Raw genomic sequence first — 121,896 nt, 5'->3', positions numbered from 1 at the left:
GGGGCAGGGATGGGGCCAGAGTGCAGTGTCGTGATTCTGATCATATACCTTCCTCTTAAGTTCACTGGGCATTGGTGGATTACATGCTTATGCCCCTTTGCCATGGTTTTAAATGAATATATGTGTTTTTTAGTACTTTGTCCACATTTTAGGCAGAAAATAAAATCTTTTTAGAATTTTTATTTTATTTATTTTTATTGAGATGGGGTCTCATTCTGTCACCCAGGCTAAAGTAAGTGGCACAGTCATGGCTCACTGCAGCCTCGACCTCCTACTTTTTATCTACTTTGCCTCCTACTGACTCCCATGCTTTCTCTGGAAGTCCTGAACCACCAAGCAAGTAAACTTGTTTTTCTTTTTTTTTTTTTTGAGACGGAGTCTCGCTCTGTCGCCCAGGCTGGAGTGCAGTGGCACCATCTCGGCTCACTGCAAGCTCCGCCTCCTGGGTTCACACCATTCTCCTGCCTCAGCCTCCCGAGTAGCTGGGACTACAGGCGCCCGCCACCACACCCGGCTAATTTTTTATATTTTTAGTAGAGACGGGGTTTCACCGCATTAGCCAGGATGGTCTCGATCTCCTGACCTCGTGATCTGCCCACCTCGGCCTCCCAAAGTGCTGGGATTACAGGCATCAGTCACTGTGCCCGGCCATAAACGTGTTTTTCTTAATATCTGTGCAAGTCTAGAGACATGAAACTCACAGATTGCCTCATCATGGAGCTGTCATACCAGAGATCTGCATCTTGTTTATTTACTGATAGGACAGATACGTTTGAAATCACCAGCATCGCTCTGGGATTGGTGGAGGGAGGAGGCTGCGGCTGCTTCTCGGCACCTCATGGCCCACCTCCAAGGCTCTGGGACACACTCAGAGCGGTGACATTCCGATATGTGACAGCAAGGTGGGAGCCGGACTCAAAACAGGTCAGAACCTTCCCATTCATCTGTCTCCCAGTCAGGCCCCCCTGAATGGTGGCCAGATTGCTGAAAAGAGACTAAAACGAAAGGCACTTTGTACATCTGATGAAACAGGTGTTTTATAGCACAATATGCTTCTCCTCCCCAACAGACTTTTCGTGAGTATGTGGAGGGGGAGGGTGTCTTTATAGGTAAGGAAGTGTAACTTTAATGGGTAGGGAGCAATTAACATTTATTTGGTGATTTATATATATATACATTTTTATTGAGACAGAGTTTCGCTCCTGTTGCCCAGGCTGGAGTGCAATGGCACAATCTTGGCTCACTGCAACCTCTACCTCCTGGGTTCATGTGATTCTCCTGCCTCAGCCTCCCGAATAGCTGGGATTACAGGCATGCGCTACCAGGCCTGGCTAATTTTGTATTTTTAGTAGAGACAGGGTTTCTCTATGTTGGTCAGGCTGGTCTCGAACTCCTGACCTCAAGTGATCTGCCTGCCTCGGCCTCCCAAAGTGCTGGGATTACAGGCGTGAGCCACCATGCCCAGCCCTTGGTGATTTACATTCTGTATCCAAACACTTTGTCTTTGGAAAAGCCAAACGGCAGCTTCCATTACATTCTAGAATGATGTTCACCTGATCTGTCCCAGGTGTGAGGGGATGGAGAGGTTCCTGTAGTTGGCCCAATCTCAGGCAATGACCAGCTCAACTTAGTTTCTCTCCAGCCCTCTGCCATTCTGGATATTCCTTCCATAGGACTGAATGGGTCTGAACCTGCCAGTTACTCAGTCCCGGGAGGGAGCCCATGGCAGAGGGCTGCTGCGCCTTTCTGAAGCAGTAAGGGCAGCCCTGGCTGGAGACATTTTACATGGATTCCAGTGAGACCTGGCCTCCTGCTGCATCCTGCAAAGTCTGCTCCTGCCCAGGGAAGCGGCTCAGCTGGAATGTGGAAGGGAAAGGGGCATACCACACATGCCTCCCATGCACCCAATCTAGGGTGCTGTTTGGTGACTCATGGTGACGCAGAGGAGACTGATGTCACAGTGCATCCTGCCGGGTATCTTTTTTTTTTTTTTTTTTGACACATAACCTTGCTCTGTCGCCCAGGCTGGAGTGCAGTGGCGTGATCTAGGCTCACTGGAAGCTCTGCCTACCAGGTTCATGCTATTCTCCTGCCTCAGCCTCCAGAGTAGCTGAGACTACAGGCATCTGCCACCACACCCGGCTAATTTTTTTTTGTATTTTTAGTAGAGAAGGGGTTTCACCGTGTTAGCCAGGATGGTCTCGATCTTCTGATCTCGTGATCCGCCCGCCTCAGCCTCCCAAAGTGCTGGGATTATAGGCGTGAGCCACCGTGCCCGGCCTATGCTGGGTGTCTTTAGAAGGCAAAGCACACTCAGGGGTAGAGTAAGACCCTGGGGGTAAGAAGTACATGTCATGCTGAAAAGAAGAAAATATTCTCTTGGTATACATGTCAGTATGGGATAAACTGACACCGCATGGATAGATGGACGTGTGGGAAGTACTGATGCTGGCATGTCCTGCCTGGGGCCAGCTGAGTGTTCCCCATCTTGGCCTTGCTTACTCTTCCTCTGAGGTTACTGTTCCTAGTGAGCCATGGAGAAGAGGGTCTTTTACACTGAGCCCTCACTGTTTATGAAAACTGCCTCGAACAGTCATTGATTTCAAACTTGCCTACATGCAGAATGTATCCCAGAAAGCCGAGGATTTTGTTAATGTTTACAGGCCTTTGTAGATCCCCACAGGAAAGCTGAAATAGTAATCCTGATAATGACAGTAGGGGTGACCCCTTACCCACTCTGGGGCTCAAACCTATGGCTCAGGAGGCTTTTGGTGGTTGCCACAGAATTAAGAATAAAATGGGAAAGGTCAAGTTTAAAAGTCAGAATATATTTCACTGAAAATATGTGTATGTGTGTGCCTTCAAGAGTGAGTGCTCCCCAAGGGAGACTCACACAGTTCCTTACAGCATAAACAAGAACTAGACGTAATGGCTTCACTCAGTAGAAAACTAGCAGCATCATTCTGGGCCATGGGGCATTCCCCAGGGGTCACCATCTAGCAGCCTCTCCCTGGGGGCAGAGGACGCCTGGTCAGAACAGCTATAACTCATCCATCATGGCGAGCAAATCGTCCCCTTTGCTGGTGCTCAGACTTGGCTGCTCCATGATCTCAAACTCCCCCATGATTCGAGCCAGCTCCTCGCTCCGTTGCTGATCCTATGAGGCAAATGAGAGGTAAAAGGGCATGAAGAGGCTGTGCTGGCAGGACGCCTCTTTGTGCACTAGGCACTTAGTTTTTTGTCCCACGACTGATTATGTTTCAGTTGCACACCTGTTTGTCAGAAAAGGGACTGTAGTTACAGGCTGATCAGAGAGAAGAGGGTCTATTTTTTTTTTTCTTAATCAACATGTATGTGACCAAGCATCCCTGGCTGCTACAGAATAGCAGATGGGTATAGTTCAGAAACAACTTTAATTTGAGCAGGGGGAATGACAATACAGCACTTAACAGCTATATTGTAGTCTGAATCCTGCTTGAAAAAGAGGGTCTCTGAAGTTCAACGTTATATAAGATGAGGAAGGGAGGAAGGAATGCTGGGTACGGTGGCTCACCTTTGTAATCCCAGCACTTTGGGAGGCCGAGGCGGGTGGATCACTTGAGGTCAGGAGTTCAAGACCAGCCTGGCCAACTTGGTGAAACCCCATCTCTACTAAAAATACAAAAAAAAAAAAAAATTAGCTGGGCATAGTGGCGGGCACCTGTAATCCCAACTACTCGGCAGGCTGAGGCATGAGAATTGCTTAAACCTGGGAGATGGAGGTTGCAGTGAGCTGAGATCGAGCCACTGCACTTCACCTGGGTGACAGAGTGAGACCCTGTCTCAAAAAAAAAAAAAAAAAAAGATGAGGAAGGGAATAAGATTGGACCCTGTGTAATCCCCTATACGTACCTGGGTGGCTTGTATGTTGATAACTTCATAGGATAACTCTTCTGGCCTGGTTAGCGCTGCTTGTCTGGATGAGATGGTAAAGAAAATGGGTGCAAGGTTAGGGTTCTTTCCCTGCCAGCATGGCAAACTGGCTCTTGATCAGTTGGCAACCTATTTTTTCTGCCTCATCTTCTGCCATTTCTCTTAAACTTTCTACCCCATCTCCCACCAATGTTCCCTATGATCTAGAAAGTCAAGTTCTTTTATGTCTCTGTGACTTTGCACATTATAAGCCCTGCCAAGGATGTTTCTTCCCTTCCTCTGCTTGGCAAACTCCAAGACCTAGATCAAATGCCAGCCCCTTCAATCTGCCAGTGCAAAGTCAGTCACTGTCCTCAATTAGCGCATTCATGACACGGCACTGAAATAACTTATATCTGTACATGTTCACTCTCCCACTAAGCTGAGAGCTTCCTGAGGACAGGCTCTAGGTCTTACACTCCATCTTTGCATCCCCAGGACTTTACATAGTACCTGTCACACAGAAGTAAACAAAAGAAGTTATTAATAGTTCAATGAAAGGTGACACTCACGCCAAATACTTGGTTTTGAGGAGGATCACATGAGATAACGCATGCAAAAGTGCTCTGTAAACTGTAAAGCACTATAAATCACCGTGGGTGATTTACTATTGCTATTGGTTTTGGGTGATACTGTCTAATACAGGGAAATCAAGCTCCAACCTCACTCTGGTTTCTTAACACACTGTCTTAATCTGGTCATCCTGGCTTCTAACACTGCTCATTCAGCTGTTCTCTGATAAGTAAAACATATAACTCTTTTTTTGTTTTGTTTATTATCATTTTTTAGAGACAGGGTGTTGCTCTCTCTCCTAGGCTGGAATGCAGTGGCATGATCACAGCTTGCTTAACCTTAAACTCCTGGGCTCAAGCGATCCTTCTGCCTCAACCTTGTGGGTAGCTGGGACTACAGGTACGCACCATCACACCATCTCTTTTTTTTTTTTTTTGAGACAGAATCTTGCTGTGTCTCCCAGACTGGAGTGCAATGGCGCAATCTTGGCTCACTGCAACCTCCGCCTCCTGGGTTGAAGTGATTTTCCTGCCTCAGCCTCCCGAGTAGCTGGGACTACAGGCGCGTGCCACCACACCCAGCTAATTTTTTGTATTTTTTTTTAGTAGAGACAGGGTTTCACCACGTTAGCCAGGATGGTCTCGACCTCCTGACCTTGTGATCCACTGCCTTGGCCTCCCAAAGTGCTGGGACTACAGGCGTGAGCCACTGCGCCCGGCCCCATCTCTTTTTTTGAATGACTCTGGAAGGTTCAGGCCATTTCATCCTGGTGGGCTATTTAGATTATTAAATTTGTTGGTATTTTATTTGTGATATTTACACAAATATTTATAAGTGCCACTGGTTTGTAATAGCCATTTTGTGTTCTTGTCATGCTTGGGATTTTTATCTCTCTTTAACAAAACAGGTTTAACACATACTCCTCTTCTTCATCGGTGGTAAAGAGATTCAACCGGAATCCGGGCTCAGGGCCACTGGGTTTCTTAATCTCCATCCTTCCCATCAGCCTGGCCAAGAAATTCAGCTCTTCTTTAGCAAGAGGGTTTGGAGCAATGCTTTCCTGCAGAAACAGTTGCATGATTTTTAGCCACATGAAGGCAATCACATTTCCTGCTAAAACCTTAGAGACACAGGTAGGTATTATAAAATAAGGTGGAACAATTGCTATTTAAATTATTTCTGGGTCCAAATAAAATGTAGAAAGCAGGCTTAACCAAAAGAAAAACAATCACGTTAGAAGCAGAGGGAATGTAGCAACCTTGCAAACCAGAGATTTTCATACTGTCCGCAAGAGTGGAAGCCCCCGGGATCCACATTTCTCCTCTCACTATCTTCCTCCTTGAAGGAGAAGTGTATGGCTTCCTTTCCTGTCAATCGGGTTCCCTCAGCATTTACAAGTCGCCTCAGTCCAGTCTCCTTCCAGAGGCGCTGCCACACTGCCCTCAGGTGGTGACGGCCGGGAACACAGTCTCGAGTCCATTCCCTCCTCTCACAGTCCTCATCCTGCCTCATCCTGCACCCCTCTTCCTTCTAGACTGGCCTCCCCTGTTCTGCCTCTCCCCTCACTCTGCCACCAGTTACCTAAATGCAGTTTTTGTCTCATTTCTCCCTGGCTTGAAACAAACCCCTCTGCCTCCTGTCGAAAGAACAAAGCCCAAACTGTTTACGACCCTTCCTGGTCAGGCCCCAGTGTCCCTGTCCAGGTGAGTCTCTGCCAGCAAGCCTCCATGATGCTGTGATCCATTACGTAAGCCTCGTGGGAGACACTGCCATCGTCCTCCCGGGAACACTCTTGCCCCTCTGTCACCTTGGTCCGTGTGCCCATTTCTCCCTCTCTGCTGTTTCATGGTTTACCTACTCTAGAGCCCCACTTCAATATCCCCGCCTCTGAAATGCCTTCTTGATCCCTGTGATCCCTGTCCACTGGACAGACATGAATTCCTCTGGCACAGCACTTTGTTCAGGATCCCCAGCCAGTCCTTCCTTCACCTCATTTGAGTTGTTTCTTTCGCCGTCTTTCCCAGGGTACCACAGGCCCCTTCAGGATGGGACCACATCTACGTCGGCTTCGTGTCCCTGGGTCCCCAGCCCATAGAAGCAGTTGAATAAATGTTTGCTGAATAATGTAATAGTCTGTGGTCTCTCCTACGGCTAGCTGGGAGCCAGTTCAGCAAAAACTTGTCAGGATGGAATTCAGAGAAACTAAAACCCCCCACTCTGACTTAGCTACCACGGCGCTATAGAGGGCAACATTCAAAAGAAATGTTTTAATGATCAGAATACACACGAGTGCCGATGTCAGCAATCACGGACCTAATGGCATTGGTCCTACGCTACCGCATATGTCCTGGTGTGTGGCTCCTCTTAATTATGGTGGCTGAGCCAAGCCTAAAATTACCTAATTAGTGAGATCACTGGAAGTCTCCATGAAAAGCTACAATGAAAACCTGTGTGCTCATAAAGTGGAATGGAGAAGATTGCACACAACAGGGGAAATGTTGGCTAGATCTGGAATCTAAAGCGTTCTCACCTCTCTCTTTATGTAGACTTCTATATCTAGAGAGAAGCTGTGAGGGTAGACAAGGAAGGCAGCAGCTCACCTGGGTCCGTGAGGCTAAGTTCTTTGATGATCCAGACATATGGGTTTCCACAGGCCGATTCACGCTGTACCTGGTGTGTCAATAGAAAATGGTGACATTATCCAGCCCCTTTCCACGGACTTCCCTCTAACTCGTAAGCATAGTTTGTAGCTTTTATTCTGAGACATTAAATAGCATCCAGAAAGGTGCTGTGGGTACAGAATGCAACTGAGTGCGTGTTAACCACTCACATTTCACTTCTTCCTAAAGAAAAACACCTGGGGAGTCTGGGTGGCAATGCCTCCTCTTGTGAAGAGTAACACGCATCACTGAAAAGACATGCAGCTTTACAGAACGGGTAAGTCTTTCTGGATTTCCACTGCAACACAGATTTTGGCTAGTTCTCTTGCATGGCTATTGAACATCATGTATCTTTTCATTCTGTTGAGTTGCCTTATGTTTGGCATTCCTGGGTGCCCTTTGAAACGTCAGGCCTCTGTATGCAGTGTACCTAAAGGGAAATTACCCCTATTGTTGGCAGGGATTTTCATAGCAGAAGTCTGGCTGTTTTTCTTTTTTTTTAAATGAAGTGACCTCCCTTGGACTCGAATTCACTCAGAGAAGAATTTGCTTACATGTTAGTTCCCAGTTTCAGGACTCGGTCTCCATAAAGTTCAAAAGAACCTTCTTTGGGTGCAGGGACATAGTTTCCACCATGCTTGAATTCTATCCTCTTCACTTCTTCACCTTTGTTGTTGAACATTCTACAATACAAAGTATGACATGATGGAATGTTCTCCAAGCTTAGGTAGTCCTGAAGGCTTCTTTATTCTTTGTACTACAGAACAAAAAAGGAATATATGCTCTCCTTCAAGATAAAAGTGCTGGTTGTAATAATAATAATAATAATAATACAATAATATTTATTGAGCATATGTATGTGCCAATTGCTTTGTAAACACGTTAGAGCGCTATTATCTTATCCATCCACACAGTAACCATTGAACAGATGAGGAAATTAGTCCTGGGGAATTGGGTAACTTGCCTCAAGTCCCTCTACTAAGTGACAAGGTGGGGATTAGAACCTGACTTTTTCAATAGCTGTTTTACTGAAGAAAGAGAAGGGCTGGGCAGACTGTGAGTGGCTTGGCAGTGCGGCATTCCGTGTGCGGCCCATGTGCTGATTTCCTAGCACCCCAAACACAGCTCTGATCATTGTTGGGAATTCACCTGATGAGTCCTGGAACTTCAGTTCCCCAGGGAACAGGCCCGGACACCGGCAACACAAAGCGACCGTTATTATTCTGAACTTTGTCCTTTAGAAACATGGATACCTGGAAAAAATATATTTATTGTCATTTTTCTTGGTATATTTTCATAGACATCAATATTCTGAGGGTGGAAAGTGCGTAATGGTTTGGGAACATGACCTATGAGTTTATAACAATAAGAAGGGAGAGGCCGGGTGCAGTGGATCACACCTGTAATCCCAGCACTTTGAGAGGCTGAGGCGGGTGGATCATGAGGTCAGGAGATCGAGACCATCCTGGCTAACACGGTGAAACCCTGTCTGTACTAAAAATACAAAAAATTAGCCGGGCATGGAGGTGGGCACCTGTAGTCCCAGCTACTCAGGAGGCTGAGGCAGGAGAATTGCTTGAACCTGGAAGGCAGAGGTTGCAGTGAGCCAAGATCGTGCCATTGCACTCCAGCCTGGGCAACAGAGCAAGACTCCTCTCAAAAAAAAAAAAAAAAGAGAGAGAAAAAATTACACTTGCAGAGTTAACTGTATTTTAACAAACAGAACTATTTTTTTTTGAGATAGGGACTCACTTTGTCACCCAGGCTGGAGTGCAGTGGCACGATCTTGCCTCACTGCCACCTCAGCCCCGCCAGCTCACGCGATTCTCCTGTCATAGCCCCCAAGTAGCTGGGACCACAGGTGTGAGCCACTGTGCCCAGCTAATTTTTATATTTTTTTGTAGAGATGGGGTTTCGCCATGTTGGCCAGGCTCAAAATCCTAAGCCCAAGTGATCTGCCTGCCTCGGCCTCCCAAAGTGCTGGGATTACAGGCGTGAGCCACCGTGCTTGGCTACAAACAGAACTACTTTTGAGCAGCGCAGCAAACCTTCCAGGTGAGTCCTATTACCCCCATTTTAAAGACGAGAAAGCTAAAGTAGAGAGTGAAGTGACTTGCCCAAAGAGAGCAGTAAGAGGCAGGGCCAGGATTCAAAACCAAAGGTGACTCCAAATTCCACCCGTATTCTTTGGTTCCCTGCCTACTTTCCATGCAGCTGCAGGCCTTGAGCTGTAAGAACCTCATATGGCCACTTTCTACATGAGGCAGCTCAGAGGTTAGGACGCCTCCTCAAGGTCAGCCAGCTGGTAAGGGGCAGAGCTGAGGATTCAAACTCCTGTGATTCTGACTTTGGAGCCCGAGCCTTATCCACATGCTGGACTAGAAAGAAGGATGGGGCTGGGGCAGGGGGATCCAGCTGGCATTTAAGTTTGAGGGTCTTTTAGGTGACTGAAAACACATTACACTTATTCCTTCTCCTGGGTTCGTGTACCCTGTATAGAGATTTCGGTCACTCACAGATTAAATCTCATAAAGATAGTAGCAGTTAATCAGTTTTACTGGGTCTTGGCTTCCTTATCTGTAAAATAAGAGATGAGCTTGAAGATCTCTTCAACTCTAATATTCTATAAGGTTATATTAGTAACATAATCAAGAATAAGCATCTTAGGCTGGGTGTGGTGGCTTACGCCTGTAATCCTAGCACTTTAGGAGGCTGAGGCGGGTGGATCACCTGAGGTCAGGAGTTCGAGACCAGCCTCGCCAACATGGTGAAACCCTGTGTTTACTAAAAATAAAAAAATTATCAGAGTGTGGTGGCTCATGCCTGTAATCCCAGCTACTCACGAGGACAAGGCACGAGAATGGCTTGAACCCCAGAGGTGGAGGTTGCAGTGAGCCGAGATCATGCCACTGCACTCCAGCCTGGGCAACAGAGCAAGACTCTGTCTCAAAAAAAAAAAAAAAAAAAGGAAAGAATAAACATTTGTTGTGTGAAAGGCAGTGAAAATGCAAAGTGGTAAGAATGTGTGAGCTGGCAGCTTGGCATACTGATGTTAGACTCTGTAGGCTTAAATACTGGACGGGCCACTTCTGGGTTTTTGGGAAATTACACAACCTTTCTGTGCATCAGTTTTCCCTTTGGTAACCTGGGGGTAATAACAGTAATAATAATAGATAACTTGGTGGGTTACTGTGACAACTAAATCAGACAATGTATAAAAAGTAAAGCCGGCTGGGTGCGGTGGCTCACGCCAGTAATCCCAGCACTTTGGGAGGCCGAGGCGGGCGGATCATGAGGTCAGGAGTTCAAGACCAGCTTGGCCAACATGGTGAAACCCTGTCTCTACTAAAAATACAAAAAATTAGCTGGGTGTGGTGGTATGTGCCTGTAATCTGGCTACTCAGGAGGCTGAGGCAGGAGAATCGCTTGAACCCAGGAGGTGGAGGTTGCATTGAGCTGAGACCTTGTCACTGCATTCCAGCCTGGGCAACAGAGCAAGACTCTATCTGAAAAAAAAAAAAAAGCAAAGGCTGACACATAGACTATGTGCTCAATAAATGGTATTATAAGTCTATTTGGACACAGACACAGGACACAAGCATAAAATGGAGAAAAATAACACTTTAAAGCAGGACATGCTACATAGCAGGTGCATAGAAGCTTGCTGAGGAGAATGACTGCTGGCATGCTGGGAGTCTGGGGGGAGGCAGGCGTGACTGTGGGTCTGGAGCTGAGCCTGGAGGAAGAAGGTAGGTGTAGAGACACTTCAGAGATGGAGATGAGCAGGTATGAGTCACGTTTTCAGGGGAATGTGTAAACTGGTTTGGTCAGAGGGTTTGCTGGATGACGTTTAAGACATTTTTAGCCTCAAGATTCTGTGACCAAGGGATGTGAGTACAGGAAAGGAGAAAGAAAATTTAGAGGGAGAATTGAGAATATTTATATGTGCTAGAACCTCTGTTAGCTTAATCTTATGAAGTTGTCTATGGCATGGTAGATCTGAAATGTACAAATTTAGGTCATGTGTGTGTCTGTGTTTGGCCTGAGACTCTGCCAGTGGCTGGAGAGGACTGTTAGGTCTGTCTGCTTGCTCAGCCCCTCTGCTGGCCTTTTCTTCTCCCTCCACCCTTTCCTTTCCCAGGTGATCTCGTCTCCTCCCATACTCCAGGGCTCACCTCTGAGCTCATGGCTCCCAGCTCTCAAGGTCCCACTACAGCTCCTTCCCTGGCACCTGACCCATCCATCCCACTGCCTGTCACACATTTCCATCTACGGGTTCCCTAGGATGTACCTCAAATTCCCCCTGCTCAGAACAGGGCCCATCTTTATTTCTTCCTCAACCCTTCCCATGTCTGTTCAGTTGCCAAGCCTTTCCTCTCCACCCCAACTATTGCTCCCCACGCAGGCCTTCACTGTTTTCTGCCTGCCCCACTGCAGAAGCCTCCTGTCTGGTCTCCCTGCCTTCCTTCTTGCCTGCTGTATTTTTTTATTTTAATTTTTTAAGGCAGCGTCTTGCTCTGTAGCCCAGGCTATAGTGCAGTGGTGCAATCTCGGCTCACTGCAACCTCTGCCTCCCGGGTTCAAGTGATTCTCCTGCCTCAGCCTCCTGAATAGCTGGGACTACAGGCGTGTGCCACCATGCCCAGCTAATTTTTGTATTATTAGTAGAGACGGGGTTTCACCATGTTGGCCAGGCCGGTCTCGAACTCCTGACCTCAAGTGATCTGTCTGCCTCAGCCTCCCAAAGTGCTGGGATTACAGGTGTGTGCCACGGTGCCTGGCCTCTTTTTTTTTTTTTTTTTTTGAGACGGAGTCTTGCTCTGTTGCCCAGGCTAGAGTACAGTGGCATGATCTCGGCTCACTGCAACCTCTGCTTCCTGGGTTCAAGCGATTCTCCTGCCTCAGCCTCCCGAGTAGCTGGGATTACAGGCGCCCGCCACCGCGCCTGGCTAATTTTTGTATTTTTTAGTAGAGATGGGGTTTCACCATCTTGGCCAGGCTGGTCTCAAACTCCTGACCTCATGATCCACCCGCCTCGGCCTCCCAGAGTGTTGGGATTACAGGTATGAGCCATGGCGCCTGGCCTTTTTTTTTTTTTTTTTTTTTTTTTTTGACACAGAGTATTGCTCTGTTGCATAGACTGGAGTTCAGTGAACATGACCGTAGCTTACTGCAGCTTTGAAATCCTAGGCTCAAGGAATCCTCCGGCCTTGGTCCCTCAAAGTGCTTGGATTACAGGTATGAGCCATCATGCCCAGTGGCAGAATATTATCACGCCCAGCTAATTTTTGTATTTTTAGTAGAGACGGGGTTTCACCATGTTGGCCAGGCTGGTCTCCGTCTCTTGACCTTGTGATCCGCCCACCTTGGCCTCCCAAAGTGCTGGGATTACAGGCATGAGCCACTGCACCCAGCTGAAAGCCTTTTCATTATAATGAATTTTATCTTGTCGGAACTGGGAAATCAATATGGCTGTTTATGTTACTACCAATTCATAAAATAATACCCAAATATGCAGCCCTGATAACAATATGATACGGAATTTTTAATATTTCAAAATTATTTTAAATTTAATGAAAAACTTAATCTTATTTGTACTTTCATATTTTTTATTTTAATCAATGACAGAGATCTTAATTTATATTGATGTTACTATTGCTTCATCCATAGCAAATACAATTCTTCATGAGAGTTAAAAATAAGGCCGGGCGCTGTGGCTCGCGCCTATAATCCCAGCACTTTGGGAGGCCGAGATGGGTGGATTGCCTGAGGTCAGGAGTTTGAGACCAATCTGGCCAACATGGTGAAACCCCGTCTCTACTAAAAATACAAAAAAATTAGCCAGATGTGGCGGTGTGCACCTGTAATCCCAGCTACTCGGGAGGCTGAGGCAGGGGAATTGCTTGAACCAGGGAGGTGGAGGTTGCAGTGAGCCGAGATGGTACCACTGCATTCCAGCCTGGGCGACAGAGCCACACTGCATCTCAAAAAAAAAAAAAGAAAAAGAAAAATTTGGCATCAGAATTGAAATCTATTTATCTTCCTTTGTCTATGGAGGGGAAATACAATAAGGCACTAAATACATTGCATTTCTTCCCCTTTTTAAATTTTATTTTGCCCAGGTACAAAACTCAAAGGTCTCAAAAGGGTATACATAATGGAAAGTCAGTCTCCTTCTCCTGTCCTCCATATAGTTCCCCACTCCTGGAAGGCAACACTGTGAACAGTTTCTTGCATATGCTTCCAGAAGCACTCTCTCTGTATATGTACAAACAAATACATATATGTTACATATGCTGTTTCAGTTAATCCTGCCAACAAAATTAGGTATTATAATTTTCATTTTTCAGATGAAGAAACTAAGACTTAAGAGAAGTTATTTGCCCAAGGTCATGGAGCTAGTCCTATAGTTGGGATTCATTTTCTTAATTAAAAATTTTTTTATTTTGGCTGGGCATGGTGGCTCATGCCTGTAATCCCAGCACTTTGGGAGGCTGAGGCGGGCGGATCACCTGAGGTCAGGAATTTGAGACCAGCCTGGCTAACATGGTGAAACCCCATCTCTACTAAAAATACAAAAATTAGCCAGGCGTGGTGGCAGGCGCCTGTAATCTCAGCTGTTTGGGAGGCTGAGGCAGGAGAATTGCTTGAACCCGGGAGGTGGAGGTTGCAGTGAGCCGAGATTGTGCCACTGCATTCCAGACAGAGTGAGACTCTGTCTCAAAAACAAAACATTTTATTTTAAGGACAGAGTCTCCCTATGTTGCCCAGGATGGTCTTGAACTCCTGGGCTCAAGTGATCCTCCTGCCTCAATATCCCAAGTAGTTCAGACTACAGGCACTTGCCACTGTGCCCAGCTCTGGAGTTGAGATTCAAAGAGAAAGGTGAAGCTGGGTACAGTGGCTCACACTTGTAATCCCAGCACTTTGAGAGGCCAAGGCAGGCAGATTGCTTGAGCTCAGGAGTTCAAGACCAACCTGGGCAACAAAGCAAGATTCTGTCTCTACAAAAAATACAAAAAATTAGCCAGGTGTGGTGGCATGCTCCTGTAGTCCCAGTTACTCGAGAGGCTGAGGTGGAAGGTCACTTGAGCCCATAAGATTGAGGCTGCAGTGAGCCATGATTGTGCCACCATACTCCAGTCTGGGCAACAAAATGAGAACCTGTCTCAAAAAAAAAAAAAAAAAGAGAGAAACATGTCTGGCTCCAGAGCCTGGGCTTGTTTACCATATCATACCATCTTTCCCACATCAGTTGGTTAAATTGTGGCAAGAAACAAAGCCCTGTCCAAGAGAGACAGATTCAAAATTCAGAAGCTCAGAATTTTTTTTTTTTTTTTTTTTTTTGAGACATGGTCTTGCTCTGACACCTGGTCTGAATCATGGATCCATCATGGCTCACTGCAGCTGTCCTCCCATTTCAGCCTCCTAACTGGGACTATAGGCATGCACCACCATGCCTGGCTAATTTTTGTTTTTGTAGAGACGGGGTTTTACCATGTTGCCCTGGCTTCAGAAATGTGTTTTTATTTTATTTTTATTTATTTATTTATTTTTTTGAGACAGGGTCTCAGCCCAGGCTGGAGCACAGTAGCATGATTTTTTTTTTTTTTGAGATGGAGTCTTGCTCTGTCGCCCAGGCTAGAGTGCGAGTGGCACTAACTCGGCTCACTGCAACCTCTGCCTCCCAGGTTCAAGCGATTCTCCTGCCTTAGTCTCTCGAGTAGCTGGGATTAAAGGCGCCTGGCTAATTTTTGTATTTTTAGTAGAGACGGGGTTTCACCATGTTGGCCAGGCTGGTCTCAAACTCCTGACCACGTGATCCACCCGCCTCGGCCTCCCAAAGTGCTGGGATTACAGGTGTGAGCCACTGTGCCCAGCCTAGTAGCATGATCTTGGCTCACTGCAGCCTTGACCTTCTGGGCTCAAATGATCCTCCCACCTCAGCCTCCCAAATATCTGGGAATACAGACACGCACCACCATGCCCAGTTAATTTTGTATTTTTGGTAGAGATGGGGTTTGTCATGTTGCCCAGGCTGGTCTCAAAACTCCTAGGCTCAAGTGATCCATCCACCTTGGCCTCCCAAAGTGCTAGGATTACAGGCATGAGCCACTGTGCCTGGCTAGAAAATGTGTTTTTAAAAGTTAGGATGTAGAATTGCCTGGCTATGTAGGCATGGCAGGAGGAGAGGGGCCCAGTTGGGAAGCATAGCCCACAAGAGTATGAGGGCCTGAGCCAGGATGGTGGCAACAGGGATGGAGAGGAAGGTGTGCCAGGGCATGGTGGCTCACACCTATAATCCTAGCACTTTGAGAGGCTGAGGGAGGAGGATCACTTGAGCCCAAGAGTTAGAGACCAGCCTGGGAAACATAGTAAGACACTGTCTCAAAAAAAAAAAGGAAAAGAGGGTGTAGATATGGACAAGGCCGACTCTCTTTTTTTGTTTGTCTGTTTTTTTGTTTTTGAGACGGAGTCTCCCTCTGTCGCCCAAGCTGGAGTGCAGTGGTGCGATCCCGGCTTACTGTAACCTCCGCCTCCTGGGTTCAAGCAATTCTCCTGCCTCAGCCTCCTGAGTAGCTGGGAATACAGGTGCTTGCCACCATGCCCGGCTCATTTTTGTATTTTTAGTAGAGATGGGGTTTTACCATGCTGGCCAGGCTGGTCTCGAACTCCTGACCTCAGGTGATCTGCCCACCTCGTCCTCCCAATGTGCTGGGATTCCAGGCGTGAGCCGCTGTGCCCAGCCGACTCTGTGGGTCTTAGAAGCAACTGGAGAAAGATCACGGAAGGGGAATCAAAGGTGACATTCTGGTTCTGGGTCTTAGAAGCAACTGGAGAAAGATCACGGAAGGGGAATCAAAGGTGACATTCTGGTTCTGGGTCTTAGAAGCAACTGGAGAAAGATCACGGAAGGGGAATCAAAGGTGACATTCTGGTTCTGGGTCTTAGAAGCAACTGGAGAAAGATCACGGAAGGGGAATCAAAGGTGACATTCTGGTTCTGGGTCTTAGAAGCAACTGGAGAAAGATCACGGAAGGGGAATCAAAGGTGACATTCTGGTTCTGGGTCTTAGAAGCAACTGGAGAAAGATCACGGAAGGGGAATCAAAGGTGACATTCTGGTTCTGGGTCTTAGAAGCAACTGGAGAAAGATCACGGAAGGGGAATCAAGGTGACATTCTGGTTCTGGGTCTTAGAAGCAACTGGAGAAAGATCACGGAAGGGGAATCAAAGGTGACATTCTGGTTCTGGGTCTTAGAAGCAACTGGAGAAAGATCACGGAAGGGGAATCAAAGGTGACATTCTGGTTCTGGGTCTTAGAAGCAACTGGAGAAAGATCACGGAAGGGGAATCAAAGGTGACATTCTGGTTCTGGGTCTTAGAAGCAACTGGAGAAAGATCACGGAAGGGGAATCAAAGGTGACATTCTGGTTCTGGGTCTTAGAAGCAACTGGAGAAAGATCACGGAAGGGGAATCAAAGGTGACATTCTGGTTCTGGGTCTTAGAAGCAACTGGAGAAAGATCACGGAAGGGGAATCAAAGGTGACATTCTGGTTCTGGGTCTTAGAAGCAACTGGAGAAAGATCACGGAAGGGGAATCAAAGGTGACATTCTGGTTCTGGGTCTTAGAAGCAACTGGAGAAAGATCACGGAAGGGGAATCAAAGGTGACATTCTGGTTCTGGGTCTTAGAAGCAACTGGAGAAAGATCACGGAAGGGGAATCAAAGGTGACATTCTGGTTCTGGGTCTTAGAAGCAACTGGAGAAAGATCACGGAAGGGGAATCAAAGGTGACATTCTGGTTCTGGGTCTTAGAAGCAACTGGAGAAAGATCACGGAAGGGGAATCAAAGGTGACATTCTGGTTCTGGGTCTTAGAAGCAACTGGAGAAAGATCACGGAAGGGGAATCAAAGGTGACATTCTGGTTCTGGGTCTTAGAAGCAACTGGAGAAAGATCACGGAAGGGGAATCAAAGGTGACATTCTGGTTCTGGGTCTTAGAAGCAACTGGAGAAAGATCACGGAAGGGGAATCAAAGGTGACATTCTGGTTCTGGGTCTTAGAAGCAACTGGAGAAAGATCACGGAAGGGGAATCAAAGGTGACATTCTGGTTCTGGGTCTTAGAAGCAACTGGAGAAAGATCACGGAAGGGGAATCAAAGGTGACATTCTGGTTCTGGGTCTTAGAAGCAACTGGAGAAAGATCACGGAAGGGGAATCAAAGGTGACATTCTGGTTCTGGGTCTTAGAAGCAACTGGAGAAAGATCACGGAAAGGGAATCAAAGGTGACATTCTGGTTCTGGGTCTTAGAAGCAACTGGAGAAAGATCACGGAAGGGGAATCAAAGGTGACATTCTGGTTCTGGGTCTTAGAAGCAACTGGAGAAAGATCACGGAAAGGGAATCAAAGGTGACATTCTGGTTCTGGGTCTTAGAAGCAACTGGAGAAAGATCACGGAAGGGGAATCAAAGGTGACATTCTGGTTCTGGGTCTTAGAAGCAACTGGAGAAAGATCACGGAAGGGGAATCAAAGGTGACATTCTGGTTCTGGGTCTTAGAAGCAACTGGAGAAAGATCACGGAAGGGGAATCAAAGGTGACATTCTGGTTCTGGGTCTTAGAAGCAACTGGAGAAAGATCACGGAAGGGGAATCAAAGGTGACATTCTGGTTCTGGGTCTTAGAAGCAACTGGAGAAAGATCACGGAAGGGGAATCTGGTTCTGGGTTAAGTGAGTGGGAGAATGGTGGTGGTGCCTCAAAAGAAGTGAGAAAGCCAGGCCAGCACCTGAACTGTGGGGATTAGCTTAGCTACAGACATCAACTTGTAGGCACTGGTGGGCATCCTGGTGGGAGGTTTCAGCAAGGTGGTGGAGATGTGAGTCTGGAGGGCAGGGGTGGGGCCAGGGTAGAGTAGAGGTTAGACTCAGGAGTCACAGGCAGAGGAGTTGGTAGACAAAAGGGTGAGGAAGGAGATGCCTAATTAGCAGGAGGTGGATAGCGACAGAAGGAAGGTTTGGAGACAGATGGCGGGAGAGGAAGGAGTAAAAGGCATTGAGATGGGAGAGGGAAGGGAAGAGAAGCCCAGGATGGTACAGAGCCATGAAAGACCTGGAAAGGTGAGAATTCCATGGAATAGGGGCAGCCTCCTGACAGTGTCAGATACTGGAGAGGTCAAGGAGGATAAAGCTCAAGAAAAGGTTTTGCAGTTGAGATCAGGCTGGTGACTTGAGAGCATATTTCCTCTGGAGAAGTAACAGAAGAAACTATATTTCCAAGAAACTCACAAGGTAATCAAAAAAGAATGGCAGCATCACTGTCTTCCTTGGTCCATTTAAAAACTGCTGAGATGTATTATCAATATCTTTATCATTAGAGAGGCAAACCCTGAGGACATCACTAACTGGGCAAAATCTCCGTCCTTGTCTGCCCTCATGACTACCAGGGTTGTTTCCCTGGTACAGCAGCTCCTGAGTGTTCCCGGGGCTGCCCATTGACTTACTCGGATGTGCAGGTCTTGGAAGAAGATGAGGAGTGTCTGCCGGATAAGCTGGAACTCCCCTGCAGAGAGACCACCATATATCTGCCAAAGGCAAGCAGAAAGCAGCACTTCACTTTCCAAGAGGGATGAGTAATACGCACAGGCAGGGCAGATGGGTGCTCAGGGATGGAAGCCAGATAGGTAAGGAGAGGACTGGGCTGCTGGGCAGGAGGGGCAGCGGGAAGACCAGCAGTGCTCCCTCTCCACGGTGACAAAGCCTGTTACCCCACACCTGAGCAGGGGTACACTTCCTCTCTCCCATTCTCCACAGACCTGGAGAGCCTGTTCCCCAAGATTTAGCAGAACATCCACCACCAAATCCCTTTCAGAGAAGTGAGGAGAAAATGGCTATGTTCTGTATATTGCTTTTCCAATTGTGAAGGCATCAGTAAGAAGACATAAGATGATGATCCCTATTATATTACCAAAATGGACACGGATTGCTTTTGAGAATGTTCTGGGAGAGTGGCAGGCTTTGCCATTCCTCATCCTGTTCTCTCTGTCATAGAATCTACCTGTTCTTAACAGAGGGATGAGAAAAAGTACTGGGGCTGAGAGGCGAGAAACTGATGGCACTCTTACTTCTGTCAGCTGCTGGAAAGCCTCATCCACTTGCTGCAGGATGGTTGGGGAGTCTCGGATGAATCCCTTGATGGTATCCAAGTGATTGAAAGTGACCAGCAGCACATCCTTGGGTCGGGGACACAGCAATACTTGATATTTGAAAGCCATGGTCATCAGGTCATAGAGCTGCCAACCCACACACAAGCAAAAGAAATGGGATCATATCAAAATCAGGTGTGAGAATCTCCAGTGATTCAGTCAAGCATTTACTGAAAACCAACTCTGGGCTTGCCATACAGCTTGGGGGACTATATCACTTATCACTCAAACCAAGACACTTCTGAGGGTCAAAGCGGGTGCTTTTAATAATTAAGCCAGGAAAACAGGAGTAAGCCAGCACATTCCTGGGCAAACCAGGATTTCTGGTCACCTGATATGTATTGTTAATGGGATACGTCTGAAATAATATTGGCAGCAGCAGAGTCCCAAAGTGAGCACTGGATCTGGAGAAAGAAAATGCAAATTTAAGTACTCCTTTCCTCCTAACTTATTGTATAACCTTGGCCAAGTTTCTTAACCTCTTTGGGCCTGAGTTTTCTCATCTGTAAAAAAAATACTCTCTAATTTCCCAATGTTGCAGAGGTGCTGAGAGCAATAAATGAGGCAATATGTGTGCAAGTGGCAAGTATAGAGTTCTACAACTTTATAAGAATCATTTTAAGTGATGAACTATGTGGATATTAACAAGCCATCTCCACATAGGTGTGGTATGACCATACATGAAAGATCAGAAGGGAGGAACTGGTGGGGACCAAAGTGGTGAAGGCAAGCTTTGTGGCACAAGTGGCCTTATATAGCCCTCCAGGCAGCTGCAGGATTTAAATTGGCTGAGGGCAGAGGAAAGGCATTCCAGTTGAGGGAAACAATACACGTGAGGGCCTGGAGGCAGCAATGAGTATGTTATTTTTCTGGGAGAAAGAGGAGAATGGCCTGAGGACAGTTTATGTTGGGGATGGCAGGTAATAAAGTTGGGTAAGTATGGCAAATAAAGATGGCAACAATAGAAACTGGGGACTTCAAGAATGGGGAGGGAGGGAGGCAGGAAGGGGTCAAGGGTTGAAAAACTATTGGGTACTATGCTGACTACCTGACTGATGGGCTCAATTGTACCCCAGACCTCAGGATCACGCAATATACCCATGTAACAAACCTGTGCATGTACCTCCTGAATATAAAACAAAAGCTGAATTATTAAAAATAGAATAAAGTTTTTGGGGAGATACACAATCAGATTTAGACTAGATGTAGTAGAAGTTAGGGGGTTAAAGTTTTCTGAGCTGACATGATCAAAGTGGTGACTGAACGAGATCTGGCAATGATGAGCTGTGACAGAAGAGAGAGACTAGTTAGGGGCAGTAGCTAGCACCTGGTTCCTAAAAAGATTACAGTAAATATCTACTGATTGCATGAATGAAAGAAATGTTGCTGGAGCAATCCAGACTTAAGGCCTGGAAAAAAGATAGTGGGAACGGAGAAGTCAGGGAAAGGAAGATCACGTGACATTTAGAAGAAAAAGCTGTCAGTAGGTGGTGACTGCCTAGATTTGGGGATTACGCGATATTTAGAAGGAAAAGCTGTCAGTAGGTGGTGACTGCCTAGATTTGGGGATTACGCGATATTTAGAAGGAAAAGCTGTCAGTAGGTGGTGACTGCCTAGATTGAGGGGATGATGATCAGGGTTGTCCAGAAGGACTGCAGCCTTTTTAGCCTAGTGCAGGTGGGGAGGGATGATGCTATTGATGGAGGAAAGGACGTCTGAGGGATGTGGGAGCGGAGGAGCCAGGAGAGAAGATGGACAGTTAACTTAAGGACATGTCTGGGGCAGGACTGAAACGATAAACAACTACCATCTGAGTGTCATGCCAAGCACATGGATATATATTACCTCATTTGATCCCATTTATTCTTCACAAGAACTCTATGAGGTAGGTATTAGCCCAGTTTAATAATGAGGAAACTTGCCTAATTTCACATTGCTGGTAAGCGCAGAATGATATTTGACCTCAAGACTATCAGATTCTAAGGCACTTGCCAGGACCCTGCTACACAATCCCATTTCTCCTACCTGCAGCCAAACATTTCCACTTAGAAGGTGGCATACAATCAGAATAGCTGGCCAGGTGCAGTGGCTCACGCCTGTCATCCCAGCACTTTGGGAGGCCGAGGCGGGTGGATCACCTGAGGTCAGGAGTTCGAGACTAGCCTGGCCAACATGGTGAAACCCCATCTCTACTGAAAAGACAAAAATTAGCTGGGCGTGGTGGTGCGTGCCTGTAATCTCAGCTACTCAGGAGGCTGAGACAGGAGAATTGCTTGAATCTGGGAGGCAGAGGTTGCAGTGAGCCGAGTTAGTGCCACTGCACTCTAGCCTGGGTGACAGAGTGAGACTCTGTCTCAAAAAAAAAAAAAAAAAAAAATTAAAACAAGCCCCAGAAAACAGGAATAGCCTGGTGTGTGTGCGTGGGGGTTGGGAAAGTACAATACTGGAGATACAGATTTGAGACTCTGCCATCATTGTCAAACATTAAGTGCTCGTATATAGGAAACCATGCTAGAAATAAAGAATAAAAACAGGTATAAGATGAAAGGAATGCCAGTTCAGAGTAATTCAGTAAATTGGGTCTCACAGCTAGTAACTGGTAGAGCTAAGGCTTAAACTCAGTTTTTTAATTCTAAGTTCTGTGTCCTTCCTCTATGGAAATTTAAACTTCTTCTTCTTTTCTTTTCTTTTTTTTTGACATGGGGGTCTCACTCTGTTACCCAGGCTGGAGTACAGTGGCGTGAACACAGCTCACTGAAGCCTCAATCTCCCCTGCTCAAGCTATCCTCCTGTCTCAGCCTCCTGAGTAGCTGGGACTACAGTTGTGTGCCACTGTGCCCAGCTAGTTCTTCTAATTTTTAGTAGAGATGAGGTCTCACTATGGTTTTTTAAAATATATTAAAAAATATTAGAGATGGGTTTTTGCTATGTTGCCCAGGCTGGTCTTGAACTCCCAGGCTCAAGTGATTCTTCCACCTGGGCCTCTCAAAGTGCTGAGATTACAGGTGTGAGCTACTGTGCTCAGTCTCTAAACTTTTTTAAAGGCAGAGAGAGAAGAGCAAGCAGAACTGAAAATATAATTAATATTTATTGAACAGCTATATGCCAGGCCTAGGTATGTTTCTCACTTAATTCTCCTAATAATTGATGAAGTAGCATTTATTATCCTCATTTTACAGATAAGAAAATGAAGGCTCAGAGAGTTAAAGTAACTTTTTTTTTTGTTTTGAGACAGAGTTTTGCTCTTTTTGCCCAGGCTGGAGTGCAATGGCGCGATCTTGGCTCACTGCAACCTCTGCCTCCCGGGTTCAAGCAATTCTCCTGCCTCAGTCTCCCAAGTAGCTGGAATTACAGGCGCCTGCCACCATGCCCGGCTAATTTTTTGTATTTTTAGTAGAGACAGGGTTTCACCATGTTGGCCAGGATGGTCTCGATCTCTTGACCTTGTGATCCGCCTGCCTCGGCCTCCCAAAGTCCTGGGATTACAGGCATGAGCCACCACGCCTGGCCGAGTTAAAGTGACTTTCCAAAGGTAAGTGGCAAGAGGTAAGAGGGCACAGTTAAAGGCAGTCTGTCTCCCTGAGTCTTCTAAGTACCAGTAATAAGTGAGTGCTGACTCTGCAAATCTAACTTCCACCATCAGTCACCATGATTTTTAAAATTTTTCTATTTTTTTTTTTTTTTTTTTTGAGACGGAGTCTTGCTCTGTCCCCCAGGCTGGAGTGCAGTGGCATGATCTCGGCTCACTGCAAGCTCCGCCTCCCAGGTTCACGCCATTCTTCTGCCTCAGCCTCCCGAGTAGCTGGGACTACAGGTGCCTGCCACCACACCTGTCTAATTTTTTTTTTTTTTTTTTTGTATTTTTAGGAGAGATGGGATTTCACCATGTTAGCCAGGATGGTCTTGATCTCTTGACCTCGTGATCCGCCCGCCTCAGCCTCCCAAAGTGCTGGGATTTCAGGCGTGAGCCACCGCGCCCGGCCTTCTCTCTATTTTTTTAGAGACAGGGTCTTGCTATGTTGCCAAGGCTGGTCTTGAACTCCTGGGCTCAAGCAATCCTCCTGCCTTGGCCTCCCAAAGTGCTGGGATTACAGGCATACGCCATTACACCTGGCCTTTTAAAATTTTTTTGTAGAGATTTGGTCTTGCTATGTTGCCCACGCTGGTGTTGAACTCCTGGCCTCAATCCCAAAGCACTGATATTAGAGCTGCAAGACACTGTGCCTGGTAGTCCTCTTTCACATTGGGGGGGGGAAGTTGTAAAGGAATTATTATTATATTTTACATTAAGTAAAGACCAAACTTCAAAGATTTCATTAGTTTCCCCCTGACATCCTATTTCTGTTCTGAAATCTCATCCAGGACACCACATTCTATTCCGCTGTCCTGTGTCCTTGGGCTCCTCTTGGCTGTGACAGTTTCTCTGACTCTCCTTGACTTTGGTGACCTTGACAGTTTTGAGTACTGGTCAGGTATTTTGTAAGCATGGCCAACAAACAGTATTTGTGTGATGTTTTTCTTATGGTTAGCCTGGGGTTTGGAGTTTCGGGGAGGAAGACCACTGAGGTGAAGTTCCATTTTCATCACATCATGTCAGGGTACATACTGGCAACATGACTCATCACTGTTGATGTTACCTTGACCATCCGGTTGGGGTAGTTTATCAAGTTTCTCTACTGTAAAGCTAATTATTTCTTCCCTCCTTTCCATACTGTACTCTTTGAAGTGCAGCCCCCACCTAAGGAGGGGGAGTTACACTCTCCCTCCCTGAGGGCAGAGTATCTGCATAAATCATTTGGAATTCTTCTAAACAGACTTGTCTGTCATCTGCCATTTATTTATGTGGAATTGTTATTATTATTATTATTATCATTGTTATTCAGAGGTAGATATATTCTTGAAGGAATTATTATTTAAAAAATCACAGCATCCCAATACTTTGTTTCCCAAAGAAATAGATATGTTCACATTATGAGTAAAGACTGTTTTTGAACTTGCTCTAAAAAATATCTGGTTTCTACATTGCAGAGCTGAGATTTGTGAAGAATGAGCAGAATTAAAGTTTTAGGGTTGAGTGCTTTTTAAAAATTTTTTATTTATTTTACTTATTTATTTTTGAGATGAAGTTCTACTCTGTCGCCCAGGCTGGGGTGTAGTGGTGTGATCTCATCTCACTGCAACCTCCGCCTCCTGGGTTCAAGTGATTCTCCTGCCTCAGCCTCCTGAGTAGCTGGGATTACAGGTGCGTGCCACCACACCCAGCTAATTTTTGTAATTTTAGTAGAGATGGGGTTTCACCATGTTGGCCAGACTGGTCTCGAACTCCTGACATCAAGTGATCCGCCTGTCTTGGCCTCCCAAAATGCTAGGATTACAGGTGTGAACCACCACGCCCAGTCAGGGTTGAGTGCTTTTATTGTGTTAAGGCATGTATTCCAGGGGTTCATAAATATGGGCATGAAAGCCAGCACTCTTGTCTGGGTGCAGTGGCCCACACCTGTAATCCTAGCACTTTGGGAGACTGAGGCAGGAGGATTGCTTGAGCCTGGGAGTTCGAGACCAGCCTCGGCAACAAAGTGAGACCCCATTTCTACAAAAATTTAAAAATTAGCCAGTGTGGCCGGGCGCGGTGGCTCACGCCTGTAATCCCAGCACTTTGGGAGGCCAAGGCGGGTGGATCACCTGAGGTTGGGAGTTCGCAACCAGCCTGACCAACATGGAGAAAACCTGTCTCTACTAAAAATACAAAATTAGCTGGGCGTGGTGGTGCATGCCTGTAATCCCAGCTACTTGAGAGGCTGAGGCAGGAGAATCGCTTGAACCCAGGAGGCAGAGGTTGTGGTGAGCCGAGATCATGCCATTGCACTCCAGCCTGGGCAACAAGAGCGAAACTCCATCTCAAAAAAAAAAAAAAAAAAAAAAAAAATTAGCCAGTGTGATGGCATGTGCCTGTAGTCCCAGCTACTTGGGAGTCTGAGGCAGGAGAATTGCTTGAGCCTGGGAGATCAAGGCCGCAGTGAGCTACGATTGTACCACTGCACTCCAGCCTGGACAACAGAGTGAGATCCCATCTCAAAAACAAAAAAAACACCCAAAACAAATCAAACAAATAAAACCCAGCACTCTCTTTGGGCGGGTGGAATGACATAAACAACAGACGGGTTGTTGTGGATGATTTCTGAGGTCTTTCCCACTCTGAAACTCAACAACTACTAGTATTTACACATGCCTGTTTCTTGCAAGGAACCATTGCATACATCATCTCATGTGACCCCAGTCTATGATCATCCACAAAAGGTACAAAAAATGCAACCAAGATGACAAAGGCAGCTGTCTGCTCACCTTATCCATGCTGGCCTGGTTCAGTTTCATAATGGAGGCATGAGCCAGGCGCTCATAGACAGTCCTCAGGGCCTTCTTGGAGTAGAGCTCTTGAGGCTTGAATAATTCCTCCATAAACTTTCTATTGAACATGGTGGAGATGATGTCATTCAGAACTGCAGAGACAAGAGAGAACACAGCTGAGCAAAGTACTGAAGCAAGCCTATCCCGAAATGCTCGTTGTGTACAGGTACAGGAGCTGAGCGTGTACAGTACAGAATTGGGATGCTGTATGCTTGGTGAGATCAGCTCCCTGAGGGGACCACACAGGTGTCCTGGTAGAAAGCAGGGCTCTGAGAGTGCTTTATGACACCATTTCAGGGAAGACATAAATGAAGACAAGGCACTAATGTGTTGTGCTTCAGAGATTATAAACTCCTTATATAAATATTATCTCACTTGATGATAAGGGGAATATTTCTTCTTTCTTTAAAAAAGATTACTGGCTGGGTGTGGTGGCTCACGCCTATAATCCCAGCGCTTTGGGAGGCCAAGGCTGGAGGATCACTTGAGGCCAGGAGTTTGAGACCAGCCTGGGCGACACAGTTAGACCCTGTCTCTACAAAAAATTGAAAGCAATTAGCTGGGTGTGGTGGCGGGCCTAGAAGCTGAGGCAGGAGGATCACTGGAGCCCAGGAATTCAATGCTGCAGTGAGCTCTGACTGTGCCACTGTACTCCAGCCTAGGCAACAGAAGGAGATCCTGTCTAAAAAAATAAAATAAAAATAAAAATTCCTATAATTTTTAAAAGCAAATCTAAACATTTTTACTTAAAATTAAATATTATAAAAATGGGACCAACAATGGTAATTGACTCTTAATAACACCTCCTGAAAACAGACAAGTCTACCCACTGGTTAGAGATTAAAACACTTGTAATGTTGCTACAAGACATGTACTTTGAATAGCACCATTTTTGAATGCCTTAATTTCCACATTTGATCTATAATCTTGATACTACAGTGTAGTGCTATATCTCACACTGCTGTTCAAATGGAAAATTTCCCTCTGGTGAGAAAGAAGTGTACAAACCAAAGTGTCCATAGTTTTAGGTCTTCATTCATCTAGATATTTTGCACTACTGAAATGAAATATCACTAGTTAAGGGCCAGGAAAACCCTCAGGTATGAGAAATAGGGAGAGATATGGTTGAACATAGATTATCCTTAATTAAACCAGTTATCCTGGCCTAAATGTGAACATATGTGGATACCGAGAACATACACTTATAGAAATTCAAATTTGAAAGAAAACTGGGTTACTTAAAATAATTATACAAAATCATTTATTAAACATGAGTGGTTATTATTGAAATATAGAAATTCCTCCTTCTTTTGCTGAACACAAAGGACACTCCAGATGATTGCCTGTGGCCATGTCTCTTTAGAGCAGAGGCAAGGTAGAGCAGTGAAGTGATTATTTTAGGCACTCTCAACCTGTAAGTAATTGACAGAAGTACCCGGAGGGCTCAGGCCCGCATTTTAGAGCATTTCAACACATTTTATGGGGGAAAGGGGAGCTGAGGGCTGGTTGTACTTAAATCTTAAATGGAAGAGCTACAGAGAGAGGGGAGAGGGGATACATCCCCAACACACACACCCCCAGTGACACAAATGAACTGACTGTGGCTCCATACAGAAATGCTAAACTCACACTTGACCTTTAGATTTTACTCTAGACTTGATCCTATTACTCAGTGAGGGAGAACCAAATCCATTACCAACACAGGTTGTCCCTGACATCTGACAATTTCAAACCATCCCAGCTTGCCCTTGATGTGCCCTAACATTTCCCCACTGTGGACAGCTGGGAGAGACATAGAACTCTGTCAGGTTTGCCTCATGCCTGACCACCTCCATTGGACTGAAACAAGAAAGAACCTGCAATAAACTGGGTTTTCCAACCTTTTTCTTACCATAGCCTACATAAAATGCAGCATTTGCAAGGAAACAGGCACAACTGAAAAGCCACACATAAGTCCTCAAAAGAGAGAATATGAAGAATTTTCCACAGACTTACGTAAGCCAGGGAGGAGGCGTGCCAAAGAAGAATTCAAGTTAAAGCACCACATCAACTCTGGTTAGGTTAATGCTTACAAAGGGCTACTATTCACCTAGGTGCTGAGTCATTTCTCTGGGGTCTTGGAGCCCTTATTAGGAACTAGGGAAATAGCTTACACTCAGATAAATCAGTTCTGGACGAAAGAATACCCCAAGGTGATTGTTAGCTACTCAGGCCAAGTGAAAAGCAAAATGAAGTCTTTCCCCGTGGGAAGTGAAGAAGCTCTGGAGCACCATGGCCCCTGGCGCCGGAGCATCCAGAAGTTTACCTGCTGGGAAGAGGACGGCAGGGTCTGTCCTTGTGGGCAGAGCAGTGAGTACAAATGCCCCCAAAGAGGAAATGGCTGCTTAATGGTTGGGCCACGACACCTAGGGCTCCCTCTTCTCGTTTCATTCTTTGGAAATAAGATGGAGGCACACGTTAACATGTTTTTGTCTTACAATTTGCTTCACCCAGCCCTTGGTTGAGGCAGACCTATTAGGTACCAGACACTGAAATAAACACCACAGGCACAAAGAGGAAGGAGATGTTATCCCGGCCCTAGAGAAGCAGCACATCATCTTTAGGTTAAACCTGAGAAATAGTTTTTTTAAAAAATTTAATTTGTGTCCGGGCGCGGTGGCTCACGCCTGTAATCCCAGCACTTTGGGAGGCCGAGGCGGGCGGATCACGAAGTCAGAAGATCGAGACCATCCTGGCTAACACTGTGAAACCCCGTCTCCACTAAAAAAAAATACAAAAAATTAGCCGGGCGTGGTGGCATGCGCCTGCAGTCCCAGCTACTGGGAGGCTGAGGCAGGAGAATGGCGTGAACCCGGGAGGCGGAGCTTGCAGTGAGCCGAGATCGCGCCACTGCACTCCAGCCTGGGTGACAGAGCGAGACTCCGGCTGAAAAAAAAAAAAAAAAGTAATTTGTTTTTAATTTTTTTCCCTTCATCCTAACATCCCTGAAGAAATAGTTTTAATCAGACTCGCCCATTAGTCTAAGTGTTGGTTTTTGGCATGCAAATGAGTTCTGCATACTTTTCACGAGGCCGGAATATACTAGTAGCCGGATTTCAATATGAAGAGGCTAAGGGGGGCCGGGCGCAGTGGCTCACGCCTGTAATCCCAGCACTTTGGGAGGCCGAGGTGGGTGCATCACTTGAGGCTGGGAGTTCAAGACCAGCCTGACCAACATGGAGAAACCCCATCTCTACTAAAAATACAAAATTAGCCAGGTGTGGTGGCTCATGCCTGTAATCCCAGCTACTCAGGAGGCTAAGGCAGGAGATATTGCTTGAACCTGGGAGGCGGGAGGTTGTAGTGAGCTGGGATTGCTCCACTGCACTCCAGCCTGAGCAACAATGAGCGAAACTCCGTCTCAAAAAAAAAAAAAAAGTAAGAGGCTAACACAGGGGAGGGAAGGGATTTTTCACAGGAGCTTCAGAAAGTTGGTAACTGGGTTCTCAACATAGCAAGCTTCTAGTCTTGGGTTCAGATTATGAAGCCAGTTTCTGTTCATTATTTTTGAACATTTATGTTAAAATAAATTTCAATGATTCAATTATGTATATGAAAAGCTCTCAAAATCCACACTTCATACCTGAAATTCTGCCATGCATCAAGGGAGGGATGGGTCAAAAATTGCTCAAGGAGAAGTGTCAAAGGATGGTTGTGAAATGTAATAAAGTGTACCAAGTACTTCAATTGGGCTTTTTTTCGAGGCTGGTCTGATGAAATAATTATCTTGATGAAAGCAATCAAGTTTTTACCAATTACCTCTGCTCTAAATTGACTTGTTTATGGGAATATGAAATTTGGAGCCAAGAATTTAGAGAGAGGCTAGGAAACCCTCCTGAATAGTTACCAGGTTTGAATCCTTTCTATGTCCCAGGCACTGGGCTTAGAACTTTATATGCATTATCTCATTTAAACTCCAAGACAACTCTGAATTATTATCCTCATTCTTTTTTTTTTTTTTCCTGCCAGACCACTTATCGTTTTATATTCTCCTCATTCTATTAAGGAGGAAACTGAATCGGAGAGTTTAAAGTCCAAGGCCACACAGCTGGTGATGGAGCTGAAATTAGAATTAGGTGTTTGATTTAATGCCTGTGCTTTTAAATATTATTATTATTATTATTTTTGAAGTGGAGTCTCGCTCTGTCACCCAGGCTGGAGTGCAGTGGCATGATCTCGGCTCACTGCAACCTCTGCCTCCCAGGTTCAAGTGATTCTCTTGCCTCAGTCTCCCAAGTAGCTGGGATTATAAGCGCCCACCACCACGCCCAGCTAATTTTTGTATTTTTAGTAGAGACAGGGTTTTGCCATGTTGGCCAGGCTGGCCTCGAACTCCTGACCTCAAGTGATCCTCCTGCCTCAGATTCCCAAAGTGCTGGGATTACAGGTGTGAGCCACTGCACCTGGCCTCTTAAATATTATATAGGTTATCTTCTCAGCATACTTGGTGTGGTGAGAGCATTTAAAATATTGAGGAGGATGACTGATGATAAGCACACACCACACCCAAATGTCAAATGACAGAAGGTACCTGAGATTTATTTAAAGGCTGAGAAAGTCTAAGGCTTTATTCTGAGGAGTCGACAACTTTTTCAGGTTTCCTGCTTGCAGTAGGTAAGGGGAAACTGAAGCTTTCACATGATGAGGCCACACTGCATGCATGATGTCATGCCTTCTGCCCACAGTCCTGGCAGCCATGCAGTTACATGCTTCAATTTTTCTCGGTTGCTCTGTGAGCTTAGGAGAATGGCTCAAGGAGGGTCACTCATGTTGAAGCACAATTCTTTGGTTACATGACACTTTAACAAAGTTGTTTTAAGGACTACCAAATAGGATGACATACCCCAAAGTATGGCTATTGCCCCAGCTGTCCCAGCAAAGCTTGGAACTGAGAAAAGGAGATAGATCCCTTAGGTACAGTGTGGCTTTTTGGTCAGAGTTTGCTTAGTTTTCATCTTACATGCTATATTTATTCCTCTTAAGTAAAAGATTCAAATGTATAACCAATATCTCAGCTAAATACAAACTCATGCCTATTTTCTTACTTTGACTTTGAAATGTTTCAAGTGGTCCCACTTTAAGCCCTGCTGATAAAGGCCTGAGTGAACCTGTGGATGCACACTGAACACATGCAGCCCAGAGATAGCATACCTCGTTTTCTGTCCACCTCTGTCCATTCATCTACATGAAGCATACAAAAAGAAAACACCAGTTCATGAAGCAAGAACATTATTTTCAAGGAGGCTTTAAACATACCAATTCCAATGATCTTATCTATGAAACTTTACTTTTCACGTTGGCATTTAATGTCTAATGTGAGCACACTGCCTTCTATTTGAAACCTTTAAAAGGATGATGGATAAACAACATATTTCAAAAAAGCTCAAGAAAGGCTATGTCTTACAGAGACTTGCCTAAGAAGAGAGTAAACTGAGGAGGATTAGCTATTCTGTGGTTCATCTTGAAAGGCCCAAGAAGCCCCAATCTCTAATGCTACAAGAATACATATCATTCAGTTGTAGGCTTTTAAAGACGCTAGCCTCCATGAGGAAGAATAATTCCAAGAACAGGCAGAGAAAAGAGTTTCTTTGTATACAATCTGAGTTTTCTTTTCTTTTTTTTTTTTTTTATTAATGTAAGATTTCCCTTTCTAGAGGACAGATGGATCTGCTCAAATTAGAAAACTTGAAATGTGAATTAAAAGGAAAATGTCAGCATTTGTTTCTGTTTTACTTTTTATATATAAAGATGCATGATTTCCATGTAAAAAGAAGGGAATAATGATGGGACCACTATGAAGAAAGCTTCTGAGGACAAATGCAGTTGGGGAGATACCAAGAGGAGACCAAATAAGGAAAAATGCAGTTGGCTAGAGAAATCGGTGAGAATCAAGACTCTATGGGTTGAAACCCAGCTCTACTTACTGGCTATATAAACTTTAAGCAACTTGTTTGACCTCAGTTTCATTCGTAAAATAGGGATCATAATAGCACCTATCTCACAGGCCTATTGTGGGGATAAAGCATAACACACATCAAATACTTAGCTGGCTTCCCTTTGAGTTCTGTTTCCTCTACTGAGGGACATTAGACACCACCCACAAAGGATGGAAGATTGACTTTTTTTCCTTTCCTTAATTTTTGGTGGAGATTTCAATCTAGAAGAACCACCCCTAGATAAAAAAGTTCTATACACATCTGTATTTCAAAAACATTTTGGCAAGGCACAGTGGCTCATGCCTGTAATCCTAGAACTTTGGGAGGCCAAGGTGGGTGGATCACCTGAGGTCAGGAGTTCGAGACCAGCCTGGCCAACATGGTGAAACCTCATCTCTACAAAAAATAAAAAAATTAGCTGGGTGTGGTGGTGCACACCTATAGTCCCAGCTACTTGGGAGGTTAAAACAGGAGGATTGCTTGAACCCAGGAGGTGAAGGTTGCAGTGAGTGGAGACTACGCCACTGTACTCCAGCCTGGGCGACAGAGTAACACTCCGTCTCAAAAAAAAACAAACAAACAAGCAAAAAACCCAAAACCATTTTGTAATTAATAGTTTCTTTTGGAAACATTTGCTACTAGATTGTGGTATTAGGGGTGATTTCTGAAGTTATAATCAAAGTATACACATGGCTTCCATACATAATACCAAAAGCTCCCAAGAGAGCAGTCTGAAAGCATGCCCAGTGCCATGTCCTAACTGGCTGCAAAGGGTTTCCATTGCAAGATCACACTCCTCTGGGAAAATTCACCATCTTCCCCCACCAAGAATCATGGGCTTTTGAAAAGAAAATACTGGGAGAGCAGCACCAAAAGTTTGGCAGTTACTGTTTTCTTTGGCACAATGTCCACATCTATCTTTCTGTGGCATTTATTTATTTATTTATTTATTTTTGAGACAGGGTCTTACTGTGTCGCCCAGGCTGGAGTGCAGTGGCGTGATCTCGGCTAACTGCAACCTCCACCTCCCGGGTTCAAGCGATTCTCCCGCCTCAGCCTCCCGAGTAGCTGGGATTACAGGCACCTGCCATCATGCCGGCTAATTTTTTATTTTTAGTAGAGATGGGGTTTCTCCATGTTGGCCAGGCTGGTCTTGAACTCCTGACCTCAGGTGATCTGCCCACCTCGGCCTCCCAAAGTGCTGGGATTACAGGCGTGAGCCACCACACCCGGCCTGGCATTTATTTTTTATTTGTTTATTCTGAGAGGGAGACTTGCTTTGTCGCACAGGCTGGAGTGCAGTGGCGCGATCTCAGCTCACTGCAACCTCTGCCTCCCGGGTTCAAGCGATTCTCCTGCCTCAGCCTCCTGAGTCGCTGGGATTACAGGCGCCTGCCACCACAACTGGGTAATTTTTGTATTTTTTGTAGAGATGGGTTTTCACCATGTTGGCCAGGCTGGTCTCGAACTCCTGACCTCAGGTGATCCACCCACCTTGGCGTCCCAAAATGCTGGGAATATAGGCGTGAGCCACTGTGCCTGGCCCCTGCAGCATTTATTTAACTGGTGGTATAGTGTGATAGACTTGTGGGAATTCAAGGAGGTGGAGTTTTAATCCCCTTGCAGGTGTGTTTGGGGAATAGTGGTGCTGCAAGGGGGTCATCTCTGAAGGACAGTGACTCTCGCTGATAAAATGGAACTGGCAGATGCTCCCGAAGGCAGGCAGGCTGAACGCCAGCAGGGGTCTCTGTAGTGCTGTGTGCTCCCCTACTCCTTTCCTCCTGAGAATACAGGGAAGAGAAACACTCTCTTTTTCTATTATTTCTCCAGATGACTTATTTGTGACAACTCCACTTTAGTTCTATTTTGAGCGGGGGCAGGCCCAAGGCTATTCAGAGCTAGTCGTTAAACTGGAACTAGAAAAATAAAACCAGAGTCTCACTGCCCTTTGGTTGCTTGTGCTACACGGTGATTGGCATGTCTTGGAAAAATCACTTTGTGGCCACATGCCTCAGTTTCCTCTCCTGTAAAATGAGGAATGTAAGCAAAAGATAATAAGGTCTTATTTATAAATATTTTTAAGAGGCAAAGGTAGCTTTTATTATTCTCGCCATTGCTTAAAACAGGAGACGACATTCAATATGCAACACTCGATAGTTGCCTCATAGAGAGAGCACTTCCTTTCTGTTGAATGCTAAACTAGAGGCTGCGTTGTGGGGGAAGCTGCAACATCTGCCTCAGCCTTGTGGGAATAGGGATGGCCTCCAGGAGACCAATTAGTTATATAAGATAATGAAAACATCTAGAAGAAATATGATTTCCACTCAAAGCTTCGAAGAGGACTAGTTTACCAAGTCTAGTGTTTTATAGGCTCCTGTGTACAGGGATCTGTTACCGGGGCTCTTGCTCCTGTGGCCACAACAACTTTAAATGGTGGAATAGGTGGAAGACATGAGTGTTTCTCAGCCCGTTGAATCCTATGCTCTCTACTCGGTTTTCTCACTCTATCTTCTACAGATCTCTAACAGCCAACTACTTTGTCATTTATTTGATAAAATCAGTGGGTATATTGGATATATATTTTTCAAACTCCTCCCTCTCCTCCTGACCTACCAACCCCCACAAAGATTCTGATATAGTCCCCAAGGTATGGCAGCAGAGTATAGTGGTTAAGGGGACATTGGCTGAGTATGAGCTTTGGAGCCTGATGCCTTGGGCTCAAATCCTTTACTTTTCCTCTTACCAGCCATGTAACTCTGGGCAAATTAGCCTTAGTTTCTCCATCTGTAAAATGGGGATAGTAATATTACCTATGTGTTACAATAGTTGGGAGGATTAAGGTGTTTAAGAGGAGCCCTTGGTACAAAGTAAGTGCTTGATTTTTCATTGTTTTATTGTTGATTGCTGTCACTAGAATCAGTTACTGGAGTGGACTGATCAATAGTCCTACCTCCAGTGAATGTCCAGAAGGGCTGCATCAGGCTCCATACAGTATCTCACACAGTGTTTGACACTCAGTCAAAATCTGTGGAATGAATGAGTTTGCGAATGTAAATTACTAAAGATGGCCGAAACTCCCTAAAACCATATTTAGCAAAACCAGAATAAAGGCTATAACTAACTCCTAAAGGTAAAGCTGTCCCCTAGTATTCCAAGGGCCTTGTCCAGCCCTCCTCTTGAAAGATACTTATTACTCATTGTGTTAACTTTGCTTTAACATATATGTATTATTACCATTTTATGGAGAAACAAGTTTATAGAGGTTACACCCAAAGGTCATGCAATTAGTTAAACGGTAAAGATGGAATTGGGACCCAGGTCTGTAAGACTCTAGAGAGTACGTTCTTAATTGCTAATTTACACTATCTCCCAAGATGCAGACTACCTACCAGTCTGAGGACTCCAGCATGTCACCTCATTGGTGCCACTAGCCTGAATGAAATCAGATCACACAGGCACCAAGGAAAACAGAACCCTCTCAAAGGAAAAATGACAATGCTATATAAAACTGCCAATTTAGATAATCAGTTCAAAAAACATTTTTTGATCACTAATTTATTCTGGTCTAGGAATTATGGCCGGTGCTGGAGTACAAAGATGAATAAGACAATCAAGCGGGAGATAGACATATACACAGATCATTTCAGTATAGCATGGCCAGTGATAAGGTAGCGAGGAGCAGGCATGGGGTGCTATGGGAGCACGGGGTGCTATGAGAGCATGCACAGGCCCTTTCTGCATATGGGGCGGATTCCTGAAGGAGATGATTCTTAAGCCAAATAATGCAGGATTGAAGGGGAAGAATGTAGGGATGGGAATTACTAGCACAGAAACACGAACAAACATGGTTTAAGTGGAGATCTATGAGCAGTTTGGTATTATTGAGAAACAGGAGGCAGGTAGTGGTGGAAGAAGGGACTGCAGAGGAAGACAGAGATCAGATCAGGAAGGGCCCTGAAATGGCCTGTGCAAGGACTTGGTCTTAACTCAGACGGCAGTGGAAAGCTGACAAAGGGTTTTAGGCAGGGTTAAGTATGGACAGATACACATTTTAGAAAGCTCATTGGCGGCAATGTGCAGAATGAATGGAGGGGGTATGTTATAGGGAGTTATTTTCAGCTCTTTATGCATGGACTCGCACTCAGTCACACACACACAATAGTTAATATCTGAATATGTATGCTTAGCATCTGAATATGTATGTTGAACATCAATTGAGCATACAAAGATTAATGGACAGAATGTTTTAATTGGCGGCCATGTCAATTGCCTTTTCAACTTTTCCTCCTCTACTTTGAAATATAATATTTCCTTCATACTTAATCCTAGGAAATTTGTGAAATATAATATTTCCTTCATACTTAATCCTAGGAAATTTGGTATAAGCAAGTTGTTTGCCGAGAAAGGAGGAAAAGAGGAAAAGGAACAGAGTGGCAGAGTGTTCTGAGTCGTCATTTTTCTGAGGATTAGTGTGGTGTCCATGGGAGCCAGATTTTGCATTTTCGAAGCTCTCATAGAATTATTTTTACAATTGTATTCCCCTCCAACACTTGTGGGGAGATTTATAACCTTCTTATTTTTTCATATTTATCTATATTATTTTAGAACACCAAATTTCTAGAAATACTTCTGAGATGAGTAAGACCAATCTCCAGCTTATGTGGGAAGATACTACCATAAAGGAATGAAGAATCAGAACCTGGGCTGGACGCGGTGGCTCACGCCTGTAATCCCAGCACTTTGGGAGGCCGAGGGGGGCAGATCATTTGAGTCCAGGAATTCAACACCAGCCTGGGAAACATGGTGAAACCCCATCTCTACTAAAAATACAAAAATTAGCTGGGCGTGGTGGTGCATGCCTGTAATCCCAGCTACTTGGGAAGCTGAGGCACGAGAATCGCTGGAACCCAGAAGGCAGAGGTTGCAGTGAGCCGAGATCGTGCCACACACTCCAGCCTGGGCGACAGAGCGAGTCTCTGTCTCAAAAAAAAAAAAAAAAAAAAAGAATCAGAACCTGTTCCTTGGGGGTAAAGAGGATGCTTGGACTAGCAAGGGGTATGATACTAGATGGTGGGCAGCTGGGACTCCTACATTTGGAAGGGACTGATTGACAAGAGAGACTGAGAAATCACCTCTCCCATTTGAAGAGATGGGGAAATTAGGGAGATCAGGCACCCTAGTGTCCACTGGGAGTATTAAGTTCCTCTGCTGTGAAAAGAGCTTTTGGGGGATTTGACTCCCGAGGGGCTCCAAATGGATGTGGCTTGTAAGAAAGGTCCCTGGTTATAAGAGTGAAGTGTGTAGGGGTGCGGGTCTGGCTGTGGGTGTTAGGGCGATGATGAGAGGGCCGGGCTGCTGGCTGCGGGTCTGGCTGAGCGGGCCGGGGGCCTCTCACCTTTGCGGGCCTTGTCTCCCGGGATGTTCTGGGCCCGCAGCCGTTGGTCCAGGATGTAAAGCATCTCCCCGCCCAAGTTCAAGAAGAGCAGCGGTAGCGTCCGCACCGACATGGTGCTGGAAACGAGCTGGACTGGTGAAAAGCCCCGGGGTTCGGTAGCCGGTGGCCTGAAGGCCAGGCCGCAGCGTCCCAATAGTCTGGTTGCTGGGGCAACGCCGCGACGGGAAGAGCCAGCCAATCAGAAGGCGGTTTGGTGGGAGGTGCCCTGAGGACGGGAGCTAATTGGTCTGGGTGGTGGACCGTCCCGGGGGGATTGGTCCGAGCCAGACGCTGGCGCGTCGTTGGCCGCGGCTGGGGAGCTGTCCTTCTGAGACTAGGTTTCCCTCGAAAGGACGAGGGCCGGGCCAGGGCTAGGGATGGTCACGACACAGCCAGCCCGGCGCTTGGGACCCCGGCCGCTGGCGCGGGGCCTCAGGTTCCCATAACAGGAAAGTCCAGGCAGAACGGCATTAGAGCAGGCTCGGGTCAGACGGACCTGGGTTGGAATCACGGCTCGTGATTTCTTGCTGTGTGACTTCGGGCAGGGTTTGAGCCTTGGCTTCCTCTTACGTAACATGGAGCTGGCACTCACATCACAGGGCGGCTGAGAGGAATCAGTGAGATCATGGAAAGGCCCCGAAAGCACTCAGTAAAAATGGTAACTGACTTTTCTTTTAGACGGGGGAAGGATCAGAAGTCCTGAGTCATTTGCATCGCCTCCCCAAAGTTTACTTGAAGTGAAGCCCCTCCTGGTTTCATACTCCATGAAGCAAACTAGTCCCGTCCGTCCCCGTGTGTCCAGCTCCCAGAGGATGCGCGCTGGGGGCTCTGGGGAGTTTCCTCCTCGACGCTGTTCCGAAGACCTCCCAATCATTTCTTTTTTTCTTTTTTTTTTGAGACGGATTTTGCCCTTGTCGCCCAGGCTGGAGTGCAGTGGCGTGATCTCGGCTCATTGCAACTTACGCCTTCAGGGTTCAAGCGATTTTCCTGCCTCAGCCTCCTGAGTAGCTGGGATTATAGGCTCCCGCCACCATGCCAGGCTAATTTTTGTATTTTTAGTAGAGACGGGGTTTCACCATGTTGGCCAGGCTGGTCTGGAACTCCTGACCTCAGGTGATCTGCCCGCCTGGGCCTCCCAAAGTGCTGAAATTACAGGCGTGAGCTATCACGCCCGGCCCCAACCATTTCTCTTTGAGGGCAGCGACTCCCTTCTTCACCTCCATCTTAAGCTCCGGGATTACTTTTTGCCATCTGCTGTATATTTTTACTCTGATGAACAACCATTTCTGTAAATTTCAGTACTTCCAAAACCTACTAATTATCTTTCCCTCCAGCTACTCAAACTTGAAACTTGGGCCTTGGCTTCCAAATCTGTTTCCCTGGGTCTTTATCAGTCATCATATTATGCTTTTTCCTCCAACACCTTTCTTACATTCATCCCTTCATTTGTTTTTCTGTCTGCATTGCTATGTTCCTCTGTATCACTGTTCTTTTCTCTCTTCTACCCTGCACTGGCTGCTAAGCTAAATGTCAGAAGACATCACTTTATTTTTTTTGAGATGGAGTTTCACTCTTGTCACCCAGGCTGGTGTGCAATGGCACGATCTCGGCTTACTGCAACCTCCGCCTCCTGGTTTCAAGCGATTCTTCCGCCTCAGCCTCCTGAGTAAGCTGGGATTACAGGCATGGGCCAGGGCACCATGCCCGGCTAATTTTGTATTTTTAGTAGAGATGGGGTTTCACCATGTTGGCCAGGCTGGTCTCGAACTCCTGACCTCAGGTGATCTGCCCACCTCGGCCTCCCAAAGTGTTGGGATTACAGGCATGAGCCACTGCGCCCGGCCAACATCACTTTCAATGTGACACATCCCTTCAGTGGTTTCCTACTCTTTGCCATATCACAGTCTAGATGCCTTGGCATGGCATTCCAGGCTCTCCACAGGCTCCAGCTACCTTTTTTTTTTTTTTTTTTTTTTTTTAAAGAGATGGGGGTCTTTACTTTGTTGCCCAAGGTTGGAATGCAGTGGCACCCTGGTGGCTCACTGCAGCCTAGAACTCCTAGCTTCAAGTGATTCTCCCACCTCAGACTCCTTAGTTGTTGGGATTTCAGGCGAGAGCCACCATACCCGGCCATCTTTTTAAAGCCACCTTTTTAAAGCCATCTTCTGCATCTGGCCACCTCCTCTCCCCCAGTCCAGTTGAACTCATCAGCAGGCTGCCTCTTCCTCATAACCACACCACTGAAAAGTCTTGCCCTGCCATAACTGAGCTCAAGTCCTTCCCATATTAACATTCTCCTTCCATCCCTGCTAGTCTGTTTTCCTTCCTTTCCTTCCCAGTGAAGTGTTTTGAACGAGTTGACAACACTCACAACTGGAACTTCCTTAACATCCTCACTCCCCACCTCATTGCAACTGGTATTATGCTCCCTGAACCCCACTGAAACTGCTTCACCATGAATACTTTTTGCTCCTTCCCTTAACTGATATCTCAGCATCAGGACTATACAGTATCCCATTGCTGGCAGCCCAAGGCTTTGTTTAATTTGGTTATTTTGCCTGCTCTGTGCTCTGTTTTAAAAGGGAATACAGGCCAGGCGCAGTGGCTCACGCCTGTAATCCCTGCACTTTGGGAGGCCAAGGCCAGCAGATCACTTGAGGTCAGGAGTTCAAGACAGGAGTTCAACACCAGCCTGGCCAACATGGTGAAACCCCGTCTCTACTTCGCTGGGTGTGGTGGTGCACACCTGTAATCCCAGCTACTGTGGAGGCGGAGGCAGGAGAATCGCTGGAACCTGGGACGGGGAGGTTGCAGTGAGCCAAGATCGCACCACTGCACTCTAGCCTGGGGGACAAAGGAAAACTCTGTCTCAAAAAAATTAAAATAAATAAATAAAAGGGAATACAACTAGGATAGGAATGTAATAAACACCTTAGCATCATTACTTCATGTTAGGCCTTCATGCATTTTTGTTACCTGCCCTGCTCCTAAAAGCATTTGAGTTTGCTGTAGTGTAGACTCTTCCCTTAGCTTCTCAGACCTTTTTCTTGGTCCCTAAGCAGTGTGGTATAGTGAACAGGACATAGGCTCTGGAGTCAAGACAGAGCAAGCTTTGAATCCTAGGCCTTTCTCTTCCCAGCTATATGAATTTGGACAAGTTACCTAACCTCTCTGAGTCTCAGTTCCCTCATGACTCTCTCATCTCTCATGGCTAAAATGAGGATAATTAGCCAATGTGCAGAGTAAAGGTGGCTGTGAATATTAGATAATGTGCCTAAGGCAGCAGTTAAAACAATGCCTTTTGACTGGATGCAGTTGCTCGCGCCTGTAATCCCAGCACTCTGGGAAACCAAGGCATTTGGGAGGGCAAGGATTGCTTGAGGCCAAGAGTTTGGGTAACCTGGGCAACATAGTGAGACCCTCTCTACAAAAAATAAAAAAATTAGCTAAGCGCAGTGGCTTACACCTATAGTCCTAGCTACTTAGGAGGCAGAGGCAAGAGGATTGCTTGAGCCCAAGAATTTGAAGTTAGTGAACTATGATCAGGCTACTGCACTCCAGTTGGGGCAACAGAGCAAGATCCTGTCTCTAAAAAAACAACCAGCCAAACCAACCAACCAACCAACGAAAAACACACAAATGCCTTTGCAGTAGGGCCTGATCCATTAAAATGTGTTCCTTTTTCTTTCCTTCCCCTTGGCTAGCCCCCTTAACTGTTAGTATCTGGCCCTCTGACACACTACCTCCAAGTAGCCGTGGCCACTTGGAAGTCCTGGCCCATTAAAGGCCTTCCCTACAATTCCTGGAAGTGATATCTGAATAGTGGATCTTCAGTTCTGAGCCTCTCATTTCTGCTTCTGCAGACACTCAGGCTCTGTTCTACCCCTACTTCACCTTCTCCTCCAGCTCAGCTGCTCCTTCTGACTTAGGCTAAGCTCTCAGGGATCATCCTTCCCATCCAGACAGGGTCCTTTTTTCTTATACACTCCATCCCTGGGCAGTTTCACTTATACCCATGGGCTCAATCACCCAACAACTCGCAAACCTCTCTAGTCCAGACCTCTCTACTGAGTCCTGGATCTAAACTTCCAACTGCTCTTTGGATAGCACTTTAACACACCTTTCTCCCTTTTTGGCTTTCCTCAGTGGCTTCCCTTCCCAGAGTGAAGTCCAACGTATTTCTCCAGTGTTATGGGCCGAATGTGTCCCTGACCAAATTCATATGTTGAAGCCCTAACTCCAATGTTACAGTATTTAGAGACGGGGCTTCTCAGAGTTAACTAGGGTTACATAAGGTCATGAGTACGGCCCTCATGACGGGATTAGTGGCCTTGTAAGAGAGTGAGCTCTCCCCACTGCATGGAGCAAGGGAAAGGCCATGTGATGACATTGAGAAGGTGGCTTTTCCAAGCTAGGAAGAGTCCTCACCTGAAATTGAATTGGCTGACACTCTGATCTTGGAATCCCCGGCCTCCAGAACTGTGAAAAAACGAACTCACAATAAAAATCCTGTGAAGTCACCTAATCTATGGTATTTTGTTACGGCAGGCTGAGACACCCAGAAAGCTCTATATCACCTGGTATTTGCCTACCCCTCTGACCTTGTCTTCTTACTATTCTTTGTTCTGTTTTAGACACATTGTCTTCAATGGGTCTTCAAATTGGGTTCTTCAAACATACCAAGCATGCTCAGGCTTCAAGGTGTTGGCACTTAACTTGGTGTAAATGGATGGGCTTTATGGGGAAGGGGGATCCATAACTCCCTAGAATTTATAAGCAATGCTTTGCATATGCTTCCTGGGCATAGGACTTGTAGTTTTGATCAGATTCTCTGCATGAACACCGATATCCCCCAGCCCCGGTACACTGCTCTTTCTCTCCTCCTCCCATTTACCATCCACACAGCTGTTGCTTAACTATCTAAAACACAGACCTGTTAATTGCCATCACTCCTTCAGTTTTAAAACTTGAACTGTCTCCCCACTCCCTAGTGGACAGTGTACAATCTTCTCAGCCTAGCATATAAAGCTTCTCACACTTCAGCTTCAGCTTACCTTTCAAGCTTTATTTCTCATTCTCCCCGTTCTCTGAATACAGCATGTCTCTCTAGACATCCTTGCCTTTGTACTTGCAATCCCTTCTGCCCAGGAGGCCTTCCCTTCCTGTCTCTATATAGTGAATTCCTACTCATCCTTTAGGACCCAGTCCAGAAGGCAGCTCCTATAGCAGTTCTTCCCACCCAGCCGGCCACACTTCTACTGTGCTGTCACGTGCTCTGTCTTGCCTCCACTGACACACGTCACCTGGATGACAGGTACTTGTTTGTATGAGTGTGTGGGAGGCGTGTCATGAGTGTGTATCCTCTGGTGGGTGAGGCAGGGACTCTGCCTCAGAAAACTCTGAGATCTCAGAGCTGAATGAAAGAATAAATTCCTCCTCCTCCTCAGGCCAAAACGAGCCCCATCATCTCTCCTATCATTCTTCAAGACAGAAAGAAATGATTGAACAGAATTTATTGGCTGTCTTTGAGTGTCTTTGGTCCGGCTTTGGCAGGGCTGTCTGGGTTCCTCCGCTTTGCTTGTTTTTGGGCTGCTGCTGCAGCCTTTAAGGCTCTTCTTCGCTTCTTCAGCTTTTGAGTCTCCTGGAAAACCTGGGAGTGAAAAGGGGCAGAAAAAGACCTTGTAATCCTGTGTAAAACCTCAGACTTGGAACAAGTGGGGTGGGAACTATCTCCCCCAGATGGTAACCCCAGCCTTTCTCCATGGGGTTGGTGGCCTGTGACCTCCCTGGATCCATTCCAGGGCCTGGGGCCAGTTCCATGCCTCTAACAGAAACAGATGATCCCTCCCTTCTGCTTCCTCCATCCCAGTCCCTGAGTGGGGCCAAGCAAAGCAGCAATTCTGACTCGTACCCGAATGCACAGAGCCTTCTTGGTCACGAATCGGCGGTGGGCTCTTCGGTAATACAGAGGGGGGAAGGTGTACTCAATCCCCAGCCCTCTGCATATCTTCTCAAAGACATCATAGTTGGTGTTACGGAGGTTTTTGAGCATCTTTTTCCTCTGGTCAATGCTCATTAGCAGATAACGTTTGTGGGCTTTGTCCTGTAAGAGATTCTCATTACTGTTAGTATTATATAAGTGTTACTGTTGTTCACAGTAACAAACAATGGTCATTTTATCATTTCACTGAAATTTCTCAGTAATCTTATGCAAATATTAATGCAATTCTGAGGGAGGTATTATCATTGTTATTCCCATTTTACAGATGAGAAAACAAAGGTTTAAAGATGTTATCTGATTCACAAAAGGTCTTTAGAACTGTGAGTGCTGAGATAGGGTCTTGAATCTCTATCTATTGGTCTGACTTCAAACCTCATGCTCTTTCTCCTACACTACCCACTCAGACTCTCCATAGCTTAGCAAACTGTCAGCTGGGGTAGAGAGGAGGGAAGGCCTTGTGCTCTTCCTGGAAATGCCTACCCACAGCTGGCTGCTGCCCTGTGAAGGACTTCTGCAGTAGGGCTGCTGTCCCACACCTCAAATAAGCAAAACTGTGATCTTTAAGAAGCAGGCTCCAGGGAACACTGAGGTGCCAGGCATGGTGCTGTACCAGTCTGTATTCACAATCATGTGTTTATTAAAAATAACAGCATTTGCCTAATTACAGCAGCTCTGTGCCAGACACTGTGCTGAGATATGGTATAATCGTTAAGAATATGGCTGGCCACGGTGGCTCACACCTGTAATCTCAGCACTTTGGGAGGCCGAGGTGGGGAGATCACGAGGTCAGGAGATCGGGAGCATCCTGGCTAACACCGTGAAACCCCGTCTCTACTAAAAATAAAAAAAATTAGCCGGGCGTGGTGGCACGCGCCTGTAGTCCCAGCTACTCAGGAGGCTGAGGCAGGAGAGTTGCTTGAACCTGGGAGGCGGAGCCTGCAGTGAGCCGAGATTGCACCTCTGCACTCTAGCCTGGGTGACAGAGCAAGGCTCCGTCTCAAAAAAAAAAAAAAAAGAATATGGGTCTCGGAGCAAGACTGCCTTGTTTCAAGGTCTCAGCACATCACTTCCCGGTGCTATGCCTTAAGGAATAACTTAATCATTCCATGACTAGATTATTCCTCATTAAGATGGGAAAGAAAGTCATGAGAGTCAAATAAGAAGATGCATGTGAAGTACTTAGCACAGGGCCTAAAGACTTTATATGCATCACATTGGCTGTTATTATTATTTCACATAATCCTTGCAATCCTGTGAGCAAGTATTCGTATGATTTCCATCTTATTGAAAAGAGAACTGAGGCTGAGACCTGTACTTCCCTAATATCACACAGCTAGTTAAGTGGAAGTGGCAGAGCTCGGATTTGAACCCAGGGCAATCTGACTCCATTCATGCATTCAACAAATATTTACTGAGCACTCAGCATGTGCCAGACACAGTGATCATGCTCTAAAGTTTGTGTTCTTAACCCCTGGTGACACTCAGCATGGCCTTGTAAGGCTCCAAGTCCTCTGGAGGCAGGAGGGAAGCATTTTTCCCACGGGAGCTGAAGGGTGGGCACTCTGGTGCTACAGCCCAATGGCTTCTAAGCCTCCTCCTCTGGACCCAGAGCCCTTCCCCTCCAGACCCCTTTCCCCCAGGCTGCTGCTGTTTAACTGTGAATGACGCCCAGAGTTTACCTTTCGATGTTTCTCCAAGTGTTCTTCATAACTGCGGATCTTGACAGACAAGGCAATAACTGAAACCACAAACCACAGAGCATGAGAGCTGGGCACAGAGGAAGGAAGGGCCCAGGCCTGGTTTATGTTTTAAGAACTCAAGGAATAACAATCACCAATGCTCTGTACAGCTCTCTATAAATCCCCAATCACTCTGAATTTCAAGATTTCAAAGGCTTATCTTAGACATTACCTTTCCTTTAAAAAGCAAAATCCAAGGAAGGGACATCCCTTAATATTATAAAGATATCATCCAAAAATCATAGCAAATAGCATTCTTTTTTTTTGAGACGGAGTCTCGCTCTGTTGCCCAGGCTGGAGTGCAGTGGTGCGATCTCGGCTCACCGCAACCTCTGCCTCCCAGGTTCAGGCGATTCTCTTGCCTCAGCCTCCAGAGCAGCTGGGATTACAGGCGCCCACCACCACACATGGCGAGTTTTTCTATTTTTAGTAGAGACGGGGTTTCACCATGTTGGTCAGGCTGGTCTCAAACTCCTGACCTCAAGTGATCCACCTGCCTTGGCCTCCCAAAGTGGTGGGGTTACAGGCGTGAGCCACTGTGCCTGGCCGCAAATAGCATTCTTAATGGTAAGACTAGCCATTCAATTCAGGAATTAGACTAGGATACAGTGCTATCATGGTTAACAATTCAACATTGTATTAGAGGTCCAAGCTAATGCAGTAAAGTATTTTGGCACAAATAAGATTCTAAAACTGTCACGGGTCTACTCCTTGCCTCTCCCCTTCCTGCTGCCACCTTTATCTCCATGCTTTGACTAATGAATTTTCAAAATTATCAGCTCTCACTTGTCTCTCAAGAACCCAGGATATCCTTCACTCAGGCATCCTCTTGTTTAATTTACCCTCTGTACTGCAAAGATGGGGGCAAAAGCAGAAGCTGGCCCCAAAGAGAGGCTGTCATAACAGCAGGCCCTTCCCAGTACATATTGAGTTCTGGGAGCACTGCAGGAAGTGCAATGGGAACCCTGACCACAACCACATGGCTCCATCACAGCAGCTTAGGTGTAGAGTGGAACAACACAGAAAGATGGGCCTTGGTTCCTGAGGGGTTCTCTAGAGCAGACACTATGCTAGAAGCAACTGGCATTCAGAAAACTGAGTAATAATGGAAAGGCAGAAGTGACATCTGTGGGCTGGGCGTGGTGGCTCATGCCTGTAATCCCAGCACTTTGGGAGGCTGAGGCAGGTGAATTGCTTGAGCTCAGGAGTTCGAGATCAGCCTGGGCAATATGACGAAATCCTGTCTCTACCAAAAACACAAAAATTAGCTTGACATGGTTGTGCATGCCTTTGGTCCCAGCTACTTGGGAGCCTGAGGTAGGAGAATTGCCGGAGCCCCAGAAGTTGCGCTGTAGTGAGCCATGATCACGCCTGCCACTGACTGCATTCCAGCCTGAGTACAGATTGAGATCCGGTCTCAATAAACAAACAAACAAAAAGAATCAAAACTTGTGCTTAAAGACGACCCCAGTAACCACCTTGCCAGTCCAGGCCATTTGTTCCTATCAGCCTGGGGATTTCAGTAGTGATAATGCAGAAACAGGTGAGGAAAGATAAGCAGGCCTTTTGTGGCCAAGCTGGTCCCTAGCCCAGGGCTTTAGCCGGGCAAGGGAAGCTGAAACTCATCTTCTCAAAAGGGGCTATGGAGGACCCTTGAGTCCAGTTCTCAATGGGGTTTTAGTATCCAAGATGAACTCACCAGACTTTAATCCCTGGCAGAGGGAGAAGAAAAGAATGAAGGCAGGAGGGTGGAAGAGGAGGAGGAGGCTGTAATATAGGCCAATGGCAAAGGAGAGAAAGTGTGCAGATCCTCTGCAGGTCCACTAGTCTACCTCACTTGCTCTCAGTGGGCAATGAAGAGAAACTGCACCCAGAGAGAGGGGGAAATGGTGGTGCTTGGCACTTTTCACTCACATCTAATGAGGACTACCGCCTGTTCCAGCCTGAACCAAAGTAGCAACATTATTCCCTTGGGAATGCACCATGGTGTCTGTCTGGCACAAGAGGGTTCAAAATGTTAGTCTTACTATTATTTTTTTATTTTTGAGACGGAGTCTCGCTCTGTTGCCCAGGCGAGAGTGCAGTGGCGTGATCTCGGCTCACTGCAAGCTCTGCCTCCCAGGTTCACGCCATTCTCCTGCCTCAACCTCCCCAGTAGCTGGGACTACAGGCGCCCGCCACCACGCCCGGCTAATTTTTCGTATTTTTAGTAGAGACGAGGTTTCACTGTGTTAGCCAGGATGGTCTTGATCTCCTGACCTCGTGATCCGCCTGCTTGGCCTCCCAAAGTGCTGGGATTACAGATGTGAGCCACCGCACCTGGCCTAGTCTTACTATTATTATCACACATCATGAGCTTTAGTTTCCAAGGTGTGTTTACATTTCCTAGCTGCCTCTCACAATGCTTCCATGAGGTGGGTAACATTACCTCTGCTCTGCTCTCCCTTATTCCCCCATTTCCAGATGAGGAAGCAGGGGCTCCAAGAGAGGGTTGGTGACTTACCCAAGCTCACACAGTGGTACAAGGTCCAACTGGGCGTTGACTCCAGTATCAGAGCTTGGGGTACAGGGTCCAATTTTCATTGCCCTAGGTCCTTCATGTCTCTCCCTTTCCCAAGCCCATGTGCATGTGCTTGTAGACAAGAGCCCTAGATCAGGTCCCAGCTAGCAGGCTTCCCTACACCCCCACTCCCCAAGGGTCCCCAACCAACTTCGAGCTTCCAGGGATCTGGTATCCTCCGGGTTTGCAACAATCTTCTTCATAAACTGTTCTCGCTTGGCTTTTAGCGTCTCCTTCTGTTGAAGACAGAGACAGAGAAAATCTGTGGAGTCTGCCACCCTCTAAGAACTAGCCCTCCTCCCCCCAGGGGCCCTGGTTACAGTTATAGCAACTAGGGCCATAAGGCTCAGGGCCTGACTTCACTCTGCTCACTGTGGCCTTGACCAGCCACATGGCTATCCACATCCAGGTGAGCCCAAAGCCAAAGCCACTGACAGAGGAAATGGCTTGTTGCATGAATGTCCCCAAAGCTTGCTCATTCATTTATGCTCATTCTTTCATTCACTGAGCACCTGTTTGTCAGGTGCTAGGGGTATGGTGGGGGAACAAAAGTGTCCCTGCCCTGAAGATGCTCTGTCTAGGGATATTGACAAATGGAGGCAGAATGACAGTGGGCTAAGTGCTGTGACTGGAGAAGCATGAGATGCAGGGTGCTAACCAGGGTAGAAGGGAGTCCCAGAGGAGAAGACTGCGGGAGGCTGAGGCTTGGCAGAGGCTGCTCACCTTGTTGGCCATTTCCAAAGACAAGATTCTTTTCACGACATCATCAACCCTGTGGATAAACCAGAGCAATGAGACAGACATGGGGGGAGAAGAGGAGAGGAAAGCAATGCTGGTTTCATTTTAGTTTGAAAAGCAAAGATGATTGAAAAATTCCTTCTGTAGCAAATGAATCTCCCTGGAGGTGGGGAGCCATTTCCCAGGGATTAAAAGTCAGTGTGGATCTGGCTTGCTGGGCTGAAAACTATAGAAACTGGGGCTGTCAGCTCGACTGTTCCAGTCTCGTCACAGGGAGGACAAGGAGAGGATTTCCATTTTAGCTACAACATGGTTCAATCTGTTTTGAGACATTTCAAGTTAAATTGCACAGTGGGAGGGACTGACCAGCTCCCACCACACTGCATAGGAGCTGAGCAGAGGGCCTCTGGCTTTGGTGTCAGTCAGCCCTGGATTTAAACTCTAGCTCTGCCCTTTAGAACTGTATGACACTGGACAGCTTGAAAATCTATAAAATGGGGACATACAGCTTTTGTGAGGAACAAGAGATGAGAGATTTCTATAAAGATCTGTGAAGTATGTTAGCTCCTTGGAATCTAGTGGTATAGGGTGTTCATCTAGAGTACAAAAAAACCCCCAAGTAGCCGAGCTCCATGAGTGCCGTCTGCCTTGCTGACCACCCACCCTCACCATATCTGGACACCTGGGCCCCTGCCTCCTTCTAGATCAAGCTTCAGCTACAGCAAGCCAAGTCTCAAAGCCACTGTCTTTCCCCACTCCCCGACAATCCTCCCAGGGCCCCCTGCCTCCTCTACTAGGTTTCTTCCTGCTTACTTCTCAATTCCAGGGACATTCTGGTAGTCTTTGAGCAGCGTAGAAGGAGGTGGGTCATCATCCTGCCTAGGCTGGGCTGTCAAGTAAATATGGGGATAGAAAACACCCAGAGTCAACTCTCGCTGCCCACCCTCCCAGACCTGGCTCTTCTCACCCACTCTCCAACTCCAGAAGGGACATCCAGGGTCTCAAGCAAAGCACTGGATATCTCTGGGCTCAGTTTCTCCTTTGCAAACTCTGTGGGCACCTGCTTTGATATTTCATGCTGGGAGTAGGTGGCTTTTCCCAAGACCCTACACTGTGCCTGCACCTTTCACACACTTATCTGGCTCTACAGTTTTCAGATCCCCCACTAGGATGGGTCCTCCTGTGGATAGGACAGAGTTTGACTCCCTTGGAATCCACCACAGTCTGGCCCATGGCTCGGCCTAGACTAGGCACTCAACAAACACTTGCTGGCTGACTGCATGTATGAATTAAGGGGGTTGAAGAAAGGCAGCTAGCCGTGCGATGCCTGAAATGTAAGCAGCAAGTAGAGATCACAGGAAAACCTGTCTTGGTATGTGTACCCCTGCTACCCCTTGGAGATGAGGAAGATGCATAGGGTAGATGGACTTATCCTCTCCAGTCAGACCCTGCTATGCAAATAACATTAATGGGCCTCTTCTGTCTGTAACAGCTCAAGTTGGTTCTGATAGGGAGGCAGAAAAGAATTATATTAAAAATAAATTAATAGCAATAAATTCTACTTATTTTATTTTTTGTAGAGACTGGGTCTTGCTGTGTTGCCCAGGCTGGTCTTGAACTCCTGGCCTCAAGTGATCCTCCAGCCTTGGCCTCCCAAAATGTTGGGACCATGTCCAGCCAATAATTTCTTTTTTTTTTTTTTTTTTTTTGAGATGGAGTCTCGCTCTGTCACCCAGGCTGGAGTGCAGTGGCATGATCGGCTCACTGCAACCTCCACCTCCCAGGTTCAAGCGATTCTCCTGCCTCAGCTTCCTGAGTAGCTGGGATTACAGGCGCGTGCTACCACACCTGGCTAATTTTTTTTGTATTTTTAGCAGAGACGAGGTTTCACCGTGTTGGCCAGGCTGGTCTCGAACTCCTGAACTCAAGTGATCCGCCCACCTTGGCCTCCCAGTGTTGGGATTACAGGCGTAAGCCACCGCGTCCGGCCCCAGATAATAAATTCTAATATATACTATTAATATATTTAATTGAGCACAGTGTTAAGGATGCTTTTCATGTATTATCAATGAATCCTAACAATCCTTGCAAATGGATACTTTCACACTCATTTTAGAAATAAGAATCAGAGAGAGGAAGTACCTCGCCCCATATCATTTACCTAATAAGAAGGATCTTAACTACTACGCATACTGAGTTTCAATGGGAAATTACATCCTGCATCTCAAGCGCAGACACAAAGTGCCATACTCTAGGTAGGCCTGGGTGGTGCCAGCCATGCACTCCCTCTGGCAGGCTCATTTTCACTCATTCACCTGGAAAGCTCCTGCTCCCGCCCTTCACACCCCTCTGTCCCCATACAGGCTGCAGACCTAGGGCCTTGTGTAAGGTGGACGTGGGATCTTTTGCTCAGGACCTCTGGCTCACCTCATCTAGTGGCTCTAACTCGCCACATCGGTCTCCTTACCCACCCCAGCCTTCCAGGAGGTCTCTCTTCCGCCCCAGGTCCCACCTTAGGAACTCCTACCTGGTTTCCGGATGACATATCCACGCGCGGCCTGAAGGAGGAGACCTACGCAGAAAAGAGAGGGCTGAGGCCCATCTCCTTAAATAGTCCACCCTCAATTCCTTTCTGTGTCCCTCGCATGGCCCGTCAGCCACGGTCTATGCGCTTCTGAACCTAACCGCCGCCCCATTTCTTCCCTATCCCTTGTCTCTCACATCTTGTTTCACCTCTTGCGCAACCACCGCCCTTTCCCCCTTATCCTGACCGCTGTACATCTCCCCTACTCCTGTGCTTCCTTCTCCCCTACTCCTGTGCTTCCTTATTCCCTATCTCCGCCGAACCCTGTTTCCCTACGCCCGCCGTCCCATTTCCCAGCTCCTCACTTCGAGGCTGCAGGCCCCACTGGTTGAAAGGAAACCTGGCGCTCCCACCGCCCGGCAGCCCGGGTACTAGGGCCTGGGTAACTGCCTGGGTCCGAATCAAACTCAGCGTCCTCCACGCGACCCTCAGCATGGTGACCTCTAACCCCCGCGGGGCCCGCGCCGCGGCCGCCCTTCCCTTTGCGGCACGGGCCGGGTTACATGGGTGCCGCCATGCTGGCCCAGGATCGACCAATCGAGGCAGTTGCAATACCGGAGCAGACGAAGACCGAGAGAATGGATTAGGTGGCGGGACTCTGATGACGCAACGCACGGGGCGGAGCTCAGAGACCGGGTTCCCGCTGCGCGTGATCGGGCCGTGGTGGTTGTGTGCCACGTTTAGCAGCGTGCTGGGGTGCAGTATAAATTCTAAAATGCCACTTTTTGGAGGGCATGCATTCCGTCCTTAATCTCATTCCTGGCCCTCGGGCCAGGGTTATTTTGGGAGTTCCATGGCGCCTGCGGTAGCCTTCTACCCCCAACCCAGTCCCCTCTCCACCCCACCTCACCCCTCCCTTAGTCAAGGATGGAACCGTGTAAGAACTACTACTGGGTTTCAGCCATGTCTCTGGCAGCCTCGTAGCCTGGAGACTAAAGTTCCTGGTCTGGAATCCTAACTCAGCCATTTACTCAACGTGTGATCTTGTGGGCAAGTCACTTAACCTTTGTGGGCCCTGTAGGGATAGTAATAACAATATCTCTCTTTTAGGTTGTTGAGAGGATTAACTAAGGCAGTTGTATGCAGACCACCTGGTATATGGTGAGCATTTAGTAAATCTTAACGGTGATGTTATTTGTGAAATGAATGGTGTAAGGTGAATACAAATTAGAAGTAAGAAAAAGAAAATTTAATTTTCCCTGGCACAAAAAGGGAAAAGACTCCTTCCCCTCACTTTTCTGAGAGCATTTACTTTAGAAAACTTGTAATTGTGAATACTTTCTCTACTGCTTTGCGATGAATGTAAATCTTCTTAAAAGGTAAATAAACCTCTTGCCAATTTTACAACCCCGGGATGTTTTTCTCAAGGACCTGGGAGCCAACCCTTTGAAATGTAATAATTAAGGAGGATAGTGCTCTCTCTCTCTCAGTTCGTGTGGGAGGGTAGGAGCCTAACTTCAGTTGGTGCCTAGCTCTTAGTTGCAACCTACCCCTTGTTATAAAGATAGGGGAAATCGATTTTTCCTTTGGATAAAGGCCATTAGCAGACACAAGTGGCTTCCCACTTACCAGGTAAATTTAGAGTGAGGTGCCGCCAAGTCCTCTTGCTTGAGGACCAGTTATTGTTTATCTTGAGAAAATGGATACTCTAAGTTGTATTCACTTGGCTACATAAAAGGATAAGATTTTTTTCTCTTTGCAGTCTCTTTAGTGGATCACCAGTGTATCACATTCTGGTTTAATGCTTATTCAATAATAACACTGTTTTCTTTCTTTTCTACCCTTGTGAAGAGGTTTTCTGCATTGGCAGGGGATTTTGTCTTTAATTTTATTTCCCCAACAGGGGTTATTTTTTTCCAAAGTCTCTTCACCGTGTCCCACCGCACTCTGTCACTCCCCCCATGTAACCCATGCCACTGTGCCCTAAGGATCAGTTTTCAAGTCTCCACCACTAGAATGCAGCTCTCTGAGGGTGAACTGAGCTGAGTCATTTGCATAGGGCCTAGATGCTGAGAGCTAGCAGAAGGAAGCAAGGGAAGGAAGGAGGGAAGGGAGGAAGGGAAGGAAGGAAGGGAAGGGAGGAAGGAAGGAAGGGAAGGAAGAGAGGAAGGAAGGAAGGAAGGGAGGAAGGAAGGGGGGAAGGAAGGGAGGGAGGAAGGAAGGGAGGGAGGAAGAAAGGACCAACTCAGAAGTTTCCCCCTGACTGCTGGGCCCTGAAAAATAAATAACAGAGACTCAGGTACACCCAAGAGTGTCTATAAACAACAAAACTCCAAACCAAAAACTAGTTTACAATACTGAAGTTAAGGAAACAAGCACAAAAGGCTATTGGCAGGGGGGCTGGCTGGAGCATGATCTGGTCCTTAAAGTATGCAGATCGCCTGGGAGGCCCAGCCTATGGAGATTGGGAGGAGAGGGGGATGCTGGTGACTGGAGATGGTGAGAGCCTGGACTGGGGTAGTTTTTAGTCATGGGCTTATGGATCCTCCCCTCTCCTCCAGCTAGCTCAGGCCTTTAAGAGGCAGGCCCAAGAAGGGAACCCCAGGAAGCCCTAGAAGCTCCCCAGCCCCTCCATCCCATGCACCCGGATCCCCTGCAGGAGGGGGAAGTCGAGCAGTGGCCCAAAGACACAGTCGTCCTCCTGGCTTGGGGCTGGGGTTACCAGGGTCCCCAAGGGGCTGGCCTGGAACCAGAGGTTCTCATAGGACTTGGGGCTGGGGGTGAGGCCCGCCAAGAGGGGCTGAGTGGAGTCACAGCGGAGATAGTGCCCTGGCCCTGGGCTTGTGGGGCTGCCCAGCAGCTGCCCATAAAGGACCTGATCGCTGGTGCCAGACTGGGATTGGGGCTGGGTGGAAGCTGCTCTTGGGTCCCCCTGGAGCACATAGGTTTGGACCAGAGTGGGGAGGCCACAGGTCTCTGAGCTGTTATGGGACTCCCAGGGCACCGGCTTCTTCTTGTCCTCCTCCAGCACTGTGAGCTTGGTGATGGGTGGCGTGCCAAGGCCGGGCAGCTGGAAGGCATCCTGCACACAAGGATGTGGGGTGAGAGCACGGCTCTTTTCAGATGTCTGCCCCAGCCACCATCCCTGTCTGGGTCCAGGCAGTTGTGGGGACATTCCTGTTGTTACTGGTGGAACACAAAGGGTTCCACTTGCAAAGCACTAGTATGTTCCTCGCACATGCCTGACACATGCCATGCGCCGTTCAGACTCAGCATGGTCAGTTTTTCCGTATCACAGGGAGGTGACTGAGGCTTTGAGATGGACAGAGGTGGGATTCAAAGTTGGGTCTGCTTCACTCCAAAGGGATGGGATGTTGCTGGACGTGACAGGAAGGCCTGAGTACTTGGCTTCAGAAGGTGTCCCTTCACTGAGCCTGGGCCGACATCCCCATCTCATTTCCCTCTCCCTCCTGGATTCTCACCTCCTCCATGATTGTGGGCACCCAGGACCCCAGGCTGCTGTGAGCTGGGTCTGGGACACTTGGCCAGAGGGGATTCTTCCTGCTGGAGAAGGGGGCAGGTGGAGGCTGGGTCAGACACACCCTCCGATCTTTCCATTTTTTGTCCCACCCACCCCACCTGAAGAGGTACAGCTACACTTAGGGCAGAGAGAAGAACCTGGGGGCTGGGACTCTCAGACATGGGCCCCAAAGTTTGGGAAGGCTGGAAGGGACTTAGATGGGCCCACCTGGACCTGAGGTTCCCTGTGGGTGGGGGAAGCAGGATCTCAGGTCTGTCAAAGGGACTCACTTGGGGCTGCAGCAGAGCCAGGCAGTTCCACAGAGGCAGGTGAGCAAGAGCAGGAGGCCGAACAGGCCCAGGAGGATGTGTAGCTCCGACCCCTCTGCAGAGAGGGCAGGGCCAGAAGAAGTTAGAATGCATGTTGGGAAGGCTGGGTCTCCTTCCTCCGACCAGGGGATTCAAAGTCAGTCCCCATCTACTCTCAAAATCAGCATCCTTTGGGTGGGGTACCCTCTCAACAGCCATCTCTGCCTAGCCCCCATCTCCCCTTACCTGGAGTCAAGGTCATCAGGGTGAGGACTGTACTGTTGGTGGCCCCGGCCTGGCTGGCAGCCATGAGGTGGATGTGATACAGACTGGCGGGCTCCAGGCCATGGAGGACAAAGCCACGGGAGGAGGCATTCAGGATGGCGGCTGGGAGGGGTGTACGGTCAGCGTAGGCCTGGATGCTAAAGCTGCCTCCGTGGCAGCTGAGCACCCCCTCCCAGGCCTTCTGGGGCTGTGGGGGAACTGAGGATAGACTCACAGAAGGACTGGTTCTGAACGTTGGTCCAGAAGATGGTGTAGTGGGTAAGGGGGCTCTTCCCCAGCTCAGGGGGCTCAGGCACCCACTCCAGCTGTACCCAGGTCTTGCCAATGTGCTTTAGATGCAGCTCTGGGGCATGGGAGGGAGCTATGGGAAGAGAGAGGTGCAGGGGCTGAAGGGAGTGGGGCAGAGCAAGAGCCCGATTGGACTTCTTGTGGCTTCCCAGACACTGTGGGGTGGGTGAGAAAAGAGTCCAAGGGGACTCATGCCCAACCCTCATTTTTCCCAGGGACTTAATCTAGATTCCATCTACTGCTAATAAGTGTCTGAGCCAGGATTTGAACCTGGCTCTGCTTGACTCTAAAGCCTCACTTTCTGATTTCTACCAGGCCTGATTTCATCTGATTTACTCTCTGATTTCTGCCACTCACTCTTCGAATTTATGCCAGGTCCTCTGTCTAATTTCTTTTGTTTTTGTTTTTGAGACAGGGTCTCGCTCTGTCACCCAGGCTGGAGTGCAGTGGCACCATCTTGGCTCACTACAGCCTCGACCTCCTGGGCTCAAGCCCTCCAGTCCTCCCACCTCAGCCTCTCAAGTAGCTGGGGTTACAGGCACATGTCGCTGCACCCAGCTAATTTTTGGTTGGTTGGTTTATTTATTTATTTATTTTTCTGTAGAGACAAGATTGCCGAGGCTGGTCTCAAACTCTTGAGCTCAGGGGATCTGCCTGCTCCGGCCTCCCAGAGTGTTAGGATTACAGGTGTGAGCCACTGCACCCGGCCCCTCTGTCCAATTTCTGTCACATATAACACCTTATTTTTGTCTGGGAAATGGATTGATTTTTGCCAGGTTTGCTCCTTGAATTGTGCCAACTCCCTACTCAATTTCTATCCCAGCACCTGATTTCTGTCCAGCTGTAGGGATCCAGTGTAAGCCAGGGGATTGGGAGAGATCCTCTCCAGGGCCGGAAGTATGGTAGGAAGGCAATGTTCCCTATACTCCTGATTGATGGGGACCAGGCAGAGCCTTGGGAGAGAGAGGAGAGGATTCTGGAAAGGGGCCTGATGGTTGACAAACCCATTTCTTGGGAGTAGGCATAGACATGCTGGGAGGGTCCCATGGTGTCCTGGTACAAAGGAGTCACAGTGATCTCATAGAGCTGAAAGGGCCTGATGTTCTCTGTAGAGAGAAAATGGGGTAGGCACTTCTGTTAGGGCCTAACCTGTGCTAAAGATCAGGAGCTAGCCTCAGACCTCTAGTGAGGGCTAACCTGGCCTCATGATTCAGGGTTAACCTCCACAATATCTTCTTTAGATCATTTGATGAGAGTTAGGGAAGAAAAGTGGAAGAGAGAGCTAGAAGGGGGCAGAGTCAGGGCTATAGAAAAAGGATCAGGTTAGACTGTAGGAAGAAATTCGTGATTATGAGGATATGAAATGAGAACAGCGAAGGATCAAGAAAGGCTGGAGAATCCATGTCTCTTGAGCAGTTTAGGTTGTCCCATGCCTATTGTCAGACAAGCACTGCCTCCCTTTGTCCCTGACCCTGCCCAACTTTCCAGGCCAGCCTCACCCTTCAGCAGAAACCCCGTGGCGCTCCCATTCTGTTCCATCCTCCAGGTCTTGTTGCAATTGCTCGCGCTGGGGGGGCCCAGGCCCCACTCAATCACATAGCCCTGAGGCCATGGACTGGGGGGCTCCCAGCCTACCCAGAGGCTATGAGGGTCTCGGGCCATGGCATGGAGTCTGGTCAGGGCTGGGCCTGGAGACAGGGTGGGAAATGGTGGAATGAAGGTGAAAAGAATGCAGGCCCTTGAGCCAGAAGCCTGGGTTCAAATCCTGGCTTTGCTACTTACAGGCTGGGTGACCTTTGGTAGGTCAACATCTTAGCCTCAGTTTCCTCATCTGTAAAGTGGAAATGATGATAAAAGTTCCTACCTCATAGGGTCTCAGTGCAGATTAAATGACTTGATGTACGAAACAAGCCTGGCATAGTGCCTGGCACAGAGTAGTTCTTGTTAGTGATAACAGCTAACACTCTTTTGTTCTTGGTATGTGTCAGGCGTAGTCCTTGATATATTTTATTTTATTTTACTTTACTTTTTACTTTACCTTACTTTATTTTATTTTTTATGCAGAGACTTGCTCTGTCGCCCAAGCTGGAGTGCAGTGGCGCCATCTCGGCTCATTGCAACCTCCCCCTCCCTGGTTCAAGTGATTCTCCTGCCTTAGCCTCCCAAGTAGCTGGGATTACAGGCAACTGCCACCATACCCGGCCAATTTTTGTATTTGTAGTAGAGATGGGGTTTCATTATGTTGGCCAGGCTGGTCTTGACCTCCTGACCTAAGGTGATCTGCCCGCCTCAGCCTCCCAAAGTGCTGGGATTACAGGCGTGAGCCACCGTACTGGACTCCTTGATACATTTTAATTCACTGAGTCCTCTAATAGTCATACCCAGGAAGTACTACTCTTTTCCTCATTTTACTAATGAGAAAACTGAGAGACACAGAGAGGTTAAGAAACTTATCTAAGATTACACAGCTAGTAAGTGGGAGTATTAGCTGTGATTATTGTTATTGTGATTATTAGTCCCACCTTGTGAGGACCCATGTTTAGGGAAAGCAATGGGTGGTGGCAGCTGATCTCCTGAGAATGAGCAATGAACTCATAGACCATGTTCCAGGTGGAAAAGCCTGGGGCTTTCTCTCTTGGCTTTCTTGGCAGAATGGGCTGTGAGTGTGTGTGTGTGAGAGAGAGAGAACTTAACCTTGTTCTGGCTGATGATAATAACAACAGCAGACACATGCAGAGCAGTTACTTTATGCCAGGCACTTGTCTTAACTCATGTACACCCCACGGCACTGCTCAGTAGGTGCTGTTATCATCCCCATCTGCTGGATGTGTAAACAGAGGCTGGGGATGGGAGGTAACTTGCTCAGGTCACACTGTTAGCAAGTGATAGCACTAGTTTTTTGTTTTTTGTTTTTTTGAGACGGAGTCTCCCTCTGTTGCCCAGGCTAGAGTGCAATGGCGTGATCTCAGCCTGCTGCAACCTCTGCCTCCCAGGTTCAAGCAATTCTCCTGCCTCAGCCTCCTGAGTAGCTGGGATTACAGGTGCCCACCACCATGCCCGGCTAATTTTTGTATTTTTAGTAGAGACAGGGGTTTCACCATGTAGGCCAGGCTGGTCTTGAACTCCTAACCTCAGATGATCTGCCCACCTCGGCCTCCCAAAGTGCTGGGATTACAGGCGTGAGCCACCGCGCCCGGCCAGTAGGACTAGATTTGAACCCAGGCAGTCTAGCCTTTGAATTGATGCGTTTGACCTCTGTGCTCTTCTGGCTGCCAGCCCCCTTTACCTCTGCTTTCTGAGAAGACCACCGGGGTGGGACGAGAGGTCCCGGCTGAGTTATAGGCCACAAGGGCCACCTCCTGGGCTTCTGAAGGCAGGTGGAAGGTGCAGCTGAGCTCTGTGGTGTTGCAGAGGGGCAGGATGGCCCCAGCCTGGCCTGAGGGTCTCCAAGAAACCACATAACCTTGGATCTGTCCGCTGTCTTCCTCCAGGGGCACTGGCTGTGGGGCACAGGAGGAAAAAGAGAAGGGGATGTGCAGCTCATCTTGAGTCGAGGAGAGCCTCTAGGTGGGGTGGATGGATCATACAAACGGAGCCTCCCCAGGCTGGGGGCCAGGCTTCTCACCCGCCTCCCCTTTTCCCTCCGTTCCCTTGTGCTAGGTTCTAGGAAGGAGGGCAGGAAGAAACAAGTCAGTGGACACAGCAGGCTCTTAACTATTCACTGAACCACCCTGTGACCTGCATTATAGTCTCTCCAAAAGCTAACTCAGCTCCCTAGGCGCATGCAAAGTGCATGCAAATCACATATAAATATGCATCCACGCCTCCCAGACCTGTTGGAGTCCTAAGCTCTGGTTTGTAGGGATCTGTTTGGATTGGAGGAGGTGTCAAGGTGGAGGGATGGCCTTCAGAGGGAGTCACCTTCCAGAACAGCTGCACTGTCCTGGGGTCCAGCTGCCTCTGCCGCCACCATGTGTCCAGTCTCACAGTGGGGGCTGTGGATGGAACAAGAAGAGGGGGTGCCAGTTGGGGAGGGGCCTGGGGCCTGGACTGGATACTGTTGGCTGCTCCCAGCCTCTCATCACCTCCTTACCCCGTTCGGTAGTTCTCAGCTCCAGGCTGGGGCTCCAGTCGCTCCAGTGGCCAGGCAGGGGCCAGCGGATGCAGCGTATCTGCAGGGTGTAGGCCGTGGCTGGGAGGAGCCCGCAGAGCTCATATCGAAGGGCCTCCAAGGGCAGGGGGCCCACCTGGTGGGGGGCGGACGTGACTCTGAGCCTTGGATCGCTGGGCCATTCTAGGGCCAGCTCGAGCCCGACTTACCCTGTCCCCTGCCCCCAGCCCCCACCACCTCAGGCTCTCCAGGTTGCCCTGTGCCTCACCAGTGCCCAGCTAGCTTCTCCATGCTGCGGCTTGTGGCGCAGCTCACACTTCTGATTTATGTGCAGGCCTGGCTGCCATGGCTCCCAGCACAGCTGTAGGCAGCCTGCCTGGGGAGGGGCCGCTTCAGGGCTGGGGTCCATGGTGCGCAGCATGGGGGGCTCCAGTTTCACTGCAAGGAGTGGGGCTGTCAGAAAGTCTCCCTATCCCACTCTAGAGGGCTCTGCCTTAGCTCCCTCTTGTCTCCCTGTCTGTGGTTAACCATCTGTCCATGTTGCCAATGGCACGTTTCTGTGGTTCGGTCTCTATGTGTCTTTGTTTCTCTCTAGGTCTCTGTTTCCACTCTTGCCCCAGTTCCTTTGCACTGGTTGTTACTTCTGCTTGAAATGTTTTCCCTCCAGATATCCAGCAGCTTGCTCCCTCATTTCCTTCAAGGATCTGCTCAATTGTCACCCTCTTAGTGAGGCCTTTCTTGACCAACATATTGAAATAGCCAGTGCTCCCCTTCCCCCCTGTCTCTCTATGCCCTTCTCCTCCTTTAATTTCTCCTTTCTGCTTATTGCTATCTGAAATTCTATCTTATTTTTCCCCCCACTGGAATCTAACATTCTGAGGGCAGGATTTTTGATGCTTTATGTCCCCAGTACCTAGAGCAGTGCCTAACATGTAGTGGGTGCTTCAGGAAACGCGCTGAAAGCATGACTGAATGTGTCTCTTTGCCTCTGTGTCTCTTCCTGTCTCTGGGTCTGTGTCCCCATTTCTCTGTGTCCAGCTGCACCTTTCTTTGTCTCTGTCCCTCTTCTGTGCCTCTGTCCCAGTGTCTTCTTGTCTGTGGCTGGTTCTGTGTTTCCCTCTCCATTCCTCTCAGTGTCTGCCCATTTTGGGGACCCCCTCCCTCCCCTGCATCACCCACCAACATCCATGGGATCAAGACACAGTTGTGGGGACATGCTGGTCCCCAGCGCGTTCTCCGCCTGCACCCAGATGCCCATATTCTGGTACAACAGCAGGTGTCTGCGTGGGATGGAGCAGTGGCTCTGCCCGTCCTTGGGCACGCAGTCCAGGATGGAGTCCCCTTGGGTCTGACAGTTGCCCCGGCTCCTGCCAATAGTCCAGGCTTGGGTGCCAAGCAGAGGAAGAAAGCGAGGCTCCCTTCTCCCTCCCAGAGGCATGCCCAGCATCCTACCCGTGCCCTACCCCAGAATCCAAAGCGAGGGGACCAGGGTGGGGGCCCCTCCTCACTTGAAGCTCTTCAGAGTGAAGCTGGTGGGTAGGTGGGTCTCAGGTCCTGGCTCCCATTGGCAGATAAGGCTGCTGGTTGTGAGGTTCATGAGGCAGGAGAGGTTATGGGGTACGGCTGGAGGGTCTGCATGTGGGTGGGGAGAGTGTGAGGGCTTTGGGTGGGACCACTCAGAAAGCTTCCTCTGGGACCAGCTGGCTGTGTTGCCTTGCCCTGGCTTGGTTCCTCTGTTGTCACCTTGTCTGTCCCCCTGTCTCCAGGCATAGTGGCTCTGGAAGGACAGCCCTGGGGGAAGCTAAGTTGCAGGCACGCACAGTGGCAAGCATCACAGACTCCCAGCAGTCCAGTGGTGGCCCACTTCCAAGCCCCCCAACTCCAGACCCTTTGTCAGTGACAGTGTAGTGTTTGAGTTTTCATCCTGGTCCTGCCATTCATTAGCCCTGTGATCTTGAAGTTATTTAACTGCTCTGTGCCTCAGCATCTTCATCTGTAAAATGGGGATAGTGGTAAAATCCCACCCCCTAGCGTTATCACAAGGGCTAAATGACTCACTCTACATGAAGTGCTCAGAACAGTGCCTGACATACAGGAAATGCTTCGTAAGTATTAGCAGTGGCCATTACTGATACTTTTTTTTTTTTTTTTTTTGAGACAGAGTCTCACTCTGTGGCCCAGGCTGGAGTGCAGTGGCGCGATCTCGGCTCACTCGGCTAATTTTTGTATTTTTAGTAGAGATGGGGTTTCCCCGTGTTGGCCAGGCTGGTCTCAAACTCCTGACCTCAAATGATCCACCCACCTCAGGCTCCCAAAGTGCTGGGATTACAGGTGTGAGCCACTGCGCCTGGCCCATTACTGATTCTTAAACAAGAACCTTGGTCTTTGTTTTTTCCTTATGCCTCAGCTTGGCACAAACTCCATCCTGCTCAGTTTGAAAGGAAGTTTGAAACTGGGGTGGGGGACAAGCTGGGGACAAGCCCAGCTGGTACAGGATGTTCTCCCTGGAGACACCCTCTGATGGCTGAGGACTTGGGCTATGTAGAGTAGTGGTCACAACACTGGCTTTAGAGCCACACTGCCTCCATCCTTATTAATGTGTGATAAGGGCAAGTCAGTTACCCTCCCTGAACCTCAGTTTCCTCATCTACAAAGTGAGGCTACATAGTAGTGCCAACTGGTACTACTGTTACCTGATATCATGCTCATGAAGTGCTTATTAGATAAGAGCTCAATAGGTAGTATTCTTTTTTTTTGAGACCAAGTTTCACTTTTGTTGCCCAGGCTGGAGTGCAGTGGCGTGATCTCGGCTCATTGCAACCTCCGCTTCCTGGGTTTGAGCAATTCTCCTGCCTCAGCCTCCCGAGTAGCTGGAATTACAGGCGCCCGCCACTACGCCTGGCTAATTTTTTGTGTTTTTAGTAGAGGCGGGGTTTCGCCTTGTTGGCCAGGCTGGTCATGAACTCCTGACCTCAGGTGATCTGCCCGCTTCGGCCTCCCAAAGTGCTGGGAATACAGGCATGAGCCAGCGCGCCCGGCTGGTAATATTCTTATTAGTATTGGCAGGAGGGTGTTGGAGGCAGAGTAGTTGGTTGGCTGGAAGGACTTACAGCCTGCGCGCAGCTCAACCTGGTCCAGGATCTGCAGGCTGTTGCCCCAGTTCAGGCAGCAGGAGAGAAAGGCCTGAGTGTAGTTGAGGTGGGGCAGGGTGATGATAGATTCCTGGGTCCCATCAGACAGACGCTGCTGCCTGCCCCCGGGCTGAAGCTCTGCTCCCAGTCTCCACAGAATCTGTGGCTCCGGGTCCAGATGGCTGCAGTTCTGCTTGATGATGCAGGAGGCTGTGATGGGATCCCCCAGGTGGACGATGGGGGCTGAGACACTGATGTGCCCGCACTCCTCCAGACCTGTGGTGGAAGAGAATGGGCCAGGAACGACGCCTCTGCCTAGCAGAGCTGGGCTATAATCTAGGCCTTTGTACTCCTAGACTCAGGGGCCTCACCTTCCTGTCTCACCCTTCAAGATATGGAGGCTGGAAATGGAGGGATGTGGACGGAGACTTCGAGAGGCTACGGGGGTGAGACAGAGATAGTGATGTGCTGGTAACTGTTTGTCAGCCAGCTTGGCAGAGAAAAGCAGACCCTGGTTTGTAGTGTGTGCCTTTCCATGGTGTAAATGCTCTCACCGTAGCTGATTTAAGCCTATTGATGTGACATCATTGATTGGGGAGTTGGGAAGAGATGTGCACAATTAGTTTTTGCAAGCCAGCACCAGCACACCACCAGATGGAGACTGTTAACTCCCCAGTGCCCTCCCCAAGGATGGTGCAAGCAGTGATTAGAGTGATAAGAACCCATAGCCACAGCAATCTTTTCACAATTCAAATCTGATTCTGCTACCCCATCTCCATCGCAGCACTTCAATGGCACATTATTGCTCTGAAAGGCAGTATGGTGTGATGGATGAGTGTGGATGTTGAACTAGACTGCCTAGGTTTAAATTCTGGTTCTATTGCTTATTAATTACATGATCCTGGTATATTTCTGAGACTTCCTGTGCCTCAGTTTTCTCATCTGTAAAATGGGGATAAAAATCGTCCCTACCTTAGTGTTGCTGGAAGGATTACATGCAATAACATCTGGAAGGCATTTAGAGCAGTGTCTGGCATGTGAGTATTTGCTGCCATCTTTAGGATAAAGACTCAAATCCTTCACATAGCTCCTGTGGCCTGGCCCCTACCTGACCCTCTCAGTTCCACCTTATACCGGTCTCTCAGCTCCAGCCATTCTGGCTCATTCTTGCTATTCTTTGAAAACTCCCTAATCTTTCTAATCTCTGGATCTTTGCACCTGCTGTTTTTTTTTGTTGTTGTTGTTGTTGCTGTTTTGTTTTGGTTTTCTTTTTCTTTTCTTTTTTTTCTTCAAGTTCTTGCTCTGTCACTCAGGCTGGAGTGCAGTGGCACGATCACGGCTCAGTGCACCCTTGACCTCCTAGGCTCAAGTGATCCTCCCACCTCAGCCTCCTGAATAGCTGGGACTACAGGTTCATGCCAGCACACCTTGCTAATTTTTTGATTTTTTTTTTTTTTTTTTGGTAGAGATGGGGTTTCACTATGTTGCCCAGGCTAATCTTGAACTCCTGGGCTCAAGCAATCCTTCTGCCTTAGCCTTCCAAAGTGCTGGGACTACAGATGTGAGCCACTGTGCCCGATCTGCTGTTCTTTTTGGAGGGACTTTTCTTTCTCTCTCCCGCCCCTGTTTCACCTGGTTAATGCTTAGGCGTCTTGAAGAAACCAGACCAGGCACTAACGAACTGGAGGAGGCCAAGGTCCCTGTACTTCCTCAAGGCTCTTATTATCCTTCATAATTATAGAGTCTTATGATTATTTACTTATCTATCACTCCAGCTAGACTATAAATTCTGTGAGGCCAGCAGAACTTGGCTGTTTGCTTATTACTGTATTCCCAGTGCCTAGTACACAGTAGGACCTTGCTGAATATTTATTATTATTATTATTTTGAGAAGGAGTTTCACTCTGTCACCCAGGCTGGAGTGCTGTGGCACAATCTCAACTCACTGCAACCTCCGCCTCCCGGGTTCAAGCGATTCTCCTGCCTCAGCCTCCCGAGTAGCTGGGGCTACAGGCATGCATCACCATGCCTGGCTAATTTTTTTTTTTGTATTTTTAGTAGAGACGGGTTTTCACCATGCTGGCAGGCTGGTCTTGGGCTCCTGACCTCGTGATCCACCTGCCTTGGCCTCCCAATGTGCTAGGATGACAGGCATGAGCCACCGTGCCCGGCTGATGAATTTTTTTTGATAAATAAATAAACAAACAAATCAACATACACTTTGCCCACAATGCTTTCTGTCCTCTCTCAGGTGTTCTTAGGCCCATTTTACTGATGAGGATGCGAAGGCCCTAAGAGGAGAAGCAGTTTGCCCAGGGTCACAGAGCAAGTTCATGATTCTCAACAAAGGGCTTCTACTGCTTCACAGGCTCAGGATTTCTTTTCTTTTTTTTTTTTTTTTTTGAGACGGAGTCACTCTGCTGCCCAGGCTGGAATGCAGTGGCATGATCTCGGCTCACTGCAACCTCCGCCTGCCGGGCTCACGCCATTCTCCTGCCTCGGCCTCCCGAGTAGCTGGGACTACAGGCACCCGGCACCATGCCCGACTAATTTTTTGTATTTTTGGTAGAGACAGGGTTTCACTGTGTTCACCAGGATGGTCTCTATCTCCTGACCTTGTAATCCACCCGCCTAGGCCTCCCAAAGTGCTGGGATTACAGGCGTGAGCCACCGCGCCCGGCCCAGACTCAGGATTTCAGGCTGGAAGGAACTTTACAAGGTTGTTTGCTTCAAAACTCTACCTGATGTTCTGCCCTCTACAGCAGGGCTTGAGTGGCCTATTTTTGTATGGCCTAACAACTAAGAATGTTCCTTACATTTTTAAAGAGTTAAAAACAAGCAAAGCAGAAACCAAATAAAAACATGCCACGGGGCTGGGCGCAGTGGTTCATGCCTGTAATCCTAGCACTTTGGGAGGCCGAGGTGGGTGGATCACCTGAGGTCAGGAGTTTGAGACTAGCCTGGCCAACATGGTGAAACCCCATCTCTAGTAAAAATACAAAAATTTGCCGGGCCTGGTGGCAGGTGCCTGTAATCCCAGCTATTCAGGAGGCTGAGGCTGGAGAATTGCTTGAACCCGGCAGGCAGAGGTTGCAGTGAGCTGAGATCGTGCTACTGTACTTCAGCCTGGGCAAGAGAGTGAGACTCCATCTCAAAAAACAAAAAAACAAAAAACATGCAATAGGCAGGGCATGGCGGGTCATGCTTGTAATCCCCATACTTTGGGAGGTCAGGGCAGGTGGATTGCTGGAACCCAGGAGTTCGAGACCAGCCTGGGCAACATGGCCAAACTACATCTCTACAAAAAATACAAAAAAAAAAAAAAAGTTAGCTGGGTGTGGTGGCATGTCCTGTACTACCTTGGAGGCTGAGGCAGGAAGATCACTTGAGGCCAGGAGGTTGAGGTTGCAGTGAGCTGTGATTGTGCCACTGCACTCCAGCCTGGGCAACAGAGGGAGACCCTGTCTCACAAACAAACAAACAAACAAACAAGGAACAGAGAGAGTATGTGGCCTGCAAAGCCTAAACATTACTGTCAGACAAAGTTTGCCGACCCCTGCTGCACAGCATCTTTGTCAATCCTGGCTTCAGCTTACATACCCCTGGGGATGGGAAGTTCTCTACGTCTCAAGACAGAGTTTCCATGGTTGGAAACCAAGCTCTGCCTGGGCTTCTTTATTTCCGGATGAAACCTGTCGCCTTGTAGCTTCCATCCTGATCCCTTTGCTGCCCACCAAGGCTGTGTAGGACCCATGGCTTCCTTCTGACAGCTTGGTAGAGATTTGCGGACAAGATCTGCACCTCACTGGCCTTTTCCAGGATGACCAGCCCTGGTGAGAGGATGGTCATCTCACCATTCCTCTTGGGTGGTGGTTTGCCTGTGGAAGTCTGTGGGTGGGAGACCAGCTACCCCACATCTGTGGCTCAGTCTTGAGTCTTTTGGGATTCTCTGGGAATCCCAGGAGCCATGTGGCAGTGCAAGGAAATTCCCAGTATCTCTCTTTGTACTTCCCCTCCCCACTGCACCCTCATCCTTGGCCATACTCACTTCCGGGGAGCAGCAGGATGATCAGGGCAGCCCAAGTCAGGCTGCAGGTTCCCAGCCTTGCCATAGCACCAACTTGATGTTCACCTGGAGGCAGAAGGGTTGTTTAAGACCATGGGCTTTGGAGTCAGAGCTGATCTTAATCCTTGTCTGTCACTGTGCAGCTTTGACTAGGTTGCTTGACTTCTCTGAGCCTTAGTTTCTTTGCAAGATGGAAGTAACAGCAGCCTATACTGCATGGGACTTTGAGAGGAAGATACAAAATGATGCAAGTCAAGGGCTTTTCACAGTGCCTGGAACATAGGAAATGACAGTGACAGCCACTGTTATTATACTTGCCTTCCAGGAAAGAGCAGGGAAAGAGGCAGTGAGGAAGAGCATTCTTCTGCCTTCCCAGCTATCTAAGCTAGGCTCCCCCTAGAGAGCAGAACCTGAGATGAGGAATTGCGTGCTGGTGGTTTATTTTGAGAAGATCCTAGCAGCAGATAAGGGACTGGGGATAATGAAACAGGGAAGGAGAGAAAGCCAACACAAAGTTACATCATCATGTTGGTCACCTCTATGGACAACTGGGGCTCTATCCTGCTGGAACCTTCCAAAGAGCCATGAAGAACACTTCTCAGAGCTGTCCACTGGAGGGTCAATTTATCCCTTGGATAGGAGGGAAGATGGGAAGATTTACCCACAGACTCCTGCCCCCCATTGGTCAAGGGATGCCTCTTGGGGTGTTCATTCCCTGGCACATCCAGGTTGGGCATGCATGAGTACTAGGCAGGTTCTCCTGGGGAAGCCATGCCAGTGTTGTCAGGGACGCTCCCTGGAAGAAAGGGAGAATTCTATGGAGCAGCTGAGGCAAGGGCTGTCAGGTTATGCCTGCAGGAAGCTGGCTGCCTCAGTCATGTGGGCTGAGGGAATATCAAGTGGGGCACCCGAGGGGTCCAGTATGCCCCCAATTTTGGGCACAGACCTCTGGTGGCCTTCTGGGGTCAGACATCATGTGGTCACGGCCATAGCACCTGGATGGAGGGTGCCTTGGCTCCAGTCTTAGGAAGTATGCAGAGGTTTCTGCCACTTGGGTGGGTGTCCAGCCTCATCTTCACCCTGCTCCCATTGGGGTCTTGGAGCCAACACCTGATCCTCCAGCACGAGTTGGTGCTCTTGGTGGCAGATCAGTGGGAATCGCTGATCAGCTTGCATGTACATATCTGGACACATACATGCAGGTGGTGTCCCAGCAGATCCCTCGTGCTCAGCCGGGAGAAAGGTAGGAGAATCGTTTTGTCTTCCTCCCAGACAGAGGTGTGGATAAGAACTGCCCAGATACCCAAGGTTGTTCCTGCTCACAGGGGCCTTACCCAAACCCCCAGTCTATCCGTATATATATTGCAGTATCAGAATACCCAGTGACTGCTAGCCTGTAAGTCTCCTTTGTGCAAATCAGAAAGAAAGCACCCCTTCCTCAGGATGGATGCAGCACCACACTAGGACCTGGCAACTAGGGAACAGCCTGGATTTTGGCTCCAGTTACTCCTCAGTTTTGTGCAGTGAGAAACCTGTATAACTATCCCGAGCATCTGTCTACCCATCGGTGGTTGGTAACCTTCTTACTACAGCATACCAGTTTGATTATTCCCCCGCAACACTGGTTGGGGAAGATTTAGCCTCCAAGGCCCAGATTTTGGGACACTGGTTTTCATCTCCATGTGCTTTTGATCATATCCCAGCCCTGTTGCCCTAGCCAGGGTCAGCTTCAGGCCCAGCCTATGCCGCGTGCAGTACCACCATATCCGCCTCCACTGGCTCCGGTCCAGAGTAGACAACCTAACCCCAAGAGGCCCCGGCATCCTCCCCCTGGGTGCTGGGTGTTAGCCTGCTTGGCCTCAGTCTCTGGTACTCCACTGCAGCCCTGGACATCCCCCAGCCTGGTTAAGCGGGCCTAGGACCTGTTGGAGCATGGTCTCACTCTCTGGGGGGCTGATATGCAGAGAGGTTTGGAGCCCAGCTCAGATTCAGGTCACCTGACTTGATCTCCAGCTCCGCCACTTACCAGCTTTGTGACCTTGGACAAGTTACTTCACCTTTCCGAGCCGAGCCTCAGTTTCCCCATCTGTGGAAAAGAAATAACATTAGCACTCACTCCTCAGGGTTGTTGTGAGGATGAAATGAGATTATTTTGGTAAAGGCATTTAGCCTTGTGCCGTGCATGGAGTTGGCACTCAGCAACCATAGGTTATTTTCACGAGCCATAAAGCGGGTCAGCAGCTCACGGAATCCAGCACAGTTCAGTTTTCCCCTCACCCCTGCCTCCCTCACAGCATGTGTGGTCATACTTCCCAGGAATGCCAGCTTGCTTTTGTCTGTGCCACACTGCGCAGTTCCAAAGCCCCCTTTCTGGATCCTCTCCTCCTAACTCCTGGGCCCCCTGGCCCTCCCGTCACTGCGGCCATCTCTGTTGGGCTCTGTAGGTGCTCACTCCTGTGGCCCAGCACAGCTCGATGCCTCCTGGGCTGGCTGCCTTCACATTCCCTCTTTCTGTTTCTCCCTCATCACACTCAACCCTCTCCCCTCACACTCTCTTCCCCAGTTCACACCCCTCACTCCCTTGCTGTTTCTACTCTCACGTTGAGATTCTTTCTGTGGGAAGGGTGGGGAGGGAGGAGGGGGCTGGGAATAAACAGAGAGGAGAGGCATTTCCAGATATGCTGCAGATAAAGAGAGAGCAACACGAAGAGTGACAGAGCGAGGCGGTGACTGAAATCCACACAGACTGAAATGACAGAGAGACCCACCAAGAGGACGACTGAGGCCAGAGAGATGTCGAGAGACAGAGAAAAAGGGCCCAATGTACGCTGACCCAGAGAGTGGGGGGCACTCGGAGGCCTGGAGCCCAGGAAGCGTCTGTTACTGAGAGTTTAAGATTCAAGGGATAGCAGGAAATATGCGAGACAGAGAAACTCAGAGAGATAGCAAGCCAGAGAGAAGCTGAGGAGGAAAGATGGAAACAGAGAGTGAAATAGAGACCCAGACGGGGAGGGGTTGCGCGGCTGGAACTCACAGACACACACGTCCTGAGAGACAGAGGCATGGGGAGGGGAGAATGATTATGCCTGTCCCCAGCCCAGCTCAGTGTCCCCAAGGAGATACTTGGCTGTGAGTGACTTCCCTGGTGCAATACCCGCAAAAGTAGGGGCATCCTGTGAAAAGAGACTCAGTGTCCAGGGCTGGGGTTCCAAAGGACGAATCCCTGGCCCCAGGCCTAGGACCCTGGACATGAACACTTGGCAGAGCTGTGGGGAGTGGCCCCAGGATTCCAGCTCTCCATCAAGCCCAAGGCTCAGCCCCTCTCTAGGGATCCCCTACTCACGTTGGCACCTCTGGCCCGGCCCCTGTTTGGCCTCCTTGGTCTGTCTTCTCCTCGTCAAGAGAAGTTCCTGAAACCAGCTGCAGTCCAGCTTCTCTCCCCGAGCTCTGTCGTTAATGGCTCGGCTTCTGACAGGCCCGGGGGCTGGGGATTGCAACACCTTCCGAGCCTCCCTTCTGCCCTCCCTTGCGCCTTCGAGGGCACAGGCAGCCCCTTCCTCCCAGGAAGGAGCCTGTGAGGGAAGCTGGTGAGGCCCGGGCAGCCTTCCTGCCTTGGGGGTCTTAAAGGGCTGGGGAATGTGGCAACGATGTCCCCCTCCCCTGCCTCCGGATTTCCTGAGCTCAAAGCTTTGAGGCTGGGCAGGGCCCAGGCTCCCACCTGGCTGGGTGCCATCCCTATGCCCCCTGCCCTGGGGGAGCATCACTTGGAGGCAGACCCTGGCTGGAAGGCTCACCCGGCCCCAAGCCTCTTTTCAGCTCTAGCCTTGGGGCCCACATCTTCACAGTATTCAGAAGGGTGTGTTCCAGATTCCAGGGAATTGTATAACCCAATACTCACTGCTCCCCTCTTCATTACGTATTCTGTGCATTGCCCATAGACCAGGCAGATGGAGAAACAGGAATTCTGGGGGCAAGACAGGAGGATGTCTTGGTGAGGCACGGGGTCTTCATATGTTCACTAAAAATTAGGAATGTTTACCCACAATGGTTCTGCAACACTGAATATTTTGTAATTGAGTGAAATAGACTACATTTTATGTCTTTTATTGTCTGTATTCATGATTCTTCTAAAATTACAAATAATTTTCTTTGCATTTTCTGAGAAAGATTCAAACTGCTCATAGTTTATTGGATTCATAACCCAAAAAAGTTTAGGTACCAACAGACCAGCAGACTGTCCTTAACATATAATCCTTTTGAGGCGTCTGGGTCTGGTGTGATGCTGCAGACCAGGGCTGCAGTTCTAGTTCCAAGTCAAATGACCTGACTGCCCGCTGCAACCCTCCCAAGATATCCCACAGGCTCTGCTCGCTCAGTGAGTCCCATGGACTCTCTTCTTTCCAAATATAACCAGAATCCTGGGTATTCACTGTAAAGTTCAACTTGGCTCTACGTTTGAATATTTTTATGATAATATTTTGGAAAATATAAATATAACTGAAACCAATACTAGCCAGCTCCAAGCTACACTCATCTCTTGCCTAGATCATTGCAATAGCCCCCTGCCTGCTCTCCTGCTTCCATTTCATCCTTGTTCCCTCACCTGTCTGTAATTCCTTCAGCAGCCAGTGCGATACCAATCAAACAGAAGTCTGATCAGGCCATCCTCGTCCCAACCTTTCCAATGGCTCCTGTCTCATTCAGAGTCAAAGTCAAAGCCCTTTGCATGGTCTACAAGGCCCTACACAACCTGGTATCCCCATTACCTCCTGGATCCCTCTCCTGTTATTCTCCGCCTTGCTGCCTTGCTCCAGCTACTCTGTGTTCTTTGCTTCTTGAACTTGTTATGCTGTCTCTTGCCTCAGGGCCTTTGCACTTGCTGTTTCATTTGCCCGGTCTCTTTCCCCCGCAAATAGCTACATGGGCTGGTCTCTCCCCTTCTTCAGGTCTTTGCTCAAATGTCACTTTCTCATTGAGGCCTTCTCTGAGCACCCTTTTCAAAATTTGCAAGCCCCTTCCCTCCCATTCCCTATCTTTCTCTCCCCCATATCCCTTTTCACCATCTGATATTGTCTGTCTCAATCCCCACTAGACTGAAAGTTCCATAAGAGCAACAGTTTTTATCTGTTTTGTTCAGAACTTTATCTCCAGTGTCGATAACACTGCTTGCCACACAGTAAGGCCTCCATGCGTGTTTGTTGAATGAATGATCAACTGGAAGAATCTTCCCCCACTTCACCAAATCTGTCTCTAATCCCCACATACCTTGTCATGGTGAATTAACCAGCATCCCCTCCTCTCCCTAGTCATGGAGCTCAGGAACTCAGGAGTCATTCCTTACAACCCCTTCTCCACATTCCCATGTCCAGTCAGTTCTTTTAGTTCTTTTCTTTTTTCTTTCTTTTTCTTTTTTTTGAGACAGAGTCTCACTTTGTCACCCAGGCTGGAATGCAGTGGCGTGATTTTGGGTCACTGCAACCTCTGACTCCCAGGTTCAAGTGATTCTTATGCCTCAGCCTCCCAAGTAGCTGGAATTACAAATGCCTGCCATCATGCCTGGCTAATTTTTGTATTTTCAGTAGAGACGGGGTTTCACCATGTTGGCCAGGCTGGTCTTGAACTCCTGACCTCAAGTGATCCGCCCACCTCAGCCTCCCAAAATGCTGGTTTTACAGGCGTGAGCCACCACACCTGGTCTTCTGGTCATTTTTTATTTATTTTTTATTTTTATTTTCATTATTTTTTTTTGAGATGGAGTCTCGCTCTGCTACCCAGGCTGGAGTGCAGTGGCGTGATCTCGGCTCACTGCAACCTCTGCCTCCCAGGTTCAAGTGATTCTCCTGCCTCAGCCTTCTGAGTAGCTGGGACTACAGGCATGCACCACCACGCCCGACTAATTTTTTTCTATTTTTAGTAGAGACGGGGTTTTGCCATGTTGGCCAGGCCGGTCTCGAACTCCTAGCCTCAAGTGATCTGCCTGCCTCGGCTTCCCGAAGTGTTGGGATTACAGGCATGAGTCACCACGCCTGGCCCCAGTCAGTTCTTAATGAAGGAGAATGGGCCTTTTGTTCATCATTCAGAGAACTTGCTCCTGGAGCAGGTTCAGGGACACAATGGTGAGACACAGTTTTAGTTCCTGCCTTTATGGAGCTCCCATCTCAGCCTTGCCAATGGCCCTGCGATCCTTCTCCTCTCCCTGCCTTTCTTCAGAGGCCCGTCGTCACAGCCTAACTCCTGAACTGGACGTGCAAGTTACCCTCGCCTCCCTCTCCTGCCTCACCAGCCCCTGCTTCCTCAGATCCAGCCCATCATGCTCCGGTCATGCCAAATTCACTAGTATTTCCCTGCCTGCCCCAGGCTCTGGAACAACCCCGTGCCTTTCTTCTGCGGAGCGCCTGTCACCTCCCGCTGGCTGAGTCCTGTTCCTGACCCAGTTCAAGCATCCAGCCTGAGCTCAGCATCCCTCTGGGCTTCCACACCTTAGTCAAGCTGAATTAGGGGCCCTTCTCCCCATTCATTCTGTAATACTGTAGTAGGCTGTTGGCCACCTGCCTCCTCCATTATACTGTGAACTCTTTGAGGGCAGAAACTGTATTCTCACCTCTGCCTCTCTAGCCTCAGTACAGTGCTGGACACATAGAGGATACTCAATGCATATCTGTTGGGCTGCAGAACCTTGGAGATGGTGCCTTTTCCAAGCCTCTATTTCCTAATCTGTCACAGTGATAATAACTCCTCCCAGGGATTTTGTGATAATTAAATTAGCTATCAGAAATACAATGCCTAGTATGGTAACCAGCGCATAGTAGGTGTTCAATAAAGTTGCTTTCCTTTGTTCCCTTCTGCATAATTCAATATTTAGGAGGGAGATTCTACTGTTCTCCTTTGTGCTCCATTCTCTGTTGAGGACCTGCACCAGGAAATGGAGCTGCAGCAGCCAGAATAAAAGTTAGATTTAAGGAAATGAAAGTTAGATTTAAGGAAGAGCTTTCTTTAGAGTGTACTGAGGTTAAGATGATGAGCTGAGGAGTCAGGCTGCTTCACTTTGCCACTTGCTGCCTGTGTGACTCCGAACAAGTGTTTAATCTCTTTAAGCCTCGGTTTTGTCATCTGTAAAATGGGGCTAACAGTACTGGCTTCATAGGATTCTTGAGAGAAATCAGTGACCGTAAGGCTTGTGGAACACAGCCAGGCACACAGTAAATGCTTAATAAGTGTTTACTATGGTGCATTGAAGAGCACAAGACAGATGAGGAGTCATCCCCTCTACCCGCACCCGGTGTCGGCTTTGTGGATACTTCCTCTTCCAGCTGTCCTGCCTCTCGCCCCTCCTCCATCAGACAAGGCCTCTGTGTGTTGGAAACCCTGGGTAAGGGAGTGCTGGTGAGGGAACCCTATTCTCGGCAGCCTGGCTACTGAGCCCCGAGTTGTTTCTGTTTCTGTTACTGCCTGTGATGTGTGGGGCTTCTGGGTAGGTCAAGGAGCAGCTTGTTTCAGAGGGGCCGGGGCGGGGTCCAGGTGGGCAAGCTGGGGTGAGTGCCCGGAAGTTGAGGCTGTGGTGCTCAGCTGCCAGGGCTGGGGTTGGCTGGAATACAGCAGGCAGCTAAGATTGTGCAAACAGGTCATTGTGCAAACGCGCCCCTTTGTGTGACCTCGATTGTGCAAACAGGTGTTTACTGGAGGCTGCTCCGCTTGGGCAGCCCGCTTACAAAAAGCCCTTGAGCTGTTGACTTAGAAAGAAACTGGACACTCCTTCTTCCCTGAACCCACCCTGAACTTTCCGCCTCCTGGCCTTTGCTCAGGCTGTTCTCTCTGCCTCGAGTGCCCTCCCTCACCTCCACCTCAACTTGTTGAAATTCTCATTCTTCAAGGCTCAGAGAAAATGCCATTAGGTCTTTTTTTCTTTTTCTTTTCTTTTTTTTTTTTGAGACAGAGTTTCATTCTTCTTGCCCAGGCTGGAGTGCGGTGGCGCGATGTTGGCTCACTGCAACCTCCTCCTCCCAGGTTCATGCGATTCTCCTGTCTTAGCTTCCTAAGTAGCTGGGATTACAGGCGCCTGCCACCATACCTGGCTAATTTTTGTATTTTTAGTAGAGAAGGGGTTTCACCATGGTGGCCAGGCTGGTCTCGAACTCCTGACCTTAGGCAATCCGCCTGCTCGGCCTCCCAAAGTGTTGGGATTATAGGCGTGAGCCACCGCGCCAGGCCACTAAGTCTTTTTTCATAAGCTTTCCCCTCATTTGTAGAGTGTGTCCTGTGGTATACCTTTGGTGTCCTGATGATGTTTTACCTTATGGCGCTTTCCAGATCTGTAACTTCAAGGATCTTTCCTTATTCATCCCTGAAAGGTTGGGAAGCTGAGGCCCAGAGAGGGAACGTGACCTGCCCATGTCCCACAGCCATTTTGAGGCTGAGCTGGGCTCTAAATCAGGCTTCTGCATTTTCTGCCACACTCACCACCCCTCTTTCAGGCCCCATCCACCTCTGACCTTGGACCTTTGCTCTAACCCCTTGGTTGAGGTGGGAACTGAAGGGATGGGTGGGACTTGTATGGAGGAGGGAGGTATGCTGGGCAGGGGAACAGTGAGAACCAAGACATGGAGGCTGGAATGGGCGCCGTAACAGAGGTAGAAGGTGGCCCAGGCCTGGGAATGACGGTGGTGGTGGTGGGGAGGGAAGGCCTGCATTCTAGACCCACAGATGACATTGATGCTGCATGACCCTGAGCAGCACCTCATAGTCCTGCCTCTCAGACCCCCAGCTCCCCTTGAAGCTCCACACACATCCAAAACTAAGCACGCCTCCCAGCTGAGCTCCTCCATGTTTTCTCCTGAAAACCTGCTTTTCTGTCCTGGTGAATCCAGAAACTTAAACTGGTCCTGAACACCTCCCTGCCGGTTACCCCCTACATCCAGTCTGTCGCTCCTTCCAGTGGGATTTGCCCCTTCTCTCCCACCTTATGGCCCCGCAGGAAGCCAGGCCACCATTGTTGTTTCCTTGGATGACGTCTCGGCTTCCTCCTGGTCTCCCTGCCTTCATTCCTGGGATACATCCTTGCTATACGTAGCTGGAGTGCTTCTTCCAAATTGTGAATTCCAGTATGTCACCACCCAACAGAAAATTGGCTGGGTGTTGTGGCCCATGCCTGTAATCCCAGCACTTTGGGAGGCCAAGGCAGGCGGATCACCTGAGGTCAGGAGTTCGAGACCAGCCTGGCCAACATGGTGAAACCCCATCTCTACTAAAAATACAAAAATTAGCCAGGCACGGTGGTGGGCACCTGTAATCCCAGCTGTTCGGGAGGCTGAGGCAGGAGAGTCACTTGAACCCAGGAGGCAGAGGTTGCAGTGAGCTGAGACTGCCACTGCACTCCAGTGTGGGTGACAAAAGCAAAACTTCAAAAAAAAAAAAAAAAAAAAGAAAATCCTCCATCCATTGGTTCCTCGCTGTCCATGGGCTAAAGTTCTAAGTCTTCCTCATGTCCTTTGAGGCCCTTCAAAACCAGACCCTGAAGGGGTGGTCTGCCCCTCCACACATGTGGGCGTTTCTCATCGAGTGAGACGAGAGACTGAGAAAAGAGAGAGACACAAAAACAAAGTATAGAGAAAGAAAAGTGGGCCCAGGGGACCGGCGCTCTGGAGGACCCGCGACAGCACGGGTCTCTGAGTTCCCTCAGTATTTATTGATCATTATCTCTACCATCTCGGAGAGGAGGATTTGGCAGGACAATAGCGTAATAGTGGGGAGAGGGTCAGCAGGAAAACATGTGAACAAATGTCCCTGTATCATAAACAAGGTTAAGAAAAAGGTGCTGTGCTTTGATGTGCACATACACAAACATCTCAATGCATTAAAGAGCAGTATTGCCACCAGCATGTCTCACCTCCAGCCTTAAGGCGGTTTTCTCCTATCTCAGTAGATGGAAGGTACAATCGGGTTTTACAGCGAGACATTCCATTGCCCAGGGACGAGCAGGAGATAGATGCCTTCCTCTTATCTCAACTGCAAAGAGGCCTTCCTTTTTTACTAATCCTCCTCAGCACAGACCCTTTACAGGTGTTGGGCTGGGAGACAGTCAGGTCTTTCCCTTCCCGCAAGGCCATATTTCAGACTATCACATGGGGAGAACCCTTGGACAATACCTGGCTGTCCTAGGCAGAGGTCCCTGCGGCCTTCTGCAGTGTTTTGTGTCCCTGGGTACTTGAGATTAGGGAGTGGTGATGACTTTTAACAAGCATGCTGCCTTCAAGCATTTGTTTAACAAAGAGCATCCTGCATAGCCCTAAATCCATTAAACCTTGAGTCGACACAGCACACGTTTCTGTGAGCACAGGGTTGGGGGTAAGGTTACAGATTAACAGCATCTCAAGGCAGAAGAATTTTTCTTAGTACAGAACAAAATGGAGTCTGTTATGTCTACCTCTTTCTACATAGACACAGTAACAGTCTGATCTCTCTTTCTTTTCCCGACATTTCCCCCTTTTCTTTTAGACAAAAACACCATCGTCATCATGGCTCGTTCTCGATGGTCGCTGTCTCTTCGGAGCTGCTGGGTACACCTGCAGACTGGGGCCTGCCTCTGGGGAAGGATTAATATGAAATTTACAATAGTAGTACTTCCGATGGTCTTAACCCAAGTGACAGGGTTAAGATTTGTGAGGCCATCAGCAACTCCCGTGATTGCCTCAGTTCCTGGTACCGAATTTAAATGGGCTTTTGATGCTTCGAAAATTTGTTCTTTTAATTTGGAAATGTCTAAAGTGGGATTATCTTCTCTTTCCTGTAGATGGCGTCTAACCATGTCCCAGTGATGCTCAGACTCATTATAAACTCGGGGTGTAATACAAAAATCTGATGTATCCCAGTCACACTGTAGCTGGAAACGATGTTCTAGGCTCATGAGCCTATCTCCCATCAGGATTATCCATCCATGTGACTGCCTGAATTAAGGGTGGGAAAGGCACATAGGTCCAGTAGGTATAATTAGCTGCAGCTGCTCCTGCAGGCATGGGGAGACTTACCACCGTTGATACAATCATCAAAGCTGCAAGCAGCATGTTCTCTGGAGTTTGTGTCACCTTTGTGTTCTGTAGGCTTTTTTTTTTAGCTAACTGTGTCGGCTTCTTTAATTGTGCCCAAGTCGGCGCCTCCGCCTTCTTGGTGGATGGCAACTTCATCTGTTCTTCTGACATCACCATTCTGTTCATCTTGTGAGTTGATGGTGCTCGATTGCGGTGTCTCCGTCTCCATGGAGGTGCTTTTCTTTGCATCTCCGATGGGTTCATTGTAGAACTTCAAATGTCTAGTGGGTATCCAAACAGGAAGCTGATTTTCTCCTGGTGAAACACAAGCAAAACCTCTCCCTGACATTACCACCTTCCCTATTTCCCATGTCTTATTTTTGTTGTCTTTCCACCAAATCAGTTTTCCTTCATGTGGGCTGTTCTTTTTACCAGTAAGATGTTGTTCTGCAGAAGTAGTAGTCTGATTTCTATAAATGTTTAAAAAATTTAAAGTATAGAGGGCTAGATTAATTTGCATCTGAGGAGTGGTACACTCCTTACTGTCTTCCCTTTCTTTTTGTTTAACTGATTGAGTTTTGAGTGTTCTATTAGTTCTTTCAACTATGGCCTGTCTTTGGGAATTATAGGGAATTTCTGTTGTATTTAGGTTGCAGTGAGCTGAGACTGTGCCGCTGCACTCCAGTGTGGGCGACAAAAGCGAAACTCCTTCAAAAAAAAAAAAAAAAGAAAATCATCCATCCATTGGTTCCTCGCTGTCCATGGGCTAAAGTTCTAAGTCTTCCTCATGTCCTCTGAGACCCTTCAAAACCAGACCCTGAATCCTTCTTCACCCTGGAGCCTCATCTCTCTCTCTTTTTTGTCCAGGTCCTAATCCCTGGAACCTGTGAATATGTCACCTTACATGTCAAAAGAACTTTGAAAATGTGATTAAGGTTAAGGATGTTGGGATGAGGAGATTATTTTAGATTATCTGGGTAGATCCAAGAGCCTCATCTCTTGATACTCCCTTTCCCAACTCCTCTTCCTCATTTTAAAAAAAATTAATTAATTTTTTATTTTTTTTGAGATGGAGTTTCGTTCTTGTTGCTCAGGCTGGAGTGCAATGGCTCAATCTCGGTTCACTGCAACCTCTGCCTCCTGAGTTCAAGCAATTCTCCTGCCTCAGCCTCCGGAGTAGCTGGGATTACAGGCATGTGCTATCACGCCCTGGTAGTTTATTTATTTATTTTTTGGAGACAGAGTCTTGCTCTGTCGCCCAGGCTGGAGTGCAGTGGTGCAATCTCAGCTCATTGCAACCTCCACCTCCTGGGTTCAAGCGATTCTCTTGCCTCAGCCTCCTAAGTAGCTGGGACTACAGGCATGTGCCACCACATCCGGCTAATTTTTTGTATTTTTAGTAGAGATGGGGCTTTACCGTGTTAGCCAGGATGGTCTCGATCTCCTGACCTCGTGATCTGCCCGCCTTGGCCTCCCAAAGTGCTGGGATTACGGGCCTGAGCTACCACGCCTGGCCCTCTTCCTCTTCATGAACCTGACACTTCAACCATTCCAGTTACCATCATCGTCTAATCATGTGCTGCTTTTTTCATGGCTCCAGGCCCCTTCTCATAGTTTCCCTCTGCTTCAGGATGTCCTTCCCTTATTTCTATGTCTGAAGAAATCTCTTTCATCCCTCAAAATCCAGCTGGCATTTCACCCCTTCTGTGAAGCCTTACCAGATTTCCCAGGCTGCCTTAGGTGTTGCTCCGAGATGCTCTGTGAAGGCTGGGATGGATCCGTAACCTCAGTACCCAGCATGAGGCCTGGCATGGAGGAGGTGTCCATGAAAGGTTGCTGTACAGTTCGGATGTTGGACCTGGATTTTCAGGCCTTGGGGCCCCTGTGGCCATCCAGTTACCTACTGAGAGGTCTGGAGGTCTCTTCCAACACGTGGCAGCCAGCACTGCATTTTCCTGCTTCCCTGGTGCTCAGCTGAGCAGGATTTTCTGCCTTTGATTGGTGCCCCCAAATGAGAAATGAATTAATTAGGACGTCGCTGATACTGAATACTGGTGGGCAAAACACCCCAGCCTCTCTCCCCAGGCTGCAGAGAGGCTGGGATGGCTGCCCAGATGTTCTCTTGGGGCCTGCCTCTGGGGAAGGAAGCAGAATTCTAGCTTTGAGTAGGCAGAAGAGAAGACTTCCCCTCCCTCTTATCCCCTGCTTGTGGTCTTCTGGTCAGGAGGGCCTTATCTCTGCTCTCCGGGCCTGGCCTGCCATGCTATGGCTGGGGAGGGGCATGGTCCTGGTGGTCGGGGTGATGCGGAATCAGAGACTGAAGGGAGATGAAGCTCGGATGTTTATCTTGGCTCAGAGGAAACCTATTCTCTCTACAACCCTGTGGCTGGAGGATGGGGATGGGTGCAGGAAAGAGTCCCTAGGCCAGGCCAGTTTCTGCTCTATTCGTGGGCTTCCTTGGGTGAGGGAGCTGGACCCATCTTTCCAGGGTCTGAGGCCCCCTTTCCCATCAGGCAGCTGGTTTGTGTCCCCACAGCACTGGGGTGGGCAGGTGGAAGGGAGAAGACAGGGCCATTTTTCCTAAAATTCTTGCCAGGAAGAGTGGTCAAGCAAAGTCAAATGACCTGTGTAAGGATAGAGAGAGGCAAAAGCAGGTTCAGAGATTCTGGGATCAGAGCCTAAGGCCAGCATTCTCCCCTGCTTCCTGGGGAGTCTGACCTGGATCCTGAGAAGGAAGAGGGGTTTCCAGAGGTAGCCAGTCTGCTCCTTTGGTCCCATGTCTTCTGCCATTGCAGCCTGGAACCAGGGGACACAGATGGGGGCTCCTGCCCATAGATAAGCCTCTGGGTTGGGGGGCACAAGGGAGTAGAGGGATGGTGGCTTTTGCAACCTCCTTGTGGTTATACTGTTCTTATGAGTCGTCTAGACTGCTGAGGTGAGGCTGGATGTGTTATCTCTATTACCTCTCTGACCTCCCAGGCTATTCTGTTTCCTGGAATGTCCAGTTTATTCAATTCATGCACATGTTTATTCACCCACTCCCGTGCCCCACAAGCTCTTCTTTCTGTTCATCCTCTCACTCACCCATTTATTCACCCATCTACTTACCCATTCATTCATCTATCCACCTACCCATCCATCCATCCGTCCGTCCGTCTGTCCGTCTGTCCATCCATCTGTCCGTCCGTCTGTCCATCCATCCTTCCATCCAACCATGTAACTACCAACTCAGTCATCCATCCATCGTCCATGCATCCATCTGTCCATCCGTATATCTATCCACCCTACCATCCATCCATTCACCCACTAATTCATCCATTTATTATCCATGCATCCATCTGTCCATAAGTCTATCCATCCATCCACCACTTATCCATCCATCCATTTACCCATCATACCCATCCATTCATTCATCCAACCACCACCCATGCACTCACCTATCCACCCATCCAGTCATTAATCCAGTAAAAAATGTTGAGCACCTACTACCAATCAGGGCCTGCACTTGGACCTTAGGGTAGTGTGTAAATAAAACCCCAGGCTGTAATGGTCTGTGGCAAGCAAACTTTCTCACAGGACCTCTGAATGCCTGCCATCCCTCAGGATACCACACTATCTCTCTGCAGCCCTTATGAATGGAGGCAGCTCCTTCTCCCAAACTCCAGGAACCAGAAATGACAGAATCCAGAAATGTGGTTGGATTTCCTCTTGATTCCAGATGTGTTATATGCAGATGTGACTCCAGTATCCTCATTTAAGGCTCTTGCCCTGTGAAGCTGCACCACCTTCTACGGCTCCCCATCACCCTCCTGCTGGCCTCCAGTTACTTGGCTTCTGTCTCTTTTTTTTTTTCAGATGGAGTTTTGCTCTTGTCACCCAGGCTGGAGTGCAGTGGCATGATCTCGTCTCACTGCTACCTCCGCCTCCCGGGCTCAAGTGATTCTCCTGCATCAGCCTCCCGAGTAGCTGGGATTAGAGGCGCCTGCCACCATGCCTGGCTAATTTTTGTATTTTTGGTAGAGATGGGGTTTCACCAGGTTGACAAGGCTGGTCTCAAACTCCTGACCTCAGGTGATCCACCCGCCTCGGCCTCCCAGAGTGCTGGGATTACAGGCGTGGGCCACCGCACCCGGCCGGCTTCTGTCTCTTGACATGGGTACCCCCTCACAGTCTTTCTCTCTACTCCCATCCTGCCACCATCTGGGGGAACTTTACTGGCCGCAAGGGTGCTGTGCTCACACGCCGGTTTTCAATTCCTTGACTGGGTTATCTCTAAGGGCTTTTCCATTTTAGATACCCAATGTCTTGTTTACATCATGGACCTTGCCATCACCTGGATCTGCTCAACCTCTAGAACCTTCCACTCCAACACCTCCTCTTTGACCATAGGCCTCCCTCTGTCCATCTCTCACCCCCTCACCCCCACAGCTCCTGCTCTCTAAACTCAGAGAGGCCTCCAGGCTCTGCTCCCTCTATTTCCTCATCTATCACCTCTTCACTTCCCTTCCTTTCTTCCCCCATCGGGATCCCAATATTAATTCACTGAAGATTCTCTTACCTGTGCTCCAGGATTTGTGCAGTCCTGTCCATCCATCTCCCCGCCCAGCAGAGCTTCACGGGTTGGATTATTTCTTTTTGGACTGGGTCTCATTCTGTCACCTAGGCTGGGGTGCAGTGGCACAAACATGGTTCCTTGCAGCTTCGACCTCCCTGGCTCAAGTGATCCTCCCACCTCAGACTCCTGAATAGGTGTGACCTCAGGCACACACCACCATGCTTGGCTAAATTAAAAAATTTTTTTTTGTAGGGATGGGGTCTGGCCATGTTGCCCAGGCTGGTCTTAAACTCCTGGACTCAAGCAGTCCTCCTACCTTGGCCTTCCAAAGTGCTGGGATTACAGGTGTGAACCATCTTGCCCGGCCTGGATTTGATTCTTAAGGTAAACTTTTTATTGACAAATGATGTATATACACCATTGTAAAATTCTAATTGCAGTTTTTAACCTTACCATAAATGTATATAACTATACACACATATGATTTTAAGTGCTTAATTTTGACATAACTGAGGTTTATATAAAATTTGCAAGGGCCAGGCGCAGTGGCTCACACCTGTAATCTCAGCACTTTGGGAGGCCAAGGCAGGCGGATCACGAGGTCAGGAGATCGAGACCATCCTGGCTAACATGGTGAAACCCTGTCTCTACTAAAAAATATAAAAAATTAGCCAGGCATGGTGGTGGGCGCCTGTAGTCCCAGCTACTTGGGAGGCTGAGGCAGGAGAATGGCATGAACCTGGGAGGCAGAGCTTGCAGTGAGCTGAGATCATGCCACTGCACTCCAGCCTGGGCGACAGAGCGAGACTCCATCTCAAAAAAAAAAAAAAATTGCAACAATAGTGGGAGAAAACTCCTGTATACCCCTTACCTAAATCCTTAAAATGTTACCAACATTGCATCAAATTTGCTTTCACTCTTTCTATGTGTGTGCGTTCACAGGTAGTTTTTTTTCTGAACTGTTTGAGAGTAAGTTGTATGTGTGATCTTCCTTTACTCCAAGTTCTTCTATTGCGTCTTTCCTAAAAAACAAGGACATCATCTTACATATGACCACAGTACAGAAGTTACCATTGCTACAATATTATTATCTAATCTACAGATTTTATTCAGATTTCAGATCTTATTCAGATTGTCCTAGATATAGATTTTAAAATGTATTATGTAACATTTGATATGTAAGAATGCTTGAAAACGATGAAATGTAATAATAAAATGGTCATCTGTCAACCAATCACCAAACTTAAGATATAGAACAAGGTCAAAAAACTATGGTCTGCAGGCCAAATGCAGCCCGCTGCCTGGTATTGCGGCACAGTCACACCCATTCATTTACAACTTGTTTATGGCTGTTTTGGAGGTACAAAGCTGCAGAGTTGAGTAGTTATGACAGAGACCTTATGTTCCATAAAACTAAATCATTTACCACCTGACCCTTTACAAAAAAGTTTGCCAACCTCTGGTCTAGAGCAGAGCTGTCCAGTAGAACTTTCTGTGATGATGGAAATATTCTATAAATCTGTGCAGTCCAATACAGTAGCCATTAGCCACGTGTGACTAGCATTTGAAATGTACTAGTGTGTCTGAGGAACTGAGTTTTATTTTTTTAATTGTTTAAAAAATTAAAAAAAAATTTTATATTTATAAAATAGAGATGGGGATCTCACTGTCTTGTCCAGGCTGGTCTTGAACTCCTGAGCTCAAGCAATCCTCCTGCCTTGGCCTCCCAAAGTGCTGGGATTATAGGCATGGGCCACCATGCCTGGCCCTGAATTTTAAATTGTATTTAATTTTAATTAATTTAGATTAATTAATTGACTAATTAATTATTTTTTTCGAGACAGGGTTGAGCTCTGTCCTCCAGGCTGGAGTGTAGTGGCGCCATCATGGCTCACTGCAGCCTTGACCTCTCGGCCTCAATTGATCCTCCTACCTCAGCCTGTAGTAGCTGGGACTACAGGAATGTGCCACCATGCCCAGCTAATTTTTGTATTTTTTGTAGAGATGAGGTTTCACCCTGTTGCCCAGACTGGTCTTGAACTCCTTGACTCAAGTGATCTTCCCACCTTGGCCTCCCCAAGTGCTGGGATTACACATGTGAGTCACCGTGCCTGGTCAATTAATGTAAATTTAAGTCAAAATGTCTACATGTGGCTAATGCTATCATATTGGAAAGCATAGTTCCAGAATGTCACTTGTATCTTTTCATCCACTCGTAAACTCCTTCCTATTCTACTTCTCTGTCTCCTCACTCCCAGAGGCAACAACAATGGAATGTGTTTATCATTTCATTTCTATTGCAACTTATAGTTATCACATTTGGTTTTGAACTTTATAACAATGCTATCATTCTGTATGTAGTGTTTTGCAACTTGCATTTTTTCATTCTGACTTAACATTTCTGCCATCTTGTGATGGGTAATTGAAGATTATTCATATTTCTTCTCTGTATGGTTCACTGTGTACCTATACCAAAATATAGTTTTACCCATTTCCCGTTAATGCCTGTTGGGATGGTTTTCATTTTTTGTTACTGGGGACGGTCTTGTACATTTTTTTCTGGTGTCATAAGTTCATGAGTTTCTTTAGAAGAAGAATTGCTGGGCAAGTAGAATATCAAATGTTCAGACTTACAAATGGTACCATCTTGTTTTCCAAGATGTTTGTTTATGCTTATTTATGTTCCCACCAAGCAGGGTGTAAAAGTTCCTGTTGATCCAGATCTTTACCAACCATCGGTGGTGTCAGCGCCTTCTTCATTTTGCCAACTTATTGGGTGTAAAATTGCTTCTCGTGTTGTCGTAATTTGCAGTTTTCGGATTATTAATGAAGTTGATCTTCTTTTCTTTTTTTCTTTTTTTTGAGACAGAGTTTCACTGTCGCCCAGGTTGGAGTGCAGTGGCGCGATCTCGGCTCACTGCAGGCTCCATCCCCCGGGGGTTCACGCCATTCTCCTGCCTCAGCCTCCTGAGTAGCTGGGACTACAGGCGCCTGCCACCTCGCCCGGCTAATTTTTTGTATTTTTAGTAGAGACAGGGTTTCACCGTGTTAGCCAGGATGGTCTCGATCTCCTGACCTCGTGATCCGCCCCCTTCGGCCTCCCAAAGTGCTGGGATTACAGGCGTGAGCCACCGCACCCCAGCCAAAGTTGATCTTCTTTTCATGTGTTGATTGGTCTTTTGTGTTCCGCTTCTGAGAAATGCTCTTGTTTATGTCTTTTGCTCATGTTTTCACCTGGGCTGTCAGCTGTGTATGTTGCAAATAACTACTCCCAGTTGGTGGCTTGCCTTTTCATTTTCTTTATTATGTCTTGATAGAGAAAATTGCTTAGTTTTAATGTAATTGAGTTTACGAATATATTCTTTATGGTTGGTACTTTTTATCTTGTTGAAGAAAGCCTTTTCTATTCTGAGGTCATAAAGATATTCTTCTATATTTTCTTTTATGAGTTTAAAAGTTTTGCCTTTCCTGTTTGTTTTGAATCCACCTGGAATAGATATCACTTATGATTCGGTGAAAGGATTCGATTTTATGCTTTTCTGTGTAGATACTGAACTATTCATTTATTGAATAGCTCTTCCCTTCCCCAGTGATCTGCAGTGCTACCTCTGTGTCATATATCACATTTCCATATATTTGTGGCTCATTTTGAGGCTCTTCATTCTATTCCAATGGTCTACTTAACCATCCCTGTGTCAATCTCATTCTGTCTCAATTACATTACAAGTCTTGATATCTGATAGGGCATGCTATCCCACCTTGTTTTTCTCCCCAGTTTTGCCGATTCTTGTGCCTTTGCTCTCCTAAGGTATTTTAGAATTAGCTTGTCAGGATCCACAGAAATTCTGTTGTGATTTTGATTGGAGTTGCATTGATTTTATAGATCAATTTAGAGGAAATGGATATCTCCAAATACTGAGTCTCCTTATTCATGAAGGATTTTTAAAAGTTATTATTTATTGTCTCTATTTATTTTTTCTTTTTTTGAGATGGAGTTTGCTCTGTCACCCAGGCTGGAGTGTAGTGGCATAATCACAGCTCACTGCAGCTTAGAGATGAGGTCTCGCTATGTTGCCCAGGCTGGTCACCAACTCCTGAGCTCAAGTGATCCACCCTCTTTGTCGCCCCAAAGTGCTGGGATTACAGGCAGGAGACATTGTGCCGAGCTGTGTCTTTAAGGTTTATAATTCTTTCCATCCAGGTCTCACATATCTTTTGTTAGCTTTATTCCTGGTTACCTTATTTTTTGTTGAAATTGTAGATGATATGTATTTTTAAAATGCATCTCTTAAATATAATTGCTTTAGCTAAAGGTATTTTTCTCCTTCCCTCTTATATATTGTTTTTAAAATCTAGCGACTTTGTTAAATCTCTTATTCTAACATTTTATTTGTAGATTTTGGGGTTTTTCTATTTCTATTTCTTTTTTTTTTTTTTTTTTGAGATGGAGTCTCGCTCTGTTGCCCGGGCTGGAGTGCAGTGGCACGAAATTGGCTCACTGCAACCTCTGCCTCCCAGGTTCAAGCAATTCTCCTGCCTCAACCTTCCAAGTAGCTGAGATTACAGGCGCCCACCATCATGTCCGGCTAATTTTTGTATTTTTAGTAGAGATGGGGTTTCACCATGTTGGCCAGGCTGGTCTCGAACTCCTGACCTCAGATGATCCACCTGGCTCGGCCTCCCAAAGTGCTAGGATTACAGGCATGAGCCATCACTCCTGGCCTGATTTTGGATTTTTCTAGGTAAATAAACATAGAATCCATGAATGATGCACATTTTTTCTCTTCCAACCTTTATATGTTTTATTTCATTTTTTTTTTGGTTTCACTGCATTGGCTAGAACTACCAGTCTGGCTTTGAAGAGAAGCAGCAGTGGTGAGCATCTTTGCCTTTCTGTTATTTTAAAGGGAACGATAATGTTTCCCATTAAGAATAAAGTTTTCAGGCTGAGCATGGTGGCTCATGCCTGTAATCCTAGCAGTTTGGGAGGTTGAGGTGGGAGGATAGCTTGAGTTCAGGAGTTCAAGACCAGCCTAGCCAATATAGGAAGGCCTCATCTCTACTAAAAATAAAAAAACTAGATGGGTGTGGTGGTGTGTGCCTGTAGTCCCAGCCCCCACTCTGGAGGCTGAGGCAGGGGGATTGCTGGAGCCCAGGAGATGGAGGCTGCAGTGAGCTGTGATCACGCCACTGCGCTCCAGCTGGGTGACAAGAGTGAGACACTGTCTCAAAAAAAAAAAATAAATTTTCCTTCTATTCTTAGTTTTCCAGGAGTTTTTAAAAAAAATCATGAAGGTTAAATCATATAAAATACTTCTTCATCTATTAAAATGACAGTTAATAATGTATTGCACATTTCAAAATTGCTAAGAGAGTAAATTTTCAATGTTCTCACTACAATAAATGATATGTATTTGAGGTGATAGATATGTTAATTAGCTTGATTTAATTATTCCACATTATATTTATAAATCATAACATCAGTTTGTACTCCATAAATATATACAATTATAAGTTGTCAATTTACAATAAAAAATTTAAAAATTTTTTAAAAAGAAAAAATAATGTAGTGTTTCTCATGTAGTCTGTTAATGTGATGAGTACATTTATAGCTTTATAATATTGAAACTTCCTTGCAGTTCTAGGATACACCCAACTTAGCCATAAAATATTGTCATTTTTATGTACTGGTGGATTCAAATTGACATTATCTTGTTTAAGACTTTAGTATTGGCCGGGCGCAGTGGCTCATGCCTGTAATCCCAGCACTTTGGGAGGACGAGGCAGGCAGATCACGAGGTCAGGAGATCGAGACCATCCTGGCTGACACGGTGAAACCCTGTCTCTACTAAAAATACAAAAAATTAGCTGGGCATGGTGGTGGGCGCCTGTAGTCCCAGCTACTTGGGAGGCTGAGTCAGGAGAATTGCTTGAACCCGGGAGGCGGAGCTTGCAGTGAGCCGAGATTGCGCCACTGCACTCCAGCCTGGGCAACAGAGCAAGACTCCTTCTCAAAAAAAAAAAAAAAAAAAAAGTAAAAAAAAGACTTTGATGTCTATGCTATTGAGTGAAATTGGCCTGTAATTTTCCTTTCTCACACTCTCTTTGTTAGATTTTGGAATCTAGATTGTACTGTCCTCATGGAATGGGCTGGGGAGTGCTCTGTCTTTTTCTATTCTCTGTAAGGGCTTTTTAAGTTGTAATGATCTGTGACTTGATACACAGTTGATCACAGTATTTCACTTTCTATCTTTCTAATATCTTCTGGATCTGTAAATATGTTGCCTCAAAATTTTTTAATAAGAGTTTTTGGTGATTTCTCTCTTTTATTTTCCATCAATCTTGCCAGGGGTCTGTCTTTTATTAGCTTTTTCGAGAAACCAATTTTTGACTTTGTTGTGTGTGTACTTTTTTTTTTTACTGCATCTTTGCTTTGATGTAATTAATTTTTCTTCTTAGTTTTATTATTACTTCCTGTGGACTTATTTTATGGTTCTTTTTATAAACTCTTAAGTTGGGGCTTCATTTATTAATTTTTGGGCTAAACTGTCAAGGCTCTACATTTTGTCAGAAGTGCTGCTTTGGCTGTCTCTGTTTCGATAAGCACTGTTTTCTTTCTCTCTCTCTCTTTTTTTTTTCTTTTGAGACGGAGTTTCACTCTGGTTGCCCAGGCTGGAGTACAATGGCGTGATCTTGGCTCACCACAACCTCCGCCTCCTGGATTCAAGCGATTCTCTTGCCTCAGCCTCCTGAGTAGCTGGGATTACAGGTGCCCACCACCATGCCCAGCTAATTTTGTATTTTTAGTAGAGACAGGTTTTCTCCATGTTGGTCAGGCTGGTCTCGAACTCCCGACCTCAGGTGATCTGCCCACCTCGGCCTTCCAGAGTGCTAGGATTATAGGCATGAGCCACCGCGTCCGGCCGATAAGCACTGTTTCCATTATCATTCTGCTCTAAGTGCCTTAAAATACATGAGTGCTGGGATTATAAGCTTGAGCCACCGCGTCCGGCCGATAAGCACTGTTTCCATTATCATTCTGCTCTAAGTGCCTTAAAATACATAGTTATTTCTTTGACTTATGAATTACTCAGAAGAAAGCTTTAAACTTTTCAAATGTATGTGAATTTTAAATTTATCTGTTTCTCACTGAGTTCTAATTTAAATGCAGCACAGTTAGAGAAAATGATGTGTGTGATGATGATTCTTTGGAATTGAGTCTTGCTTGATAACCTAGTACATGGTCAATTAAAATAATTTTTATAATCTCAGTATTTTGGGAAGCAGAGGTGGGAGAATCCCATGAGACCAGGAGTTTGAGACCAGCCTGGGCAACATAGTGAGACCCTGGCCAGACATGGTGGCTCATGCCTGTAATCTCGGCACTTTGGGAGGCTGAGGTGGGCGGATCACGAGGTCAGGAGCTCAAGACCAGTCTGGTGAAACCCCATCTCTACTAAAAATATGAAAATGAGCCGGGCATGGTGGTGCGTGCCTGTAATCCCAGCTATCTGGGAGGCTGAGGCAGGAGAATTGCTTGAACCCAGGAGGCGGAGGGTGCAGTGAGCTGAGATCACACCATTGCACTCCAGCCTGGGTGACAGAGGGAGACTCAGTCTCAAAAACAAAAACAAAAACAAAAACAAAAACAAAAACATAGTGAGACCCTGTCTCTAAAAAAAAAAATTAGCTGGGCATGGTGGTGTGTGCCTATAGTCCCAGCCACTGGAGAGGCTGAGGTAGGAGGATTGCTTGAGCCCAAGAGTTCAAGGTTACAGCAATCTATGATTGTGCCACTGTACTCCAGCCTGAGTGACATAATGAGACTGTCTCTAAGAAAAAAAAAATTAAAAAAATTTAAAAAAATGTGTGCTTGAGAAGTTTAGTCTCTAGATGCAGCGTTCCATAAACTTCCATTCCACCTTGCTTGCTATATATTATTCAAATCCTGCTTGACTAATTTTGTCTGCTTGACCTGCCAGTTATGGAGACGTGAGTCTTCAAATCTCTCTCCATGAGGGTGGGTTTTGTATTTTCCCTGCAGTCTCATCAACTGCTGATTTCCAATTTTTGAGGCTACTTTACATGTAGATTAAGAATTGTGTCTTCCAGAAAAAGCTAACTTTTCTATCCCTTTTAAGATGCTTTGCATCTTAAAGTCTGTTTTTCTTCTGATTTTAGTGTAGCTCTCCCAGCTTTCTTTTTTAAAAAATGTCTTAAATTTTTTTTAGAGACAGGATCTCGCTCGCTCTGTCACCCAGGCTGGAGTGCAGTGGTGTGATCATGGCTTACTGCAGCCTCAAACTCCTTGGCTCAAGTAACGCTTCCACCTCAGCCTCCTGAGTAGGTGGAACTATAGACACACACCACCATGCCTGCTAATTATTTTTTATTGTAGAGATGGGGGTCTTGCTATGTTGCCCAGGCTGACCTCAAACTCCTGGCCTCAAGCAATTCTCCCACCTCATCCTCCCAAAGTGCTGAGATTACAAGTGTAAGCCACTGCATTCGGCCTCCAGCTTTCTTTTGATTAGTGTTTGTGTGGTCTTTCCATCTATCTCCTTACGTTTTAGTGTTTTAGATATGCCACCATATGCAGCATAGAGCTGGATTTTAAAAAATCCAGTCTAACAGTATGTATTTTAAATAGCGCACATAGACTTTTAGTTTATTGTGATTATAGATACATCTCGAGTTATTTTTGTTATCTTTCTTATCCTATTCCCCCTCCCCCTATTCTTTCTTTTCCTACTGGTTCTTCCTTCCTTTGGATTTACTGAGTTTGCTTATTTTCTTACTCTATCCTTTTCTACCTCCTTTATTGATTTGGAATTTATATACCCTACTTGTATATTTCTATTGAAATAGATAGATTGCTTCTATATTTCTATTGAAATAGATTGTTGATTGCTTTTGAAATTCTATCCTGCTACCTAAAGAAATCTCAGGTTATGAGTTTCTCAACCATCTTCCTAAATAATAGGACCTTTGAACCCTTTGGCTGTGATCTTCCCCTACAGGTTTACATACTCTCTTTTTGGTGCAGTTTTTGAATTATTTCCTTACTGTTCCCGTCTGTTGTCATTATTTTATATAATATTTGTATAGATTTATCTGTTTATCAATTTCTTTGCTTACTATTCTTTTGTGCATACCAGTCCTTCATTCTGGGGTAATTTCCCTTTTTCTTGTAGCCTATTCTTCAGTAAAGATTTGTTGTTGGTAAATGCTTTTTGTTTTTCTTTCTCTGAAAAAAATCCAGATGTTTCCATTTCACCATCAGCTTTGGAAGATGGTTTTGCTAAGTTCACAATTCTAGGTTGACAGTTATTTTCTCCCAGAACTTTGAAGCTCGTGCCCGTCTTCTGGCTTTCATTGTTGCTTTTGAGAGGTGTGCTGTCATCTAATTATCCTTCCTTTGTGGGTGGCATGTCTTTTCTATGTGGCTGCTTTTAAGATCTCTGTCTTTGGTGTTATGCAGTTTCTCCACACTGTGATTAGCTGTGAATTTCCTTTTATTTACGTTGTTAGATGTATGTTACATTCCCAGTGTCTGTGAAGTCATGCCTTTCATCAGTTCTGGAAAGTTCTCAACCATTATCTCTTCAAATATTGCCTCTCCCTCTTTCTCTCTCTATCCTCTTTCTGGGACTTTTATTCTACCTGCTATTGCTTTTAACCTCTCTTTCATATTTTCCATTTGCTTGTCTCTGTGCTGAAAATTGTGTAATGTCTTCGGATTAATCTTCCAGCTCACTCTGTCTCATCAACTGTGTGTAATATGCTGTTTAACCCATTTGTTGAATTTTTGGTTTAAACAAGTTATTTAATTTCTAAAAGTTCTATGCTGTTCTTTTCCAGATCTATTTAAAAAAATTATCTCTTGTGATTTGATCACTTTTGTGATTTCATTTTTTATTTCTTTAAAATCTTCAATTATAGTTATTTCATTTACTGTAATTATAATAATTACAATTTCTATTATCCTTAGAGATCTTTATCTATTGTATGTTGTTTCTACTAACAATAGCCTCTTGTGCATTTGGTGATTTTTTTTTTAAATTGTGGATTTATAGTATAGTTGGTCCTCTGTATCTGTGGGTTCTACATCTTGGATTTAACCCATCAAGGATGGAAAATACTTGGAAAAAAATTCCACTAAATTCCAAAAAGCAAAACTTGAATTTGCCGTGTGCCAAGAACTATTTTCCTGTGTGCCAAGTACTATTTTGAATCCATTAGAACAAAGTGATGTGTATGCATTGTATTAGGTATTATAAGTGACCTAGAGATAATTTAAAGTATATGAGAGGGTGTGTGTAGGTTATATGCAAATACTATGGCTTTTTGTTTTGTTTTGAGACAGACTGTCACTCTGTCTCCCATGCTGGAGTGTGGTGACACAATCCAGTTGCTCACTGTAGCCTCTTCCTCCCAGACTCAAGTAATCCTCCCACATCAGCCTCCCAAGTAGCTGGGACTACAGGGGCACAGGTGCGCACCACCACATCTAGCTAATTTTTAATTTCTTTCTTTCTATTTATTTATTTATTTATTTATTTTGTATTTTTAGTAGAGACGGGGTTTCACCGTGTTAGCCAGGATGGTCTTGATCTCCTGACCTCCTGATCTGCCCACCTCGGCCTCCCAAAGTGCTGGGATTACAGGCATGAGCCACTGCACCCAGCCTAATTTCTTTTTAGAGATGGGGGTCTCACGATGTTGTCCAGTCTAGTCTTATGTTGTCCAGTCTAGTCTTGAGCCCTTGAGCTCAATCATCCTTTCATCTTGGCCTCCCAAAATGCTAGGATTACAGGCATAAGCCACCATGCCCAGCCCACTATGTCACTTAAGATAAGGGACGTGAATATCCACAGATTTTGGTATCTGTAGAGGTCCTGGAACCAATTCCCCATGGATACCAAGGGATAACTGTATACTCTTTGGCAATCTTGAGTGCCTAAGTTGGGGATGCTATCCTTCAGAGAGGCTTTGTTTGCTGCCTGGTGCTATGTTGTGGGTAGCAATAATAGTGCTTATTATATAGGATTGTTAGAAATATTAAATAGGGCCGGGCATGGTGGCTGACTCCTGTAATCCCAGCACTTTGGGAGGCTGAGGAGGGCAGATCATTTGAGCTCAGGAGCTCGAGACCAGCCTGGCCAACATGGTGAAACCCCATCTCTTACTAAAAATACAAAAATTAGCCGGGTGTGGTGGTGCACACCTGTAATCCCAGCCACTCAGGAGGCTGAGGCATGAGAATTGCTTGAGCCTGGGAGGTGGAGGTTGCAGTGAGCCGAGATTGTACCACTGTACTGCAGCCTGGATGGCACAGCGAGACTGTCCCCCCCACCAAAAAAAGAAACAATAAATGAGATACTGGATGCAAAGCACTCATCGATGCCTGACACATAGTAGCTGCTCAAAAAATACGTTTTTTTTTTTTTTTCCTGTTAAGGATTGAATTATTTGAGGTTAGGAACCCTGTTATTTTTTATTTTATTTTTTGAGATGGAGTTTCACTCTTGTCACCTAGGCTGGAGTGCAGTGGTGCGGTCTCAGCTCACTACAACCTCTGCCTCCCCGGGTTCAAGTGATTTTCCCACCTCAGCCTCCCGAGTAGCCAGGATTACAGACACGCGCCACCACGCCTTGCTAATTTTTGTATTTTTAGTAGAGACCAGGTTTCACCATGTTGGTCAGGCCGGTCTCGAACTCCTGACCTCAGGTGATCTGCCCACCTTGGCCTCCCAAAGTACTGGGATTATAGCCATGAGCCACTGCGCCAGTCGGAATTCTGTGTTATTTATTTCACTGGTCTCCATTCCACCCAGTGCAACACCTGGCACAAAGAGACCCTTAATAGAGATCTGATAAATGAATGTGTACATGACATCTCACCTTTCCAAACAGAACTACCCTTCTTGGAGCATTTCTAGTTTCCATAGCCTGGGGTTCTGCAGCCCCCACCCCGCCCCTGGAAGTACTTTGAAAGCTGTCAGAAGACCAACTACAGTTGTCTATTCTCAAAAGATAAAATCTAGCCAAGAGCTGAAACATGTAGAAAAAATTCTAGCTTTTCTGAGCTCTAGCCAACAGGGAGTCCATATGCTGGGGTCCCTGAGTCTGTTATCTCCAAGCTCGCCTGACACAGTGCCTACCCTCTGCTTATACTGAAAATCCTCCATCGGTTCTTGTCAAATTGTTTAGAAGATTTAGAAGATTTTATGATGTCACACCATGTCCCGACACGAGGCCCCATGTGAGAAGCCTCTTTCAGAATTTGTTCCTGGAAATATTTGTCCCTGTGGAGGAACCGATCTACTTCCTCTTTTCTGATAGTAAGAGTGTTTCAGTTTTTGCCCCGGCTGCCAGGAAGCTCAAATCCAAATTTCCAGATTAATCACAGCATCCGTGGCAACCCTTAAGATTGCTATTTTTTCTCTTGAGCAGTAAGAATCCATTGAATGAACTAATCTTTCCTATTATAATGCCATTTCATGTCGTTTTGGGAAAAAGATGAAGCATACATGTGTTTCAAAATCATGGCAACAGCATGGTCAATGGAAGCCATGTAGGATACTATTGAGAGCTGCAGCTCTGGAGCCAGACTGACTGTGTGCAAATCCTAGTTCTGCCTTTCACTCACTTACGGCTTGTGTGCAAGTGTCTGGTGGAGCCCCAGCCCTTCAGCTAATGTACCAGGGAGCAAGTAACTAGTTGCAGCCCCCTCTGGGCCTCAGTACATTTATAAAATGAGTTCTTAGAATTCTGAAGAGAAGCAAAGGATGTTAAAGACCAAGAGAAAGCCTTTGGTGAGGAGCGAGTGACTTAGGCAAGAGCTATTTCTGGGCACGAAGGGGAGGAATCAGGGGTCACAGGTGCTGACCTCGTGGGGCAGGGGAGGGAGGGGAAGGAGAGGCAGAGAGAAAGTCCAGAGCTCCTGCTAGACAGGGTGTGGGGAGTGGGCATTTGGAGTGAGTTGCCCCTCCCAGCCTGTGCCCTTCAGCCCTCCTGGAACTCCTGACTGGGCCACTCTTTCTTGCTGGGGGTGGATAATGGAGAGTCAGTCACTCCTCATCTGGCCTTGGGTTTGGTTTTTGGTTTTGCTATAGCTGCACCAACGGCTCTTTCAGTGGTGTGGCCAAGATATGTAGGGGTGGTGGAGGGGATGGACTTGGGGGGACAGGTACATGGAAAGGTAGAAGGCAGTCACTGCCCAGTCTGCAGTCTTACTGGGTGACCCAAGGCAGTCTCTGGAGGGACCAAGCAGCAGACACCATAGGCTGAGTCCCTAGGTGCCCTCAGGATTTGGAGGAGATGGGCAGCTAAGCAAAGCTGGCTTTTTGAAGGAAGGCTTCTGGTACAGGTGGGAGAGGATGTGGGGCAGTAGAACAGAGGCGAGTGGTCCACGCCAGGCTCAGAGGGGACAGCAAGGCTGTGGTGATGGAGTAGGTGATTTGTTTCAGGGGCAGTTTGGGGTGTGGTCCCTGGTCCCTGCTCCCTGAGTGTGTGGCCCAGAGTAGGTGCCCTTCGAACCTGCTGAGCACTGAGATGGAGGACTGTGAATCCTATTTGGTAGGGGTTCATTTAGAAAGATTGCTGGTATTGGGGAGGGCAAGTTGAGCGCTGGCAGAGAGAGCTAAGCCTACATCATTCTGCTCCTGTTTCAACGGTCCCTCCCCTATCGCCAGTGCCCCAGCGGAGGGGCTCAGTCCCATGCCCCAGACCTTCCAGTGGCTCCCCATGGCTGCAAGCTCTTCATGGTCTGATGGTGGATGGGGATCTAGAGAAACCAGGAAGACCAGCATGGGACACTCCTCTGACTGGCAGCCTGGTGGGGTGGGAGTGGTGGGGGGTGGTGGAGTAACTCTGAGAAATCGAGAATGGGATTGGGAGTCCCTTTGGGTCGAAGCCTGGTACTGAGAAGGCAGAATTTTTCCAACAGGTGACATGTGGGGAACAAACCCATCAGAGAGGTCCTTGCTGGGGCAGAGACTGGGCGCTCCAGGGCAGGACACAGGGGAGAAGAAAAAGAGCTGGGTGTCAGAGTGGATCTGAGCAGTGTGAGCCGCTGCACTGTAGAAAGACTGTGAGGAGGAGCATGCGGCAGGGTGTGTAACATGAAGAGGACTTCACCTGCCCAGAGAATTGTGGGGGCAGGGATAACATAGGAGCTCAGAGTCCTCTGTTACCCTGCTGTTTGGAATTTTCCATAATAAAAAGTTTTTTTGAAAAGAAGAGCACACATTTTGCTACAATCACTGTCATTATTTCTAGGCCCCTGAGATGTTCCATCAGCCTCCAGAATGTCCCGGGGGAGCCCCCTGCAGCATCTTGGTAGCCTGTCTGCCCTAGACAGGGTTCAGGTGGCCTCCCTTGGACCTGGAGTGATGCTTCTTGAAAAATATTTTCTTGGGATGGAGAAGGCCTTTCTAAGCAAGGCACAAACTCAGAAGCCATAAAGGAAAGTACTTTCAGGTTTGACCTCATAAAAATAAAAATCTTCAATAAGACAAATAACACCATAAACAAAGTTAAAAGACAAGCAACAGGCTAGGAGTTGAAGGGTAAAAAAGAAAATAGCCTCAATGTTCCCCACAAACATCTCTCTGTAAGAAGAGAGAAGTCAAGAGGAATACTTTCTCTGAGGGAGGTGTTGGTGCAGTGGTGTCTCCACTGGACCAACTATGAATTAATACAACAAAACTTCCTATATCAGCCAGAAATGAAATCACCCTTTTTAGGCGGACCACCTGCATTAGTCGGTTTTCACGCTGCTGATAAAGACATACCCAAGACTGGGTAATTTATAAAGAAAAAGAGGTTTAATGGACTCACAGTTCCACCTGGCTGGGGAGGCTTCACAATCATGGTGGAAGGCAAAAGGGACGTCTTACATGGCAGCAGGCAAAGAGACAATGAGATCCAAGCGAAAGGGGTTTCCCCTTATAAAATCATCAGCTCTCGTGAGACTTTTTTTTTTTTTTTTTTTTTTAAGACAGAGTCTTGCTCTGTCGCCCAGGCTGGAGTGCAGTGGTGCGATCTTGGCTCACTGCAAGCTCCACCTCCCGGGTTCACGCCATTCTCCTGCCTCAGTCTCCTGAGTAGCTGGGACTACAGGCGCCTGCCACTGCGCCTGGCTAATTTTTTTTTGTATTTTTAGTAGAGATGGGGTTTCACTGTGGTCTCGATCTCCTGACCTCGTGATTCACCTGCCTCAGCCTCCCAAAGTGCTGGGATTACAGGTGTGAGCCACCGCACCGGGCCAAATTCTTTTTTTTTGTACTTTTAGTAGAGATGGGGTTTCATTGTGTTAGCCAGGATGGTCTCGATCTCTTGACCTCGTGATCTGCCCACCTCGGCCTCCCAAAGTGCTGGGATTACAGGTGTGAGCCACCGCACCCAGCCAAATTTTTTTTTTTTTGTACTTTTAGTAGAGATGGGGTTTCATTGTGTTAGCCAGGATGGTCTCGATCTCTTGACCTTGTGATCTGCCCACCTCGGCCTCCCAAAGTGCTGGGATTACAGGCGTGAGCCACTGCGCCCAGCCCAGAGACTTACTACCATTGAACAGTATGGGAGAAACTGCCTCCACGATTCAATCATCTCCCACTGGGTCCCTCCCACAACACGTGGGAATTATGGGAGCTACAATTTAAGATGAGATTTTGGTGGGGACACAGCCAGACCGTATCACCACCTCAACAGGGAAGAGTTTGTAGTTCATTTTTCATGGCTTCCCATTTAACAGATTCCTGGGTAGGTTTATGGGGCCAATAGCCTGACACACCTCACATAGAGCCCTGCAAGTCACTAAGTGGCTAGTACCTCCTGCCACAAGCTAGTTCCGGTGGAGAGTTTGCACGTCTCTACTCCCTCCCAGACATGATTCTAGTTAGTTGATTCCCCGCCACCAGCACAGCATGAATAATGCCATCCCCACTGCCTGCCCATCTTCTAGTGATCAAAGGCCCAGCTTGAAGGAAGCAAGGAGGATGGTTCCATGCAGGGGACACTATGGGCAGGAGAAGGGCTGGTGGCAAGATGTGCACATTCATGGTCATTTGGATGGCCCCTGGGATCCTCAGGTGCCCTAACAGCCCAACTGTGGCACCTGTGATGGATACAGGGATCCTCCCCTCCAGCCACCCTGCCAAGTGGCCGCTGATGATACCCTTAGGGTATGAGTGCCTGGCGAGTCCTGCCAGGCTGTCCTCTAGGGAGGCCAAAGAGCTTAAGCAGCAGGGACTTGACACTTGCAGAGAGCGTGGATTCCACTCAAGTGAGGACTAGAAGGATGGTGGGTGAGGTCTTCTGACATGGAAGGGTGATGGTTTCACTCACTTCATGGGCATCCTGGAACCGAGGGTTCTTAGGTCCAGCAAGCTCCTGGGCTGTCAAACACGTCAGTGTAGGCTCGGGGATGGGGGCGCCGCCACTCTGTCCTGCTGGACTCGTTCACAGGTCACTCATGGAATCCCCAGGGTAAATGGGGCTCTTGAAAGAGTGAGAGCTGGCTGGGCATGGTGGCTCACGCCTGTAATCCCTGCACTTTGGGAGGCCGAGGTGGATGAATCACCTGTGGTCAGGAGTTCGAGACCAGCCTGGCCAACATGGTGAAACCCTGTCTCTACTAAAAATACAAAAATTAGCCGAGTGTGATAGAGCATGCCTGTAATCCCAGCTACTCGGGAGACTGAGGCAGGAGAATTGCTTGAACCCAGGAAGCGGAGATTGCCTTGAGCCAAGATCGTGCCATTTGTACTCCAGCCTGGGCAAGAAGAGAAGAGAGAAACTCTGTCTCCAAAAAAAAAAAAAAAAAAAAAAAAGAAAGAGCGAGAGTTTGAGAGTTTCAGGAGTGGTCAGACAGCAGCTGCTCAGAGCTGCCAGACCCCCTCATGCTCCCATCTGTTCTCAGTGTGCGGATCAAAGGGAGGGACAGGGGCCCTGCTAGAAGGCTCAGGACCCTCCTTAGGTGCACTGCCATGTCATTGTGGGCACTGGGGCAGACAAAGTCACACAATGAGAAAATGTGCCAAGGGTGGTGGGAACAATGGAGATGCCCCCAAATACCATCGTTTGACCTTATGAGCCCCACAAGATGACTTTAACCATCTAAAGAGGGACAGAACTCCAGTGAGTTCAGCCTCAGGTTTTCTGCTCCCAGGTGGCAGAGAATGTCAAGCACAAATGGAAAGAAGCCTGACTTCCTCTTTTTTTTTTTTTTTTTTTTAACATAGGGTCTTGCTCTATTGCCCAGGCTGGAGTGCAGTGGCACAATCATGGCTCACTGCAGCCTTGACCTCCTGGGCTCAAATGATCCTCCTGCCTCAGCCTCCTTAGCTAGGATCATAGGCACATGCCACCACACCTGGCTAATTTTTAAAAAGGAATGGAAAACCAAACATCGTATGTCCTCACTGATATGTGGGAGCTAAGCTATGAGGACCCAAAGGCATAAGAAGGATACAATGGACTTGGGGGGAAGAGTGGGAGGGGGCAAGGGATAAAAGACTATGAATAGGGTGCAGTGTATACTGCTTGGGTGATGGGTGCACCAACATCTCACAAATCACCACCGAAGAACTTACATAACCAGACACCACCTGGATGCCAAAAACTTATAGGGAATTTTTATTTTTATTTTTATTTTTGTGGAGACAGGGGTCTCCTTATGTGGCTCAGGCTTGTCTTGAACTCCTGGCTGAAGCGATCCCCCATTCTCAGCCTCCCAAAGTGCTGGGATTACAGGCATGAGTCACCGCACCCAGCCAAAACCTGACTTCTAAAGGCAGAGGCCCACGTGAGAAACTCTTTGAGGGAGTGAGCCACAGAGGATGAGTCCTTACATTTCTCGTCTGAGAGTCAAAGCCCATGGGTTGAGGTGGATTGCTTGCCTACAATGCCTAGGCTTGTCCTTCCAGGATTCGGAAGGCATGTGCAGTGCCTCCTGTGGTGTGAGAGAGTCGTCCTTCGGTGTGTGTGTTCCCGACTGGCATTCCCAGCTGGAGTGCCCAAGTCTGGGCCCACTGTTTTCATCTTCATGGCTACTGGGAAAGTGTATTTGCCTGGGGGCTTAAACAAAAGGAAAGTTTCTTTCTGTGTCATGTAGAAGCCCATTCGGAGCAGCCCGGGGCTGGAGAGGGGCTCTGCAGTGTCCTGGGCACAGGCTCCTTCCAGCTTATTGTTCTCATCCCCAGGGTGCGGCCTCATTCCTGTGGTCGCAGATGGCAACTGCAGAAACAGCTTGGAGGATAGGGTACAGAAGGGGTGCAAAAGGCCAGCCCCATCCTTCTTTGCAGTAAGGTTCCAGAAGTTGCCACGCAACACTCAGATCCAGGTTGGGCATGGTCGCTCACACCTGTAATCCCAGCACTTTGGGAGGCTGAGGCAGGAGGATTGCTGGAAGCCAGGAGTTCAAGACCAGCCTGGGCAACATAGTGAGACCCCATATCTACAAAAACAAAACACAAAAACTCCCCGAATTAGCCAGGCAGGGTGGTGCACCTGTAATCTCAGCCATTTGGGAGGCTGAGTCAGGAGGATCACTTGAGCCCAGGAATTAGAGGCTGCAGTGAGCCATGATCACCCCCACTGCACTCCAGCCTGGGTGACAGAGCAAGATCCTTCCCCCCAAACCCCCCCAAAAACCCCAAAGAACAAAACACTCAAATCCAGGGGCATGGTGACAGGACGAGACCTAGCTGCAAGAGAGGCTGGGACACGTGGGTTTTATGTGGGAAGAGAGCACATGTGTCAACTGGGGGAGTTTAATGGAATTTTGATAAATATGTGGAAGACATATTCAACAAAAAGAACAATGGGACCCATTGCCACATTTTTTATTCATGTGATGTTCATATATTGCTTGCTATGTGCTAGTCATTCCAACTAAGCCCTTTCCAGGTATTAATTTGTTTAACCTTTTCAAGAGTTTGTGGAACAGTTAGCAGTGGCTCCTGGTTTTTTTTTTTTTTTTAGTTGGAGTTTTGTTCTTGTTGCCCAGGCTGGAGTGCAATGGAGTGATCTTGGCTCACTGCAACCTCTGACTCCTGGGTTCAAGTGATTCTCCTGGCTCAGCCTCATGAGTAGCTGGGATTACAGGTGTCCGCCACCATGCCCAGGTAATTTTTTTTTTTTTTTGTATTTTTAGCAGAGACAGGGTTTCACCATGTTGGCCAGGCTGGTCTGGAACTCTTGACCTCAGGTGATCTGCCTGCCTCGGCCTCCCAAAGTGCTGGGATTACAGGTGTGAGCCACTGCGCCTGGATGACTTAACCCTTTTGAACAGAAGTGCCCACCTAGGTGGATGGGAATATAGGGGAACTCACGGCTGATGGGGGAGTCTTTCCTCACAGTGAGAATGAGGAAAGCCAAAAAAGCCAGCAAGGATCCTTCTCCTCCCCTTGGCCTCGGGGCAGAGTGGCCACACTATGAGGTCCTCTGTTTTGGGTGACAGTGATGTCCTGGGGGACCCAGCTGAGAACAGGGACTCTGGTGTCCAGCCTGGATGACCACCCCTTTTTGCTCTTTCCTCCCAGGGCCTGTGGGAGAGGCAGTGGACATTCTCTGCAGGGTGCTGAGATGATATCTTGCACACAGTCTAACGGGGTGGGAGCATTTTTATTCTCTTCCGGAGCCCTTTCACCTGTCCTGGTTGGGTGGTGGTGGCAGCAGCGGTGGTGGAGAGGCAGCAGGAAGAAATGGAAAGATATTCCTTTACTTCCATGGAGGAGCCAGGATCCTTCCTGTTTCTAAGGGTCAGCTTTCCCTCAGCACTCAGGGAGCGAGTGTGTGCGTGTGCACACCCATGTTGGGAGGAGTGGGGGTTGTGGGGGGTTTCTGATGGTCCTTTAAATTCTCTCTTTTGAGCATTTTTGTGAGAGGAAAGAAGCAGAACTAGGGTTGTGTGCGGGGCAGCTCTACAGAGGGAAGGACCAATCGGGGCAGAGAGGCAAACCCAGAGGCCATGAACAGCTGGAAGCCATGACCACTCTTAGGCAGGAGAGACAAAGGGAGGAGGCCAGGTTCCTGGAACGCAAGGGCTGAATTAGCCTTGTGGTGGGCCTGGCAGCGAGGAGGAAAATAGTGGCTGTCAGAGGTGCCACCTGAGGTGGGAGGGAAGCTGGGAAATGCCCCGGCCCTTCCTCCCATCCTCCAATCTCCCACCAAGGCCTCTTTCTGATTGGCCAAATTCAGGCAGAAGCCCGTAGACCAGGACCCTGGGACACACAGCCTGCAGGGGTCAGCCCCACACTGCAGAGTACAGGAAGAGCAAGGAGGGGCTCTGTAGGCCAACAGGTCTGGCACTGACATGGGGAGAAACAGGAGCAGAAGCTGGTGGGGAGACTGGGGGTACGGGCTATCTCCCAACCATGCTGCATAGCAGGGCATTACCTGTGGGCTGCTGGAGTGTCCTGCCAAGGCCTAGGACCAGAGGACTGACCCGGCCGCATGTCCGCGGTGTCTTGTGAGTGCCCTGCTCCCTGGTAGGGGATGAGCTCCCTGCTGGGCACGCAGTCCTTACACAGCACGAGCGTGTGATCCTCTGGGGTACACAGTCCTTACATACCACGAGCGCGTGATCCTCCAGGGCACACAGTCTTCACACACCGCGAGCATGTGATCCTCTGGGGCACGCAATCCTTACCTATCATGAGTGTGCGATCCTCCAGGATGCCCTAAACCCTCAGGGGACCACAGGGACCTGGCGGGCCTGGGAGAGGTGGCAGAGGAGCTCCTGGAGCTGTCCTTTGTGGCTGGAGAGGGGCACAGCAGTTGGAAGGTACCTCGCAGTGATGTGGAGGGAGGCAGTGGACAACACACAGAGGCGATTGTAGGTGGCCCAGGCCATAGGATGAGAGAAAATCATGGATCTGAGAGATTTCAAGGAGGGAGAATCAGTAGGACTTAGACACTGATTGGATGCGACCAGGGGAACATGACATGGGATACATTTTCCGTCAGATAGGAGGAGGAAATAACGATGGTCCCAGGTACCCATGTGTGATGTGGGCAGCCACACCCCTGGGAGCTTCTAAGGGGCAAGTCCCTATGTCACACATCATGCCTGGTTCAGAGAAGCTTCCAGGCAGAGGAGGCTCTGGGGGAGGGCCAAGTGGGGCTGTGGAGGCTGCCTCCCACCCTATTCTGGGCTGCCAGATCCCTGGAGTCAGGGGGAAGGTGGGGGTGCCCAGAGGAGCCCCACACCAGGTGGAAGGGTGTGAGTAAGCCCTTGGAGCTCTGGGCCCAGTCTGAAAAGGGCGAGGCCTGCCACTGGCCTGAGCCTGGGGACCAAGGCTTCAGCTGGCCAGACGCCTGTGCTCCGGTCTGCTCCCTGAAGATCTCCAGCATCCTAGGACACCTTGACGCATGCTCCTCAGGCACAGGGACCCCACTCCACTGGTCTGTAGGCCTCGAGCCTTTGCTGCCTGATCTGCGGCTATGCTGATCAGTCCCTCCCCACTCCTGCTCAGACCTTGGCCCTGATGGACATCAGAGCCACTCCCCTCGTGACCTGCCTCTTTCCCTGCCCAGGTTCTCAGCTCACTGCAGGGCTTGCTTGCCTTTCCTGGGAAAGAGGAATTACCAGTAGGTCTGAGGGCAGCACAGCTTCCTCCTGGATGTGAGAAAGCAGAAATCAGAGATGGCACCATTGGGCTATGAGCCCTGGGCCCAGGACACAGACCTGGGCCTCCACCTTGTCCCATCACACCCATTTCACAGACCTAGACAGGGGATGTCATTTCAGGTCACCAGATGGTGCTGGGGCTAACCTATCCACAAGCCTGGCCCTCGGAGGAAATGAGTCTCCCTGAGTTAGTGACTCATGATGGGGTCCCTCTTCCTTGCAACGTTCCCAGCTACACTCCGACTGCCCCAGGTCCAGGCTCTTCCTCCGGGCAGGCCTTTGCTTGTGTGCTCCCCGGCCTGCGTGCCTCAGAACCCCCTGACTCCCAGGAACTGCCTTCAGCTTCTTCTCCCAAACCAGACTGTGGCTCCCCATGTTAGAAACTGGGTGATCCCCTCTTCTCTGAGGTCCCCAGTCCACAGAAAAGTCTTTCAGACTTGAATGAAAGATGTTTCTTTTCTAGGGCTGGGCCCAGACCCTGGGGCTTGGAGGGAAACATGCAGACTTGGAGAGCTGTGACCTGCCCTATGAGCCTGGTCACCACCTTCCCCTGGACCTGTCCAGGAGATTTTGGTGGGGTCTGAGACAGGGAGAAGGACCCAGGGATCCAATCTAGTGCCTTCCTGAAGCTGCAGTCTCCACATCCCAGCTGGCCATTGGGAGAAAGAGACAAAGGTCTCTTGTATCTTCCTCCTAATGGCCAGCAGGTGGTGCTGTGCCCCCAGCTTTGCAGGCCTCAGGTCCTGGCTTTGCAAATTTGCTTTGCCCAGGTGGGGGGCTGGGCTGCAGTACTGGAGGGCCCCCTGAATGCTGCCAAAGTCCCTCTGTGGCCCCCTTCCTGCCTCTGCTGGTGGTATCTGGTGGGGTGAGATGCCTCCCAGGCCTCAAGAAGTCTGAACACAGGTTCCCGGCGTGTTCCTTGCCCCGGCTCATGCTGTCCCGAGAAGCCTCTCGGCTGCCCAGGCTGTCTGTTCTCTGTACTGTGCACTGTGTTAGGCGCAGCACACCCATCAGCTCCTATATTCACCAGCAACTGTGTGAAGTAGGTACCCGTTGTACAGATGAGAATACTAAGGTCAGGAAAGGCCAGCAAGTCCACTCAGCTAGCATGTGGCAGGGAGGGAGGCTCTCCTAGCCTCCCTCACCCCAACACTGGGATTCTTTGTCCACCCACTCAAGGCCCTAAGCTGAGCCCCGGGGAGCAGTGTAAGCCTGTGTGATCGGGGGTGTCGCAACCTGACAACTCCATTCTGCTGTTGGTTTAGGGGACAGGGACCAGGACGAGAGAGCAACCCTGGGAACCACAGGGTGGAAAGGAGTGCCCAGCTCCTCTCTCTGTCCGCTCTTTTCACACCGGGCCTCTTCCTCACCCTGCTTCTCCCTAGCTCTGCCCTCTTCCTCTTCCTCAGCTGTCTAGATGCATCTCCTTCCCCGACTCTGTCCCTAGTACCCCCTTTTACTCTGTCAGCCTGTCTTTCTCTCTTTTCGTGTCTTGTCTTTCTCCAACAGAATCGGAGTTAAGTGACAAAAGAAAAATGATCCCCTCCTGCCAGGGTTATTAAAATCATGTTCTACAATTGAGCCACCAGGAGAACCCGACTAATGACGGATGATGAGGCCACAGCGTCCCCACAGCTGGGAGTGAGGTGATAGGCCCGGCTGTGGGATTACCACCAATTACTCTGGGCAGAGTGAGCAGCGCTTCTTGTCTCCTTCAAATCACCTCCCTCCTGCTCCTGGGAGATAAAGTCTCACCCCTGGTGGGGAGGCTGGAGCTGGGGTGAGGGGGAGGAGCTGGAGCTGCCATGTAGCCCCCAAGGTAACTTGCCCAAGGTCACACAGCCAGTAAGTGGCAGAGTGGGTACTTGAACTCCAGACTCCAGTGTTTTAAAAATTCATTAGGCAGCCTCCCTCTGTGAACGGGGCATGAGAAACGGGCAGGAGAAATTATTTTGTTTGCCAGAAAATGATAGTCCTTGGTCAACTAGACTTGGATCCTACTGGGCCACAAAAAGAGTAAACAAGGCCAGGCATGGTGGCTCACGCCTGTAATCCCAGCACTTTGGGAGGCCGAGGCGGGCAGATCACTTGAGGCCAGGAGTTTGAGATCAGTCTGGCCAACATGGTGAAACCCCATCTCTACTAAAAATACAAAAATAAGCCAGGTGTGGTGGAGAGCACCTGTAATCCCAGCTACTTGGGAGGCTGAGGCTTGAGAATCACTTGAACCCAGGAGGCAGAGGTTGCAGTGAAAACACATTGCGGCAAAGTGAATTTTAGTTAGACAGTAGGAAGGACTTCCCAAAGGAGTGGGCTCTAAAATAGACGTCTGAGAGTCTGTAGTTTCTTCCCTGGATGGTCTTTCACAACAAGAGGGGCCCTCTTGGCAGTCTTTCTAAGCTAGACAAGGTGCTGGTGCTATGGAATCCATCCAGTGGAATTTCAGGATGAAACATGCTGGAGTCAGGGAGGCTTGACAAGGTAAACTACAGAAGAGATAAGGAAGCCTATATGTTAGACCCAGCCCTAAAGCCCAGAGCCCTGCTCATATGTTAGACCCGGCCCAGAAGCCCAGAGCCCTGCTCATATGTTAGACTTAGCCCAGAAGCCCAGAACCCTGCTCATATGTTAGACCTAGCCCAGAAGCTCAGAGCCCTGCTCATGTTTTAGACCTAGCCCAGAAGCCCAGAGCCCTGCTCATGTGTTAGACCTAGCCCAGAAGCCCAGAGCCCTGCTCACATGTTAGACCCAGGTCAGAAGCCCAGTGTGGGTGAGGGAAGCCAGGGCCCTTCAGGCCGGGGTTGGTTTCCTGAGTCAACTCAGTTATAGACACTGCTTCGTGTGGGCAGGGAGTCACAGCCGCTCACAAAGCCCTCCCATGTGCAGCTCATTTAAATCTCCCATCCACCCGTTGGGGCAGACAACTGAGAAATTATTATCCCCATTTTGCAGGTGGGAGAATGAGTCTCCAAGAGGGGAGTGAGTCAGCCAAGGTCACACAGAGACAAGGCCCTCGTGCCGTGGCTCAGACCCCGGACCTTCCCATGTCACCAGGCTGTGAGGCCAGTGGGGGCTGCAAGCTGCCCTGCGCCCTAATCCGCCTTTCCATTCCAGTCTGACCAGTTGCTCTTTAACTCCCATGACCTTGGGGTGAAGCTAGTCGGGGGAGGGCTGGTGCCAGCACCACAATCCGTACAGGACGAATGAATATCTCTTTCCCATCTGGATTCTATTATTTTTCAGTTTATCCTGGTCAAAAAACACAAGATGAACGTCTGGAGGAAAAAGTATATAATCTTTGAGAAAATTGAAAATATATATCATTGTTTGGGGTTGGGGGCTCAGGGGCCCTGGAGGCTGGCTCTCCCTGGCTTATTCCTGGTCCTGGCTCAGCCCGTCTTTGCACACAGCCTGATTGCAGGCTTGGGGGGATCTCCAGGGGAACTCCCTCCCAGCCTTTGGGGCTTGGTCTGGGATCTGGTCTCGTGTGTGTGTGTGTGTGTGTGTGTGTGTGTGTGTGTGTGCTCACGTGCAGGGGGTGCTGGGGAGGAGAAGAGAGGTCTCAACCTCCTTCCTTGGGGATATGAGCATTTTCTGGATACTTCTGGGATCTCCAGATTGTTCCCTGTAGGAGAAATAGCCACTTCAGCAATAATAGCCAGGGTGTACCGAGGCTTTACTATGTACCAGATACTCTTCCAAGTACTTCCCATGTCTTCTAAGGACTTTTCATCTCTTTTATTCCTCACACAAACCCTGTATTTAGGTACCATCTTCTCCTTGTAGCTGAAGAAGCTTAGGTACAGAAAGCTTCAGAAACATGTCCAAGTTCACATAGCTGGAAAATTTCAACAATTCAAATCCAAGTAGTTGAATTCCAGAGTTCACTTCTTAACCACGACTCTATAAAGCTTTTCTTCACTGGAAAGAGAAAAGGAAGAAGGCAGGGAGAGGGGGAGAATGTGCACATAGGAAGATGTGAACACCTTTAATGCGTGTCCCTGGGTTGGACTGTGTGTGGTACACAGCTGCATGTGTCCTGCGTGTACTTGGCTGTAGGTTCATGTATCCACACCTTCATCACCCACCTACCCACTCATGTTCATCCATCCATCTGTCCGCCCGTCCATCCATCCATCCATCCATCATCTTTTTTTTTTTTTGAAATGGGGTCTCACTCTGTTGCCCAGGCTGGAGTGCAGTGGTGCAGTCTTGGCTATCTGCAACCTCTGCCTCCCGGGTTCAAGCCATTCACCTGCCTCAGTCTCCCGAGTAGCTGGGACTACAGGTGTGCATCCCCACACCAGGCTAATTTTTGTATTTTTAGTAGAGACGGTGTTTCACCATATTGGTCAGGCTGTTCATGAACTTCTGACCTCGTGATTCACCCGTCTTGGCCCCCTAAAGTGCTGGGATTACAGGCGTGAGCCACTGCGCCCCAGCCCATCATCTGTTTTTAAGTGTGGGGTCACAGGTATGTGGCTACTTCCAGGTGTGTCTGTGCACATGCATGCATAATTGGAATGTGTGTGATGGGTGTCAGGACATATTCAGATGTACAGACCTGTGACCCCCTCCCACCCCCCTCCCAAAGCTCTTCCCCCACACCTGAAAAGCCACAGGATGCAGGAAGAGGCCCAGCCTCAGCAGGCCTGCCGTGGTCCCTGGCTCCCCTCCGAGCCCCAGCGGAGAGTTAATTAAATTCCTTTCCCAACAAGTGTGGTGATTAGTGCTAATGGTTCGGCTTCCACTCAGAGGCTGGAGAGGTTCCTGCTGTGTGTGTGTGTGTGTGTGTGTGTGTGTGTGTGTGTTAGGAGGTGGGTAGCAGGGCCTTCTCAGTTCCAGAAACTTATGGGGTATGGAGAGGGGCTTCTGAGAACTCCCCAGTCTTCTCCTGCTCCTGTCTCCTGATCTTACAGGCTCCAGGAGGCTGGGAGTGTGGTGGGTCTCCCGCCAGCCTGCCTGGGAAGAATCTGGTTGTGGTGCCCTTAGCTTGAGGCCTGAGGCTCTCTAGGAATCTGTGTGTGACTGAGGGTGTGCTTCTGTGTGTGTGTGTGTGTTTGTGTCTGTGCGCATGCACAAGGGACACTCTGAACCATGCTGTGTGCATATAAATGACCATGTATATAACAGTGATATATGAATGGTGCCCCCTGGAATTGTGCCACCGTGATGGCCCTGATTCACAGACCCCAAGGTGGCATGTCTGTGATGTGTGCATGACTCTGTGTTTCTGGGTGTCCTCTGTGTGTTTCGAGGTGTACCTGAAGGTGGGTGCCAGTGAGTGTGTGCCTATGTGTGTTTACATGTGACAAAATGCAAGGAGCAGCAGGGCCGCTGGCTTCTGGGGCCTGACTGACACCCCTTGCAAATAAATGTGACAATGAAATATAGTCCTAGAATTGCTTTGGATGCTCCGTCAAACAGGCGACGCAGAATAGGTGAAGTTGTAAAGTGTTCCCTGGGGAGCTATGTGGCTGAGTGACAGCCCCGTGCTGGCTCCCGCCTCTCTGCCTGGCTCTCCCTTGTGAGACCCTGGGGCTGAAGACAATCATCCTGACCACAGCCTGGGAGACTCGGGAGAACCCGCTTCCACAGCCTGTGAGGAGTGAAGGGCAGAGGGGACCTGGCAGGGCTCCATCCCTTCACCATTGTCTCATTGCTCTCTTCAGGTGGAGTGCCCAGAGTAGGGCTGTATCCCATCCCCGCCATAGGCACTCAGACTGGACTTTCTCAGGACAGGGCCCTGTCTCCCCCCTCAGACTGGGCTCTCTCAGGAAAGAGCCCTGTCTCCCCCCTCAGACTGGGCTCTCTCAGGACAGGGCCCTCTCTCCCCCCTCAGACTGGGTTCTCTCAGGACAGCGCCCTGTCTCCTCCCTCAGACTGGGCTCTCTCAGGACAGGTCCCTGTCTCCCCCCTCAGACTGGGTTCTCTCAGGACAGCGCCCTGTCTCCCCACTCAGACTGGGCTCTCTCAGGACAGGGCCCTGTCTCCTCCCTCAGACTGGGCTGTCTCAGGACAGGGCCCTGTCTCCCCCCTCAGACTGGGCTCTCTCAGGACAGGGCCCTGTCTCCCCCCTCAGACTGGGCTCTCTCAGGACAGGGCCCTGTCTCCCCCCTCAGACTGGGCTCTCTCAGGACAGGGCCCTGTCTCCCCCCTCAGACTGGGCTCTCTCAGGACAGGGCCCTGTCTCCCCCCTCAGACTGGGCTCTCTCAGGACAGGGCCCTGTCTCCCCCCTCAGACTGGGCTCTCTCAGGACAGGGCCCTGTCTCCCCCCTCAGACTGGGCTCTCTCAGGACAGGGCCCTGTCTCCCCCCTCAGACTGGGCTCTCTCAGGACAGGGCCCTGTCTCCTCCCTCAGACTGGGCTCTCTCAGGACAGGGCCATGTCTCCCTTCTCAGACTGGATCTCCAGAGGGTAGAGTTCTGCCTTCCTCTCCAGGGCTCCCTTGAGCAGGGATGTTTCTCCTAAGATTGAGAGACCGCTCAAGAGAGGGCTGAGTCTCCCTGTGAGGCCCGAGCCCCTAAGCACCCTCTGCTTGGTTTATGCGTGTATCGCACACTCGTAAATGCATATCTAGTTGCAGATTTGGAGGTTGCAGAGCTGTCTGCATGAGCCTTAGCTCTGGAGACCTGGGTTCAAATCCCACACCTGCTAACTTCATTAGCTGTGATCTCAGGGAGGTAGTAACAGCTTCCACAAAGTCAGGGCACTGCTTAGGGCTCTGGTTAGGGGCTGACAGGACACTTTTTTTTTTTTTTTTAGTCACAAAGGTGCCTTCTGCTCATTAAGCCATGTGCCCTCCCAGGTGGCACCTCATTCTAATAGTTAGGCTGGGGGTGCCTTGTTAAATTCTCCCCAGATAGCAGGGCAGGCTGCCATGGCCCTGCACAGAGGGTGTGGTGTGGCATGTGAGGCGTGCCATGGAAAGTGCTTGCTCAGTGCCTGGCCCGCTTCCAGCACCTGTGGAGCCAAACACCACCTCTGCCAGGTCTCCTGGTGCTGGCAGTGAGTGCCAGGGTCCTCTCTGGGTCTGCCAGCTGCGTGGGGGACACTTTGGTATTTTTGTTTCACCCCTTTATCTTTTTGGGTGTCCACTTGTTCTTAGAGCCAGAGGTTGAAGTGTGTGCGTGTGTGCGTGTGTGTGCGTGCGCGTGTGCGTGTGTGTGTGCATGTGTGCGTGTGCGTGCATGTGTGCGTGTGTGTGCGTGTGCATGTGTGCGTGTGCGTGCGTGTGCACGTGTGTGCGTGTGCGCGTGCGTGCGTGTGCGCGTGTGCGCGTGTGTGCGCGTGTGTGCGCGTGTGTGCGCGCATGCACAGGCAGGGGAGGTTGCAGAGTGAAGTTTGCATGAGCCTTAGCTTTGGAGACCTGAGTTCAAATCCCACAGCTGCTAACTTCACTAGCTGTGACCTCAGTGAGGTAGTCACAGCCGTCCAGGGGAGGGCTGTGGAGAAGGCACAGAGAGAGACTATTCCTTTTCCTCGTCCATCAAGCTAGGTCCTCTCAGTTCTCTGTCAGAGACGTCACGGGCCTTCCACCGCATGTTCTGGGACTGTTCCTGCATCTCTGTCTGTGCTCCGGGATTCTAGGTCACGTGCACAGACTGTACACACAGAGGGAAGTTCTTGCTATCTGTCTTGCCTCTCAAGCAGCAAGCCCCAGGAGGGGCTGTGGACTGGGACAAAACCTATCTCGTCTCCTAAGGAGGCCACAACCTGTCCTCGGGCAGTGGGACCCCCACTGTAAAGAGCCTGCAAGGACTGTGAGCCCCATGAGGGCCCTGACCGTGGCTTCTTCATAGCGACATCCCTGCTTCCTCGCACTGAATAGCTGCTCAATAAATATTTGCTTCATGAGTGTGTTATGATACAGGATCCATCAGCATCTGTGGCTTCTAGCATTGTGTGTGGCATGACAAAAATTAAGGCTGAGATTGCATGGCTGCTGGTAGAATGTTCTGGAGCATTTATAGACAGGTAACATATTCCACGGGATAGGGGTCAGTCCTGGCTCCAGACTGATTAGCAACGAAAGGTTTTCACACAACTTTTCTAAGCCCTAAAGAAACAAAAACTTCCATGTCTCCTTCTACTGATTTCATCTCCATCTCCATATGACTTTCTGGGCAGGAGAGACAGTTTGGAGCTATAACTTTTGCTCTTCGTCCTGAAGCCTCTTGGCCCAACCTTGAATCTTCCAAATAGGCCAGCAGCTGACCTTTGACTTGTATATTCCTGAATTTGAGACTGTGGATAACAGAGAGAGGGAAATGGACATGACCACTTCCTCTAACCATAGCCTTGCTTACAGACAAGGGTGTCATCATTAAGCCTCGGTCTGGAGGCCTCTAGATGGAACAGAGGTGTGTATTCTGGCCAATTTAGTCAGAACAAAGGGAAGCCATTATGCAAATATCTGATCGTTTAAAACCACTCTGGCTTTCCTGGAAGAGAATCGGGGAGGAAGCCACGTTTGAAAGTGTCTGCCCACGCCTAGGTCGCTGCTAATTTCATTTTAATATTACACCATTGTATGATGAATAATTACATACCACAACAGAGCGAAGGGAAGACAGAACGAAAGTGCTCACGGGGAGGCAGGGAACAGAGGGGTCGAAAGCACAGATGTTGGCTCTTCTGCTGAACAGCAGGCAGCCTCGGGCACAGGACTCAGCCACTCGGTGCCTCAGTTTCCTCATTTGTAAGACAAGAATGACACTTCCAGGGCTTTTGAGTATGAAATGAGATTATGCATATACAGTGTTCAGTTCATCGTGGGGCAAAATATTAGCTAGTATTATATTGCTACATTCAGGTGTCTGCATGTGTGTGTGTGTGTGTGATGAATGCTTTCGTGTGTGTGTGTTTGTGAGGAACATTTGTGTGTGTGATGAACACATGCATGTGTACATGGATACGTGTGTATGTGATGGATGACTGTGTGTGTATGTGACAGACACGTGTGTGTGTATGTCAGGAACACTGTCTGTGTGTGTGTCGTGATGGACTTATGTGTGTGCATGTGATGAATACCTGTGCGTATGGGTCTGTGATGTGTATGACACCTCTGTGTGTGTGTACACATGACAGGCATCCACACGTGGGTGTGTATGTGATGGACAGCTGTGAGGGGCCTGCACGGGAGGATGTCTGTGCATACAGAGGTGTGAATGTGAAACAGTGCGTACTCTTCACATAGTGAAATAGTAGAGTAATATGAAAGGGCAGAACATAAGCCAACAGCACGTGACTGAGAACTGGGTCCTGTGAGTCTGGTTTCCATCTCTACCACACACTTAATATGTCTGTGACACTGAGCAGGCCCTGCTGCCTCTTTTCTCATCTGCAAACTGTGATAAAAGTGATAGTGATAACTGTAGTGATGTTTAGTGAGTGCTTACTATGTGCCAGGATAACAAACCTCATTCTGGCTACTCCACAGGATCGGTATTAGATGCAAGAGTGGCACAGAAGTGCTTTACACACCAAGACATCCTGGCACACAGGAGGGGAGGCCACTGTGGATGTGCACACGTGTGTGTGTGTGTGCGCACAGCACAGCGTCTTTCTCTGTTTCAAGGCTGGGCTGAATGAACACACGCCTGTGTATGGACAACTGCATCCACCTGGGTGTCCATACGTACCCCCCTACATGGCCGCACCTGTGGTTTAATGTCATACCTGTGTTCACACACAGGCACCCAACTCAGTGCATGCTCACCTCCATGTCCCCACATGGCACACGCACGGGCACGTGCAGCTCTGAGGCTGCATCTGTAATGAATGGTGGGCCCAGGCAGCCAGGGACTGTGAGTGAGGCTCAAGCCCCTGAGGTGGGCTTTCTGCTTAGCACTGATGAGATTAGAAAGTACTTACAAAAATTATCAGGGCACAGTGGCGGGCGCCTGTAATCCCAGTTACTCGGGAGGTTGAGGCAGGAGAATGGCATGAACCTGGGAGGCGGAGCTTGCAGTGAGCCAAGATCGTGCCACTGCACTCCAGCCTGGGTGACAGAGTAGGACTCAGTCTAAAAAAAAAAAAAAAAAAAGAAAGTACCCCCGCATTTGCGCCGAAGGAGCTGACCCTGAACCAGTAACTCCTAGACTCTCCAGCCCCTTTGCTAAGCAGGAATTCTCTCCATAACTCTCTGGCAAGCACTTGCCAAGTTTTGTTTGCGCACTTCCAGTGATGGGGAGCTCATTTTCCCCCAGAGTGACCTTGACAAGATGCCCTTTCTGGCTGCTGCCCTGAGCTGCCTCAAGTCATTTTGCCCATGGTTTCTCCTTCTGCCCTGTGCGGCCACGCAGCAGCAAACCTGCTCCCATTTCTAAACTGTTTCCCCAGCCTCCTTTTTTTTTTTTTTTTTTTTGAGATGGAGTCTCACCCTGTCGCCCAGGCTGGAGTGCAGTGGTGTGATCTTGGCTCACTGCAACCTCCGCCTCCTGGGTTTATGCAATTCTGTCTCAGTCTCCCGAGTAGCTGGGACTACAGGCACGCACCACCCTGCTCGGCTAATTTTTTTTTTTTTTTTTTTGTATTTTTAGTACAGACGGAGTTTCAACATGCTGGGCAGGCTGGTCTTGAACTCCTGACCTCATGCTCTGCCCGCCTCGGCCTCCCAAAGTGCTGGGATTACAGACGTGAGCCACCACGCCCGACCAACTGTTTCCCTTTACCAGCAAGCCTCCACTACTTCTTTTGTCACATGAGTTGTAGCTCAGCCTATACAAACGAGGCAGACTTTTAAAGAAAAATGTTAACAACTCTATTATTTTTCTTGATTTAAAAATGTAATACATGGTCATTAAAAAAATTCAGACAATACAGGAAAAGAAGAAGAAAGCAAAACCACCCATCACCCCAGCAACCAGAGATAACCAGGGTTCACACTCTTTAATTTAATTTTTGAATAGGCAATACATTTGCAGGGTTCAAAATTAAAAATTATAAAAGGGTATTATTCAGTGAAAAAATTTCCTCCCACATCTCTGTTCTCTGGCCTTAGTTTCCCTCCCCACAGATTTAAAAATCTTTAATTTCTTATGTATATTTCCAGAGGTATTTTAAGATGTGGAAGGCTATTTTAAGATCTTTTAAGATATTATGTTTATTTTTAAAGATTTTAAATAAATTATTGTTATTATTATTATTATTATTATTATTATTATTTGAGACAGAGTCTCACTCTGTCGCCCAGGCTTGAGTGCAGTGGCGCAATCTCGGCTCACTGCAAGCTCCGCCTCCTGGTTTCATGCCATTCTCCTGCCTCAGCCTCCCGAGTAGCTGGGACTACAGGCGCCCGCCACCACGCTCGGCTAATTTTTTGTATTTTTAGTAGAGACGGGGTTTCACCATTTTAGCCAGGATGGTCTCGATCTGCTGACCTTGTGATCTGCCCGCCTTGGCCTCCCAAAGTGCTAGGATTACACGTGTGAGCCACCGCACCTGGCCCTGTTATTATTTTTTGAGATGGAGTCTTGCTCTGTTGCCCAGGCTGGAGTGCAATGGCATTACCTTGGCTCACTGCAACCTCTGCCTCCCAAGTTCAAGTGATTCTCCTACATAGGAGGCCTCCTGGATAGCTGGGATCACAGGTATGCACCACCACACCGAGCTAATTTTTTGTATTTTTAATAGAGATGGAGTTCCCCTATGTTGGCCAGGCTGGTCACAAATTCCTGGCCTTAAGTGATCCACCCACATCGGCCTCCCAAAGTGCTGGGATTACAGGCTTGAGGCACTGTGCCCCGCCTAAAGGCTATCTTAACATACACATGGACTCCCTCTTTCTCTCTCTCTTCCTTCCCCAGCCCTCACTTGTGGTTGCCCCCTTGTTTGCTAGACAGCATATGGCTGAACTCTCTTTTTTTCTTTTTTTGAGATGGAGTCTTGCTTTGTTGCCCAGGCTGGAGTGCAGCAGTGCGATCTTGGCTCGGCACAACCTCCGCCCCCTGGGTTCAAGCGATTCTTCTGCCTCAGCCTCCCGAAGCTGGGACTACAGATGCATGCACCACGCCTGGCTAATTTTTGTATTTTTAGTAGAGACGGGGTTTCACTATGTTGGTCAGGCTGGTCTCAGACTCCTGACCTCATGATCTGGCTGCCTTGGCCTCCCAAAGTGCTGGGATTACAGGCGTGAGCCACCGCGGCCGGCCGGAACTCTCTATCAGTTTTCAAAGGGCAGACTGTTTACCTTTTGCTGTTTTCCTTCATGCTTTTGGTCTAAATGCATTGTTCTGGACTTTGGGGGTCATTTTACATTCTTCTGTTGGCCCTTCCAGCTTTATGGCATCTTTTCATCTTCAGATGTATTTGTCATGCAAATCCTCAACGACCCTTTCCAATGACACCGCCTCTGAACCATTTAATCAACACACAGCACAGCTTCAACCAACATATGATAATATTTTACCCAGCCTGCATTTTACAGAAATCAACATTGCTCTCTTGGGAGCGCGCCAAGTGCGTTTCTGAAATGTCTCTAGTGCTCTTGGACTCATCATTCCGGAAATGTTGTTCGAAGTGGACATTAGCAGGATGTAACCTTTTAAAGTGAACCATTGTTGATTCCTGGTGATTTCTCTTTTCTCCCTGAGGTGTTAACAAATGACGATGATCACCCAAAGGTGAACATAGCGAGTGCTCTCCACTTGCCGGGCACGGTTTCCAAATCTTTACATATGTTATGTTGTTTACCCCGGCAAACAACCTTATGAGGAAGGTACTCTTGCCATTCTCAATTTACAGGTAAGGAAACACTCTCAGAGAGGTGAAGTAACTTGCCCGAGGCCATACAGCTTGTAGGAGGCAGAGCCGTGCTGCTTTGCTAGTGTTATCACATCAGCGGAATAAAGCGCTGCAGAGTTCTGCCAGGGACTGGCCCGAAGGTTCTGCCCCAGGCACGACCACCATCTTGTCGGGCCTGCTTGGCACAGTGATCCAGGCCTCTTGATGGAGTCTCCTCTTCACTGGGCTCCAGAGGGCGCTTCACTCGCTGAATGGCCCACACTCCTCCCTGGTGAATCTTCTTAGGGCAGTTTTGTGGAAAGAGTTTTAATTCACAGGAACTGCAGCAGCAGGTATGAGTCTGGCAGTCACAGCCAACGGGACTTATGGGGCCTGGGTATAGTGTAGTAAAGGGTAATGATTAAGAGTACAGGCTCAGGGTGAGGCCTCATGGATTGCAGCTGGGTTCCATCCCTTCCTGCTGTGTGTCCTTGGACAAGTTACTTAACCTCTCTGAACTCCAGTCTCTACATCTCTACAGTGGGGAGAATTACAGACGATGTGTGGAAAATGGCCAGTGTCAAGGAGGTGCTCTGTAAATGCACCATCATCCCAGCCTCATTTGTCAGACTTCAGTGGCCTGGACCCTCCTCTCTTACCAATTTCCTCAATTAGTTTCTCTCCAGTGGCACAATTCAGGTTCTGGACTGGGCAGGGCATTGCTGGGGCTGGATAGGTGGGTGGGCTTGGTTACTGGCCACCCTTGATGTTACTGGTGTGGGTTGGGGGTGGGACAGCCAGAGACCCAGGCAGTGACAGATGGGGGAGCTGAGACCTGGAGAGAGGAAGTCTGCGTTGGCCTGCTCTGTCCTCTGAGGAAGGGGGGTTCCCTGGCCCCTTCCAAAGGAGACTGGTTCCCAGACGCACCCCTGCTGGCACTGTGACTGTGTGGTCTTTTTGGGCTTCTGTGTCTGTCCTGTGGAGACACTGGCCCTTTGCCTGGCCCCTTCTCAGACCAGGGGATCCTTTGGAAGGAACCACATGTCCTGCCTCAGACTAGACTCCTCCAGCCTTGACTTCACCTCCACTCAGGCAAGGGCCTCCAATGACAAGGCCTCTCCCCTCAACAGAGCCTTCCAGAACACGTGCAAGGCTGCCCCCTCTGACAGGGGCTATTCCAGGGCAGGGCTGTGCTCTCCCTGTCAGAATGGGGGGTGCCCAAAGAGACGCTGTGCCTCCCCAGACCAGGACATGAGTTGGGTCTTCCCCCTTAGGAAGCTCCTTGAGGGTCAGAAATGTATCTCTCTCTTCATGGTTGAGATGCTCAAAGAGAGGTTGTAGCTTCTCCTCTGCAATCTGGGGCTCGCCAGAGACAAATGTTGTGTCTTCCTCAGAGGAACTGGGGTTCCCCTGGGATCAACTTGTGTCTCCTCCCTCAGACTAGACCTCCCCAGCCTGTTACCTCTGGGCTGGACTGTCTCTTCCCTCAGACTAGGGCTCCCAGGGCCGGGTATTTGTTGCCCTGTGGCTGCTCCCCCATGCCCCGGCCAAAAGTTCAGTGCCAGGCAAGTAATTGAATTCTTGCACATTAACAAGTCAATCACGGAGTCTTAATGAGTCCTGAGTAATCTCAGACCTGCATGTTAACTGAATAGCTGTCCCGGTTCTAATCCGCTAGAAGTTAACCATTAGGGAATTAGGAAATGTCAGCTGGGAACTTCATTAAGCTAGTGAGGGTGGGGTCTGGCTGGGAGAGGGAGGGATCCAGGGATGCAGTGATGGAGGAGAGTCCTAAGTCGTAGGATGGGGTGGCCCATCAGGGGGTGGGGGTGGGGCACATGGCTGCAGGGTCCCAACCTCCTCTAAAGATCAGGGTCAGGAGCGACCCCACCCTGAGTGCTGGGAAGAACCCCTACTTCCCCTGTTCCTCGTCCCCGGGCTGGTCCGGCACAGGCCTCCCCGCCCCCGCCCTGCCTCAGTCTCCAGTCCAGGAAAGCCCAGGAAGAGGCAACGATGCCCAGAAAGTGCTGAGTGCACAGCAGGATGGGGACGGGAGGGTTCAGAAGCAGGAGTTCCCTCACCCTTCCCGGGTTTGCCACACCCCTGCCCTGCCGCCAGCTCTCCTACCCCTTCTCTGCCCTGCTGTGTACCCCGAGAGGCAGAACCTGTGGAGGGCAGAGCCCCCTCTGGCTTCCGGTTGGGTCTGGCTAACGGGAGGCTTCTGTGAGGGGGCAGCCCAAGGCTTCCCCATCTCTGTTGCCTCCTTAACCCTGCCCACACCTCTGCAACCAGGGCAGGTGTGAAACCCTCTCTCTGCCCACACCTCTGCAACCAGGGCAGGTGTGAAACCCTCTCTCTGCCCACACCTCTGCAACCAGGGCAGGTGTGAAACCCTCTCTCTGGAGCCCTGAGCAGTCTGTTCCCAGCCAGAGCCCTGATTAACACACCTGCCAGAATGATCCTGAGCCAGGGAGAGGTGTGTGTGTGTGTGTGTGTGTGTGTGTGTGTGTGTGTGTGTGGTGTGGTGGGGGGGACAGACTGGGGGCAATGCTGATTGGATACAGCCTTGCCCAGTATCAGGGCAGGTGCCCACCAGGGGCCTGGCATCTCCGTGTCCAGTGAGGAGGCAGCAGCAGGCTGGGGTTGGGGGTTGGAGCTAGGAGGCCACACCTGGGACGACACTCCAGGTGAATTCAGGGCAGAATGCTTCGCCCTGACTGGCATCTGGCCTCGGAGTCCTGAAAAGTCCCGTTAGGAGGAAGCTTTGGGTTCCAAGTGTTGGGCAGAGAGAGATCTTGATTTACACAAAGACTTGGGCTGGGCTCTGGACTGTAACTGGGAAGCTGGGCAATTCTGGTGATGCGACTTGGGACGAGAGATGGGACCTTGGGCTCTAAGGGTTGGGGGTCCTGGGGTCAGAGGTCTGTGCAGTAGTGAGCTCCGGATGGGTTGGTGGGTGTTTCATCCAGGGTTCTCCAGAGAAACAGAACCAATAATTCCAAATGGTTATGTAAGTATAACCAATTACTTTTTTTTTTTTTTTTGAGATGGAGTCTTGCTGTGTTGCCCAGACTACAGTGCAGTGGCGTGATCTCGGCTCACTGCAACCTCTGCCTCCTAGTTCCAAGAAATTCTCCTGCCTCAGCCTCCTGAGTAGCTGGGATTAGAGGTCCCTGCCACCATGCCTGGCCAATTTTTGTATTTTTAGCAGAGACAGGGTTTCACCATGTTGGCCAGGCTGGTCTCAAACTCCTGACCTCAGGTGATCCACCCACTTCGGCCTTCCAAAGTGCTGGGATTACAGGCATGAGCCACTGCGCCTAGCCCCAATTACTTATAATAAATCTTTTTATATATAATATATATTATACATACAGATTATTTTATATATAATAAAAATACATAGAGATTATTTTATGTATAGACATATAAAATATAAATATATAGAGGTACATAAAGGGGCATATATAAAGATATATGTAATCATATATGTAAAAATATTTATTATAAGTAATTGACTTGTGTGATTATGGAGACTAAGAATCCCCAAGATCTGCAGTCAGCAGGCTGGAGACCCAGGAGAGCTGATGGTATAGCTCCAGTTTGAAAGCTGGCAAGCTCAGAAGAAACCAACCAAACAAAAACAAAGCAGAGAAAGCTAATGTTTTAGTTGGAGTCTGAAGGCAGGAAAAGACCCACGTCCCAGTTCTGGACAGTTGGGTAGGAGTTCCCTCTAACTTGAGGAAGAGGCAGACTTTTTGCTTTCTTCAGGCCTTCGACTGATTAGATTCGGCCCACCACACTGGGGAGGGCAATCTGCTTTACTCAGTGTGATGTTGTGAAATATGGATTTGCTCTTCATCCAGCTTCCTGGCACACATGTCTAAAACCCTTGGAATCTCTTAGGTGATAGGTGCCTTCTTGAATGCTAATGAGATGTCTTGTGGCTGGGGTTTCAGACCCTGATAGCCTCAGGATGGAGGCTGGTTGTCACGGAACCAACCACATGATTGGAATGTTGGCATTTTCAGGCCCATCTCCGACCTCCTGGGAATGGGAGAGGGGCTGAGGGTTGAGTTGATCACCAGTGGCCAATGATTTACTCAATCATGCCTAAGTAATGAAGTCTCTATAAAGGCTCAAGAGGACAAGGTGTGGGGAGCTTGCAGACCGCTGAACATGTGAAGGATGGTGCACCTGGGAGGGCATGGAAGCTCTGCAGCCCTTCCCACATGCCTTGTCCTATGAATCTCTTCTGTCTGCCTGTTCATCTCCTGTGTAATACACTTTATAATAGATCAGTAAACATAAATAAGGTATTTCCCTGAGTTCTATGAGTCACTCTAGCAAATTAAACCTGAGGAGGGGATTGTAGGAACCTTGATTTACGGCTTTTTGGTCAGAAGCACAGATGAAACGATCTGGGGCTTGCAATTGACATCTGGAGTGGAGGCAGTCTTGTAGGACTGAGCTTTTAACCTGTGGGATCTGACACTATCTCCAGGTAGATGGTGTCAGAGTTGAATTGAATAAGAGGACTCTACTGCAGAAATGGTTGTGTGTGGGGATTTTTGATGACCAGAGGTGCAGTGTTCTGTGTTAAGAGTATTTTGTTGACTGTGTGTGAGAGTAGAAAACACAGTTTGGTTTTTTCCTAACTCAAACACTCAGTCTACCAGCTAAAATGTTAATCTCATTAAGAAAATACCTACCTGTCCAACCCCACACACCCAGAATAATGTTTGACCAAATATCTGGGCACCCTATGGCTCAGTCAAGTTAACACATGAAATTAACCATCACGGTCAGTCCAGGCTTTGAGCAATGAGAGTAAAAGTTCTTCCCAATTCAGCAGTCTCCAAAAGTTGGGCAGAGAAGAAAAGCCTGGCTCAGGAAGGATCCCAAAGCCAGTGGCCACTACTGCCCACTGCATACCCCATCTCTGGCCCCCTGTGTTCAACCCCGACTTAGCCCTGGGGGCAGGTGCATTGGAAGATATAGGTGGTCAGTTCCTGCTCTCATGGTCTGGGAAGCTATGGAAGGAGAAGCCATCTGGGCTCCCCCTCTCTCTAAGGCTCCAGCTGTGAATCTGGGTAATACGCATGCCCCTTTATCCCAGCATTCACATGCATTTTTCCCTAGTCAGTTTTCCTTACCCTGGACTGGACAAATTGAGGTTTTGAACAACTATTCTGGGCTTAGAATGTGGCCCCATCAAGTGTCTGGGTCTCTATGGTGGGTTAAAGATGGCCATGCATTCATTGCCACTCCTTCTACAAGAGGTGGAATATATTTTCTTTCCCTTGGAATTTAAGCTGGCATCTGACAGATTTTACCAATAACAAAAGTGATGCTGTGTAATTTCTATGGCCAAATCTTATGAGATCTGCGACTTCTACTTTTGTTGCTTGTAACGCTTGCTCTTAGAAGGCAGCTGCCATGTAAGAAGTCTGACTATCCTACTGCCATATTGTGAGGAAGCCTAAGCTAGCTGCATGGAATGAGAGAGACCATGCGGAGCAACTTTGAGGCACTAGACA

General features: G+C 48.3%; 3 protein-coding genes, 1 long non-coding RNA gene and 1 other non-coding gene across 9 annotated transcripts; 1 reads left to right on the top strand and 4 right to left on the bottom strand.

The window, feature by feature from the left end:
- Positions 1-2,807: 2,807 nt before the first annotated feature.
- Positions 2,808-40,568, bottom strand: OSCP1 (organic solute carrier partner 1). 3 transcript variants are annotated; one of them, XM_054555284.1, is made up of 11 exons: positions 39,984-40,568; positions 37,107-38,055; positions 25,674-25,828; positions 19,250-19,417; positions 18,629-18,709; positions 8,274-8,377; positions 7,679-7,807; positions 7,065-7,134; positions 5,385-5,524; positions 3,892-3,955; positions 2,808-3,157 (listed from the first exon to the last, which is right to left on the bottom strand). In XM_054555284.1, the coding sequence occupies exons 2-11, from the start codon at positions 37,216-37,218 to the stop codon at positions 3,041-3,043; spliced, it is 1,140 nt and encodes a 379-aa protein (XP_054411259.1). In that variant the 5' UTR covers positions 37,219-38,055; positions 39,984-40,568; the 3' UTR covers positions 2,808-3,040. The 3 variants fall into 3 exon arrangements, with proteins under 3 accessions (XP_054411259.1, XP_024094670.1, XP_024094677.1); XM_024238902.2 differs by lacking the exon at positions 39,984-40,568 and adding an exon at positions 28,042-28,167 and having other exon boundaries at positions 37,107-37,233; XM_024238909.3 differs by lacking the exons at positions 2,808-3,157; positions 3,892-3,955; positions 5,385-5,524; ... (2 more) ...; positions 8,274-8,377; positions 39,984-40,568 and adding an exon at positions 12,812-13,382 and having other exon boundaries at positions 37,107-37,340.
- On the bottom strand, positions 3,349-3,477 carry LOC112131304 (small nucleolar RNA SNORA63). Its single transcript, XR_002913398.1, has one exon. It is a non-coding gene; the product is annotated as a small nucleolar RNA SNORA63 (small nucleolar RNA).
- LOC134760637 (uncharacterized) lies at positions 5,372-9,178 on the top strand. The gene is made up of 3 exons (XR_010138482.1): positions 5,372-5,597; positions 7,314-7,401; positions 9,029-9,178. It is a non-coding gene; the product is annotated as an uncharacterized LOC134760637 (long non-coding RNA).
- Positions 40,569-42,643: 2,075 nt separating the features above from the next.
- MRPS15 (mitochondrial ribosomal protein S15) lies at positions 42,644-51,364 on the bottom strand. The gene is made up of 8 exons (XM_024234225.3): positions 51,073-51,364; positions 50,711-50,755; positions 48,997-49,072; positions 48,169-48,217; positions 47,597-47,681; positions 44,826-44,884; positions 43,057-43,248; positions 42,644-42,795 (listed from the first exon to the last, which is right to left on the bottom strand). The coding sequence occupies exons 1-8, from the start codon at positions 51,200-51,202 to the stop codon at positions 42,658-42,660; spliced, it is 774 nt and encodes a 257-aa protein (XP_024089993.1). The 5' UTR covers positions 51,203-51,364; the 3' UTR covers positions 42,644-42,657.
- A 1,643-nt stretch (positions 51,365-53,007) lies between these two features.
- CSF3R (colony stimulating factor 3 receptor) lies at positions 53,008-69,908 on the bottom strand. Of its 3 annotated transcripts, none has more exons than XM_024237811.2 (17): positions 69,760-69,908; positions 68,443-68,502; positions 66,399-66,482; positions 62,330-62,626; positions 60,728-60,851; positions 60,399-60,586; positions 59,488-59,657; positions 59,202-59,355; positions 59,030-59,103; positions 58,395-58,608; positions 56,608-56,796; positions 56,113-56,214; positions 55,035-55,181; positions 54,782-54,922; positions 54,518-54,611; positions 54,190-54,271; positions 53,008-53,789 (listed from the first exon to the last, which is right to left on the bottom strand). In XM_024237811.2, exons 3-17 carry the CDS (start codon positions 66,460-66,462, stop codon positions 53,319-53,321), a joined length of 2,511 nt encoding a protein of 836 aa, XP_024093579.2. In that variant the 5' UTR covers positions 66,463-66,482; positions 68,443-68,502; positions 69,760-69,908; the 3' UTR covers positions 53,008-53,318. The 3 variants fall into 3 exon arrangements, with proteins under 3 accessions (XP_024093579.2, XP_054411251.1, XP_054411249.1); XM_054555276.1 differs by having other exon boundaries at positions 54,190-54,268; XM_054555274.1 differs by lacking the exons at positions 68,443-68,502; positions 69,760-69,908 and having other exon boundaries at positions 66,399-66,548.
- Positions 69,909-121,896: the final 51,988 nt, after the last annotated feature.

The sequence above is a fragment of the Pongo abelii genome, chromosome 1, assembly GCF_028885655.2.
Source record: "Pongo abelii isolate AG06213 chromosome 1, NHGRI_mPonAbe1-v2.0_pri, whole genome shotgun sequence".
Taxonomy (NCBI): Eukaryota; Metazoa; Chordata; class Mammalia; order Primates; family Hominidae; genus Pongo; species Pongo abelii.
Note: the sequence above shows the minus strand (reverse complement) of the source record. Positions and strands in the feature narration are given on the sequence as shown.

Coding starts and splice junctions, on each gene's coding strand:
- CSF3R (XM_024237811.2), bottom strand. CDS start 66,462: ATGGCAAGGCTGGGAACCTGCAGCCTGACTTGGGCTGCCCTGATCATC. Junction 62,627..66,398: donor CATCCTGCTGCTCCCCGGAA/GTGAGTATGGCC, acceptor CTTCCACCACAG/GTCTGGAGGAGTGCGGGCAC. Junction 60,852..62,329: donor GGTTGAGCTGCGCGCAGGCT/GTAAGTCCTTCC, acceptor ACCCACATGCAG/ACCCTCCAGCCGTACCCCAT.
- OSCP1 (XM_054555284.1), bottom strand. CDS start 37,218: ATGTCGGTGCGGACGCTACCGCTGCTCTTCTTGAACTTGGGCGGGGAG. Junction 25,829..37,106: donor GGGAGACAAGGCCCGCAAAG/GTGAGAGGCCCC, acceptor TTGTCTCTGCAG/TTCTGAATGACATCATCTCC. Junction 3,956..5,384: donor ACCACCGATGAAGAAGAGGA/GTATGTGTTAAA, acceptor CATCTCATCCAG/ACAAGCAGCGCTAACCAGGC.
- MRPS15 (XM_024234225.3), bottom strand. CDS start 51,202: ATGCTGAGGGTCGCGTGGAGGACGCTGAGTTTGATTCGGACCCAGGCA. Junction 49,073..50,710: donor ATATGTCATCCGGAAACCAG/GTAGGAGTTCCT, acceptor TTTACTTGACAG/CCCAGCCTAGGCAGGATGAT. Junction 47,682..48,168: donor CTTTGGAAATGGCCAACAAG/GTGAGCAGCCTC, acceptor TGTCTTCAACAG/AAGGAGACGCTAAAAGCCAA.